This window comes from Telopea speciosissima, chromosome 3, assembly GCF_018873765.1.
Source record: "Telopea speciosissima isolate NSW1024214 ecotype Mountain lineage chromosome 3, Tspe_v1, whole genome shotgun sequence".
NCBI lineage: Eukaryota > Viridiplantae > Streptophyta > Magnoliopsida > Proteales > Proteaceae > Telopea > Telopea speciosissima.
In genome coordinates this window covers 19,911,940-20,056,118 of record NC_057918.1, presented here as the reverse complement: position 1 = coordinate 20,056,118, position 144,179 = coordinate 19,911,940, and the positions used below count along the sequence as shown (strand labels likewise).

At 38.0% G+C, this 144,179-nt stretch overlaps 8 protein-coding genes across 13 annotated transcripts; 6 read left to right on the top strand and 2 right to left on the bottom strand.

Moving 5' to 3' along the window:
* Positions 1-7,314: 7,314 nt before the first annotated feature.
* On the top strand, positions 7,315-9,665 carry LOC122656337 (serine/threonine-protein kinase-like protein CCR4). Its single transcript, XM_043850811.1, has one exon. It carries the CDS (start codon positions 7,332-7,334, stop codon positions 9,663-9,665), a length of 2,334 nt encoding a protein of 777 aa, XP_043706746.1. The 5' UTR covers positions 7,315-7,331.
* A 4,680-nt stretch (positions 9,666-14,345) lies between these two features.
* Positions 14,346-22,941, top strand: LOC122656097 (adenylate kinase 2, chloroplastic). Its single transcript, XM_043850538.1, has 7 exons — positions 14,346-14,406; positions 14,528-14,616; positions 20,066-20,194; positions 20,346-20,480; positions 21,169-21,315; positions 21,740-21,814; positions 22,481-22,941. The coding sequence occupies exons 2-7, from the start codon at positions 14,557-14,559 to the stop codon at positions 22,589-22,591; spliced, it is 657 nt and encodes a 218-aa protein (XP_043706473.1). The 5' UTR covers positions 14,346-14,406; positions 14,528-14,556; the 3' UTR covers positions 22,592-22,941.
* Positions 22,942-26,935: 3,994 nt separating this feature from the next.
* Positions 26,936-36,722, bottom strand: LOC122656096 (pentatricopeptide repeat-containing protein At1g80150, mitochondrial-like). Of its 2 annotated transcripts, XM_043850537.1 has the most exons (5): positions 36,567-36,722; positions 34,066-34,069; positions 30,838-32,330; positions 30,556-30,738; positions 26,936-27,298 (listed from the first exon to the last, which is right to left on the bottom strand). In XM_043850537.1, exon 3 carries the CDS (start codon positions 32,240-32,242, stop codon positions 31,055-31,057), a length of 1,188 nt encoding a protein of 395 aa, XP_043706472.1. In that variant the 5' UTR covers positions 32,243-32,330; positions 34,066-34,069; positions 36,567-36,722; the 3' UTR covers positions 26,936-27,298; positions 30,556-30,738; positions 30,838-31,054. The 2 variants fall into 2 exon arrangements, with proteins under 2 accessions (XP_043706472.1, XP_043706471.1); XM_043850536.1 differs by having other exon boundaries at positions 30,556-32,330.
* Positions 36,723-67,565: 30,843 nt separating this feature from the next.
* Positions 67,566-68,879, top strand: LOC122654940 (GDSL esterase/lipase At3g48460-like). The gene is made up of 2 exons (XM_043849194.1): positions 67,566-68,148; positions 68,340-68,879. The coding sequence occupies exons 1-2, from the start codon at positions 67,612-67,614 to the stop codon at positions 68,877-68,879; spliced, it is 1,077 nt and encodes a 358-aa protein (XP_043705129.1). The 5' UTR covers positions 67,566-67,611.
* A 4,236-nt stretch (positions 68,880-73,115) lies between these two features.
* LOC122656352 (probable LRR receptor-like serine/threonine-protein kinase At5g63710) lies at positions 73,116-104,620 on the top strand. 3 transcript variants are annotated; one of them, XM_043850830.1, is made up of 12 exons: positions 73,116-73,244; positions 74,803-74,979; positions 80,827-80,959; positions 81,144-81,215; positions 88,070-88,213; positions 88,457-88,528; positions 88,646-88,711; positions 92,693-92,763; positions 92,845-92,988; positions 94,277-94,618; positions 99,022-99,416; positions 104,083-104,620. In XM_043850830.1, the coding sequence occupies exons 1-12, from the start codon at positions 73,232-73,234 to the stop codon at positions 104,392-104,394; spliced, it is 1,941 nt and encodes a 646-aa protein (XP_043706765.1). In that variant the 5' UTR covers positions 73,116-73,231; the 3' UTR covers positions 104,395-104,620. The 3 variants fall into 3 exon arrangements, with proteins under 3 accessions (XP_043706765.1, XP_043706764.1, XP_043706766.1); XM_043850829.1 differs by having other exon boundaries at positions 88,454-88,528; XM_043850831.1 differs by lacking the exon at positions 88,457-88,528.
* A 5,280-nt stretch (positions 104,621-109,900) lies between these two features.
* On the bottom strand, positions 109,901-122,458 carry LOC122653985 (penicillin-binding protein 1A-like). Its single transcript, XM_043847958.1, has 6 exons — positions 121,949-122,458; positions 121,015-121,140; positions 120,067-120,218; positions 119,688-119,838; positions 117,292-117,477; positions 109,901-109,992 (listed from the first exon to the last, which is right to left on the bottom strand). The coding sequence occupies exons 1-5, from the start codon at positions 122,447-122,449 to the stop codon at positions 117,310-117,312; spliced, it is 1,098 nt and encodes a 365-aa protein (XP_043703893.1). The 5' UTR covers positions 122,450-122,458; the 3' UTR covers positions 109,901-109,992; positions 117,292-117,309.
* Positions 122,459-124,682: 2,224 nt separating this feature from the next.
* On the top strand, positions 124,683-129,284 carry LOC122654465 (transmembrane 9 superfamily member 2-like). 2 transcript variants are annotated; one of them, XM_043848563.1, is made up of 8 exons: positions 124,788-124,888; positions 126,365-126,405; positions 126,472-126,667; positions 126,820-127,405; positions 127,505-127,639; positions 128,002-128,158; positions 128,246-128,730; positions 129,006-129,284. In XM_043848563.1, exons 3-8 carry the CDS (start codon positions 126,616-126,618, stop codon positions 129,220-129,222), a joined length of 1,632 nt encoding a protein of 543 aa, XP_043704498.1. In that variant the 5' UTR covers positions 124,788-124,888; positions 126,365-126,405; positions 126,472-126,615; the 3' UTR covers positions 129,223-129,284. The 2 variants fall into 2 exon arrangements, with proteins under 2 accessions (XP_043704497.1, XP_043704498.1); XM_043848562.1 differs by lacking the exon at positions 126,472-126,667 and having other exon boundaries at positions 124,683-124,888.
* Positions 129,285-134,007: 4,723 nt separating this feature from the next.
* Positions 134,008-142,221, top strand: LOC122654467 (3-isopropylmalate dehydratase small subunit 1-like). Of its 2 annotated transcripts, none has more exons than XM_043848564.1 (2): positions 134,008-134,841; positions 141,821-142,221. In XM_043848564.1, the coding sequence occupies exon 1, from the start codon at positions 134,047-134,049 to the stop codon at positions 134,827-134,829; it is 783 nt and encodes a 260-aa protein (XP_043704499.1). In that variant the 5' UTR covers positions 134,008-134,046; the 3' UTR covers positions 134,830-134,841; positions 141,821-142,221. The 2 variants fall into 2 exon arrangements, with proteins under 2 accessions (XP_043704499.1, XP_043704500.1); XM_043848565.1 differs by having other exon boundaries at positions 141,818-142,221.
* Positions 142,222-144,179: the final 1,958 nt, after the last annotated feature.

The following is a 144,179-nucleotide window of genomic DNA, read 5'->3' as shown; positions in this document are numbered from 1 at the left end:
ATAAAAAAAAAAAGAAAGGGTGTGTGGGTTTAGTACCACATCGGCTGTGTGAGTGTGGTGTGTGTTGTGTATATCCGTCATTTCACGATCCTAAAAGTTGGTTAACCTTTTGGAATTGATGTATGATTTGTATGATTACACTTTCACCAAAAAATATTAAAAAAAGAAAAGAAATGGAAAATGAGATGATGTATTCGGATGATTTTTAAGGGTGTGTTGTGGCTTCTCTTTCATTTTTGTTTTGTTTCTCATAATGGTTTTTGGGGTTAAAGGAGATATTTATTTGGTCCATTATTTTGTGGATTTTTCTATGACCAATTGGGGTGATTTTATTTAATTTGATAATTTTCCCTTTTGAATTATAGAAGCTGTTGAACCAATATAGTCGTTCCTGACTTTGTTTGCTTAATTGACTTTTGTTTGCTTCATGAATACCTCCATTGGGATGTTACTAAAAGGAAAAAAAAAAAAAAAAAAAAAAAACTCCATTGAGGAAGGAGAGGAGGATTTTCAGCGTGGGACTCCTCTGTAGCGAGACATAGTGTGTAGTGCATTATTCGATGGCCCACAATGTTTGACCACGTAGTTCATCATCCTCTCAAGTTCGATGCATCGGCCAATGCACCTTTAAAGTGCATTAGATGGTGCATCTCACTTGTGCATTAGAATTTTAAAAGAGTACCGTCCGATGCACTTTAAAGGTGCACTGGGTGGTACACCGCACTTGAGAGGATAAAAATTCAGGAAGGAAGAAGGCAACAAACCATTATATTATAAGGGCCATCCTAAAAGAATACATACATAAAATCATTAAAAAATCTAGAAAAAAAAAACAATTTTTGTAATCATTATCTCACATGATTATATCACTTACTTCAAATCATGTGTAATTAGTTATTAAATTTCATTGTACTTTGCATTCAAATCCATTGAATTTGAAAAGTAAAATAAAAATTATATGTAAAACGAATCATTATTAAATATAATAAGAAATTTAAGTAGTTTATACAATCACATTTAAGTAATAAAATTAGGTATGAAATTTTTACTTCCCTTCTCTTTAATTTCCCTTGTAACCAAACACAAGCTTGAGAAATCTGTTTGCCAGGATACCATGACAAAATTGAAATCATGTCTTCTCTCGATACCCCATCATAAAGAAGGGGTGAGATTTATAGTAGGGGTCGATTTATACAAACAACAACAAACTCAGCCTTATCCCAACTTAATGGGATCGTCTACATGGATCCAAACAAAACAAAGTAGGAAAAATAGAACTCTAACCTAAGAGGAGAAGAAAATATGGAAAAGAGGAATGGGAAAAGAGATGATAAATGAAGAAAATAAAAAAACAAATGAAAGATGAGATATAAATAGAGAGATGAAAGATGGTAATAGAAAAAAGGTACAACCCTGCACGTCATGAGATTCTCAGTTAAATGGGGTCAACGACATGGATCCTTGCCCTCCAATAGGCTCTATCCAAAGGCATACTTGGTATCAGATCTAAATCATGCATGTCTTTCCTCGCCATTTCTCTTATGGTCATTTTAGGTCTGTCCCTAGCTCTTTTAGCTCCTTCAATCGGAATCATATCACTCCTCCTTACTGAGGCGTCCGTAGACCTTTGTTGAATATAATCGTACCATCTTAAATGACTCTCTTGCAGCTTGTCACTGATCAAGACATCTCCCAAGTCCGCTCTTATACGTTCATTTCGTATTTTATCATTCCTTATTTTTCTCATGGTCATTTTTTACTTGTAATTTAGTAAAAAGAAAGAAAATCCCACGTTTCTAGTATTTTATTTTTGAGAGAGGATTCTTTAGCAAATGACAAATAACACACCAATGAGGAGCAAAACAGTTTTATACATAAAGGGGTAGAGACATCATTTCATGCAAGAACAGGAAGAGAGAGAGAGAGAGATTGCTAAAGTACCCTTCACGGTCAGTCAGTGTACATTTTCCCTTTATTGCTTTAAATTATTGCTTTAAAGGAAGCTTTGAAAGTTAAAATAACAGTCAAAAAGAATCCCGTGAGACTTAAGACAGCTAGAATTAATTAGGTTTGGAATTATCTTTATCTGCCCATATGAAAAGTAGAATATTTGTGACTAAAAAATGCTTATCAGCTTTTCTGTGTTGAATAAATGGAGCTAAAGATGTGAATTAATATTTGAGAGAGTCTTGAGACAATGGTGATCAGTTTTCTATATAGAACATCACCATATGTAAGTAATAGATGTGGAAATTGACTAAGGGTTTATATAGCAAATAGGACCCTTCCTCTACAGAGACTTTTGTTTTTTGGCTTAAGAAGTCAGGAACCAAGAGAAAGAGAAAGAAAAAGAGAAAGAGAAAATGAAATTTTGAGGTGGAGGAGTGGTGGATATAATCTTGATGCCCATAGCCCATATTTGGAAATAATTATTTCTTCTCTATTTTTTTTTCTTGCACAAATTAGAATTGTCTAAATGACACATCTATATGTGTATGAGAAAAAGGTTCTCTGAACTGTAGGCATACATTATGCCTCCTTACATCTTAATTTTTATTTTTTTTTAATCTTTCTTTCAATATATGAATAAACAATGTTTATGTGAAAGGGTGGAGAGTACGCATGCTAAGAAAACCTTCTCTTCCTTAGAAGTTGGTACATTATTTTAAGGGAAATTTACACATACCACCCCTGAGGTTTGACGAAAGGATATTTTTACCCCCAAGTTTTGGAAAATTCTGTGTACCCCCCTAAGGTTTGCAAACGGTAACAAATAAGCCCATTCTGTCAGTTCATGACTAACACTGTTAAAAATTAGATTTGAACTGACGAAATTGCCCTTACAAGAAAAAAAAAAAGAAAAAGAAAAAACACCTGCAACTCATCTTCCCCAATCGATATTGGGGAAGATGAGTTGCAGGCTATAGATAGAAGGTCTGTCCATTAGAACAGCAAGCCCAACTTTATCTCGACAAGGAAGCAACTTCAACCAGGGAGTTAGGTTCTCAGTAAAAACAACCTCCCGTGGTAGAGCACCATATCTAAGGGTACTCGAGAATGGTCGAAAGCTCCAATGTGTAGAAGCATAAGCAGTAGATGATTCCAAGCCCAAAAGCAAATACATCTTCCATTTTCGAAACCCCATCACCGACCCTCTCTCAAAACCCATCTCTACTAAAACCGCCATCATCTCGACTATCCCCTATTTCTCCTTTCATCCTTATTCTTTTCTCTTAATTTTTTTTATCATTTTCATTTTAAAAACCCTCATCCCACCATCACCGATTCTCCTCTCCATTTCTTTTCACTTCTAATCTAACCCACATCCTTGTTTAAACAAAACCCCAATCTGAATTCCAGCCATGACCACACCCATCCTCAATTAATTTATCATTTCTGATCCCATCATGTCTTTGATTTCCTTTTCCATTTTCCCTCCCAATAAGCATCGGATCCCTATTTCTTTTCTTTTATTCCCATTTTTCCAAACCTAACATAGAATCAGAATCCATTGGCTGCCATCATTTTTTTTTCAAGCTCTCTGGAATCCATTGTCGGCTGTGGTGCAAAGAAATGTGGAGCAGAAAAAATAGAAGAAGATTAGGAAGAAAAAGAGGAAACCCGGGCGGAGAAGAAGTAGATGGGGAGGAAATTGTGCGGACATAGAAGTTAATCGAAGCACAGAAGAGACCCGGGAAGGTGTGTGTCAGATTTTTCCAGGTTGAGTCGACCTAATCTTGGGGACATCGAAGACAGCCCACAACTCAACTCCGGGAGGTTTCACATTTGCGCTCGATACAGGATCAAATCCACCCCATCGTTCATAGTTCCAGCGACCTTGCGTGAATGACAACTCTAGCTCACGAATCCGGAATTTTTTAACCTAATCAAAGCAGCATAAAATCCCATTAGTTATTACTCTTTGAACTTAAACTGCAATTTTGAAGACGGTAACAATTAACAATCCCTAGATTCTGAACAGAAATAAAGCCGATCGTAGAGTTAAAAGCAAAAGCTAGAAATACAGATACAAATGGGTTAAAACCTAAAGCAAATGGAAGAGGGAAAAGAAAGAGAGTGAATCAGGAACGGTTCCATGGTGTTCCCTACAAGGATACCTGCAACTTATCTTCCCCAATCGAATTGGGGAAGATGAGTTGCAAGTGTTTTTTTTTTTTTCTTGTAAGGGCAATTCCGTTAATTCAAGTCTAATTTTTAACAATGTTAGTCATGAATTGATGGAATGGGCTTATTTGTTACCGTTTGCAAACCTCAGGGGGATACGCAGAATTTTCCAAAACTGGGGGGTGAAAATATCCTTTTGTCAAACCTCAGGGGTGGTATGTGTAGATTTCCCTTATTTTAATTTTCTCTTATCTTATTCCCCAAAAATCTTAAAGTTAAGGGTAATTAATTAAAAAAAAATTCAAAAATATTTTAAAAGTGTTTTATCAATATGTTATTATGAAAAGTTATTATTGTCTTACACACATTATCTAGATCGAGTACACAAGTAAAATAATTATATCTACCCTCATTGAAAAAAAATATATATTAAATTAAAAAGGTAAAATTTGTAAGGTTACAAATTATTTGACACCTTAAAAGGGTGTCAATAAGAAAATCCCATTGGGTAATGTACTCCTACTCAATGTGTTAAATTTTTTTAAGAGCGCTAAATATCTGCTTAATTTGATGACTCAAACCTAGTTAAACTTATAACATAAATAAAAATTCTTCATATTCTTATGTTTCATAATATGATATGAAGAGCAATGAAACAAAGTTAATACGAGAAAGTTTTCCTACCCCACCAACAATACAAGGTCGATAATACCCATATATATTGTTCCCTAATACCCTCTGCATACCATCTGAAGGTGAATCCCTTGATCGTGGCCGAAGGAAAAACGTCCCCAAGTGAAAAAAAAATAATGACTAAAGATATTAGTCATAATCCTTTTATTATGAAAAGATATTAGTCATTTTTTTTTGGTGAAGATATTAGTCATAATTATTCTTTGGGAAGAGGCATGTTATTTAAGTTGTAATTTATTTATTAAAAAAATCCACTTGTGCTCTTGGGAGTATCAGATAAGCTGGCAAAATACATGCAAATTAGTACAGACCTTGATATTTTGAGTTTTGATTGAAAATTTTGCCAATTCATGTGCAATTGCTTTTGCACTCAAAGAGATGAAATGTACCAATGCTTCATTGATTTGTTGGAACTTTCTCGAAGCTTCTATTGTATACGTTATTATTATTATTTTTTTGTAAGGTTATAGTGGTTCATCAGCGGTAAAACATAAATGGAATCCTTCCCCTCACACTCACCCTCACGGTCACGCTCACCTCAAAAAAGTAGTGGGATTCATTCATGAAGACCAATGTGATTGATTAAATAGATACATATTATTCTTGTAGTTTAGGAATAATTGGATAATCAAATGCAAAGACTCACGGTTGTTAGCCCTTAAAATTTGCAGAAGGACGTAAGGTTTCATTTTCCCTAAAAAAGCTGTCGAATAGGAACTCTAGGGTTTTACCAATTTACTCAAGTGAAATAATTTAATGGATTTTTTTTTAAATGACCGGACTCGTCAAATTTGCTATGACTCGAATGAGTTGTGACCGATTCTTGTTTTTTCGGGATGCAGTCTACATGACTCTTGACCCAGTTTTCAAAAAATTTGATTTGACTTGGACGACTCGTCCTAATCAAAACATGGTTTTCCAACTATGTGATATATAGGGCATCTCTTTCATACCACATTAGAGAGTAGAGATTCCGATATAATTTTATTAATTAAGAAATAATGTGAAAAGAATTTATTAAGATTGTAAACCATGAATAGTAATGATAATTAAGTATTGGAATTATATTATGGGAAACCAAGTAGAGTTCTTTTTCCCTTATATTATATAAGATAGATTGGTTATTGTTAAATATCTTTTGATGATTAGATGGGTTTTTGCTAAATATCTTTTGATGACTTGTTAATAACTATTGTAGCAAATAATTAAATAAAACATTATGTATTAACTTTCTAGTTAATCAAACTAGAAAAAATTGTGGGGGCGCGTGCATGCCACGAGCCTTCTCCCCTTCTCTTCTTTAACAAGGCATCTTTCTTGCCATTAAAAGGTCATAGGCCTATGATATCATGCAAGTGTAATTAGCATTACCATTTCCAAATCATCAAAATGGATCCCTCAACCTCACCTAAGGGTGTTTAACTGTTTACCGAGTATCGTATATCGAGATTTATTTATATCGAATCGTATCAAATATATTCGGTATGGTATTCATATGAGATACATGTACCGAGTTGGTATTCGATATGGTATCAATATAGACATAATACTGAAAGTACATCACACCATATACCAAATACTTATACCGAATAATATTGAATCGATTCAGGTATTGATATGAGATACTTGTATAGTATCAATATGAGGTATATGTGCAATGTGCCATACTAAAATCGTATCGATATATCGAAACTGTACAGATTGACATCCTTAACCTCACCCAAACCAAACCATCATAGCTAACTATTTGAACTTTAGATACTTTTCCCTAACTTTTTTTTTTATTTTTTTTTATTTTCTTTGTTTTTAGCAAATAAGGGATAGACACGTGTCCATAAATTTTCAGTATCTACGTAAGCCCTACAGTTTATGAGCGAAGCATGCATCTTGCACTGATTGAAGAGGGGGAAGTTACATGCTAGCTAGCTAGTAGGAGAACTCCAAGTCAAATTGCTTCTTCTACCCAAACCAAAAAACAAAAAAAGTCAAATTGCTTCTTAGCCAGTACTTCCAGGAGTCAGGAAAAGAGAACAGAGAGTTGCTTAGCTAATAATAAAATAATTCCCCACCAGAAAAGCAACATTAAGTGACAAATCCATCAACTTCCAAACAAGTATAGAAGGATAACCTGATCACCTATTGTTGTTGGTTGAGCCCTTCATCTCATAATAGTGATTAACCAGCAAAGAACATAAGAAGTAAACACTTCTACTCTACCTGCCAAGTTGCTATCTTGCAGCTTTTATTGTGTATCATAAGGTTTCTCTTGTGGGTTCTCCAAGAAAGATTCATGGATGTAAAGATAAGAAGCACTCATCCTGAAGAAACACAAGGTACCCACTTCACTTCCTCATCAATTCATGATTCTGAGTTCTTCTAAAGCATAAAAAATTATGATTCCCCAGAAAAATCCAGAACCATCTCGCAGTTTCTTTCCCTTTCTTCTCTTCCCTTTTTACAACAATGAAATTAAAGGATTATCCTTTCGTTTTCCCAGGCTTTCTCATACATCCATGATTCCTGAAAACCCTTTGTCTGTTCTCCTTCTGGTGACCCTTTTCTTGGTTTCTTCTACTCTTCCATTTTCTTCATCTCTTTCCAGTATTGCAATCTCTGAGATCTCAAATCAAACACTAGTCTGTGCATTAACTGGACAAAAATCCCTCAACTGTACTAGCTTCCCTTCTGGTCTTCAGAGTCCAATTCCATCTCCAAATACTTCTGTCTCTGCAATAACAGCAGGGAACAACTTCCTCTGTTTTCTGAGTTACCCATCTCTCACTTCTGTTAATTCTTCTGTTGGTTGCTGGAGATTCTCTGATAATGGTACTAATCTGACATACAAGAGAATCTATCATGGACCCATGCTCAGAGATTTCGATGCCAGGAACTCTCACGTATGTGGAATCGTCAATGCATCAAAAAGTCTAATTTGCTGGCAATGGCCTGATTTCAATTCCCCCCATGTCCAAAACCTCGCCGACATCGCCGTTGGTGAAGATTTCGTTTGTGGGTTAGTCGACACAGGGCAAGTTATGTGCTTTGGAAACAATACAAGCATAGTCGGCAAGGAGCCACCGGGAATTTATAGTGCCATCGCTGCTGGATTGAATCAAGCTTGTGTAATTTCAATCGATGGCTCCATGATCAATTGCTGGGGCCAACCACCTATGATGAATCTCATCGGAAGCTTCAATTCATTGGCCTTAGGCAACAACACTGGCTGTGCTCTTCTTTCCAATTACACAGTTTTTTGTTGGGGAGGAAACAATTTCCAGCTCCCACAAAGCTTACAAGGAAACTATTTTCTATCAATTACAGGGAAGAGCAATAGTTTTTGTGGTGTGATGATGAAGAATTTTTCATTAATTTGTTGGGGTGGTGAGAATTTGATTTCTACTTCATTAGCTTTCCAGACTGCAATGCCTGGACCTTGTCAAACACTTTGTCAATGTGGAGTGTTTGCTGATTATGGACAATTTTGCAGCCAAGGTTTTATCTGTAAACCATGCAGGAATTCTAATCTTCAAACTCCACTCCCGCCTATGCTACTAGATCCACCGGCATCATCGCCGGAAGGGACGAACATTACTTCCACGCCCAATGTCGATAGAGGGCTATCTATTGTCGTGGTGGCCTGTGTAGGTTCAGGGGCGGTTCTGTTTATAATTTGCTTCTTTTCCTTTCAACATTTCAAGAAAAAGGCTTCTTCTCGAACTCAGAATGCAACAACATTGGATCGACAAGGTTCAACTCAAATCTATCCTGAACTTGAGAATTCTTCAAACAGAGGATCAAGCTTTGGTGTTCCAAAGATAGATCAGAGACTAATTTATAGTGCAGGAAGTGGCAAACTTCAGAAATTCTCTCTTGAAGAACTTAGACAAGCCACTGATAATTTCTCTGATGGCCATAAAATTGGGTGTGGAAGTTATGGATCTGTGTACCGGTCGATACTTGAAGATGGGCGAGATGTGGCAATTAAGCGGGCAGAGGTAATGATTTCAAATTCTCCATTATATGCAGGTAATGTTAAGAGACTTGATTGCAAAGATCATGCATTTTGTTCTGAACTTGCTCATCTCTCTCGCCTTAATCATAAGAACCTTGTTCAACTTTATGGCTATTGCAATGAGGCAAATGAGCGTGTGCTTGTTTATGAATTTATGGTTAATGGAACACTCCATGATCATCTTCATAATTATGAAGAATCGCCGATATTAATGTCGTGGGCGGCCCGAATTAAGGTCGCCCTCGACGCGGCTAGAGGTATTGAGTATCTCCATACGTATGCGGTACCACAAATAATTCACCGTGACATTAAAACATCCAATATTTTGCTCAATGCTCAATGGATCGCGAAGGTGTCAGATTTCGGATTGTCATTGATGGGACCGGACGATGAAGATGCACATATATCACTCCGTGCTGCTGGCACTGTAGGATATATGGATCCTGCTTACTATAAATATCAACAATTGACGACGAAAAGTGATGTTTATAGCTTTGGAGTGGTGTTGCTAGAAATGTTATCAGGTCTTAAAGCTATACACCGCAATGAAGAAACTGGACTACCAAGGAATGTGGTACATTATATGGTACCATATATTGTTAGAGATGAGATACATCGGGTGCTCGATCCAAAATTGTCACCGCCGACACCATCTGAGATCGAAGCAGTGAATTATGTTGGTTATCTCGCAGCTGATTGTGTGGTGACCGACGGGCGAGATCGGCCAACCATGACTGAAATTGTGGATAGTCTTGAAAGAGCATTGGCTGCTTGTCTTGCAAACCCTTTTCTCTCTAGGTCAACAACTGGTTCATCTATAAGAGATATACTGTAATTAAGCAACACTTATGGCATCAATTCACATTTGTGCCTTAATTGTTGTTGCTTTGGAAGAAAGAGTGAAAGATAGGGAACAAGAACAACTGGTTCAATCCATCAAAGATATATATATTGTAAGCACACTCAATGGTACCAGTTCACATTTGTGCATTTAATGGTTCCTTTGGAAGAAAGAGTGAAAGATAGGGAAGGTGTGCAAAGACCCACCAAGCCATTTTTGTCCACTTCTTCTTTTTCTTCTCTCTTCTTCTTTTTAATTTTGTTTTTTCCTTTTCATTCCTTGTATGTTTTATGTAATTGAACCATACCTACCACAGAAAGGAAATGCTTCACAGCTGCTCTAAGACTATTTTGCTGAGATATTTGATTAGTTAAATCTTGTTTTTCCTTCTTCTTATTTTTTAAGTCAAAAAGCTAAAGTTTGAAATGGAAGTTTTAGGGGAAATGAAAAGGCAATGAATTTACCAAACTTCTAGAGGGTCACTATTTGTTGGCAAGGTCTGACTTTTTTTTTTGGTTGTAATATATAGCATGGCCCTTACCAGATATATTGAAGTCACCAACCACAGAACCAAAGATTAGTAAGGTAAGCCTAATTAAGATAGAATTGAGTGTGGATATTTAAGAGCTATTTTTGAGTATCTTGGTTGTAGTCACACGTGATCTGACATGATTAATAAAGTTATCTGTTATCTTTTATTTTTTATTCTAAAAAAATGGAGATTAGTAGTTTGGCTTTTTTGAACCATCTTGAGGTCTATAGCGACATGGATAGGTTTAAGGGTGCAAGGGGTTGGTAGAAATTGTCCTAAAATCACTTGCTTGTTCTTTGCTGATGATACGTTTATTTTTTATAGGATAAATCAAAGAAATATTTCTACCATGAATGCTATATTAAATTTCTTTCAAGATCTGTTTGGCTAAGATATTAATTTTAAAAAGAAAAGCGTGGAGTTATTATAGTAGAAAGGTGGGGAGAGGAGGGAGAGAATTAGAAATATGAGGTTCTGAATCATATTGAAGATAATGCTACTTTTCTTGAGTCTCCTGTATTTTTTGGTAAAAACAAGTTTCAAGTATGACAGAGTCTTATACATAGAGTGAAAGGAGAAGCCAATCCCTTGACCTCCTGGGAGGAAATGCACTCATTGGCATGCCACTAACCAACCGAGCAAAACGGTTGTTTGTGAGGATTAAGATTTAAGTGCATAATAAAGCCTTGCTTCTTAAGCTAGCATGGCGTATTCTTATGCAATCTAATTGTTTATGGGTTGCAATCTTAAAAGGGAAGTATTTCACTAACAATTGTCTACTCCATTCATCCACTTTGACAAAGAATCAGTTATCTGGAACAATATTACAAAGGTGCTCCCAATCTTTAGAAGGTTAGTGTGCTACAAAGTAGGTACTGGTAGATAAATGAGTAATGAGTTTTTGAAAAAAAAAAAAAAAAGGAAAACTTTTTAAGTATGAACTGATGGACATACCCAATGCACGATGATCCCGCCACCGCGAGGTATGAGGAGGGTCATAATGTAATAGGTCTTGGAATGTTAATTTGGCATATTCTCTATTCCCATATGATGTGGCTAATAAGATTTTGCAAATTCCTTTAATTTGCGAAAAGCTATAAATGACTAAAATCCCGCGGTCCCCTTTACTAGAGTTAGGGGGACCGCTGGGCTGATCTTATTTATCCTAGCCCTACCTTGCAAAAAAAAAAACCGAAAGCCTAGACTTGATTGGCTCGTTGGAAGGAGCGTACCCCAGTGGATCCGCACCATTGGGGTACAGGGATGCCTTGCTACGTTCAATGCACGGTCCACTCCCTACCTTATTTGCTACTGGCCGTACACACTTCTAATATCAATAAAAGATGGCCCAATTTCATTATGCCACACGAAATGATAATGTGGCGATTCTAATCATTGGATAGATAGTACATGGTTTGGATTTTCCATCTATCTACATTCAGAGCTAACTCAATCAAATAGGCTTTTGCGTACTGGCATGCCTTCGACCATTAAAATGCACTCTTCATAATCCTGAATTTTCAAACCTTTATTTTATCACTTGGTTCTCAATTTGGGCTAAATTTTACGTGTGAACAAAGGACGTTGGGGGAGTTTGTCCACAAAATTTGGGCCTCATTTAATTTGTTATGTTGTAGATTTGGCCTACCTTGATAAGCTTATCAAGATGTGTTGTTTTAAATTTTTTGACCTAAATTATAAATAAGATTAGACAAATATCTAATACTTAATCTAAAGAAACTTTGAGGTTCATATGTAATCTCTGCATGCGATGGTTGCCCAACATCCAGCTGTCTCAATGGTTACCCCTCTCACCTTCTCCCTCTCCCTCTCCCTCCACACTTACAACAAGCATGATCTCAAGCAACTCCAGGTTCTATCTTGCGGATTCACAAATGACCCTCATTTAATGGATGGGTCTAGGGCCGCAACATGCCGGGTTGGCCCTGGTTTCTTAAAACCCCAGCTCAAACTTGAGTCCCCTCAGCTTGGCCTAGGTTTGGTCCGACCCTGACTCAATGCCTGAAAAATCCAACCTTGACCCACCCTGAAGGTTGGGTCAGGGTAACCCTGATTGGCTCTGATCGGAAAAAAGAAGAACATAGATGGTTAGCAAAGTAACACTTTGCGCATGATAGTGACCTGAAAGCATCAGTAAAAATAATTTAAGAAAACCAAAATCTCAAAGTGATACTAAACTTATATAGTTGCATAACCAAAAACATCTAATAAGCACCATGTAGAATCTCTACTAGTATAGATTATGATGCATTCCTCAAATCATATCAGGATTCTTTGTTTTAATCGTAGTACAAAAGATTAGGCAATGAGATTGTCATTGTTGTTCAAGTATAATATGATCATAATATGAGTATTCATCTAATGTGGGCCTTTTTGCGTCAACTAATCTGAAAAAAAGCAACACAGCTTGTTAAATTCTTGCTTAATGCATAAGAGTATATCTGTAAGATTATGGCAAAATTTGTTTAACTTCTACTTGACTTGAAAGAAGTCTTTTCTAGATTTTCACATTTTTACACAAATAAGAGGATGAACATAATTGCACATATTTTACTTGACTATTCAAATGCATATTCAACTAATATATTATTTTCAGTTGTTGATGATCCCACAAGTCCAACACAAGATTTAAAAGTTTATCACTTCCATCAAACAAGAAGAAGACTGGGTCAGGCTCAATCCAAGGCCTCAACCCTGGCCCAACCCTGCCCTGAGTTAGGGCCTGAAATTTTCAACCTTAACTCACCCTCAAGGCCAAGATATCTCAGCCCAGGCCCCATTCAGGCTCATGACAGGGTCAGGTTGACAGTACCAAACTTGCACCCCTAGATGGATCTGACATCATGTGAAATTTCGTTTAGACCCTCGTTAGCAAATTTTCAATACGAAATATATATTTATTATATATAGAAATGTAAAATATACAATTACTTTTTAATCTTCATTTTCACCAATCAATAGTTTGTCACTGAGGATAGGATACTATGGGCTAGTATGGGTATTGAAAATTAAGTTACAATGTTTTTGTAACTTACGTGCGAGACAAACCCTATCTATAAATTATGGGAAGGGGTGCCCACCTTGTGTCTATCTCTCTCCCCCTCCCCAGGGAAAAGGACCACCTTGTCCCTCTTAGCCCATCCCTCCCCTCCCCATTGGGCAAGGCCACCCCACTTACCTTGAGGGAGCGATGTCCCCAACTCTCCTCTTGTGCCCAGACACATGGGAGTAGTAATCCGTCATTTTGAGGGGCGGGTTGATCATTTCGCCCACCCCATGCGTTTGGTGCAGCCTGTGCCCCAAACACAAAGAACATTTTCCCATATATATACATATTCATTCGAAAAATGTATTTCTTAATGTAAGTGTTTCCTCTTGATGATCATAGATTATTTATTTTGCCATTTGGAAAACTCGGATTGGTCTGAACTTTGACACGTGAAATTAGGGCTGTAAAAGGATCGGATTCGGCTTGGATAGTACTATATCCGCATCCGCATCCGATTAGCTATCGGACAGATTCGGATAGTGCTAAATGGATACGGATACAGATACGGATCGGATATTTTATCCGTTTACATGCAAATATAGGTTTTTGGATAGCTATAGCCTATCCGTATCCACATCCGTTTAGCTTTCGAAAGGATTCAGATAATACTAAATGGATACGGACACGGATACGAAAACGGATTTCCGCTATTCATTTACACCCCTACGTGAAATCCTCCATAAAGTCCAGCCCATGTGATTAGCCCATCTTTCGGTCACTTCCTAGTTCCCACCAAAACTGGCCGCTTTCTTTATCTGGTGGGCTTGGGAGGGGCCGGAGGTATCCAGATCTTATAAAAGCAGGGTTTGACTTCAGAAGTTTCTCCGGATCGACTACTGCTCTGTAACCCAAAGGTAGAGAGGGAGAGAGAGAGAGGGAGTGACGGAGGGACAGAGAGAGCTATGGCTTGCTTAACCAATTTTTCTGTCATAGCATGTCCACCTCCGCAACGTTCATATTCTCTTCCTCCCTTCTCTTCTTCTAAACCGCTCAAGCTTTTCATTTCCACTTCCCCACTCTTGTCGTCTTCTGACATTTCAAGGGCTTCTTTCTGTATCAATGAAGACTTAAGCATCCGTTGGTCGACAAAGCCGTTCGTCATCTCCGCACAGAAAGTCCCGGTAAGCATGTGGGGTATGTTTTCAATCTTGCTTCAATTTCAATTCTTCAAAACCGGGTTTACAATTTCTGTCATTTGTATATATAATTTTCAGCTAATTCTATGATTATACTCATCTGATTCCTTTGATTAGTCATCTGTAAATCCAGAGCCTCCGAGGATTATGATATCTGGGGCTCCTGCATCAGGGAAAGGAACGCAATGCGGGCTAATCATCAAGAAGGTAAGTTTCCAGCACAAATTTTGTTTCAGGTAAGAATATTACATAGATACTTGTAATACGTTATTTTGAGCTATATATTTGGGCCTAAAATCTTGTTGGGTGATGGTTATGATAGCTTCTTGGGACTTTACTAGTTTAGGCTGTTTAGTACTTTAGCATGATATGGATATGATCGAAGAGGTAACTTGTCACAACAAACTTTTTACTAGTATGCTGATTAGGGTAAGAAAATATGTTTGTGGAAACAAAACTCTTTTTATTGTTTTGTAGGACGACTAGGTTCAAAGTCATCGATACTGTTTTACTAGAATTTTGGTATGTCAATCTGTTTTCTCAAATAGAGATAAACCTACTAAGCCTGAACTCATGTTTAGGAAGAAGAACTTTGATATGGAGGCATATATTTCAACTAGAAGGCCCCCTAACGCATTTGTGGCTGAAACCTTCCAACTTGTGAAAGCCCTACAACCTTAATCCAAGAGTCAAGCAATTGCTCCTTAAAAGGGTCATTCCTGCCATAACCCATTGCCTTTGCAAGAAATATCTTATTTACAGATTGTCGGTATCCGGTTCATGTTCTACCACCCAATGTGGTCTGACATCTTGTAGCACTGGATCTCCCGCTTGCAGTGTGTTTCCCATAAATATGATAATTTCTGGAAATAGTTGTTTTGGAGCTTCTCAGTGTATCCAGATTTGATGATTGGATATTTTAGCCATCAATCATGTATGGATCCCAAGAAGGTAAATCCATCATTCCAGTGTTGTTAAAATGGAGAAACGAAAAAGGATGGGAGAAGAGAACCACGGGAATTGGTTAGATACCTCTCCGATGTACATGGCATCCTGTAGGGCGTCCTGCCGTTCCCATATCACAGTATGGTCCTACAACCTCTGGTTGATGTTATTCCTTTTCCTGGTTGCGCTCAGTCATCTTGTACTTGTAGTGACTTAAGTTCCTTTCTGACAGAATTAAAGGATCTAGATATCTTGACCCTGATCCTGATTGAGAACCAAAAACTGTGATCAAGTTTGGGACTTGAACTTCCTTTATTTCTAGTCATTGTGCCTGGAAATGAAAACAAAACCCTTTGATTTGTGGATTTTATTAGTAGTTATTATAGACAATAATGAAAAACTTGTTTAATGGTAATGGACACACCTATGGTGTGGGTCATTAAGTTATCCCCCTTCTATTTGGATATCTTTGGAGATGGATGTGATTTTGTTTATTGAGGGGGATTATGAATCACCTACCAACTCCAGACTTTTAGTCTGTGATAGGTGCATAGTAGTAACAATAGTGGGTGGTACAGTCTACAGTTTGACCAGTTACAAAGAGGTGATAGTTTTTCCGTTTTTGGAGTATATTAATCAGAATGCTATTTAGACTCTGAGATTAAGATAAAGTCTTAGCATTTGGAAGTTTGTATGAGCTTGTGAGTGCTGCACTTAACTTCAGGGTTAATATAATATATATTTCAGAGGCAGTCCAACAAAGAGAATCTGATCCTTCCACAGTTCATGTGCATTTTTGGTTACATTGTCAATGACTTGGCAAGTTAATGTGCTCAAACAAAGGAGGTGGAAAAGATGATGTGACCACAGGTTCAAATATACAATAGCCAATAGTAGGAAGTAATGGCAGAACTGTAAATATTTCACAGTTGCAAGGGGAAGTGTCAAAACCATAATTAACCTGAATATGTGAGGGTTACCAAGGAAGATAGGAGAAAGGATAGAATAGGGATTACTCTAAAAGAAGAGATTTATACTTGGAATGGAAACAAAATAAGCGACAAAAGTATAATAAGAGAATAGAGGAGGAGTAACAATGGAAAGTGGAAATAAAGGGTGAGATTTACTTTATGTCGATGAGGTTGTCTTCAACCTCTCAACCCAAGCAGCAGGGTGGTAAAACAGGTTTCTTCAAATTGATTGAACTCCATAAGGCAAGGATTTGGGCCGAAATTTCAGGAGTGAGTTCTTCGTACCCGGGCCTCTGCTACACAGCTAATGAGTACCAGAATAAGTAATGATTAAAAGAGATTTAATCACTGGAAATAACCATGGTGGAAGTTGCAGGTTTGGGAGTGAAGTTCCGATGTATATCTATCGTAATGGAATTAGAGACTGAGATTCAGGAACTTGGTTTCCCAGAGGAGGGCTTCCTTAGACCCAATACGTAGGTTGGAAGGAAGATGGAGGAGAGGGATCGACGACTGATGTGACTGGTCATAGGTGTTGCTGGAACAAGGTAGGGTAACAGAAAAAAAATAAGAACAAAGAAAGAAGAAAAGGAGGAGAAGGAGAAGAGAGGAATGATCCAAGAGACTGAAGAGAAAAACAGGGAGGAAAAGAGAGAGACACGGCAAACAAGCCCACACCAGCACTCACAAAATACCTCAATCAAATTTGTATTCCACTTATCTCTTTCCACCGGTAGATTACATGCATATATATAAAAAGAAAAACCCAACTCATAAAGAAATCTATTCTGATTTGGAATCTCAAGACAATTAGGGAACTAAATCCTACATAGCTATCTCCTATTTACTCTATCCAATAAAATAAAAGATTACATGTTATCTATCCCAATAAAGAAAATAAATATATACCAAGCCCCTTTTGGACCAAAAATTTGGGTTGGGCTGGTTCTGTCTCTGCTTGGGCTTCCACAGCAGGTTGTGCCAGTCTAACCATGCCAACGCCATTGCATCAAAAGGTGGTCACATGGTGGGGTCTGTGGGAATAGGGATGGTGATGCTGATGCGGGGGTTCAGAAACCCGACTCGGATTGCTTATGTGCCCACCTAATTAACAAAAGTCCAAATAATAATAGAAGGGCAATGGCAGTCATGTAAGAACCAGAATTTCCTAAGGTTTAAACTGGTAGTTAAAGAGGAGAGGACCTAATAGGGATTAGTATTTATTTTTCAAGGACAAATTTCGAAGTAAATATAAGACATGAGACAAAATAGAATTAATGGAAAAGGAAGGGTTAATTATGGAAAGTGGGCCGAAATATGACAAGTAAAGAATCATAGAGAAAAGGTTGTCTTCTTCAACCTTCGACCAAAGCAACCAAACCAGTGACAATGGAGTTCATAATAGATTTAACTTTACAACTGAGACTCCAAATCGCACCGAAATTTAAGCTTAGGTTGATAATCCCCAATGCTATGGATCCCAGGTCATAAAAATCCCAACTCTGATAAATATTTGAGAAATACTCTTCTGAAATTAGATCTGGCATAAGGGAAAACCAGATCAGACCTTCTGTTTGAAACCTGCTATATAGGTACGCTTTTGGATTAAGGATTTGCAAGGTCAGGATCTGGAACAGTGTAGAATAACAGTAGAAAGAAAAGAATAATAAAGAGGACATTAGAAGACTAGAGAAGAAGAAAGAACAAACCTAGTATTTAAAGAAGAAAATAAAAGACTCTTAATAGTACTCTAAAACTGAGAATAAACTTGACTCTAACTGGGACTCATAAACTCCTAAATAGACTCTATCCCAAATTAGGCTAATATAACTAAAAATAGAAATTACAAGATAAATCCAACTAATAAAAATCTATAGAAATAAATAAACTAAGATATCCTACTGAATCCAAAAACCCAATTGGACCCGGTTTGTCGTCCTGTGGATCCCCCATGGGTTTGAGCCTCTCCAAAGGATTGCTCCTGCATTAGATGGGGTGGCATCCTCCCCAACAAAAAGCTACCAAAATCATTTTGGCACTACCAACTGATTTACCAGTTCCAGGAGTAGAATAACACATTTTGTTGGAACTGTTTCCTTTAAAAGGCCGACCTTGTAGGAAAGGGAAGAAACAATATGTATATCAAACAGGAGCTCTAACACGGAGGACTATCCAAAGGGGGACACGGGTGGATAAATAATTTCAACACCTGCCCGCTCCCAAGGGGACTTGATACCGTGACCCCTGCCTGCTCTGATACCATGTTGGAATGTTGAAAAAATTATCTATCCACCAGTGTCCCCCTTTGGATAGTCCGCCGTGTTAGAGCTCTTGTATGATATACATATTGTTTCCTCCCTTTCCTATAAGGTCGGCCTTTTAGAGAAAGTGGTTCCAACATGGTATTAGAGCAGGCAGGGGTCACGGTATCGAGTCCCCCTGGGAGCGGGCAAGTGTTGAAAAAATTATTTATCCACCCGAGTCCCCCTTTGGATAGTCCGCCGTGTTAGAGCTCCTGTGTGATATACATATTGTTTCCTCCCTTTCCTACAAGGTCTGCCTTTTAGAGGAAGCGGTTCCAACACATTTGTCAATGCTAAAAGTACAAATCATTTGTATGTACTGTGGAATGATATGATAGTGATGCTGTGACATACTTTTTCAAGGGGATAAAGGTCATAAAGCACTATTGGAAGCCTAGGTCTGCTAAATGATATGGTGGATCAGCTTTCTAGGTAGGGAGTGCAAAGGCCTAGATGGACTTCAGGGAATTCATTGTCATTACGAGACTAGTGGGTTTTTAATGTATTCTTTTGTGCATTATTTTCTTTGTACTTGGGGGATTTTAGTATTATGTGTTCTGGGCTTTCTATGTTTGCATACAGGTGGTTGCGGGTGTCACTGTTATGTTTGACCTGTTATTTGTACTCTCTTTCTCCACCTAAAATAATTTAATGTGTTGCTTGTCAGAAAGAAAAAGAGAGAGACTAGTGGGCTTTTGGCCCCTTGTGGTTATTAAGTTCAGTGATAGAGCAGCCATTAACTGGCTTTGATAATATGAAATGATCAGCAGGTCCATGCCCAAGCTTGTAGGGTCTAACATGTCCATCTTAAAGGCATTTGCTGTAGGCCCATATAAGCTTTGATGCCCTCTTGCTGCCGATTTTGATGCTGTATTTAAACTGCTCTCTTCAGAAGTTGAGGATCAAATACTACGAAAAGTGAAGGGTGAAAAAAGAAAAAGGGAAGCTGAATATCAAATTGAGGTTTTGGATGCATTAGTGATCCAGTTTACCATTGATTCATTATTTTAATGTATTTTACAATACTACTCTTGGTGGTCTTTGAACTGAAGATGGGCTTCTTAATATCCCTTATTGGATTAGATATCTGTAATTGCCTGCCTGTATTTTATGGTTTCATCAAGTTAGAGAAAAATATCTTCTGCCCCCACTGCACTATTAGAATACTTAATATCTAATATGAGCATGCATATCAATAAATCTACATATAATGGCCTGTTTTCCCATTCTTTGTCCATCTCACTCTTGTTGAGTAGAATATGTGTGTGACAATATTTTTCTGGTATGTTGATATTCATTCATTTATTTTTCTGTCCATCTATCTTTCTTCATGCCTCGAATTGCCGTGCAAGTGACTGTTTTTACTTCATGAGTTTCTTATGTTTGGATGCTCTCTGAAGAGAAACAGATTGAATCAAATCATACTCGTATATGCAGTATGGGTTGGTGCATATTGCTGCTGGAGATCTACTGAGGGCAGAAGTGGCAGCTGGTAGTGAAAATGGAAAGCGAGCCAAGGAATATATGGAGAAAGGGCAGTTGGTGCCCAATGAAATAGTTGTCATGGTAGAGTCATCTTTATCTCCCCTGATAGCTTCATTTGGTTAGTTAATGTTGGAATTTAGTTGAAGGATCCATGTAGCCGACCCCATTTAGTTGGGATAAAGCTGAGTTGAGTTGAATGTTGGAATTTAATTGATATGCATGGGTAATCTAGATGGTGAAGGAGCGTCTCTTGAAGTCTGATTCTCAAGAAAAGGGATGGCTTTTGGATGGATATCCTAGGAGCTTATCACAAGCAATGGCTCTTGAGGAACTTGGGATCCGACCAGAACTTTTTATTCTTCTGGAGGTAAGTCACTTCTGTTTAAGAGTCCAGTTTCATTAATTTACTAACCAAAAGAAACGTGAACCTTTGTAATTCTTTCTTGCTCATTTGATGACTTTTTAATCTACTGTTCAGCTCTGAAGCGTCATTTTGCTTGTAAAGATAACAGCTTCTGTTGATTTAAACATTTGACTGCCCTTCATTCTTGGCCCTTAATTTTTAACAGATATTTTAAAGGGAAAAATGGAGTGAAACAGGCGTCTTTACTGAATGTGTGCCTCATTTTGAGCCATGTGAAGGGCTATCTGGCCGATCCTAACCACTGGTTAGATTAGACATTCCCTTGATTGGTGACATGTCAAATTCTGTTCTCCACTTCAATAATATGCGACTTTTGATTTGGCTTTCTCCTGTTTATTTTCAATTATAATATTGTTTTGTTCCTTCATTGACTTTTCAATCATTTTTCATCCTCCTTTTTGCCACATGGAAGACTCTGTTTGGGTTGAAAATCAGGTGCATAAGGGATCGTGTGGCCTACCTGTGTTCCGAATTTGATTTGCCAGTTAAGCGATGACACAGTTATACCCTGCCTGTACAGCCAGGCTGGCGAAATGGCTGTTCTGATACTGGCCTCCCTATTTTTAATTAGTTCATTTTGATTTATTGATAGGGGATAAGCTTTCCATATAACATGAATTTGATGTTACAGGTTTCTGAGGAGAAACTTGTTGAGAGAGTGGTTGGTCGAAGGCTTGATCCTGTTACTGGAAAGATATATCATCTGAGCTATTCTCCCCCAGAGACTGAAGAAATCGCTGCCAGGTTGACCCATCGTTTTGATGATACTGAAGAAAAGGCATGTTTTAAACTATTTTGACCCTGCTACTGTTGGATAAATTGTTCGTTTTTTAACAAAAAATGTTGTCTTTCCACTTCGTAAACTTCTCTATTCCCTTTTACGTTCTCAATTAATTTGGATTAGTTTTCTTGAGTATCCATCCTTCAATAGCTTAATCCCCACTCAACTAGGAATCATCCCGACTCCTTGTGATCTGGTATATGAACCTTATTCTGCTATAGTACTATATCTAGGTCCATATCTTTGCCTAGCATATGGTCGAACAGGTGGATTTTAAATATTTATACTTTCATTTCTGTCCTTATGCTCATGATTTTATACTGCATTTTATGTTCCGTGAGTAAACAGTAAATTGCTGACAATTCTTTTACTTTTTCTTCTGTCTTATATTGTGATGGCTCTTTTATTGGCCTATGGTTAGGTGAAATTACGATTGCAGACTCATCATCAGAATGTGAAAGATGTACTTTCGATATATGAAGACATAACAATCAAGGTATGTAAACTAACATTTATTTTTAGTGTACTGAGTAATGATGCAAATATGGATGCAAAAAAGAAAAAGGCTATGGAGATTCCCGAAATTGCATAACTTTAGTCCATAGTTTGTCAAAGGGTCGCCTGGGTGGCGCTTTGCTGGTGTCGCCTTAATTTTTGCCCCCCTCGACTACCTTGGTTTGCCTAGGTGCTGTGACAAATATGCTCTAATCAATGAGAGAACCTATTTAGCCAATGGAAAGGTCTGTTAATTAGAGAATCCTAACTTCTTGAACCAAAATCCTGGTCCAAGGACAATGCACTTGATTCATAGGATTTTCATTATTCTTCTTGCTTCTGTCTGTGAGGGAGCAAGGAATAGTGGAATTGTTTGGGTTGTGGGAGTGGTGGGACTCAAGAAGATTCAAGGTTTTTGAGGCAAAGGCTAGAAGGGAAAGGAAAAATATAAGTTTGTAATCAAACTTTAAAAGAAAATTGCTGATCCTCTTGCTTCCCACATTGTATTGTCTCGCATATTTCTCTCTTTTGTGCTTGAAGGCTGGCAGCTTTAATTGGTTTGTATAAGCTGTGGACTCTCATAGAAAAACCCAGGGAGACATGGTCATCATAACATCTATTCCCAGATGCATATTGTGAGTTTCATTAATTTATTCAATGATTACAGGTTGATGGAAATGCATCGAAGGAGGATGTTTTTGCACAGATTGACAGTGCTGTGTCTGGACTTGTGGAGCAAAAAGGACTTCAACATCCTTGCGTCAAGTATGATGCTTAGACAGCTACTAACACCTTATATTAGCGAATTGTTGGTTGAAACTTGCAAAGAATAACCTGATGTTCTGCTGGCTTGATTTGTCCTATAAATACGTTGGGTGATTCTCCTGCAACACTTTATTCATTTATTTAATATTTTTTTTAAACTTTTATCCCCATATTTACTTGTATATTTTTTTTTCCTGAATCAAAAGTTCCAGAGTTTCAAGTCAATTCTGGCTGCTGATATGAAGATATAGCGACTCTGCATTATTCTTGTTATATTGACTCCTTTCTCTGTTAGAAAAACTCCTATACTCTTGTTACATTGGAATTTAATGGAAGCTTCAAACTGAGTTCTGGTACTTGTTACTTTTAAGAAAATAGATCTTTTGCAGCCACTTCATATGTGAGCAGCTGTGCTGCCTCAAGAATGCTTTAGTGAATGAATAGTCCTGATCTTATCATCTTTTTCCACAAATATGTTTACCAAATGCGACCTTTTACTCTTTGCATGCTAATTATTTCCCATTTTCTTTTCCAATTTTAAACTATTGCTATTACAGTCACTGGTATCCAAGAAAACTAAAGAACTTGCTCTTGATAATGTCATGGTTTATTCAGATGCATTAGGAGCGTTTGTGGACATTAGTTTCATGTATAGATGGACTCATAATATATTGGTGGGCATTCTATTTATTTTGCTTTATGTTTTTTTTTTATTATTTATTTGTAATATGTTCTTTATCTTTTTAAGTTTAGGGAGAGGTGGTTGAACCTGCTTCTATGGTGGTTGATTTTGCTTTTTAAGGTTGGGTGTGATTTCTTTTAGACTGGTTTTTTATGAGTCGGCTGATGGATTTTATTTTTTGGGTAGTAAATAAGATTTGTCAATGAGACTCCAAAGTGTAAAACATTCCAGGTAGGTTTGAGATTTAGAAAGGATAGGTCATTTTGACCACTTTCAAAATTGAAATATTTCATTGAAATGCTTGAAATCTGTTTTAGAAGGTTGACATTTGGTAAAATTTTTGGAAATTTAGGGGATAACTAAGAATTTTGTAGTGAAACTTCAGTGTATAACTTTAGTGGATGTTAAATATACGTGTATTGATGATTGGATAAAATAATTTTAAAAAAAAGAGCACCAAAAATGGTAGTTGGGTCTTCACATCTTATATTGCTAGTGTAAGTATTTAAACATTGCTCAAAGCTAGCATAAAATATTGAATAAAAGATTTCATAAAAAAAAAGGGGAATAAGGATGATAAGTTATAGGGACTTGCCTCTTTGTTGAAGTTTCAATTAAACTCTTCTTGCAATCTTGTCATGGGAGTTTAGAAAATTTTGGAAGAGGTTTGAATCTCCAAATATTTGTAAATTTTTTAAATTCTAGTGTTTTAGAAATTTTGACCCCTTTCCCAAATTTTGATAATTTTGGTTTATATTGAATTGAAATTTGGTGTTTTATATGAATAATTTGACATTTGAATTATTTCGACCAAATGTTTGATATTTCGATTATTATTTTTTTGTTTATTATATTAGGGAAGTAGTTTTCTGTTTGGGAGTGTGGTTTACGCTTGCACTCTCACGTGTCTATCTCTCTCCTCAAAATAAAGGGGCAAAGATGTTTTTTCATATTGAGAGGAGAGAGATAGACTCGGGGGAGTGCTTGGACAGAATTTGTTTTCCTGTAAGTATTTCACATGTCATTTTATTTTAAGATCTAGAGAAGTTGAAATATTTTGTTAGTTATGACTATTTTGATCAAAATATTTCAACTTCTTTATACCTTAAAATGAAACGACGGGTGAATATAATGGGAAAAAGAGTTCTATTCGGCAGTGTGGCCTATGCCAGCACTCTCCTGTTTCTATCTCTGTCCTCCCAATATGAAAAGACATCTTTGCCCTCCTTATTTTGAAGAGGAGAGAGATAGACACATAGGAGTGCAGGTGTAGACCACACTCCCGGATAGAAAACTATTTCCCGTAAGTAAACCCTCGTTAGAAAGAGAGCCAGGGGATTTGATAAAAAAGGCCATGGTAATAATTTGTCGCAAATTTCTTACCTTGTTCATGATGCTGTGTTTGTAATCAAGTTGATAATGAAATTTCTCTTACCTTGTTCATGATGCTGTGTTTGTAATCAAGTTGATAATGAAATTTCTCTTACCTTGTTCATGATGCTATGTTTTGTAATCAAGTTGATAATGTTATTCTTTCTTTTTTCCAGAGGCCAGACTAAAAGTGAAAAATATTCTATGTCGGCCTTTGGATCTTTTGATGATGTACTCTCTGTTACAGTATTGTTTTATTTGATTTCTTCTTCTCATAAAAAAAAAAATTTGTTCTCTCAAATTTTTGATGATCTTTATATATATATATGTTCTATGCATTGGGGGTCATAGAATGTGCCCAGACACATGGGGTGGGTGAAATGACCGTTCCACCCTCCTTGAATGATTGAAATCACGCTCCTATCCTGTTCCATGTGTTTAGGCGCAGATACGCTCCCTAGTAGAGAACATCACCCCTATATGTGTAGATAGATTTGGATATTGTACTTGGTCTTACTTGGTTATGTTTCTAGGAATGTTTTTTTATTGCCATTTTTGTACACTATGGTCGTTTTTTAAGGCGAAAGATTTGTGCACAGCCATACATACAACCATTGGATGGAGGATGATGGTCAACGGTGCATCCCTTCATCCCCATCCGACGACTGTGTGCATGATCGTGCATTGTACAAACAAAGATTTAATATCTTCAACTAAATCTGCAGTCGCCCCCCAATCAATGGAACCACGCGAACCCGATAACCTCGAAATGAGCGCTGTACAGTCTGAGAAAACAGCTACAAACTGCGAAGGCAGGGCAAGAAACCGTCATGACCCCAAAATTACATTTTGCAGCAACAAAAGCCCTTTGATCCTCTTCGAATTACCATGCCTCGATCTCCCTGTTTGGAATGTGAACACAAAATACCGTATGTAAAGATTCTAACACAATTGTCGAAGGTACAAGGAGGGTTTGAAGAAGGCAAAGCCGTAGGGCCAGGAACAATGTGCTATAGGCACATTTCAGATAATTTATTCATTGCTTAAAAAATGTTTCATTTTTTTGAAAAAAACATAGAGGGAAACCGGGTTGGGCTACCTTTAAGCTTGATATGTCAAAAGTTTAATATAGGATTGAATGGAGAAATTTAAGGCCATTTTTGAGATTCTTGAGTTTAACCAGGGTTAGTGTGATTTAGTTAGCTCCTTACTTTCCTTGGTTTCTTTTATTATTAAATTTGAAGGGAGCGATTTTGGTTTTTTTTTAAGGACTCCCGGGGCATTTGTCAAGGATGCTCACTTAGTCCTTACCTCTTACTGTTTCCATGGAGGGTTTGTTTCGTATTTTTAGTGTTTATAGAGAAATAAAATTTTCTTAAAGGAATTAAAATTGATGGGATTTACCCAGAGATTACTCATCTACTTATTTGTAGATGACACTTTTATTTCCTGTAGGGTTCACCAGAATGATATTTCAACATTACACGTAATTTTAAGCCTTTTCAAGATATTTCAGAACAAATAACCTCTAAGAAAAATGGTGTATTGTATGGTCGTAATGTAGGACATAGAATTCAAGAAATGGTTAAATGTTATAGATGAGGATGCTTTGTACCTTGGAACCCCAGTTAATATTAATAGAAAAAAGATTTTTGTGGCAGTCTTATAAGTCTTATAACAAGAGTAGAAAGGAAAGAAGGAAGCTGGAAAATTGCCCTTCTGTCTCAGGTAAATATACCTAAAAAAGTTTTTGCTAGACTAGATTCCATTAATTCTAATTTTTGACAATGGGGTGGTGATTTGAAACCCAAGAGGAGCATAGTACGTTAGGGGACTCTTTGTAAACCTAAAGTTTTATTGTTTAAGTTGGCCTGTGTATCCTTCATAACCCAAATTGTAATCTTTTTCATCCTTCCACTTTGAATAAACGAGAATAGCCTGGTTAAAATTCACCATTTTTTTCTAAAATTGGTTTCTTATAAAGCAGGTTAGGGCAACAGGATTTCTATTTAGCAGGATCCATGGATCCCTTCGATAGAGACTCAGGTTGTTAATCCTTGCTAAACCTAACTTATTCTTATTACTTCAAACTATATCCAAATTTGCAACCCACCCCCCCCCCGCCCCCCCCCCCAAAAAAAAAAAAAAAAAAACTGCAAATGAGTCTGATTTAAAAATCCCTCCTTGTAATTCTGATCAATTGGACTCCTCATATATTCAGACTGATGATGTGTGAAACAAACATCCTTGTGGTTAGGTTAACAGAAGGGGTGCCATGTCTTCTTAATTTTGATCACCCAAACAAAGCATAAAACACTATCGACCAGCCATGATGTTTTATGGTTCTAGATGGACAAGAGTCTTGCTACCAAGCACTTTTGCCTTGAGATAGTAGAAAATAAAGTGTTTTTTTTGTGTAATTTAAAAATAGAATTCTAATAAATATTACTGATGGTTTAAGCCAATTGTAGCATCTGCTCCACCGCTCCGGCAATTCTAGCTTCTTTTCGCAGATTTCCATCCTTTCTCCATTTCAAAATTTTCGGCCTCAGACTCCCAAATATCTACTGTACCTGCAGAAAAGCAGCAGACCCTTTGGCTCTGTCTTCTGCTTTAGGATCAATGTAGTTCTTGCTTCCACCAACCTCTTAGATAATCTATTACAATCTAAAAGCAAAAGACGATGAAAAGAGATCAATAGGTATATCGGGTGTGAAAGCAAGGGTTATGATTTTCATTTTTTATAAGAAAAGACATGATGAACATACATGTCGAATATTTGGAAATTAGAATTCATGCTTACTTGTGAATTTGATATTTCCGGACATCGAATTGCAACCATTCAGATCCTACTTGTGTATCCATATCCGGTTTTTGCTTAGCAAGTAACAGCTAGGTGGTGGTCTTGGTTCAAACTGGTTTGACTGAAAGGTCTGCCGTCCTCTAGAATATGGTTTAATCTTGTGTTGTGTTTGAGAGAATAATCATCAAGATACATCTTGAACTAAAAATGCAATGATGAAAATGCAATGATGAAACTAAATAGTGAGCGTCATACTTCATTAGGCATACTGATGGGGAAGAAAACACACAATTCTGATCAAGTGGCTTAGGAAAGGTGATGAATATTATACACACACACACACACGCAATGATGAATCTAAATAGTGAAGTGTCATACTTCACTAGGCATAGTGATGGGGAAGAAAACACACACACAATTCTGGTCAAGTGGCTTAGGAAAGGTGATGAATGTTACATGCACGCACGCACGTGCACACACACTTTTTTTGGTCGAGTGGCTTAGGAAATGTTTCAGCAAAATTTGGTATCCATCAAATGGTCAAATTGGAGTATATCAAGACATTACCAAATTAGTAACTTACTAAAACTGGATTTCAGATTTAGTAACCACAGGAAAAACAGTAACTAATGTGTAGAATAACAAGTAAAATCAAAACAGAGACTTCAAAAAATAGTAACTACTCAAATTTAGCAGTTAATAAAATTAGAAACCAGGTTCAGAAAAAAGAAACTGATGGAAAGTAGAAATACAAGCAAAATAGAAAGTAACCAGATTTAGAACAGTGCTGGACAGAATTGAAACTGATAAATAGTAGCCATCAGTAGAACTCAGCACAACTAGTAGCCCCAGGTCAAGACAAGATACATAGACAGGTTAGCATGTAATTTCTAAAACCGATGGCCTGATTCTGGAACTGAAATATAGTAGAAGAGTTAACAACCAGATATCAGAATATGCAACTGATAGAAGACAGAACTGAGTGGCAATTATTTGTATAGTTGAAGCCTCTCACGGAACACAACAGAACTAGTATGCACAGGGATCAAAGTACACAGAAACTGATCTGAGATAGAACAATAATAGAAAAGAGGATGAAGAAGGAAATGTTAGGCCTCCCACCGAACTGTGGAGCAGGAATCCCACCAACTCCAGCCTTGGCATCCCACCAAGGTTTCCCTTCTGCATCCCACAATAGAGCAGTTTTGAATGCCACAAAGTCATGTTCTGTCTCTCACATAACTCATAAACTCAAGACTATATAATTCCTCATATCAATGATAGTGGGGTATGATCCCCTACTCTTTATTTATAACTTCATGGCAATAAGCAAAATAGGAAACCCCTATGTATGATAGGGAGAATCCCATACAACTTAAGCCTCTCTTCAAAATAGAAACTATTCTAGAACATAAGAAAATAGAAACTAACTACTTATCCCGTATAGGACTAAAATCCCTAATATTTGGGCTTAAAAAATTGGCCCTTTGCAATAGTAAACCCAAAAATATAAAGCCTGGCCCATACAACCCATTGGGCACTCAAAATAAGCCCAACTTAAACCAAACTTGAACCATAGGTTCAATTGTATCCAAAAAACTGAACCAGGACCATCTTTTATTCTTGCTGGAATTCTGCATCAATTGGGACCATTTAATCAGTCTTGCTAATGGTTCTTGCCATAGAAGGCATCATGGCAGTGGAAGAACACATACCAATCCTATTGAAATTGTGTTGTCTAAGGAAACTATTCATGTGAGAACACAGAATACCAAAGGTTAGGTACAAAACAGGAGGAACAGAAGGGACTAGGTCTCTTTAACTTGAGTCTTAATCTTTGTATATTGTCATATAGAAACAAAACACCTTTAACAGGTGGATGACACAACTATCATCAAGCGAGGGAACGTCAAAAAGTTAGAGGGCCTATTAAGGTCCTACGCTACCATAAAATCAACACCATAAGGATCTTTAACAAAAAAGAGGATCTAAACTTCAAATAATGATTCAAATTATGGAATCTACAACAAAAGGCAAAGATTAGAAGTGGAGAGTAATTTAAAACAAACAGAATTTCTAAGTGTAAAACCAGTTTGATTTTGACAAGTGGCTCCATACCTACTGATTAGTCCAGCTCTAAGTTGCAAGGTTGCATGGAGTTATACTAGCATATTCCACATAATGGCCTTCGGATCCAGGAAATCTACATTGTCCATTTTAGACATGGTCCATGATATGTTGTAAATAGACCAATTGGGATGAAGGCTTTTAGTCCATCTTACAAGCTTGCAAGCAAATGCAGTTTGTAAGTGCAAATTTGATAGCTTTTCAACAGAACAGAGGAATGTTACCTTTTCTTCATCAACCATCCATATGAACTCAACATGTTTGTTCAAGACCACAGAAATTGATTCAGAGATAAGGGTCAGAATAAAATAATGCACAATATTTCCTCAGATCTAAAGGGCAATACTCACAATACAACCAAAACTTGAATCCTATTGACTGACAAGAGCATACCATGGACAGGTCCATGCTGAAACTGGATGAAGAGATATGGTATAGTGTGGGATCCTAGAAAGTGATAATTTGCAAAAAGTCAAACTGTAGTTCCTAGAAGGCCAGAATACAAAGTACATACTGCTATAAAGAATATTAGTTTTAGCCATACCATGTGAAATTTAATTAATTTACAGATTGCATTATGTAAATTTATGATGTATCAAAACAGAAAACGGATAAAAGAAATCATAGATAGTATAGTATGTATAAAGTTTGAGGTAGTCTTGATGGAACCTGGGTTTTCTTTAGTGGGTACTAAGTACAAAAAGGGGTCTGGAAGTGCAGTAGGTATTGAAGCTCTGGTGACCACCCAAAACAAAAAGATATTGCAAGGAGCTTGGTTCTCCCAGATCCAACAATAAATGATGATGTGGTATGATTTTCTCCAACACCAACCCCCCAAAAAAAATAAGAGGGGGTCTTTGCAGAGAAGAAATAGGTGAGAATTCAACTCAAGAGTAAGATTTATTACAATTAAATTGTCAACTCAAGCCCAGGTAGGGAAATGTGAACTCTACAAGAAAACAAATCAGCACTGAAGACTATATTAAAGAATTACCTTTATTTCAGTTTAATTATATCCAACAAGTAGCCCTTGTTTATCTTCACCATTCTCTTCTTGATCCACCCAAGCTGAAAGTATTGAACTAGACATAAAACCACTCACAAGCAATCACAGAGAAGTAAAGCATGGAATTCAATATAATGTACTGCGATAATATTTTATGTCATTGGAATATGTCTGGAAGAAAGAATGACAAATGATTAGTAACTGTAAGAAAGGAGATGAATGCCATCTTATAAGAAACTTCCAGGAATCCAGGTGAGTACTGTTCATTACCTTAGTACTTTTTCCAGAGTCATGATACAATTAACTCGATGGACAAGACTGGAATTACCTCTGCTCCAATGCTCATCCACTAGGAATCCATATACATGTTATCAATCAATATAAATGAATAAATGAATATGAGTAAGAACACAGAGTCCCACATCCTTTCCCTGCTCGACATCAACAATATGGATGGATCAATCCAATTTGTTATCAGTCATCTTATTCAACCCTCAGATAGTATGGATTGAAAAACCTTCAGTTCATCCGTAGAACAAGGAGGTTTTCTTCTCTGAATCAACAACATGATCACTCTGGCCTTTCTGTACTCTGCTTTCTTCCAAAGACCTTCAAGTAGCTTACAGATGGTATCCACACTAGGGAACCAGTTCCTCTCCATGCTATCCTTGGAAATTCTGAATGCCAAATTAAAGTCCTCTGCCTTACATTCATAATGTATCAATGTTTGGAAAATCATCCGATTGGGTTTGTAACCCTTACCACATAATGCATAATAAACCCTTCTTGCCATCTCAGGATAACCAGCCTGATAAAAGCCTTTGATCACCAAATTAAAAGTCACCTCATCAGGACTTATGCCAAGTAACGGCATCTTAGCCATCAATTCATTAGCTTTCCATGCACGTCTCTGATTAACCAAGAACTGAATCCTAGCATTGAAGGTAACAAGATTTGGAAGGCACCCCTTATGTATCATTAGATTCCATAACCCATTAGCAATCTCAGACCTATTGTTCTTATAAAAGGCAGATATAAGTGTGGTGTATGTAACTACATCGGGTCGTACTCCCACCTTTTCCATCTCTACCATAATCAAATAAGCTGAATCCAGAATGCCCATGTCACAAAAAGCCTTGATGATGATATTGAGAGAGAACACATCAGGTGAAATGTAAAACTGTCTCGGAACCTCATCGAGGAAGACTTGAATGGCTTCAAAATCAAGGGTTTGAGCCAAAACCTTAAGAGCAGCATTGAAGGACTTGACGGTCCGTGTGCAGCCAAAGAGATGCATTGTGTAGAATGTCTGGAGGGCATGCTCCGTCATCCCAACTTTCCCATAAAGCATTATAATGCGGACAATGAATCCTTCCCTTCGGCCCTGAGGAAGGGTCTTCTGGTGCTCGAGGAGATTCTCAATGTAATCAAATCGTTTGGCACCAGCTAGACGAGACACAGTATCCTCGAAGGCGAAGCGATTCTCAATGACAAGATGATTGTGGGCATTAGCCTTGAATAAGTGGAAGAGCTTTTCTGGATCTCTTTCAGCCTTGAGCTTAACCAATGCGGGCTCGTCTAGGGTCTTGGGTTTTGAGTTATGGGTTGAAATAGTGGTAACAGTAGCTGTAGTGGTTGCAACACAAAATCTGCAACTGTGACGCAGAGAGAGCATGTTCTGTTTTTCTTCTCAGAGAGCATCATTCCTCTTCATTAGAAGAGCATCCTCTCAGTGGAACCTTAGACCCTAATTGTCATCTGCAGACAACAAAAATAGAAGAAACAAAACTATTCAATCTCAGCAGGTCGTCTTTAGATATTTAGATTGGTTTAACTGAACCATGAAAGTGCATGTGATATTTCCTAGAATACTTGCTTATTATTCAATACACAAGGGTGTTCATCCAAGAAAATAGTTCAAAAGACTGAAGAAGTTGGAAGTGGTATTTCACTACTACTACTACTACTTGTTAAGATGTCAACCATTTAAATGAATATATTTACTATAAGAAAACAATGAATATTTTACTCTAAGGAAATAACCTAAACTAATTATGCCAACAATGAGGTGCAAGAGCATATGTATGTGCGTGTGAGTGTGTGTGTGTGTGTGTGAGAGAGAGAGAAAGAGATCGCCGTCTGGTCGTGTAGTGCCTGCAACCAGCAAGGGGGCCAATGAGAACGCACGGAGGGGCATCAATATAGATGTGATTTTTTATTTCATGGGGAGCAGGGCGGTACTTTCGTGCGCTCCTGTGTCTAGGCGCAGGAGCCACGTGACCAGGTAGTGTATATATATATGTATATATGGTACACAAAGGACAACTACCAATGGGAAATCTTCATTCATTTACGTTTAAAATAAAAATATCAAATAAGTACTATACCATTCACCACAATTTAAAGAGAATTATATGCAAATGTATCATTTGCAAGTCTAAGTAATATTTTGTTCCTTTTCCAATAGCACCCATACCCAAAAGCACCATTGGCATAACGAAACCAACCTGAGCTTAAAAGACAATAATAAAATATTCATTTAGGACATTCAAATTAGACTATTTAACAATAATACGGTCAAAAAAATAGTAAAACACAGCTAACATGTTCAACAATCTTTACTACACGAATTAGGTGTTAAGCCACTTTTTAGATAAGTAACACCAACTATTAAGGAGAATCACTCATGCAAAATTTTTGGATGCTGGGCAATTGATGAACTTTCCTCCAGGCCGTTTACACAATTTTAACATCATCCAAGAATAATAAAACTAAAATGAGCAAACTGCATTAGGGTACAAAGAAGTGAACATCAATTAGGGGCATAGATCGATGTCCAGGGTATTTTCAACAATTTAAGATCCCTTCAAGGAGGGGGGACCTAGAGAATAACTCTTAAAATAACCCAAGCCATGCTTCTTGTGATTGTCAAAGAGCAAAGATATACCTACAAGTGAGGATGTTTCACTGATCCAAACAAGTGCAATGCAGAATATTTCTAACTGCTCAGATCAATTTAAATTATCGTAATGCCCCAAACTTTTAAGAATGAAAAGTAAGAGCAGGTTCCATAAAGTATCTGCCCAAGTACTTCTCATGCATTAGTGCATTACCACTGTATTCTTAAAAGTAAATAAGACAAGAAGTTAAATTCTATATTAATTAAAAACCTGTAGCACAAGAGGGTTATTCTCATTTATAGAGGGAGGGCAGGGGGGGGGGGGGGGAACTCCTAATGCAACTCTATTTCTAACCAGAGTTGTCAAGGCGTCGCCTAGGGCACCTCGGACGCCTAATTGGTGCCGCCTTGATTTTGGACCCTATCCAATGCATTGGGTCGCCTAGACGCTGTGACAACTATGTTTCTAACTTCAATTTTTTAGGTAAACTAGGACTCAATAATAGAAATTTTAGCTAAACAAGCCTTTAAATCCACGCCTATTATGAGTTGGGTATAAAGTCCAATTGGATGGACTGTTAAAGGCCATGGCTACTTGCTTGCCTACCTCACCAACCCAGCAACCAATTGATATTCCCGGTTGCACATAAGTACCTCAAAAATAAAAGAAAAATTAATTTCAAGTCCACCAAGGGTTGAAATTTATAAATTTAGTGAGTTCTGGTAACTTGTTTGAGGCACTTGGCTTGTTTTAGAATTCATATTCATGTTTTGGTTATCTGCTCATGTACTTTTAAGATATTCGAAACCCTACCATGTCCTACATCAGCTATGAATCTCAATTATTCAACATCAAACATGGGAAAAAAAATTGTGTTTGATTCTTCTGCCATAATTTTTCTTTACAGCATACATAGATACCGATGGAGATCCCCTGTTCATGCAATTTGGTATTCTGACTAATTGCACTTACCATGTAGTCAATGTTTCAAATCAATGAACAGGTCAGCCTGCATTTCCAATCTCTGTATTGCTTCATTCCTGCATTTTATTTAATATAATGGAGATTGACCACATCATGTTAGTGGACACGATTAGGGTTCTAAACATATAGGGTAGGGTTGGGCAAACCACTTACCCATACCACCCTCCTAGGGGGCTAAGGACCTTTACACATACCTGTAGGGTATGGAAAAAAGAATAACATTAACCAGTGAGTGAATAAGCAAGACAGTAAACCTATGTTTAATGAGTTTTCCACCGACTTTTCTAACAAGCAGTCAAAGTATTCACTAATATACAAGGTTTTAAGTATCCTTCTATATCCGCCGATACTAACTGATGAGTATCTTATTTTTAAGGAACCGAGACAATACGATACTGATACAATACCTAAAAAAAAGTGGTATCAATACATGTAAGAAACCTTATCCTTTATATATAATCAATTGAATGCATAGTTGTCAAGGCGCCGCCTAGGCGCTGCTTGGGCATCCAGACATATTTCTAGGTGCCTAGGCGGCTGCCACATAATTGTAGGATGCCTTGCATTGGTTTAATTGGTATCGAACCAGGTTCTGGCACTTATTTATGCCAAATATCATTTAGGTAATGTTTCATTTACTTAAGATATTATTCATAAATAAACAAATACCCTTATTTGAATCCAATAAAAATAGTTACAAAATCAAATTCTAACAGGATAAAAAGTCAACCCTCTAATTCAAGAACAAAAAATGGATTTTTGGCGGTAGGTGAAATTTTTCACTTTCTAATGTTGGGGTTTTTCTCAAATCTAAAAATCCCATAAATCTTAATATGGTAAAACATTGCTAAAAACCAAAAGTGTAGTAAAATATTCATTTGTTTTGATATCTAAAAAAATAGTTTCATTCAGAGAGATTTTGACAGCATTCGTACACACCAAATAAGGTTTGACCGAAACATAACTCTTTCAATATAAATCAGATTTAAGCAATCTTGGATTTGTTGGAAAGTTGGTTTTGTGCTCTGCCTAATACAAAAAGTCTCATGTAAAAATAAAATTATTTGATCAATCAAATTTCTTAGAGAACAAGAACATTTCTCTAAATTGAGAGCAGGTTAATTACTTATAAATAACATCATATTTTCTAAGAACAGTATAATCCAAATGTGAGACTAGGTATACCTGAAAATGACCAATTCCAAGAACATATAAACCAAATGTGTATTTTGATTGTTTCACCACATATAACTGATATATTAAAAAATATATATATTGGAACGCGATTTAGGCCACTTAGGCGCCAACCTCGAACTCCTTGGATCACCTAGCGCCTTGACAACTATGATTGAATGCATTTATGTTGTCGTACTTTGTTCTCCTTTTTATACATGATATATTTTACATATTACTTATTTATAATGTTTATGCTTCGAAACTTTATTTTATATATATCCTAAGCATTTCTGTATGTTTCTTAACCATTTCCTCACATATTTAGCGTATCTTGCATCCCTCCAATACGATATGATACATCTCTTATAATCACCCTTTTGATACAACACCGGATACCGATAATTTAAACCTTGCTAATATGTACCAAATTCCACAATATTCACTTATAAAACCTATTAAAAAACCAAAAATATACAAACTCATTGCAAGGGATGAAAATAATTATGTGCCCTATGAAACAAAATTCCATTCCATCATTTATGAATTAATACAAAATGACATCCTTATATAAAACTCAGAACTTTCTCCCTATCTGGATTCAAACTTAAATCGATAGGAATTGGTACCCAAATTCAAACTCCTAAACAGAACATAACTCCAATATCTGGTTCACAATGAAACCATTCTGCGTCCTATAAAACATTGTTCCACAGAAGTCCATCCCTCTTCTTAATGAATGCCCCTTAGGTTAAAGTGAAATCAACAATCTACAGAAATATGGAATAAAAAATAAAAAGCACAGAAAAGCACAGTTCAAGGCATTGATTGAAAGAAAAACGGATCCGGAGAATTAACCATAGAACTTGAACTTCAGTAGAGATTGTGCAAATAGCAGGTAAATTTGTAAAAAGAGATTAAAGAAAAAAAAGTCTTACACACAGGCTCTCTGTGAACTGGCTTCTTGAGATCAATGTCTTGAAAGAATCCGATGGCATCGTTCTCAATCGCAGGAAGCCAAATGATCTCCTGAGATCAAAGTCTAGAATGATGAGCTTTATTCGATTAAAGAGAAAAACGCGTACCCTGTAATGTGAGACCATTGATTAGCTCACTCCAACCCTTGAAGTAGTCCTGAGCAGCCATAGGCATGTGAGCCTTGTATACTGTGAGGAGAAGAAGAAAAAGAAAGAACTAATGCAAGCCAAGCCAAGCCAAGCCCTAATAAGAATTTCAGTCTTCTGGTCCCACGCTGCCACGATGGTGTAACCAATTCCAAGACAGATCAAGATGGAATCCGGATAAGCTACCCATGATGTAGGTTTCTGTCCGAGAGTGGGGCCCAGGCCATGTCTCTATCTTCTATGCCACAAAACAAGGGGCAGAAATGTCTTGTCATATGAGGAAGAGAGAGAGCGAGTAATGTGAATGCTAACGTAGGCCACAGTACCACACCCCTGTACAGAGCTCTTTTTTCCTTTAGTTATTAAGAGAAAGTCTCTCCGAGCCTTGGTTCACACGGTTAAATTTAGGGTTGTAAATGGATCGGATTCGGCTTGGATAGTGCTATATCCACATCCGCATCCGCATCCGCATCCGATTAGCTATCGAACAGATTCGGATAGTGCTAAATGGATACGAACACGGATACGGATCAAATATTTTATTCGTTTACATGTAAATATAGCTTTTCCGCCTTTTCGGATAGCTATAGCCTATCCTTATCCGTATCCGCATCTATTTAGCTTTTGGACGGATTCGGATAGTGCTAAACAGATACGGATATGGAAACGGATTTAGGCTATTCATTTACACTCCTACTTAAATTGCACTATTGCAAGTGTTGGTTGCGGGTTCGAAAGTTAGAAACAGCTTCTCCTGCGAAGCAAGGATAAGGCTAAGTACATTTGCCTCTCTCAGATCTTATAGTAGCGGAAGCACAAAGAGATGGAAATATGATCGCCCTACCTCCATGGAGGCATGGATGATGGAAATCTCGTTCCCAAGATGCCAATGCATGTGTTCTCATTGGCCCATGTGCATAGGCAAGGGCCACACTCCCTAAAAAGAATGGATCCTACAATTTGTTTTACTTTTTAATCGAATTCTTTTGACTTGAAAAGTAAATATAAATTTTATATATGAAAATATTTTTGCCAAACATGATAAGAATTTTAGGACTTGGCACACCTAGAAAATGTTCAAGAATGGAAAACGGTTTACTATACCCATTTTCTAGGAATGCCAATACTAATGCACTAAGTTTTGCCACATGGAAGGTCGGTATGGTAATTTTAATCATATAGGTATCTATAAAATGGTTTAGACTAAAATTCACATACCTATCATGTAATGCCATATATCATATATTTCATACATCCTCTCGATAGTCCTTGTACGATCTCGGTAATTTTGGAAAGTGTCAATACTTTATTCTGCCATTTGGTAAATATTTTTTGAGATATGTGAGTAGAGTACCTTAGTCCTTGATTGACAATTATTCTTTTTCACGGGTGTTTCCATTTGGCAAACATTTTATCTAGGTTTGCTTTTTTTCATATTTTGTAATTTAAAGAAAAGGCATTTTCAGGGCCGTATAGAGGGGGCCACTTTACATGGAACCCATATATATTATATAAAAAATTGAATGGGCCCCAATTTTGTAGAGGGTACATCTCTAAGTCCCATTTACGAGTTGGGATCAGCTCCCCACGTGGTGGGATGTCATCTCATATGGATCTTATTGTCTATAGGGTATGGGTCCCACATGCCAAAGATGAGTCTAATGGATTGAATTCTCAATTGAATTTTTGGTGGGTTTTTTGTAAAGTGACCTAAAGATACATAGATCCGAGAAATCATGGTAGAGATAATGAGACCAAATTCCCTAAAGATAATGACTAAGCTCCTCATGATTTAGTATTGTCCATGACAAAAATTAACTTCTTAGATCCCTTAATCAACCCTGAAGAATTGGACTCCAAGCCTTCAATTAACCACAGAGAGAGAGAGAGAGAGAGAGAGAGAGAGAGAGAGAGAGAGAGAGAGAGAGAGAGAGAGAGAGAGAGAGAGAGAGAGAGAGAGATTTCAAAACTGATGAATCACCTCTTCCTTTGCCTAAGACCAAGGAGAATTGTTACATGACTTAGATTATTCCAAATATAGTTGAAAGACAAACTATATAAACCATTATTGACTTGAAAGGAGAGACAAACAGGTTAATTCATTCCAATCCTTACAAAATGGCATTCAATTACAGGATTTCCTCTATTCTTCTTGCTCTCATCTTTCTTCTCTTATCCTTTTCTTATTGCTTAGCACATTATTGTAAGTGCGAGTGTAACATGATCAAAAATAAAACTGGATCAGGTTCTTCCAATTCAGGTTCCCCATCTTCTTCTCCTATAGATTCTTCCAAGTTTGGCTCTCCCACCTCTTCTCCTTCTTCTTCTTCTTCTTCTAATTCAGGTTCTCCCAATTCAGACTTCTCATCCACTCCCCCAATCCCCACCCCAATTAAAGCATCATCTTCTTCAGGTTCTGGAGGCTCAACCTCTCCATCAAATTCTCCAAACCAAGATTCTTCCAACTCTGGATCACCTTCTAGTACTGGTTCAATCTCAGGTTCAGGTTCAGGTTCTGGAACTGGTACTGGTTCAATCTCAGGTTCAGGTTCTGGAACTGGTACTGGTTCAATCTCAGGTTCAGGTTCTGGAACTGGTACTGGTTCAACCTCAGGTTCAGGTTCTGGAACTAGTACTGGTTCAATCTCAAGTTCAGGTTCTGGAACTGGTACTGGTTCAACCTCAGGTTCAGGTTTTGGAACTGGTACTGGTTCAATCTCAGGTTCAGGTTCTGGAACTGGTACTGGTTCAACCTCCGGTTCAGGTTCTGGCACTGGCACTGGTACTGGTACTGGTTCAATCTCAGGTTCAGGTTCTGGAACTGGTACTGGTTCAACCTCCGGTTCAGGTTCTGGCACTGGCACTGGTACTGGTACTGGTTCAATCTCAGGTTCAGGTTCAGGTTCTGCTCCTGGTTTTGGTTCATTCTCAGGTTCTACTCCTGGTTCAGGTTCTTTCAATGCCAAATTCTCAGGGATGTATGCATTTGGAGATTCATTTACAGACACGGGAAATTCTGCAATCTTGGGAGGTCTCAAGGCCTTTTCACATGCAATCTTACCAGGATCACCTTATGGTTCAACCACCCACCTACCCGTATTTCGATTCTGTGATGGCCGTATTCTGGTTGATTTTGTGTGTGAAGCTCTCCATCTACCTTTTTTGCCAGCATACAAGAACTCATCTGCTGATTTCTCCAATGGTGCAAATTTTGCAATTGGTGGATCTTCTTCTTTTCCTGGAAATTTCTTCAAAGATCACAATGTCGGTCGCACATTAATGTGGAAACTCATCCCTGAATTCGCCCAAAATCAATTGAATTGGTTCCATGAGTTCCTTAACAACATCCAGTGCAAGGGATTAGATGATGTACAATGTAAGACCAAAGTAGGCAAGGCACTCTTCTGGGTCGGCGAAACTTCTTTCAATGACTACTTTCGTAATTTTGGAGCTTCCAACACTATTCAGTCTCTCATGCAGAGGCTTATTGATAGCAAGCTCAACCTTGTGAAGGTAACGTACCACGTACCCTCTGTCTTATTCTCAAAATTTTATTTTTTTTTATTTATAATGATAAGGGTATAAAAGGGTTTTCAAAAATAAGTTAAAAGTGACATATCATTATATCATTATCAAAAGAAATATGTCATTGTTATGAATATTTTTCGAGTACACATGTGAAATGATACTATTTTTGCTTTTCAGACGTTGATGGACAAAGGTGCAAAGTTCATGGTAATACAAGGATTGCCACCATTGGGATGTTGTCCGTTACATATGTCAATGGCATTGTTGGAAGATAAAGATGAGAATGGGTGTGTTAAGAGTGCAAATGCCATTGTTAAAGCACACAATGATCTTCTTTTGAAGAAGATAGGGGAACTTAGGGTACAATATCCAAATTGTTTCATAGCCTATGCTGATTTCTTTAATGCATTCCTTAAAATATTTAAGAGCCCATCAATATTTGGGTTTACGGAGACATTCAAGGCTTGTTGTGGAGCTAGAAGTGGAATGTTCAACTTCAATTTACATATTCTATGTGGTGCCCCTGGATCATCTAATTGTCAGAATCCTGCATCCCACATCAGTTGGGATGGAATTCACCTTACAGAAGCAATGCATAAGAAGTTGGCTGAGCTTTTCTTCACTCAGGGTTTTATTCAGCCTTCAATCCAGCAATTGGTTGCTGCTGCAGCGGGAGCAGCAGGAGCAGCGGGACTTGGAGCAGGCGCGGGACTAGGAGCAGGCGCGGGTCTGGGAGGAGGCAGGGGACTGGGACTAGGACTACCAATTATACATTAATTAGTGATATACAAATATTCACGTACTGTCGTGACAAACCGATCGAGGCCACCGGGGTAGATGTGACATTAACTCGGTAGAGCTGTATGCTAATAAAGCTTCTATTTTTTTTCCCTTTTTGATCATATATGTAAATTTTAATCCAATTTTGATAAATAAAAGGAGTAGGTATCAAAAATCATTGTAATGGACGTTTTTTGTTTTTCTTTTATCTTCTTTCTTAGAAAAAAGAAAAGGGAAAAAGTTCTCTGAGCCGCGTACACTAGCATCTCTGTGTATCTCTTCCTCCTCACATAAAAAAATTTCCCTCCTATGGTCTATACATTTTGTCATATTGCTTGCTCAGAGAACCCGCTTTCAAAAATTAATAAAAGAACTTTGGAACTCTAGAACCCAAACAGCCATTAGAATTTTTATTGAAGCATCAGAGAAAGGAAACCAAAAATTGTGAAACAGATGGAAGATATGTTGAGCAATCAAAAACTGGATTTGCTTCAATATCATAAGTATAATTAGCGAGAGAATCAGCAACAAAGTTTGCCACTCATAAAATATACGATAAATATGGTAACTGAAACATGAAAATTTAATGGAAAGATTTAATTCCAAATTCTACAAACAAGCAATAAAATTGTCTTTGACAGCTTGAGCAATACTAAGTTATCGAAAGACTGAATTCAAAGAATCTTGCACCAATCGCATCAACCACATCTTGTTGTCAGTGGTGAAGTGAGAAATTGTAACCTTCTTTTGATTGTTCTTTGTGTTATAACCAAAAGTTATTTGAGTTAAGGGTGAAAAGGGTTTTCAAAAATTTTTGAAATTGACTTATCATTTTGCTATTATCAAGAAACTGACACCATCTAGCATGTTTTTTCGGTACACATGAAATGATAAGATTTACCCTCACTAGGGACGATGTTCTCTCTGCTTAAGAGCACACAGGGGTACAAGTTGCGCCTAGACACATGGGTGGGATGGACATGTCATTTCGATCATTCGGGGGGCGGGCCAATCATTTTACCCACCCCCATGTGTCTGGGCACATCTTGCGCCCCCAATGCAGAGAACATTTTCCCATAAAAATGTGTCAAACGGGAAAAAAATACTACTTTTTTCACTATGGCCTTAGTTTTGATAAGTTTTAACTATTACAGTAATTGTTAAAGGTAAACATGTATTGAATAAAATATAACTACTCCATATTCCCCCAAAAGCCAAAAAGTATTACACCCTTGTATCCTTTTCTTTAACCAAAACATGCTTTGCTTGATACCCTTCTTCCCATTGGTGCACAAAGGACAACTACCAATGGGAAATCTTCATTCATTTACGTTTAAAATAAAAATATCAAATAAGTACTATACTATTCACCACAATTTAAAGAGAATTATATGCAAATGTATCATTTGCAAGTCTAAGTAATATTTTGTTCCTTTTCCAATATCACCCAGGTCCAAAAGCACCATTGGCATAACGAAACCAACCTGAGCTTAAAAGACAATAATAAAATATTCATTTAGGGCATTCAAATTAAACTATTTAACAATAATACGGTCAAAAAAAATAGTAAAACACAGTTAACATGTTCAACAATCTTTACTACACGAATTAGGTGTTAAGCCACTTTTTAGATAAGTAACACCAAATATTAAGGAGAATCACTCATTCAAAATTTTTGGATGTTGGGCAATTGATGAACTTTCCTCCGGGCCGTTTACACAATTTTAACATCATCTAAGATTAATAAATTAAAATGAGCAAACTGCATTAGGGTACAAAGAAGTGACCATCAATTAGGGGCATAGATCGATGTCCAGGTATTTTCATCAATTTAAGATCCCTTCAAGGAGGGGGGACCTAGAAAATAACCCAAGCCATGCATTGGGTCGCCTAGACGCTGTGACAACTATGTTTCTAACTTCAATTTTTTAAGTAAACTAGGACTCAATAATAGAAATTTTAGCTAAACAAGCCTTTAAATCCACGCCTATTATGAGTTGGGTATAAAGTCCAATTGCATGGCCTGTTAAAGGCCATGGCTACTTGCTTGCCTACCTCACCAACCCAGCAACCAATTGATATTCCCAGTTGCACATAAGTACCTCAAAAATAAAAGAAAAATTAATTTCAAGTCCACCAAGGGTTGAAATTTATAAATTTAGTGAGTTCTGGTAACTTGTTTGAGGCACTTGGCTTGTTTTAGAATTCATATTCATGTTTTGGTTATCTGCTCATGTGCTTTTTAGATATTCGAAACCCTACCATGTCCTACATCAGCTATGAATCTCAATTATTCAACATCAAACATGGAAATAAAATTGTGTTTGATTCTTCTGCCATAATTTTTCTTTAGAGCATACATAGATACCGATGGAGATCCCCTGTTCATGCAATTTGGTATTCTGACTAATTGCACTTACCATGTAGTCAATGTTTCAAATCAATGAACAGGTCAGCCTGCATTTCCAATCTCTGTATTGCTTCATTCCTGCATTTTATTTAATATAATCGAGATTGACCACGTCATGTTAGTGGACACGATTAGGGTTCTAAACATATAGGGTAGGGTTGGGCAAACCACTTACCCATACCACCCTCCTAGGGGGCTAAGGACCTTTACACATACCTGTAGGGTATGGAAAAAAGAATAACATTAACCAGTGAGTGAATAAGCAAGACAGTAAACCTATGTTTAATGAGTTTTCCACCGACTTTTCTAACAAGCAGTCAAAGTATTCACTAATATACAAGGTTTTAAGTATCCTTCTATATCCGACGATACTAACTGATGAGTATCTTATTTTTAAGGAACCGAGACAATACGATACTGATACAATACCTAAAAAAAAGTGGTATCAATACATGTAAGAAACCTCATCCTTTATATATAATCAATTGAATGCATAGTTGTCAAGGCGCCGCCTAGGCGCTGCTTGGGCATCCAGACATATTTCTAGGTGCCTAGGCGGCTGCCACATAATTGTAGGATGCCTTGCATTGGTTTAATTGGTATCGAACCAGGTTCTGGCACTTATTTATGCCAAATATCATTTAGGTAATGTTTCATTTACTTAAGATATTATTCATAAATAAACAAATCCCCCCTATTTGAATTCAATAAAAATAGTTACAAAATCAAATTCTAACAGGATAAAAAGTCAACCCCCTAATTCAGGAACAAAAAATGGATTTTTGGCGGTAGGTGAAAATTTTCACTTTCTAATGTTGGGGTTTTTCTCAAATCTAAAAATCCCATAAATCTTAATATGGTAAAACATTGTTAAAAACCAAAAGTGTAGTAAAATATTCATTTGTTTTGATATCTAAAAAAATAGTTTCATTCGAGAGATTTTGACAAAGATTCGTGCACACCAAATAAGGTTTGATCGAAACATAACTCTTTCAATATAAATCGATTTAAGCAATCTTGGATTTGTTGGAAAGTTGGTTTTGTGCTCTGCCTAATACAAAAAGTCTCATATAAAAATAAAATTATTTGATCAATCAAATTTCTTAGAGAACAAGAACATTTCTCTAAATTGATAGCATGTTAATTACTTATAAATAACATCATATTTTCTAAGAAGAGTATAAACCAAATGTGAGACTAGGTATACCTGAAAATGGCCAATTCCAAGAACATATAAACCAAATGTGTATTTTGATTGTTTCACCACATATAACTGATATATTAAAAAATATATATATTGGAACGCGATTTAGGCCACTTAGGTGCCAACCTCGAACTCCTTGGATCACCTAGCGCCTTGACAACTACGATTGAATGCATTTATGTTGTCGTACTTTGTTTTCCTTTTTATACATGATATATTTTACATATTACTTATTTATAGTGTTTATGCTTCGAAACTTTATTTTGTATATATCCTAAGCATTTCTGTATGTTTCTTAACAATTTCCTCACATATTTAGCGTATCTTGCATCCCTCCAATACGATACGATACATCTATTATAATCACCCTTTTGATACAACACTGGATACCGATAATTTAAACCTTGCTAATATGTACCAAATTCCACAATATTCACTTATAAAACCTATTGAAAAACCAAAAATATACAAACTCATTGCAAGGGATGAAAATAATTATGTGCCCTATGAAACAAAATTCCATGCCATCATATATGAATTAATACAAAATGACATCCCTATATAAAACTCAGAACTTTCTCCCTATCTGGATTCAAACTTAAATCGATAGGAATTGGTACCCAAATTCAAACTCCTAAACAGAACATAACTCCAATATCTGGTTCACAATGAAACCATTCTGCGTCCTATAAAACATTGTTCCACAGAAGTCCATCCCTCTTCTTAATGAATGCCCCTTAGGTTAAAGTGAAATCAACAATCTACAGAAATATGGAATAAAAAATAAAAAGCAAAGAAAAGCACAGTTCAAGGCATTGATTGAAAGAAAAACGGATCCGGAGAATTAACCATAGAACTTGAACTTCAGTAGAGATTGTGCAAATAGCAGGTAAATTTGTAAAAAGAGATTAAAGAAAAAAAAGTCTTACACACAGGCTATCTGTGAACTGGCTTCTTGAGATCAATGTCTTGAAAGAATCCGATGGCATCGTTCTCAATCGCAGGAAGCCAAATGATCTCCTAAGATCAAAGTCTAGAATGATGAGCTTTATTCGATTAAAGAGAAAAATGTGTACCCTGCAATGTGAGACCATTGATTAGCTCACTTCAACCCTTGAAGTAGTCCTGAGCAGCCATAGACATGTGAGCCTTGTGTACTGTGAGGAGAAGAAGAAAAAGAAAGAACTAATGCAAGCCAAGCCAAGCCAAGCCCTAATAAGAATTTCAATCTTCTGGTCCCACGCTGCCACGATGGTGTAACCAATTCGAAGACAGATCAAGATGGAATCCAAATCAGCTACCCATGATGTAGGTTTCTGTCCGAGAGTGGGGCCCAAATCATGTCTCTATCTTTTATGCCACAAAACAAGGGGCAGAAATGTCTTGTCATTTGAGGAAGAGAGAGAGAGAGAGTAATGTGAGTGCTAGCGTAGGCCACAGTACCAGACCCCTGTACAGAGCTCTTTTTCCCTTTAGTTATTAAGAGAAAGTCTTTCCGAGCGTTGGTACACACGTTTAAATTTAGGGCTGTAAACGGATCGGATTCGGGTGGGATAGTGTTATATCCGCATCCGCATCCGATTAGCTATCGAACAGATTCGGATAGTGCTAAACGGATATGTACACGGATACGGATCAAATATTTTATCCGTTTACATATAAATATAGCTTTTCCGCCTTTTCGGATAGCTATAGCCTATCTGTATCCGCATCGGCATCCGTTTAGCTTTCGGACAGATTCGGATAGTGCTAAACGGATACGGATACAGACACGGATACGGAAAGGGATTTAGGCTATTCATTTACACTCCTACTTAAATTGCACTATTGCAAGTGTTGGTTGCGGGTTCAAAAGTTAGAAACAACTTCTCCTGCGAAGCAAGGATAATGCTGAGTACATTTGCCTCTCTCAAATCTTATAGTAGCGGAAGCACAAAGGGATGGAAATATGACTGCCCTACCTCCATGGAGGCATGGATGATGGAAATCTCGTTCCCATGATGCCAATGCATGTGTTCTCATTGGCCCATGTGCATAGGCAAGGGCCACACTCCCTAAAAAGAATGGATCCTACAATTTATTTTACTTTTTAATCGAATTCTTTTGACTTGAAAAGTAAATATAAATTTTATATATGAAAATATTTTTGCCAAACATGATAAGAATTTTAGGACATGGCACACCTAGAAAATGTTCAAGAATGGAAAAAGGTTTACTATACCCATTTTCTTGGAATGCCAATACTAATGCACTAAGTTTTACCACATGGAAGGTCGATATGGTAATTTTAATCATATAGGTATCTATAAAATGGTTTAGACTAAAATTCACGTACCTATCATGTAATGGCATATATCATATGTTTCATACATCCTCTCGATAGTCCTTGTACGTTCTCGGTAATTTTGGAAAGTGTCAATACTTTATTCTGCCATTTGGTAAATATATTTTGAGATGAAACTTGATATGTGAGTAGGGTACCTTAGGCCTTGATTAACAATTATTCTATTTCACGGGTGTTTCCATTTGGCAAACATTTTAGCTAGGTTTGCTTTTTTCCATATTTTGTAATTTAAAGAAAAGGCATTTTCACGGCCGTATAGAGGGGCCCACTTTACATGGAACCCAGATGTATTATATAAAAAATTGAATGGGCCCCAATTTTGTAGAGGGTACATCTCTAAGTCCCATTTACGAGTTGGGATTAGCTCCCCATGTGGTGGGATGTCATCTCATATGGATCTTATCGTCCATAGGGTATGGGTCCCACATGCCAAAGATGAGTCTAATGCATTGAATTCTCAATTGAATTTTTGGTGGGTTTTTTTGTATAGTGACCTAAAGATACACGGAACCGAGAAATCATGGTAGAGATAATGAGACCAAATTCCCTAAAGATAATGACTAAGCTCCACATGATTTAGTATTGTCCATGACAAAAATTAACTTCTTAGATCCCTTAATCAACCCTGAAGAATTGGACTCTAAGCCTTCAAATAACCAGAGAGAGAGAGAGAGAGAAATTTCAAAATTGATGAATCACCTCTACCTTTGCCTAAGACCAAGGAGAATTGTTACATGACTTAGATTATTCCAAATATAGTTGAAAGACAAACTATATAAACCATTATTGACTTGAAAGGAGAGACAAACAGGTTAATTCATTCCAATTCCTTACAAAATGGCATTCAATTACAGGATTTCCTCTATTCTTCTTGCTCTCATCTGTCTTCTCTTATCCTTTTCTTCTTGCTTAGCACATTATTGTAAGTGCGAGTGTAACTTGACCAAAAATAAAACTGGATCAGGTTCTTCCAATTCAGGTTCTCCATCTTCTTCTCCTACTGATTCTTCCAAGTTTGGCTCTCCCACTTCTTCTCCTTCTTCTTCTTCTTCTTCTAACTCAGGTTCTCCCAATTCAGACTTCTCATCCACTCCCCCAATCTCCACCATAATTAAAGCATCATCTTCTTCAGGTTCTGGAGGCTCAACCTCTCCATCAAATTCTCCAAACCAAGATTCTTCCAACTCTGGATCACCTTCTGGTACTGGTTCAATCTCAGGTTCAAGTTCAGGTTCTGGAACTGGTACTGGTTCAATCTTAGGTTCAGGTTCTGGAACTGGTACTGGTTCAATCTCAGGTTCAGGTTCTGGAACTGGTACTGGTTCAACCTCAGGTTCAGGTTCTGGAACTGGTACTGGTTCAATCTCAGGTTCAGGTTCTGGAACTGGTACTGGTTCAACCTCCAATTCAGGTTCTGGCACTGGCACTGGTACTGGTACTGGTTCAATCTCAGGTTCAGGTTCAGGTTCTGCTCCTGGTTTTGGTTCATTCTCAGGTTCTGCTCCTGGTTCAGGTTCTTTCAATGCCAAATTCTCAGGGATGTATGCATTTGGAGATTCATTTACAGACACGGGAAATTCTGCAATCTTGGGAGGTCTCAAGGCCTTTTCACATGCAATCTTACCAGGATCACCTTATGGTTCAACCACCCACCTACCCGTATTTCGATTCTGTGATGGCCGTATTCTGGTTGATTTTGTGTGTGAAGCTCTCCATCTACCTTTTTTGCCAGCATACAAGAACTCATCTGCTGATTTCTCCAATGGTGCAAATTTTGCAATTGGTGGATCTTCTTCTTTTCCTGGAAATTTCTTCAAAGATCACAATGTCGGTCGCACATTAATGTGGAAACTCATCCCTGAATTCGCCCAAAATCAATTGAATTGGTTCCATGAGTTCCTTAACAACATCCAGTGCAAGGGATTAGATGATGTACAATGTAAGACCAAAGTAGGCAAGGCACTCTTCTGGGTCGGCGAAACTTCTTTCAATGACTACTTTCGTAATTTTGGAGCTTCCAACACTATTCAGTCTCTCATGCAGAGGCTTATTGATAGCAAGCTCAACCTTGTGAAGGTAACGTACCACGTACCCTCTGTCTTATTCTCAAAATTTTATTTTTTTTTATTTATAATGATAAGGGTATAAAAGGGTTTTCAAAAATAAGTTAAAAGTGACATATCATTATATCATTATCAAAAGAAATATGTCATAGTTATGCATATTTTTTGAGTACACATGTGAAATGATACTATTTTTGCTTTTCAGACGTTGATGGACAAAGGTGCAAAGTTCATGATAATACAAGGACTACCACCATTGGGATGCTGTCCGTTACATATGTCATTGGCATTGTTGGAAGATAAAGATGAGAATGGGTGTGTTAAGAGTGCAAATGCCATTGTTAAAGCACACAATGATCTTCTTTTGAAGAAGATAGGGGAACTTAGGGTACAATATCCAAATTGTTTCATAGCCTATGCTGATTTCTTTAATGCATTCCTTAAAATATTTAAGAGCCCATCAATATTTGGGTTTACGGAGACATTCAAGGCTTGTTGTGGAGCTAGAAGTGGAATGTTCAACTTCAATTTACATATTCTATGTGGTGCCCCTGGATCATCTAATTGTCAAAATCCTGCATCCCACATCAGTTGGGATGGAATTCACCTTACAGAAGCAATGCATAAGAAGTTGGCTGAGCTTTTCTTCACTCAGGGTTTTATTCAGCCTTCAATCCAGCAATTGGTTGCTGCTGCAGCGGGAGCAGCAGGAGCAGCGGGACTTGGAGCAGGCGCGGGACTAGGAGCAGGCGCGGGTCTGGGAGGAGGCCTGGGAGCAGGCGGGGGACTGGGAGGAGGCAGGGGACTGGGACTAGGACTACCAATTATACATTAATTAGTGATATACAAATATTCACGTACTGTCGTGACAAACCGATCGAGGCCACCGGGGTAGATGTGACATTAACTCGGTAGAGCTGTATGCTAATAAAGCTTCTATTTTTTTTTCCTTTTTGATCATATATGTAAATTTTAATCCAATTTTCATAAATAAAAGGAGTAGGTATAAAAAATTATTGTAATGGACGTTTTTTGTTTTTCTTTTATCTTCTTTCTTAGAAAAAAGAAAAGGGAAAAAGTTCTCTGAGCCGCATACACTAGCATCTCTGTGTCTCTCTTCCTCCTCACATAAAAAAATTTCCCTCCTATGGTCTATACATTTTGTCATATTGCTTGCTCAGAGAACCCGCTTTCAAAAATTAATAAAAGAACTTTGGAACTCTAAAACCCAAACAGCAATTAGGATTTTTATTGAAGCATCGGAGAAAGGAAACCAAAAATTGTGAAACAGATGGAAGATATGTTGAGCAATCAAAAACTGCATTTGCTTTAATATCATAAGTATAATTAGTGAGAGAATCAGCAACAAAGTTTGCCACTCATAAGATATGCGATAAATATGGTAACTGAAACATGAAAATTTAATGGAAAGATTTAATTCCAAATTCTACAAACAAGCAATAAAATTGTCTTTGACAGCTTGAGCAATACTAAGTTATCGAAAGACTGAATTCAAAGAATCTTGCACCAATCGCATCAACCACATCTTGTTGTCAGTGGTGAAGTGAGAAATTGTAACCTTCTTTTGATTGTTCTTTGTGTTATAACCAAAAGTTATTTGAGTTAAGGGTGAAAAGGGTTTTCAAAAATTTTTGAAATTGACTTATCATTTTGCTATTATCAAGAAACTGACACCATCTAGCATGTTTTTTCGGTACACATGAAATGATAAGATTTACCCTCACTAGGGACGATGTTCTCTCTGCTCAAGAGCACACAGGGGTACAAGTTGCGCCTAGACACATGGGTGGGATGGACATGTCATTTCGATCATTCGGGGGGCGGGCCGATCATTTTACCCACCCCCATGTGTCTGGGCACATCCTGCGCCCCCAATGCAGAGAACATTTTCCCATAAAAATGTGTCAAAGGGGAAAAAAATACTATTTTTTTCACCATGGCCTTAGTTTTGATAAGTTTTAACTATTACAGAATTGTTAAAGGTAAACATGTATTGAATAAAATGTAACTACTCCATATTCCCCAAAAGCCAAAAAGTATTACACCCTTGTATCCTTTTCTTTAACCAAAACATGCTTTGCTTGATACCCTTCTTCCCATTGGTGCACAAATGACAACTACCAATGGGAAATCTTCATTCATTTACGTTTAAAATAAAAATATCAAATAAGTACTATACTATTCACCACAATTTAAAGAGAATTATATGCAAATGTATCATTTGCAAGTCTAAGTAATATTTTGTTCCTTTTCCAATATCACCCATGTCCAAAAGCACCATTGGCATAACGAAACCAACCTGAGCTTAAAAGACAATAATAAAATATTCATTGAGGGCATTCAAATTAGACTATTTAACAATAATACGGTCAAAAAAATAGTAAAACACAGTTAACATTTTCAACAATCTTTACTACACGAATTAGGTGTTAAGCCACTTTTTAGATAAGTAACACCAAATATTAAGGAGAATCACTCATTCAAAATTTTTGGATGTTGGGCAATTGATGAACTTTCCTCCGGGCCGTTTACACAATTTTAACATCATCCAAGATTAATAAAATTAAAATGAGCAAACTGCATTAGGGTACAAAGAAGTGACCATCAATTAGGGGCATAGATCCATGTCCAGGGTATTTTCATCAATTTAAGATCCCTTCAAGGAGGGGGGACCTAGAAAATAACCCAAGCCATGCATTGGGTCGCCTAGTCGCTGTGACAACTATGTTTCTAACTTCAATTTTTTAAGTAAACTAGGACTCAATAATAGAAATTTTAGCTAAACAAGCCTTTAAATCCACGCCTATTATGAGTTGGGTATAAAGTCCAATTGGATGGATTGTTAAAGGCCATGGCTACTTGCTTGCCTACCTCACCAACCCAGCAACCAATTGATATTCCCGGTTGTACATAAGTACCTCAAAAATAAAAGAAAAATTAATTTCAAGTCCACCAAGGGTTGAAATTTATAAATTTAGTGAGTTCTGGTAACTTGTTTGAGGCACTTGGCTTGTTTTAGAATTCATATTCATGTTTTGGTTATCTCCTCATGTGCTTTTTAGATATTCGAAACCCTACCATGTCCTACATCAGCTATGAATCTCAATTATTCAACATCAAACATGGGAAAAAAATTGTGTTTGATTCTTCTGCCATAATTTTTCTTTAGAGCATCCATAGATACAGATGGAGATCCCCTGTTCATGCAATTTGGTATTCTGACTAATTGCACTTACCATGTAGTCAATGTTTCAAATCAATGAACAGGTCAGCCTGCATTTCCAATCTCTGTATTGCTTCATTCCTGCATTTTATTTAATATAATCGAGATTGACCACATCATGTTAGGGGACACGATTAGGGTTCTAAACATATAGGGTAGGGTTGGGCAAACCACTTACCCATACCACCCTCCTAGGGGGCTAAGGACCTTTACACATACCTGTAGGGTATGGAAAAAAGAATAACATTAACCTGTGAGTGAATAAGCAAGACAGTAAACCTATGTTTAATGAGTTTTCCACCGACTTTTCTAACAAGCAGTCAAAGTATTCACTAATATACAAGGTTTTAAGTATCCTTCTATATACGCCGATACTAACTGATGAGTATCTTATTTTTAAGGAACCAAGACAATACGATACTGATACAATACCTAAAAAAAAGTGGTATCAATACATGTAAGAAACCTCATCCTTTACATATAATCAATTGAATGCATAGTTGTCAAGGCGCCGCCTAGGCGCTGCTTGGGCCTCCAGACATATTTCTAGGTGCCTAGGCGGCTGCCACATAATTGTAGGATGCCTTGCATTGGTTTAATTGGTATCGAACCAGGTTCTGGCACTTATTTATGCCAAATATCATTTAGGTAATGTTTCATTTACTTAAGATATTATTCATAAATAAACAAATCCCCCCTATTTGAATTCAATAAAAATAGTTACAAAATCAAATTCTAACAGGATAAAAAGTCAACCCCCTAATTCAGGAACAAAAAATGGATTTTTGGCGGTAGGTGAAAATTTTCACTTTCTAATGTTGGGGTTTTTCTCAAATCTAAAAATCCCATAAATCTTAATATGGTAAAACATTGTTAAAAACCAAAAGTGTAGTAAAATATTCATTTGTTTTGATATCTAAAAAAATAGTTTCATTCAGAGAGATTTTGACAGCATTCGTGCACACCAAATAAGGTTTGACCGAAACATAACTCTTTCAATATAAATCAGATTTAAGCAATCTTGGATTTGTTGGAAAGTTGGTTTTGTGCTCTGCCTAATACAAAAAGTCTCATATAAAAATAAAATTATTTGATCAATCAAATTTCTTAGAGAACAAGAACATTTCTCTAAATTGATAGCATGTTAATTACTTATAAATAACATCATATTTTCTAAGAAGAGTATAAACCAAATGTGAGACTAGGTATACCTGAAAATGGCCAATTCCAAGAACATATAAACCAAATGTATATTTTGATTGTTTCACCACATATAACTGATATATTAAAAAATATATATATTGGAACGCGATTTAGGCCACTTAGGTGCCAACCTCGAACTCCTTGGATCACCTAGCGCCTTGACAACTACGATTGAATGCATTTATGTTGTCGTACTTTGTTCTCCTTTTTATACATGATATATTTTACATATTACTTATTTATAGTGTTTATGCTTCGAAACTTTATTTTGTATATATCCTAAGCATTTCTGTATGTTTCTTAACAATTTCCTCACATATTTAGCGTATCTTGCATCCCTCCAATACGATACGATACATCTATTATAATCACCCTTTTGATACAACACTGGATACCGATAATTTAAACCTTGCTAATATGTACCAAATTCCACAATATTCACTTATAAAACCTATTGAAAAACCAAAAATATACAAACTCATTGCAAGGGATGAAAATAATTATGTGCCCTATGAAACAAAATTCCATGCCATCATACATGAATTAATACAAAATGACATCCCTATATAAAACTCAGAACTTTCTCCCTATCTGGATTCAAACTTAAATCGATAGGAATTGGTACCCAAATTCAAACTCCTAAACAGAACATAACTCCAATATCCGGTTCACAAAGAAACCATTCTCGTCCTATAAAACATTGTTCCACGTAAGTCCATCCCTCTTCTTAATGAATGCCCCTTAGGTTAAAGTGAAATCAACAATCTACAGAAATATGGAATAAAAAATAAAAAGCAAAGAAAAGCACAGTTCAAGGCATTGATTGAAAGAAAAACGGATCCGGAGAATTAACCATAGAACTTGAACTTGAGAGAGATTGTGCAAATAGCGGTAAATTTGTAAAAAGAGATTAAAGAAAAAAAGTCTTACACACAGGCTATCTAGAATCGGCTTCTTGAGATCAATGTCTTGAAAGAATCCGATGGCATCGTTCTCAATCGCAGGAAGCCAAATGATCTCCTGAGATCAAAGTCTAGAATGATGAGCTTTATTCGATTAAAGAGAAAAATGTGTACCCTGCAATGTGAGACCATTGATTAGCTCACTTCAACCCTTGAAGTAGTCCTGAGCAGCCATAGACATGTGAGCCTTGTGTACTGTGAGGAGAAGAAGAAAAAGAAAGAACTAATGCAAGCCAAGCCAAGCCAAGCCCTAATAAGAATTTCAATCTTCTGGTCCCACGCTGCCACGATGGTGTAACCAATTCGAAGACAGATCAAGATGGAATCCGAATCAGCTACCCATGATGTAGGTTTCTATCCGAGAGTGGGGCCCAAATCATGTCTCTATCTTTTATGCCACAAAACAAGGGGCAGAAATGTCTTGTCATTTGAGGAAGAGAGAGAGAGAGAGTAATGTGAGTGCTAGCGTAGGCCACAGTACCAGACCCCTGTACAGAGCTCTTTTTCCCTTTAGTTATTAAGAGAAAGTCTTTCCGAGCGTTGGTACACACGATTAAATTTAGGGCTGTAAACGGATCGGATTCGGGTGGGATAGTGTTATATCCGCATCCGCATCCGATTAGCTATCGAACAGATTCGGATAGTGCTAAACGGATATGTACACGGATACGGATCAAATATTTTATCCGTTTACATATAAATATAGCTTTTCCGCCTTTTCGGATAGCTATAGCCTATACAGTATCCGCATCGGCATCCGTTTAGCTTTCGGACGCATTCGGATAGTGCTAAACGGATACGGATACAGACACGGATACGGAAAGGGATTTAGGCTATTCATTTACACTCCTACTTAAATTGCACTATTGCAAGTGTTGGTTGCGGGTTCAAAAGTTAGAAACAACTTCTCCTGCGAAGCAAGGATAATGCTGAGTACATTTGCCTCTCTCAAATCTTATAGTAGCGGAAGCACAAAGGGATGGAAATATGACTGCCCTACCTCCATGGAGGCATGGATGATGGAAATCTCGTTCCCATGATGCCAATGCATGTGTTCTCATTGACCCATGTGCATAGGCAAGGGCCACACTCCCTAAAAAGAATGGATCCTACAATTTATTTTACTTTTTAATCGAATTCTTTTGACTTGAAAAGTAAATATAAATTTTATATATGAAAATATTTTTGCCAAACATGATAAGAATTTTAGGACATGGCACACCTAGAAAATGTTCAAGAATGGAAAAAGGTTTACTATACCCATTTTCTTGGAATGCCAATACTAATGCACTAAGTTTTACCACATGGAAGGTCGATATGGTAATTTTAATCATATAGGTATCTATAAAATGGTTTAGACTAAAATTCACGTACCTATCATGTAATGGCATATATCATATGTTTCATACATCCTCTCGATAGTCCTTGTACGTTCTCGGTAATTTTGGAAAGTGTCAATACTTTATTCTGCCATTTGGTAAATATATTTTGAGATGAAACTTGATATGTGAGTAGGGTACCTTAGGCCTTGATTAACAATTATTCTATTTCACGGGTGTTTCCATTTGGCAAACATTTTAGCTAGGTTTGCTTTTTTCCATATTTTGTAATTTAAAGAAAAGGCATTTTCACGGCCGTATAGAGGGGCCCACTTTACATGGAACCCATATATATTATATAAAAAATTGAATGGGCCCCAATTTTGTAGAGGGTACATCTCTAAGTCCCATTTACGAGTTGGAATTAGCTCCCCATGTGGTGGGATGTCATCTCATATGGATCTTATCGTCCATAGGGTATGGGTCCCACATGCCAAAGATGAGTCTAATGCATTGAATTCTCAATTGAATTTTTGGTGGGTTTTTTTGTATAGTGACCTAAAGATACACGGATCCGAGAAATCATGGTAGAGATAATGAGACCAAATTCCCTAAAGATAATGACTAAGCTCCACATGATTTAGTATTGTCCATGACAAAAATTAACTTCTTAGATCCCTTAATCAACCCTGAAGAATTGGACTCTAAGCCTTCAAATAACCAGAGAGAGAGAGAGAGAGAAATTTCAAAACTGATGAATCACCTCTACCTTTGCCTAAGACCAAGGAGAATTGTTACATGACTTAGATTATTCCAAATATAGTTGAAAGACAAACTATATAAACCATTTTTTGACTTGAAAGGAGAGACAAACAGGTTAATTCATTCCAATTCCTTACAAAATGGCATTCAATTACAGGATTTCCTCTATTCTTCTTGTTCTCATCTGTCTTCTCTTATCCTTTTCTTCTTGCTTAGCACATTATTGTAAGTGCGAGTGTAACATGACCAAAAATAAAACTGGATCAGGTTCTTCCAATTCAGGTTCTCCATCTTCTTCTCCTACTGATTCTTCCAAGTTTGGCTCTCCCACTTCTTCTCCTTCTTCTTCTTCTTCTTCTAACTCAGGTTCTCCCAATTCAGACTTCTCATCCACTCCCCCAATCTCCACCATAATTAAAGCATCATCTTCTTCAGGTTCTGGAGGCTCAACCTCTCCATCAAATTCTCCAAACCAAGATTCTTCCAACTCTGGATCACCTTCTGGTACTGGTTCAATCTCAGGTTCAAGTTCAGGTTCTGGAACTGGTACTGGTTCAATCTTAGGTTCAGGTTCTGGAACTGGTACTGGTTCAATCTCAGGTTCAGGTTCTGGAACTGGTACTGGTTCAACCTCAGGTTCAGGTTCTGGAACTGGTACTGGTTCAATCTCAGGTTCAGGTTCTGGAACTGGTACTGGTTCAACCTCCAATTCAGGTTCTGGCACTGGCACTGGTACTGGTACTGGTTCAATCTCAGGTTCAGGTTCTTTCAATGCCAAATTCTCAGGGATGTATGCATTTGGAGATTCATTTACAGACACAGGAAATTCTGCAATCTTGGGAGGTCTCAAGGCCTTTTCACATGCAATCTTACCAGGATCACCTTATGGTTCAACCACCCACCTACCCGTATTTCGATTCTGTGATGGCCGTATTCTGGTTGATTTTGTGTGTGAAGCTCTCCATCTACCTTTTTTGCCAGCATACAAGAACTCATCTGCTGATTTCTCCAATGGTGCAAATTTTGCAATTGGTGGATCTTCTTCTTTTCCTGGAAATTTCTTCAAAGATCACAATGTCGGTCGCACATTAATGTGGAAACTCATCCCTGAATTCGCCCAAAATCAATTGAATTGGTTCCATGAGTTCCTTAACAACATCCAGTGCAAGGGATTAGATGATGTACAATGTAAGACCAAAGTAGGCAAGGCACTCTTCTGGGTCGGCGAAACTTCTTTCAATGACTACTTTCGTAATTTTGGAGCTTCCAACACTATTCAGTCTCTCATGCAGAGGCTTATTGATAGCAAGCTCAACCTTGTGAAGGTAACGTACCACGTACCCTCTGTCTTATTCTCAAAATTTTATTTTTTTTTTATTTATAATGATAAGGGTATAAAAGGGTTTTCAAAAATAAGTTAAAAGTGACATATCATTATATCATTATCAAAAGAAATATGTCATAGTTATGCATATTTTTTGAGTACACATGTGAAATGATACTATTTTTGCTTTTCAGACGTTGATGGACAAAGGTGCAAAGTTCATGATAATACAAGGACTACCACCATTGGGATGCTGTCCGTTACATATGTCATTGGCATTGTTGGAAGATAAAGATGAGAATGGGTGTGTTAAGAGTGCAAATGCCATTGTTAAAGCACACAATGATCTTCTTTTGAAGAAGATAGGGGAACTTAGGGTACAATATCCAAATTGTTTCATAGCCTATGCTGATTTCTTTAATGCATTCCTTAAAATATTTAAGAGCCCATCAATATTTGGGTTTACGGAGACATTCAAGGCTTGTTGTGGAGCTAGAAGTGGAATGTTCAACTTCAATTTACATATTCTATGTGGTGCCCCTGGATCATCTAATTGTCAGAATCCTGCATCCCACATCAGTTGGGATGGAATTCACCTTACAGAAGCAATGCATAAGAAGTTGGCTGAGCTTTTCTTCACTCAGGGTTTTATTCAGCCTTCAATCCAACAATTGGTTGCTGCTGCTGCGGGAGCAGCGGGACTTGGAGCAGGCGCGGGACTAGGAGCAGGCGCGGGTCTGGGAGGAGGCAGGGGACTGGGACTAGGACTACCAATTATACATTAATTAGTGATATACCAATATTCACGTACTGTCGTGACAAACCGATCGAGGCCACCGGGGTAGATGTGACATTAACTCGGTAGAGCTGTATGCTAATAAAGCTTCTATTTTTTTTTCCTTTTTGATCATATATGTAAATTTTAATCCAATTTTCATAAATAAAAGGAGTAGGTATAAAAAATTATTGTAATGGACGTTTTTTGTTTTTCTTTTATCTTCTTTCTTAGAAAAAAGAAAAGGGAAAAAGTTCTCTGAGCCGCATACACTAGCATCTCTGTGTCTCTCTTCCTCCTCACATAAAAAAATTTCCCTCCTATGGTCTATACATTTTGTCATATTGCTTGCTCAGAGAACCCGCTTTCAAAAATTAATAAAAGAACTTTGGAACTCTAAAACCCAAACAGCAATTAGGATTTTTATTGAAGCATCGGAGAAAGGAAACCAAAAATTGTGAAACAGATGGAAGATATGTTGAGCAATCAAAAACTGCATTTGCTTTAATATCATAAGTATAATTAGTGAGAGAATCAGCAACAAAGTTTGCCACTCATAAGATATGCGATAAATATGGTAATTGAAACATGAAAATTTAATGGAAAGATTTAATTCCAAATTCTACAAACAAGCAATAAAATTGTCTTTGACAGCTTGAGCAATACTAAGTTATCGAAAGACTGAATTCAAAGAATCTTGCACCAATCGCATCAACCACATCTTGTTGTCAATGGTGAAGTGAGAAATTGTAACCTTCTTTTGATTGTTCTTTGTGTTATAACCAAAAGTTATTTGAGTTAAGGGTGAAAAGGGTTTTCAAAAATTTTTGAAATTGACTTATCATTTTGCTATTATCAAGAAACTGACACCATCTAGCATGTTTTTTCGGTACACATGAAATGATAAGATTTACCCTCACTAGGGACGATGTTCTCTCTGCTCAAGAGCACACAGGGGTACAAGTTGCGCCTAGACACATGGGTGGGATGGACATGTCATTTCGATCATTCGGGGGGCGGGCCGATCATTTTACCCACCCCCATGTGTCTGGGCACATCCTGCGCCCCCAATGCAGAGAACATTTTCCCATAAAAATGTGTCAAAGGGGAAAAAAATACTATTTTTTTCACCATGGCCTTAGTTTTGATAAGTTTTAACTATTACAGTAATTGTTAAAGGTAAACATGTATTGAATAAAATGTAACTACTCCATATTCCCCCAAAAGCCAAAAAGTATTACACCCTTGTATCCTTTTCTTTAACCAAAACATGCTTTGCTTGATACCCTTCTTCCCATTGGTGCACAAATGACAACTACCAATGGGAAATCTTCATTCATTTACGTTTAAAATAAAAATATCAAATAAGTACTATACTATTCACCACAATTTAAAGAGAATTATATGCAAATGTATCATTTGCAAGTCTAAGTAATATTTTGTTCCTTTTCCAATATCACCCATGTCCAAAAGCACCATTGGCATAACGAAACCAACCTGAGCTTAAAAGACAATAATAAAATATTCATTGAGGGCATTCAAATTAGACTATTTAACAATAATACGGTCAAAAAAATAGTAAAACACAGTTAACATTTTCAACAATCTTTACTACACGAATTAGGTGTTAAGCCACTTTTTAGATAAGTAACACCAAATATTAAGGAGAATCACTCATTCAAAATTTTTGGATGTTGGGCAATTGATGAACTTTCCTCCGGGCCGTTTACACAATTTTAACATCATCCAAGATTAATAAAATTAAAATGAGCAAAATGCATTAGGGTACAAAGAAGTGACCATCAATTAGGGGCATAGATCCATGTCCAGGGTATTTTCATCAATTTAAGATCTCTTCAAGGAGGGGGGACCTAGAAAATAACCCAAGCCATGCATTGGGTCGCCTAGTCGCTGTGACAACTATGTTTCTAACTTCAATTTTTTAAGTAAACTAGGACTCAATAATAGAAATTTTAGCTAAACAAGCCTTTAAATCCACGCCTATTATGAGTTGGGTATAAAGTCCAATTGGATGGATTGTTAAAGGCCATGGCTACTTGCTTGCCTACCTCACCAACCCAGCAACCAATTGATATTCCCGGTTGCACATAAGTACCTCAAAAATAAAAGAAAAATTAATTTCAAGTCCACCAAGGGTTGAAATTTATAAATTTAGTGAGTTCTGGTAACTTGTTTTAGAATTCATATTCATGTTTTGGTTATCTGCTCATGTGCTTTTTAGATATTCGAAACCCTACCATGTCCTACATCAGCTATGAATCTCAATTATTCAACATCAAACATGGGAAAAAAATTGTGTTTGATTCTTCTGCCATAATTTTTCTTTAGAGCATACATAGATACCGATGGAGATCCCCTGTTCATGCAATTTGGTATTCTGACTAATTGCACTTACCATGTAGTCAATGTTTCAAATCAATGAACAGGTCAGCCTGCATTTCCAATCTCTATATTGCTTCCTGCATTTTATTTAATATAATGGAGATTGACCACATCATGTTAGTGGACACGATTAGGGTTCTAAACATATAGGGTAGGGTTGGGCAAACCACTTACCCATACCACCCTCCTAGGGCGTTAAGGACCTTTACACATACCTGTAGGGTATGGAAAAAAGAATAACATTAAGCTGTGAGTGAATAGGCAAGACAGTAAACCTATGTTTAATGAGTTTTCCACCGACTTTTCTAACAAGCAGTCAAAGTATTCACTAATATACAAGGTTTTAAGTATCCTTCTATATCCGCCGATACAAACTGATGCGTATCTTATTTTTAAGGAACTGAGACAATACGATACCGATACAATACCTAAAAAAAGTGGTATCAGTACATGTAAGAAACCTCATCCATTATATATAATCAATTGAATGCATAGTTGTCAAGGCGCCGCCTAGGCGCTGCTTGGGCTTCCAGACATATTTTTAGGTGCCTAGGCGGCTGCCGCATAATTGTAGGATGCTTTGCATTGGTTTAATTGGTATCGAACCAGGTTCTGGCACTTATTTATTCCAAATATCATTTAGGTAATGTTTCATATTATTCATAAATAAACAAATCCCCCCTATTTGAATTCAATAAAAATAGTTACAAAATCAAATTCTGACAGGATAAAAAGTCAACCCCCTAATTCAGGAACAAAAAATGGATTTTTGGCGGTAGGTGAAAATTTTCACTTTCTAATGTTGGGGTTTTTCTCAAATCTAAAAATCCCATAAATCTTAATATGGTAAAGCATTGCTAAAAACCAAAAGTGTAGTAAAATATTTATTTGTTTTGATATCTAAAAAAATAGTTTCATTCAGAGAGATTTTAACAGCATTCGTGCACACCAAATAAGGTTTGACCGAAACATAACTCTTTCATTATAAATAAGATTTAAGCAATCTTGGATTTGTTGGAAAGTTGGTTTTGTGCTCTGCCTAGTATAAAATGTCTCATGTAAAAATAAAATCATTTGATCAATCAAATTTCTTAGAGAACAAGAACATTTCTCTAAATTGATAGCAGGTTAATTACTTATTAATAACATCATATTTTATAAGAAAAGTATAACCCAAATGTGAAACTAGGTATACCTGAAAATGACCAATTCCAAGAACATATAAACCAAATGTGTATTTTGATTGTTTCACCACATATAACTGATATATTAAAAAATATATATATTGGAACGCGATTTAGGCCGCTTAAGCGCCAACCTCGAACGCCTTGGATCGCCTAGCGCCTTGACAACTATGATTGAATGCATTTATGTTGTCGTACTTTGTTCTCCTTTTTATACATGAGATATTTTACATATTACTTATTTGTAGTGTTTATGCTTCGAAACTTTATTTTGTATATATCCTAAGCATTTCTGTATGTTTCTTAGCCATTTCCTCTCATATTTAGCGTATCTTGCATCCCTCCAATACGATACGATACATCGCTTATAATCACCCTTTTGATACAACACCGGATACCGATAATTTAAACCTCGCTAATATGTACCAAATTCCACAATATTCACTTATAAAACCTATTAAAAAACCAAAAATATACAAACTCATTGCAGGGGATGAAAATAATTATGTGCCCTATGAAACAAAATTCCATTCCATTATATATGAAGTAATACAAAATGACATCCCTATATAAAACTCAGAACTTTCTCCTAAACAAAACATAACTCCAATATCTGGTTCGCAATGAAACCATTCTGCATCCTATAAAACATTGTTCCACAGAAGTCCATCCCTCTTCTTAATGAATGCCCCTTAGGTTAGAGTGAAATCAACAATCTACAGAAATATGGAATAAAAAAGAAGGCGGCAAAGAAAAGCACAGTTCAAGGCATTGATTGAAGGAAAAACTGATCCGGAGAATAAACCATAGAATTTGAATTTCAGTAGAGATTATGCAAATAGCAGGTAAATTTGTAAAAAAGAGGATAAAGAAAAAAAGTCTTAGACAAGGTATCTGTGAACTGGCTTTTTGAGATCAATGTCTTGAAAGAATCCGATGGCATCGTTCTCAATCGCAGGAAGCCAAATGATCTCCTGAGATCAAAGTCTTTGAATGATGAGCTTTATTCGATTTAAGAGAAAAACGCGTAGCCTGTAATATGCAACCATTGATTAACTCACTTCAAGCCTTGAAGTAGTCCTGAGCAGCCATAGACATGTGAGCCGGATCCACATCCTCTACTTCCAAAGATTGTACTTCCATCCTACTTCCTTGAGTTCTCACGGTGCCACCTGGCCTGACATGCATCTAATGGTTGAGAATTAAAAAATTCAAAATTTTTTGAAAACGTCATGACATCCTCTTTGAACCACTTTAGACCCCAAAACAAACCCACCCACCGGTTCGACTCATCAACCCAAACCCATTTCACTCAAACTAAACCCAAACCTCTCATCTACCTATGGGTTTCAGATCGTTTAGAAAATTCCCAAGCCCAAAACCATCGCTCCCTTCTTCTCTATTTCCAACAGAACTGCGGACGATACACCGGCTCAGAGGGCAGAGAGGTTCGATGGTCAGAGGGGTTCCCTGTAAGTGAGATGTTTAGAGGGGTTCGATGTAAGAGAGAGAGAGAGAGTAAATGGGGAGTAATACCTGAATCTGTTTTGTGATTCAATCTGAGCTGTTACGTCTCAAATTCCATGATCAATTGCTCCTAAAAAACCAAAATTAGTTTTTAATTGTCAGCAATAGCGTATAACTCACCAAATGTTGAACCCCATGCTTATATGCAGAATTGCAGAAATGAGGGACATTAATGAGGAGATCCATTTATAAGTTGTTCTTGCACTTTCCTCCCTGATGCCAATAGAAAAGAAAAGAGATTTACACAGAAAACAGATCTGCCATTTTCCATTCCTGTTAAAACTTTAATCTACAAAATCCACTTTCTCAATGGAAATTTTCGGCACCAAAACTAGTTCTCTGTATATGAAAGCAGAGGAGGAAAGAAATAAAAAGAAAAGATGAAAAGGGGATCGTTAATCTTCTTGGAGGCACCTTAGATCTTATATACTGTCTCACTGCTCCATTTCTTCCACAACCCCCCCATTTTCCTCTCCCTCTCTAATGGTTTCTGCAACTAAGAACCTTCAACCACAAACCCACAAACTTCACTTCAAAAACCATAAAAGCTTAATTTCTTCAAACCCTTTAACTATTTCGTTCCCACGATAGACACCCAGGAGTTTTATTTTCAATCTAAAGGGTCTTCTTCTTTTTCTTCCAACTTTTAATGAGCTGGGTCCCCTCAATTCAACCTCAAAACTCTAAGTTTAAGCTTCTGGGTATACACCCAACATATGAGCCGGTGTATCGTCGTCGGCAGTTCTGGTGGAAGTAGAGAAGAAGAAGGGAAGGTCTGTTCGTTGGAGAGCTTGGGACGTTGGGTTCCCAGATGTGTTGATGGGTTTGGGTTGGGTGAGTTTGAACCGGTGGGTGGGTTTGTTTTGGGGTCTAAAGTGGTTCAAACAGGATGGCATGAGGGTTTCCAAAAATTTTGAATTTTTTTAATCTCAACCGTTAGATGTATGTCAAGCCAAGTGGCACATTGGGAGCTCATAGAAGTAGGATAGAAGTACAAGCATGGAAGTAGAGGATGTGGATCCATGTGAGCCTTGTGTACTATGAGAAGAAGAAGAAGAAAAAGAAAGAACGAATGCAAGCCAAGCCAAGCCCTAACAAGAATTTCAATCTTCTGGTCCCACAGTGCCACGATGGTGTAACCAATTCCAAGACAGATCAAGATGTAGGTTTCTATCCGGGAGTGGGGCCCAGGCTATGTGTCTATCTTCTCTCTTCCACCAAACAAGGGGTCAGAGATGTCTTTTCATATGAGGAAGAGAGAGAGAGAGAGACTAATGTGAGTGCTAGTGTAGGCCACAGTACCACACCCCTGTGCAGAGCTCTTTTTCCCTTTAATTATTAAGAGAAAGTCTCTCCGAGCCTTGGTACACACGGTTAAATTGCACTATTGCAAGTGTTGGTTGCGGATTCGAAAGTTGGAAACAGCTTCTCCTGCGAAGCAAGGATTAGACTGCGTACATTTACCGCTCTCAGATCTTGTAGTAGCGGAAGCACAAAGGGATGGCAATATGACCGCCCTATCTCCATGGAGGCATGGAAGATGGAAATCTCATTCTCATGATGCCAATGCACATGTTCTCATTGGCCCATGTGTACAGGTAAGGGCCACGCTCCCTAGAAGGAATGTCGATCCTAAATTTTATTTTACTTTTTAGTTGAAATCTTTTGACTTGAAAATTAAATTAAATTTTATATATGAAAATATTTTTGCCAAACATGATAAGAATTTTAGGACATGGCACACCTAGAAAATGTTCAAGAATGGAAAAAGGTTTACTGTACCCATTTGCTTGGAATACCAATACTAATGCACTAAGTTTTGCCACATGGAAGGTTGATATGGTAATTTTATTCATATAGATATCTAGAAAATGGTTTAGAATGCTCATGTATCAAATTTGAGACTAAAATTCACATACCTATCATGTAATGGCATATATCATATGTTTCATACATCCTCTCGATAGTCCTTGTACATTCTCGGTAATTTTGGAACGTGTCAATACTTTATTCTGCCATGTAGTAAACATTTTTTGAGATGAAACTTAATATGTGAGTTGAGTACCTTAGGCTTCGATTGACAATTATTCTATTTCATAGGTGTTTCCATTTGGCAAACATTTTATCTAGGTTTGCTTTTTTTTCTTCTTTTTTTTTTTTTTTTCTGTTTTTTGGATGAAAGTGTAATCACACAAACCACACACCAATCCCAAAAGATTAACTGACTTTTGGGACCGTGGAATGGCGGATATACACAACACACACCACACTCACACACCTGATGTGGGACTAAACCCACACACTTTTTTCCATATTTTGTAATTTAAAGAAAAGGCATTTTCACGGTCGTATAGAGGGGCCCACTTTACATGGAACCCAGATATATTATATGAAAAATTGAATGGGCCCCAATTTTGTAGAGGGTACATTTCTAAGTCCCATTTATGAGTTGGGATCAGCTCCCCACGTGGTGGGATGTCATCTCATATGGATCTTATCATCCATAGGGTATGGGTCCCACACGCCAAAGATGAGTCTAATTCATTGAATTCTCAATTGAATTTTTGGTGGGTTTTTTTGTAAGGTGACCTAAAGATACACATATCCGAGAAATCATGGTAGAGATAATGAGACCAAATTTCCTAAAGATAATAACTAAGCTCCACATGTTTTAGTATTGTCCATGACAAAAATTAACTTCTTAGATCCCTTAATCAACCCTGAAGAATTGGACTCTAAGCCTTCAATTAACCAGAGAGAGAGAGAGAGAGAGAGAGAAAAATTTCAAAACTGATGAATCACCTCTTCCTTTGCCTAAGACCAAGGAGAATTGTTACATGACTTAGATTATTCCAATTATAGTTGAAAGACAAACTATATAAACCATTATTGACTTGAAAGGAGAGACAAACAGGTTAATTCATTCCAATTCCTTACAAAATGGCACTCAATTACAGGATTTCCTCTATTCTTCTTGCTCTCATCTTTCTTCTCTTATCCTTTTCTTCTTGCTTAGCACATTATTGTAAGTGCGAGTGTAACATGACCAAAAATAAAACTAGATCAGGTTTTTCCAATTCAGGCTCTCCATCTTCTTCTCCTACAGATTCTTCTAAGTTTGGCTCTCCCACTTCTTTTCCTTCTCCTTCTTCTTCTTCTTCCAACTCTGGATCACCTTCTGGTACTGGTTCAATCTCAGGTTCAGGTTCAGGTTCTGGAACTGGTACTGGTTCAATCTCAGGTTCTGGTTCTGGAACTAGTACTGGTTCAATCCCAGGTTCAAGTTCTAGAACTGGTACTGGTTCAACCTCAGGTTCAGGTTTAGGTTCTGGAACTGGTACTGGTTCAACCTCAGGTTTAGGTTCAAGTTCTGGAACTGGTACCGGTTCAACCTCAGGTTCAGGTTCTGGTTCTGGAACTGGTACTGGTTCAATCTTAGGTTCAGGTTCTGGAACTGGTACTGGTTCAATCTTAGGTTCAGGTTCTAGAACTGGTACTAGTTCAACCTCAGGTTCAGGTTCTGGAACTGGTACTGGTTCAACCTCAGGTTCAGGTTCAGGTTCTGGAACTGGTACTGGTTCAACCTCAGGTTCAGGTTCTGGAACTGGTACTGGTTCAACCTCAGGTTCAGGTTCTGGAACTGGAACTGGTTCAATCTCAGGTTCAGGTTCTGGTACTGGTTCAACCTCAGGTACAGGTTCTAGCACTGGCACTGGTACTGGTACTGGTTCAATCTCAGGTTCAGGTTCAGGTTCAGGTTCAGGTTCTGCTGCTGGTTCTGGTTCATTCTCAGGTTCTATTTCAGGTGGTTTCAATGCCAACTTCTCAGGGATGTATGCATTTGGAGATTCATTTACAGACACAGGAAATTCTGCAATCTTGGGAGGTCTCATGGCCTTTTCACATGCAATCTTACCAGGATCACCTTATGGTTCAACCACCCACCTACCCATATTTCGATTCTCTGATGGCCGTATTCTGGTTGATTTTGTCTGTGAAGCTCTCCATCTACCTTACTTGCCACCATACAAGAACTCCTCTGCTGATTTCTCCAATGGAGCAAATTTTGCAATTGGTGGATCTTCTTCTTTTCCTGGAAATTTCTTCGAAGATCACAATGTCGGTCGCACATTAATGTGGAAACTCATCCCTGAATTCGCCCAAAAGCAATCGAATTGGTTCCAAGAGTTCCTTAACAACATCCAGTGCAAGGGATTAGATGATGTACAATGTAAGACCAAAGTAGGCATGGCACTCTTTTGGGTCGGCGAAACTGCTTTCAATGACTACCTTCGTAATTTTGGAGCTTCCAACACTATTCAGTCTCTCACGCAAAGGCTTATTGATATCAAGCTCAACCTTGTGAAGGTAACGTACCACGTACCCTCTATTTTATTCTCAAAAGTTTATTTTTTTATATTATAAAGATAAGGGTATAAAAGGGTTTTCAAAAATAAGTTAAAAGTGACATATCATTATATCATTATCAAAAGAAATATGTCATCGTTATGCATATTTTTTGAGTACACATGTGAAATGATACTATTTTTGCTTTTCAGACGTTGATGGACAAAGGTGCAAAGTTCATGGTAATACAAGGACTACCACCATTGGGATGTTGTCCGTTACATATGTCAATGGCATCGTCGGGAGATAAAGATGAGAATGGGTGTGTTAAGAGTGCAAACGCCATTGTTAAAGCACACAATGATCTTCTTTTGAAGAAGATAGGGGAACTTAGGGTACAATATCCACATTGTTTCATAGCTTATGCTGATTTCTTTAATGCATTCCTTAAAATATTTAAGAGCCCATCACAATTTGGGTTTACGGAGACATTCAAGGCTTGTTGTGGAGCTGGAAGTGGAATGTTCAACTTCAATTTACATATTCTATGTGGTGCCCCTGGATCATCTAATTGTCAGAATCCTACATCCCACATCAGTTGGGATGGAATTCACCTTACAGAAGCAATGCATAAGAAGTTGGCTGAGCTTTTCTTCACTCAGGGTTTTATCCAGCCTTCAATCCAACAATTGGTTGCTGCTGCTGCGGGAGCAAGCGGGGGACTGGGACTGGGACTACCAATTATACATTAATTAGTTATATACCAATATTCACGTACTATCGCGACAAACCGATCGAAGCCACCGGGGTAGATGTGACATTAACTCGGTAGAGCTGTATGCTAATAAAGCTTCTTTTTTTTCCCGTTTTTTATCATATATGTAAATTTTAATCCAATTTTGATAAATAAAAGGAGTAAGTATAAAAAATTATTGTAATGGACATTTTCTGTTTTTCTTTTATCTTCTTTCTTAGAAAAAAGAAAAGGGAAAAAGTTCTTTGAGCCGCTAGTGTAGGTACACTAGCACCTCTGTGTCTCTCTTTCTCTTCACATGAAAAAATTTCCTTCCTATGGTCTATACAATTTGTCATATTGCTTGCTCAGAGAACCCGCTTTCAAAAATTAATAAAAGAACTTTGAAACTTTAGAACCCAAACAGCCATTAGAAATTTTATTGAAGCATCGGAGAAAGGAAACCAAAAATTGTGAAATAGATGGAAAATATGTTGAGTAATCAAAAATTGCATTTGCTTCAATATCACAAGTATAATTAGCGAGAGAATCAGCAACAAAGTTTGCCACTCATAAAATATGTGATATATATGGTAACTGAAACATGAAAATTCAATGGAAAGATTTAATTCCAAATTCTACAAACAAGCAATAAAATTGTCTTTGACAACTTGAGCAATATTAAAAGCATCACACTCGACTAAGTTATCGAAAGATTAAATTCAAAGAATCTTGCACCTGTTGCATCAACCATATTTTGTTGTCAGTGGTGAAGTGAGGAATTGTAACCTTCTTTTGATTGTTCTTTGTGTTATAACCAAAAGTTATTTAAGTTAAGGGTGAAAAGGGTTTTCAAAAAATTTTGAAAATGACTTATCATTTTGACATTATCAAGAAACTGACACCATCTAGCATGTTTTTTTGGGTACACATGAAATGATAAGATTTACCCTCACTAGGGATGATGTTCTCTCTGCTCAGGAGCACACGGGAGCACAAGTTACGCCCAAACACATGGGGCCGGATGGATGTATCATTTCGGTCATTTGGGGGGGGGGGGGTTGTGCCAATCATTTTGCCCACCCCCATGTATCTGGGCGCATCCTGCGCCTCCAATGCCGAGAACATTTTCCCATAAAAATGTGTCAGAGGGGACCAAAAAAACATGGCAACTTCTTTTTCACCATGGCCTTAGTTTGGATAAGTTTTGACTATTACATTAACCATTAAAGAGGTAAACATATATTGAATAAAATGTAACTACTCCATATTCCCCCAAAAGCCAAAAAATAGTACACCTTTTGTATCTTTTTCTTTAACCAAAACATGCTTTGCTTGTGTGGTTCGCAACAACAAAGATCAAATGGCACCATACACTTCCTGTTTTGGTTTTTTTTTGTGAAAGCAACTTAGTTAGGCAGGATATAGAGTGCTAGGCTGGGCCCAAAGACCCCAAAGACCAGATTTTAAGGGTACGCACATATAGAATTTTACAGTACCTCTTTGTATAAAAAGGATTAAGACCCATCAATCAACAGGTCCCATTTGAGGGATATTGCCTTTGCCAAAGATCAGCAAAGTTGTTTAACGATAATTAAGCTCTACTTTCTGAACGGCCCACCTAGGAAGGTATGTAATCGATGGATTAAAATCCTCTCCAATTTCTTGATCGTCGAGTGCGGTGCAGTTTGGGGTTGAGAGGTTGATACCTGACAAGTGTGACATCCAAAGATCCGAGATCGATAGTCATTTTTTTTTTTCTTCTTGAACTCGGTATCGTTGGATGTCGTACCTACTGGGTGTCGAACTCTCAGCCCTGAATTGCACCCCCGCTGCAATTTTAGGGAATTGGAATGGATTTTTTTTTTCCTCGTAATGAATCAATTGGGCCCTAAATTTTTTATGGATACATAGAATGAGGTTTTTGCTTGCATGTCAAGTTGCATTCTAAACCCTAAACCTTAAACCGTACACCTTGATAAGATTTTAAAAATCCATGAAAAACAATTGAAAAGTAAATAGAAAGATATTCCAATGTTCAACACACATAACACTGTGTGCCACATAACCTAGAGGCATCCATTTCACATGGCAAATTAATGCTTTTTTCTAAAAAAATGGTGTAGTCTTTGCACTAAACTTTATATTTAGGGTAGATATGATTTAAAAAAAAAAAAAACACCTATCCTAGGAGTTTTGGTCGATTCTAAAAAATTTGGGTGTAAAACTCGCACCAAGGGTTAAATAGTAATTTTTCCAACTAAAAATCCCTAATTATGCCAACATTGCAGATGATTGAGATTTCAATGAGACTTCAAGGGACTTCTTCCATCATTGCCGCTAAGTTCTTCATTGGATTTTCATTATCTAAATGCCAAATAAATTATCAAAAGACTTGAGTCACCCTTGATCATTTCCAGGGTTCTAGGGGGTGTGGAGATCATTTCGCACACCTTTTGTGTCAGGGTGCAAGGGCGGTATGTCTGGGGCGACCAAGTGGCGTTCTTTCTCCCTTTTATGTAATAGGACTTTTGATCGTCTTTCTATCCCATTTTGCATAATTGATAACTCCCATTGCTAAATATATATTAGAAGGGAAGAAGAGAGAGAATGTTAGAGATTTTGAGATTTTTTCTTTCTTTCTCTTGTAGAAAGGAATTCAATCCTATGGCAGTTGGAAGTTGTTCTCATCAATTCATATCATGGATTCTCATTATCAGTGAATGGCACACAATTCTGTATGCATTTTTGGGAAAACCAAAAGCTTTCACTTATAGTTCTTAAAACAAATGCAAAAGGGAATCCCAATGGAAACATGCTCTCAAGGGCATAATGGATTATCTACAAAAGCTGTTTATTTAGTTTGTGGTGGACCAAATCACTTGGTGGAAAATGCATTTCAATGGTATTTTTTATGAGATCCAATTACATACCAAACCCCCGCTAATTAGTTCAATCCAATTTTACATGGGAAGACCCCACCTTGGATTAGCCATGTGTGAATTTTTAGGCCCCACCTTCACCATGTGACACTTAGGTTGTGCTTGGTATGCATTTTAGGTTGATTTCGCATCTTTAGACGATAAAAATAACTATTTTTATCATCCGAGAATATAAAATTGACTTAGAATGTAAACCAAATGCTGCCTTAGTGTTTGTTGTGACAAGTGGAAGGGTGATGTTGAAATACATAAGGTATTTGTAAATTAAAAAAAAAAAAAAACAAACAGTGTATTGCCTATATTGATCAGTCAATTTATAAGGTATTCCATTTTGTTCTTTGAGATTGTGCCTTTAAATCCATTCTTCGTTTCCCTGGTCACAGTCTTCTTGTTGGCCTCAATCCAACATGAATTTTAAAATATCGTGTCAGGGCGATAGGTGCGTAGTAATCACGCATTACATTGGCCTTTTTTCTATCCAACAAAAAAAATGAATACAATAAAATATGAATTAAATTTAATTCTTTCTAAAACTACTCCAAATAAATGTATATCCATCCAAATATTTAAATAAATAAAAAAAAAAGAATCCATTTGGTTGTTCCCACTTCCCCAGCCCAAAGATCATATATGAGAAACTAAAGTAAAACCCACTTAGGTGGTGGTGATTAGTGGTGGAAATACTCCCAAGAAGATTTTTCTGTTTTGTAGATTAGCCTGTGCTTCTCAGAATCTCAAATACAGAAAAAAATATTCTCTTCTTCCAAATTGCTTTCCCACCATAAAAGCAGTGAAAGAGGAGTGATAATGGTGAATTACTGGTCCCATGGAATAATAATGATAATTATGGGTATACCCTTTATGAGATAGGATTTGACTGGAGAAGCTTCTTTTTGAGTTGCACTTAAAGATAATTTCAATTATACCCCCTTTTTCATTAAAAGTAAAGTAAAGTTAATAATAATAAAATCAACCCAACAAGCCAGGTGGGTTTGTTGATGGATCTTTATCACCTCCAGTTTGCTGACCGGCCCAGTTCCTCAGTTCCTCTAACAAAGAGGGGCTGAAATGATCTCTCTACCCATGCCCAAACACCCTGCCCAAGTGAGGTCCACCATCCCCCTATTAGAGGAACTGGGGAACTGGGCCGGTCAGCAAACTGGAGGTGATAATTTTCCGTTTGTTGATGGATTCTCATTCTATCAGCCAAGTAGCTAAAAGCACATTGGCCATTTCGAATTCTTTTTATTTTTTTTATGTTTCTTTTCTTTCTGGAATGGCCTTTTGTGGGCCCAAAGACAATACTTCGAAGAAGTCACTATCGATAGGGATGTGACTTGAGGATTGTAAAACCTTTCTCCCCTTCTCTTCCACCCTTCTCCTCTCTGCGTATTAATTTCAAATCATACCATATTGGATTGCAACAGCCATGGCTGGTCGAGGTAAGTTACTTCTTGGAACCCAGATGATTTATTTGGTTTTTTGTTTGATTGGAGAAGTTGAAGCTACTTTACTTCTCATGGCAGATAAATAGTGTTCTTTTCCTTTCATAACTTGATTTTACTGTTTATGGTTTTTTCCACAAGAATTTATAAGCTTGCTTGAGTTCATCTTTATGTGCTTTCTTACTTTAATGGAAGTACTCTCTCTCTTTCTCTGTATCCAGAAGATAAACTGAAGGATTGTTTAATGGAAAATTCTTGCTTATGTTTCCATAATTCATCAGAAGTTGTATACATGTGTCTGGGAAATGGTAGATATCCCCTTGGATTCTTGTTTCAGTTTTCAAATCAGGAATTTGAGTGAAACTTAGGGTTGCTGCTGGTCTTTTTATGTTTAGACAAAGTTGCTTACAAGGCTGGCCTGGATTGATTAATAACTTTTCCGTATTTGACAAAAAGATAATGTCTTTATGTTTGACATACTAATTTTTGTTTAAAGTGAAACTTAACCTCATTTGGCTAATAGATTTTTCTGAACTCCATTTACTACAGAGCTTGGTTTTTTCAATGTATTTGTTTTCTAGAACCATCTGAGTAATAATTTTATTTACTAATCAAGAATTGTTACTTAAGATATGGCAAAGAACATGTATCACATAGGTCACACATCCAAATTGTCTGACTTCACTACCTTCAAGAGACAAAGCATCCTTAGTTGCCAATTCCTAGTTTGATTATCAGAACCTCCCTTCTTCCCTTTAATTTTTTATTTTTTATATATAAATACCTGTGGATCAAAATTAAAAGCAACAAAAAATTCAAGTTTTTTTTTTTTTTTTTTAAAATTTACTAAGGAAAATATCTTAAACCTAAAATTAGACATATTTCCAATATTCCCATGTAATAAGAATATAATAAACTAGTGGATTCAGTACAGAAACAGTTAGTGAACACTAACTCAATGAACCAAGGTCATTGAACAAGCCAGTGTCATATAAACTAAAGGGTTCAGTTTCTCTTCACCAATGGTGAAAAGATTCTCGGCCCTATGGCCATCGGATGGAAATAAGGGGGAGAGGAGCTTGGTTCTTACAAAAGGGAGGGGTGGGGTGGGGTGGGGGGGGGGGGAGGGGGGAGGAGAATGTCTCATCACGTCCCTTCATTTCGCTTCACCCTCTTCACTGTGGGTGAGGAGAAATATTTTCCTATACTAAATGTGATAAAATATACTGTGATTGTGTCTTAGGTAGTATATTAATTTTTTTTCAGGGGTAAAATTTTGGGCATAAAATTGTTGCCTGCAAGAGGCACAATTGGAACTTTTGTATATTTTATACATAACAAAAACAACTACAATTGTTGCACAATTATCAATATTTAGAGACTGGTTTACTGTAGCTTTTCTACTCCAAAATACTGATAATCTTTTCTACACCCTTTTATACAATAGATGGCTGTTTTCATTATCCCAAAGAAGAATCACTAATTTGCTAAACCAAATTATCAATTCTTTCTTATCTTCAGAGATTTCATTGAAAAAACTCATCCTTTCCTGTAGAATTAACAAAGAGAGGAGAAAGAAGTAAGATTCTGCTGGGAGAATTCTTGGAAGGAAATAGTTTGGCATTCCACATATTTTGCAGCTGGCAGATCTTTTTAAAGTTAATAGCAATCTGGATTATACTTCTTCAATTGTCATCTTTTGGTCATACATATGTGCAACCTGATTATGAAGGTATCAAGATATCCTGACACTTGCAATATCTAGATTGCTTCTTTATTTGGCATTGAGTTATTTGGAGCATGCTGCTGGACAGTTGTTTATTTTATTAGATAGGTTTGTGAAGGTCATACTCTTATTATTATGGATAACAGATTGTCCTAAAACCATTAAGCTGCATCTTCAGTTATTAAGTATTTAATAGTGATTCCTTTCTCCTCAGCAGCTTAGAGTTGTGCTAGTCATCGTAACCATATGGCAATTTTTTCTGTTATATCACTGCAGAGGCTGTGAAGTTGGCAGTTGAAAGGTGTTCGGAAAACATTGCCACATGGACTTTGTGTGTTTTCCTGATTTACCGATAGATTTATGTCCCCCCCTCCCTCTCTTGCTGCCTATGCTGGAATGAGGTGGAAGATATTGATCATCTTTTCTTTGTTTGCCCCATTTCCTCTTCTATCTGGAAAGGGGTGCTTACTGGTAAAATGTTGGCCATGATCCCGCATAATCCTCCCATTTCAGCGAGTGAGAATGGATTTGGGTGGACATGACTTTCCCTGGTTCTTCCATCTGTGACGTAGTGGGCAAGCTCGCCTTTGGTGTCACGATCAATTAGATTTGGATGGAGTGTAATATCAGGAAATGGTTTCCCAGCTCTAGATCCTACCAGCAGATTTGGAACTCCATTTCATTTGACATTAGAAGCAAACGGTCTTCTGTCTCTACTAGTTGTACTGATACCCCAAAGAAAAAGGAATATTGTTGTATCCTCGGGTCTCTCTCCCGCCTTTCTGTAGACCTCCTCTTCTGTGGTCTGAGGAAGTGGTTCTGCTTTGTTAACTTTGCTGTTTTTATTTTTTCCTTTTTCCCCCTCTTTTGGGGCCCTTTGTTTCCCTCATAATTCAAAAACTTGTAAAGATCTCGACCTGGCCGAGACGAGATTGCATACGAGATATCAAACATACATAGTTTTGATCGAGACAACCGAAATTTTGGCGAGATCTCGAAAATCTCGGATTTCTTGACCTGCTAGAGAAGAAACTACTCTCGCTTCTTCTCGAACACTATGACGTGGCATTCATATGTCATGCAAACGGAGGACAATGCATATCGGCTCCATCGGACCATGAGTGGACTCAATCTAGCACGTCATAGTTCATATCAGTAGACAGTCACAGATTCACAGCATTGTATTGTTATGACATGGAAGACTAGGGTGTCTATGACATATGCATTGCTCATTGTACTTGGGTGTCTATGTATGAAGAGTTTTGGGGAAACGTGACTTGTGTCAATGAGACACCAGCACACCTTTATTTATAATAAATGAGATATGAAGTACAAAGACTAATAGTTCCTCTAGGGCAACACCAAAGAAACCCTAAGGACAATTCTACCCTTGTATTTATATTACAACACTCCCCTCAAGTTGGTGCATAAATATCATACATGACCAACTTGCACACAATAGGATGAAAAACCTTTCTACTAAGCCCTTTAGTAAAGACATCAACTAATTGATCATTGGACTTAACAAATGGAATACAGATGAGACCCTGTTCAAGTTTTTCTTTGATGAAGTGACGGTCAATCTCCACATGCTTCGTCCAATCATGCTGTACGGGATTATGGGTAATGCTAATGGCTGATTTACTGTCACAATAAAGCATCATGGGAAGTTAGACAGAGACACTGAGATATTGAAGAAGGCTCTGAAGCCATATCAGCTCACATATACCCTGGGCCATAGAATGAAATTCAGCTTCAGCACTTGATTTGGCAACCACAGCCTGTTTCTTGCTACGCCAAGTTACCAGATTCCCACCAACTTAAGTACAGTAACCTGAAGTTGATCTTCTATCCTCAGGAGATCCAGCCTAGTCTGCATCTGTAAATCCTTCAATACACATGTGCTCATGAGGAGAGAAGAGGATCTCTTTTCCTGGAGCAGACTTTAAGTATCTCAAAATACGAAATACTGCCTCCATATTAGTAGAGTAGGGATGATGCATATACTAACTAACCAAACTAACTGCATAGGTTATGTCAGGTCAAGTATGAGAGAGATAAATTAACCTACCTACCAATCTTTGGTATTTTCCCTTGTCAATTGGTTCTCCCTCTTTACTTTTGAGATGACCATTAGCCTCAATTGGTGTATTTGCAGGCTTGCATCCAAGCATCCCAGTCTCAAATAATAAATCAAGAATATATTTCCTTTAAGAGAGAAATATACCTCTTGATGAACGGGCAACCTCAATTCCAAGAAAATACCGTTAGAGACCCAAATCTTTAATTTCAAACTCCTTTCCCATGTAGGATTTAAGGTTTGCTATCTCTGTAGGGTCACTCCCAATAACGACAATGTCATCTACATAGACAATAAGCACAATGGTGTCATCACCTGACTTCTTGATGAATAATGTGTGATCAGCATTGCTCTGTTTGTAACAACTAAAACCATTGCCTTATAAAACCGACCAAACTAAGTCCTGGGTGATTGCTTTAATCCATAGAGTGCTCGTTTCAATTTGCAGACTTTCCCTTGAGTATTATGGTCAAAGAATCCTGGAGGAATTTCCATCTACACCTCCTCCTCAAGCTCACCATGCAAAAATGCATTCTTAACATCGAGTTGTTGCAGTTACCAATCCAAGTTAACAACATATGACAAGATAACTCAAATTGTGTTCATCTTGGCCACTGGAGCGAAGGTCTCCTAGTAGTTTATCCCATATGTCTAGGTAAAGCCCTTTGCAACAAGCTTGGCCTTGTAACGATCCACGATACCATCCATTTTTTGTTTGACTGTGAAAACCCACTTGCAACCTACAACTTTCTTATCCCGAGGAAGAGTAGCAAGTTCCCAAGTGTCATTTTTCCCAAGAGCTCTCATTTCTTCATTCATGGCTTCTTTCCATCGTGAATCTGCCATAGCATCCTATCAATTATAAGGAACAGAAACAGAAGATAGAGAAGAAACAAAAACACGATAGGATGGGGAAAGTGAATCATGAGACACAAAATGGGAAATGGGATGTTGAGTGCGGGTTTTTTTGCCCTTGCTAACAGCAATAGGTAAATCAAGGGACTGATCAAAAGAAGGATCAACATGATAATAAAGGGAGAGAGACTCACCTGATGGTATGATTGGAACCATAAATCCTGGATCAAGAGAAGGCAGTTGGTTGGGCACAGTTGCAGCGGTGGTCTAAACTTGCTTGTTCCGAGCACTCCCATAAACATGTAGAGGTTTAGGAGATGATATAGATTCCCCCTGAAGTTGACTTTGTGAGTGTGTTGGATCCCTTTAAATGGGTTCATTTTCTTGTTCTTCAAACATCCCATCAAGAGGAGAAACTGTCGACACATTTTCCCTAGTTACTCTCCCTCTTGAAGAGGTGTCGATGGGGAAGGGTAATATCCATGGTAACAAAGTCACGACAGGAAGGTGGATGGTAACATTTGTAGCCCTTCTGGGTAGCAGAATAGCCAATAATATGCACTTACTGTTAGAGTTTATGTAGTAGGGGTACTTTAGGAACTAGTTTGTTGACTAGTGGCCTTATATTGTAATTTTTCTTTTTTACCTTTTACCTCCCTAGGGAGGTGTATGTAATTCCTTTTATATTATTAGTGAAGTAATATAGGTGTGTTGGAGACAATACTCCAATACACAACATTGCATCATTCTCTCTTCTTCTCGAACCTCCTACTTCCATCTTTCCCTTGTTCCCTTGCTCTCTTTAACTTCCAACTTGGTATTAGAGCACTCTTTGGTGGTTTGAGGTTTGAGAGTCGAGTCACCTTCTTATCCCTTTTCTTTCCTCTCTTTGGAACCCTAGGTTACAAAGGGTTTCCAAGGAAGGAACTATTATGTAAAATGTTTGAAGATCTCTTACAAGGAGCATGAATGAAGACCATGGAGACCATGAAGGAGGATTTTATTTGAAGAAATAGGGCTTGGAGCTCAAATCAAACTAACTCAGCTAGGCAGCATGTTACCGCCAGCTTCTGGGTATTTTTTTTCTCTCTCTTCTTCATCTGGTTGCTTTTGGAGCTGGAGTTTAGCCTTTTTGGATCGCCCTAGGGTATGTTTGCTCCCCCCCCCCCCCCCCATGGTCTCGGCTCAGGTCTCTACGAGTTGCTGCTCCACAACTCCTATTTCTCTTGGTTTCTAAGGTACCGCCAGTCTCTGTTTTTAGTCTGTGGTGTTTATAAAGGTGGTTTGTGATATTCTATGCTGTTTATTTTTGGTGATTTGTGCTGTATGAGCCCTTAATATGGCTGTATGAGATCATTGTGCCTTGAAGCATATGGTGGAGTTGGATATTGTTCAAGTATTTGCTTGGTTTGCTTGCTGAACTGCAATTACTAGTGTTTGCAAGTTTCTTTTGGGTTGAGCAGTGACTTCCCATTTTACTTTTGTTGTTACCTCTACTTTGTGAGTGTATTTCTTCATCATGTCTAGAAGCAGTGACACTACCGCAGTGGTCTCGAGTTGATGCTACCCTTTGGAGGGTTTGTTTAAGTGGAGATTCATCAATTTGGTGCTTGTTTCCCTTGGCTGGAATTTTTTTCCTAGCATTGAACTGTGTATTTGGGTTGAATGTGATCTCCCCATTTGATTTGGATATTGTTTTCAAAGTGGGACTGCTTGGTGTTAGTGAAGAAAGTTGTTTGAGCTTCTCTAGTGGTTGTGTGATGAAGCTACACCTACAAGAATGTCGTGATGTTGAATTTCTTTGAGTTATTTGCCTTGTTTGGTTGTTGGACTATGTTCACTAGTGTTTGAAATTTTTTTTTTTGGGTTAAGAATATACTCCCCATTTGACTTTGGGTATTACTCTCATCTTGTAAGTGTGTTTCTTCAACCTATCTAGATTAGTGAATCGACAGAGGTTGTTTGGAGAAGTCTTACCTGAGAAGAACTGTCTCTGTTTGGGTAGAGTGTGTACTCCCCATTTGATTTGGGTATCATCCCCATTTTTCGTGTATTCCTACATTATGCCAAACCTACTTTGAAAAGAAGGAGAATGAGTGCATCTTTCTGTCCAACCTTTAGCATAAAAAAAGTTTGATGATAAAAGAAAATATGATGATGAAATGCATATATTTCCCAACTTTCTTCTTTTAGAAGTAAAAATATTCATTTAGGAGTGACTGAGGAACTTCCAGTCGATACAATTATTTGTTTCTTCAAATCTCATAATTTTTGAACCATCCCTTTTAGACCAACTTCGTTTTCTCCCCAACACTTCCATTTTCAACACCAAGCCAAACATGTCTCTAAGTTGCCGAGGAAGTATCTTGGAAATACTCTACATATGTTGCTGTCAAGCATATCTGGCTAAAAGCTCAATCTTTTCAATCTTTCACCAACTCAAAATTCGTTCTTCTGGGGTAAAAATAAATTCCTACTGAACTCATCAGGAACTTGAAGATGTCACTCTTCACAATATTTTGAAACTCTTGAAAAGCAGGTAGAGAAAAAATCCTGAAGGTGAAATAATTTGCATCTTACTTTAAAGTATCAGGCTTTTAACATTTGTCCTCCTAATTGTTTACCTACTTCTACTATTCTTTTTACTGTAGTCGAGCCTTAGTGATAGGTAGGCTCATGATAAAATATCCATGTGAGTTAATGTATTTCATTTCTTGCCTTTTATGATTTATGAGTAAAGGATCAATTATCATACTGAAAGGTGTATTATTCAACTATACCCTGTAACTGATTAATTTTACCTTCCGAAACCATCTCTTTTGGAAGCTTTGAGATTCAGTCTGTTCATCGTAAAGTTCTTTTGTTAAAAAATGCATCACTGGTCTGACATGTAGTTTTATTTTCTGTTCATATTTTAGGAGAAGCTCTAGTTGAGTTTCTGAAGGCTCTAAATGACACCAATAAAAGAATTACAGATTGGAGTGTCTATCTTGTGTCACCATGCTATAGCTGGTCTCATGTCACTTGCAGAAATGGGCATGTCACAACCCTGTAAGTGTTGCTTTTTGCTTCTTCATTGATTTGTTATTCATTTTCTATTTCAGTGGTGAATCAGTGAGCTTTCCAATGTTATACGCTGTCTTTGTCCCTTTTGATGTTTGATTGATATTTCTTTCAGGGTTTTCAATTGCTCTATCTTTTACAGTGCATTTAGTCTGTGAATCTTCCTATGCAGGAGTCTAGCATCAAATGGATTTTCAGGAACCCTTTCACCTTCCATTACCAAACTGAAGTTTCTGGTTAGCTTGTAAGTTTTAATCTTGATATAATCTCACTTCCTACATCGTTACTTGTCATCACCATATTCTTTATGCAACTACAATGTTCTTTTGTTGTTACATGTAGTTTGCCTTATAGACATGCAGCAGTGAGACCGTTACTAACAAGTAGCAGCTCCATTTCCTCCTCAAAAAGATCAATGGATGACTAACTAACTTCCTATATGAATAAATAAAATATAAAATAAACAAAATGATGATTATATTTCAAAAAAATATATCACAACTTATTCTATTAGATTTGGAGAATTTCAATGGAGCATCTAATATGCGGACAGATTACTTTGCATTTTAAGACCTAATCCATCAATAATTAGGTTAAGATATTTTTTGGAGGGCCAACTGGTTGTGTCTTTTTCCTTTTTCTTTCATCGGCAATAGATTAATGATTTCAGTAATCTATCTGATAGTAAAATTTGTTTTAGTATAGAAAGCACAAAAACTATAATACTGCCGTGAGCTAAAAAGATTTTTCTTTTTGCTGTTAAGAAAAACACATTTTTGTAAAATTCACCACCATTAATGGATGTCAACTACAATACAATTTTTGGTTGCAGGAGTCCACTTCATAACTGATGCAATATCGGTTAGAATTATTGGCTAATCTTATGCTTAATCATCCAGGACCATTGGTTTCTTTCCTTCCATAAATCCAATGAAATGGAAAAAGGAATTAATCGTGATAATACAGTAGCTTTTAGATATAGAGGTATCTCAAGGCAAAGAGTAAAAATAATCTCCAGTTCTGAAAGTACAATATTGCCTTACCAACTGCGCAGTCTCACATTGCAGGTGACATACTCACCGCAGGGCAGTAGGCCAGTAGCTTCTGTATATAGAGGCGTCTTAATATGTTGGCAGTAACTTTTTAGGGAAGTAACATTTTATCAGTGGGAATGCTAGACTTTATATTGGTAGATACCACATGGTTTGGAAATTACTGTAGAAATTGTTTTATTGAGCTTTAACTTGCTTAGAGGTTGTAAGGCATGAGTGCTTGCAATTTAATAAAAGATAAGCTGTTAAGAGTTTAATGGTTAATGCTTAGTTGATTTAGATTTTCTTCCCCAGTATTATCAGTCATTAACCGAATTTTAAGCAAATCCAACTTTACATATTCTGTGACCATATATTTCTTGATTGACCCAATTTTCTGCCCTGTTAAGCACTGCTAATCTTCTCATGGTGTCAGCATCTCATAAAGTTCTTTTTCTTTGCCTGATTTGCATTCATCGAATTGCACAAAACTAGTGCCTCTTCTCTGTCCATCTCCTGTTTTACCAAACTCATCTCTCTTGAAGATTTAACAAGTGTTTATCTACCTATGATCAAAGAAACTGGTAAGGCTCTACCAAGAAAACTAAAAAATGGCCATAACCCAGTGCAAGACCCACTTTTGCAGGGCCTCAGGAGGGGTTGATTGGAAACTGTTGAAATAGGTTACTTATCCCCTATCCGATTGGGGTAAGCAGTCCTAATTCTATTAGGACTGCTTCCTAACCGATTGGGGAAGTACCCCTAGTTAGATTAGGATGTTTCCTCTTTATTCCCTTTTATTTTTCTCTTTTATTTTTCTCCTTTTTTATTGTTTATCTCCCTCAACCGAATCCTAGTTTGGTATTCCTAGTTGTACTAGGAATCCCTAATATGATTAGGACTGAGGTTGATTCCTATTTGTACTTGGATCCTTATCATTCTACTTAATATAAATACAAGGCCTGTGTGATCTAAGGATCTACAGAGTCTTACCCTAATTCAATTATCTTTACATGGTATCAGAGCTAATCTCGAATTAGGGACCATCTCCCACGATATTTCAGTTTTTTCTTTTTTTTTTCTCTCTTTCTCTCTCGGTCTCTCCTTTCTCTTCTCCCTTGTTCTCTATTGTCACATAGGGCAGCACTGATGAGGTGATCTTTCGATCCAGTTGCGCCCCCCATTACCTCATGGATGCTACTACATAATTCTGCTCGATAGGAACCAGCACTTCCAGCTTGTGCAAATTGGAGCTTCAGTTCTTTGAGGATTGCTTCTACTTCTAATACAAGGCATCATCTCCTTTTTTTTGAAGACCAGAAACTGCAGCAGGAATATCTTATTATTGCTTCATGTTCCTATCTCAGATCTGATCATAGTTTCAAGACCTCCTTGAGATCGATATTTACCAAATCAGGGTTTTTTCCAAACCTTGACAATTGTCGATCTAGGAGTTTGAGCTCACTACTGTATCTGATTTTTTGAAGGCTTCTTCTCCACCTATTTGGACCCACTCGACAGCAATTTAGGCTCCCACAGTTCAGTTTTATTGAAGAGGACCTCCTTGAGATCGATATTAGCAAAATTAGGGTTTTTTAAAACCCTACCTCTATCGGATTTAGAGCTACTGCAGTTTTTTTTGGAATCTGATTTCAGGAAGATTTTTCTCCCATTCTTAAGGGCTCCTTATCCTCAGTTCAAGTCCATTCACTGCAGGTTTTTTTCAGCCCCTTGGATCCTTCATCGATTTCATCAAATTCAGGGTTTTTTCAAAACCCTGACCATATCGATATAGGGTTCTTATTGGCTGCTGGTTCTCATATTTTGGATATCACTTGAAGATATTTTTTGGCATCTCTGCTGCCGGTATGGGTGACTCTACCAACTCTACAGCTACCTCGGATCATGATAGCAACCACAAGACAGATTATCACAGTTTTTCACCTAACCCTATCAAACCAGATGGCTCTAATTACCTTCTATGGTCCAGATCAGCCTCCTTTGCCATTGCTGGCCGTGGTCTCACAGACCATATTGATGGCACTAGTGTGAAGCCCAGTGATAAAGGCCCTGCTCAGACTAAGTGGCTTGCCAATAATGGTGTTCTCATGTCATACCTCATAGGCTCTATGACTTCAGAACTACAACATAATTTTCTTCTTCTGAATACTGCCGACCAAATTGGGCTGCTTGCAAGGAAACCTACGGGCAGCTTGGTAATGATGCCCAAGTTTATGAACTTCGACAAAAGGTACTTCACACTACTCAGGGAGACCTTTCTGTTTCGAAATTCTTTGCTACTCTCCGCAGCCTGTGGCAACAGTTGGACTACTTCTCTGATTTTCACCCTACTACAGTTGATGACATTGCTTCCTATAAAAAGCATGTGGACAAGATTAGGGTCTATGACTTCTTGGCTGGCTTAAATGTGGAATATGATCAGATTCGTGTTCAAGTGTTGGGCCATAAACCTTTTCCCACACTTGAACAATCTTATGCCCTGGTGTCCTCTGAGGAAAACCGTAGGGCTGCCATGTTGCACCCTCCTACTATAGATAGATCAGCTCTCAGGGCTGCTGCCCTAGCCTCTTATGCACCTAGTGGCACTGCTTCTCTTGGTGATTCTACTACAGGGAATGTTGTTTGTGAGCACTGTCACAAACCCTATCACACCAAAGAGAGGTGCTGGAAACTTCATGGGAAACCGGCAGATTTTGAAGCTAAGTGGGCTACCAAGACAAAGATAAAGACAAAGCCCAAGGCACATCGATCAGGATCAAGTATCGCAGCCCTGCTCACTGAAACTGGTCTATCCCAGGATGATATACGAGCACTCCTACGTATGCTCAGGTCTTCTGCTGTCACTGCCTCTACTACATCAGCGACTGCCAATTCTTCGGCTCCTTCAGGTCCACACTTTGCCCGGTCAGGTATTCCTTTTGGAGGACATTGTGCTTTTGTGGCTTCCCATCCTTGGATCATAGATTCTGGAGCCACAGATCATATGACTGGTTCCTCTAGTCTGTTTAACAGATATTCTCCCACTTCTGGGAAAGATAAGGTCAAAGTGGTTGATGGTTCCCTTTCCTCCATATCTGGAACAGGAATCATACAATGCACTTCTTCTCTTCCCTTGACTTCTGTTTTGCACATACCTAATTTTACTACTAACCTCCTTTCCATTAGTAGTATTACTCGTGATCTTAACTGTAAAGTCACTTTTTTTCCTTCTCATTGTGTATTTCAGGATCTGGACTCTGGGAAGACGATTGGATTGGGTAAAGTGCATGGTGGCCTGTATCTGCTTGATGACGGTCGCTTCTCTCCACTACCATCTCCGCTACATCAGAACTCCTTGGTCTCTTCTGAACTCTACCAGTGGCACTCTCGGTTAGGTCACCCCCCTTTAGGCATTTTAGCTCATTTATTTCCTAGTTTGGTCACCCTACGTACTAAGGATGACTTTTTTTGTGAGGCCTGTGTTCTGGCCAAACAGACACGTTCAAATTATCCTATTTCAAATAAAAGAAGTTCTACTTGTTTTAATTTGGTACACTCTGATGTTTGGGGCCCTAGTCGTAAACCATCTATTTCTGGTCATCGTTGGTTTGTGTCTTTCATTGATTGCCATTCTAGGAACACTTGGGTTTATCTTTTGCACACTAAAAATCAGGTTTTCTCCTGTTTTCAACATTTTCATAAAATGATACAAACTCAGTTCCAAGCTACTCTCCAAATATTGAGAAGTGATAATGGAACTGAGTATACTGAGTCCCAATTTCAGAAGTATTTGGCTGACCATGGCATTATTCACCAGACTAGCTGTGTTGATACCCCTGCCCAGAATGGCGTGGCAGAAAGAAAAAATCGTCACCTCCTGGAAATGTCCAGGGCTTTGATGTTTGCGAGGAATATTCCCTCTCAATATTGGGGGGATGTAGTCCTCACTGCTGCCTATCTTATCAATAGGTTACCTTCTCGGGTTCTTGGTTCCTGTACTCCCTCTGATATTTTATTGGGCCATTCCTCCTTTATTGTGCCTCCCAAAGTCTTTGGGTGTGTGTGCTATGCTAGAAATACTAGCTCCCCTAGAAAACTTGAGCCTAGGGGGCTCCGTTGTATTTTCTTGGGTTATTCTCCGACCCAGAAAGGTTATAAGTGTTACTATCCCCCTTCCCGTCATGCCTTGGTTAGTATGGATGTGGTTTTTCATGAGACGCTTTCTTATTATTCTTCACCACCTCTTCAGGGGGAGAGTACAAGTGAAGATGTGCCTTTTGAGATTCCTCCACTGGAGGTTCCTCTAGCTGCTGCCAAACCCAACCTCCCACAGCTGCTGCCCAGCTTCCTTTGACTGCTGCCCAGCCTCCCACGGCTGCTGCCCAACCTCCCACAGCTGCTGCCCAGCTTCCTTTGACTGCTGCCCAGTCACCTTTGGACATTGCCCCACCTTCTTTGACTGTTCCTCCCTCACCTACTGGGAATCCTTTACAGGGGGAGACCATAGAAAATAGTGATGTTAATGTTCCTATTCAGGGGGAGCTAACTCCAGTGCAGAGAACTATTGGTGAATTTCAGAAGAGAATTGACAACTCCAACATACTCACCTACACAAGGGGCAGAACCAACAAAGGGCAGATGCAATCCTCTTTAGCACCAATACCCATTCAATTGCCGGCTCCAGATCCAGATCCTCCATCTCTTGGTAATCCCTCCTCCTCCGACCTACCTATTGCTCATCGCAAAGGTACTAGGACTTGTACTTTACATCCTATATCTCGGGTTGTCTCTTATAGTTCTCTTTCTCCTTCTTTTCGTGCCTTTGTATCTTCTCTCTCTTCTGTTTCGATTCCTAAAAATTGGCAGGAAGCTTCTACAGATGGAAAGTGGAAGGCAGCGATGTTCGAAGAAATGGGAGCACTGAATAAAAATAATACATGGGAACTTATGAATCTTCCTCCAGGGAAAAAACTAGTTGGATGTAAATGGGTCTTTGTGGTTAAACAGAAGGCTGATGGTTCTGTGGATCGATATAAGGCACGTTTGGTTGCAAAGGGGTTCACTCAGACTTATGGAGTTGATTATCAGGAGACCTTTGCACCCGTGGCAAAGCTCAACACCGTCAGGGTGCTATTATCTTGTGCTGCAAATCTTGGGTGGGATCTTCAGCAGTTAGATGTCAAAAATGCCTTCCTCCATGGAGAGCTTGAGGAGGAGGTATACATGGACATTCCACCAGGAAACATTCCTAAGTCCTAACCTTGGGATTTTGCACAAAGTGGCCACTCTCAAGTCATCACATTATTAAAATATTTTCAAGAATTGAGTTTACGACAGTTAGTCTTCAAATGTGAGTAAGAGCCTAAAAATAGTGATCAGAGAACTGTTAATTCAACAGTTGTCAAGGTAATGCCTAGGCATCCAGGCCCTTTCTTGGGTCCAAGGCGACAACACACCTTGTTGACACTTCACGAGTGTACGTTGGTTTATGTTTATTGCTTTATTTTTCGATGAATATGCTTATATTATATCCTATACTTCGTTTATTATATGCTGATTTTCTCATATTAGGTCATTACTAGCGTAATTATATCGTATTGCATTGATATGGATTTTAAGTTGCATATAAGCATAATTTTATGAAATTATCATTGCTATATTACATATCATCATATGTTGCATGCCTAGGTGCCTCTCCAATGCCTTGTGTCGCCTAGTTGCCTTGACAACTATGGTTATTCCTTGTGTATGTAATTTAGTGAGTCTTGTTGAAGTCAAAATATTCTGCATACGCATTTAAAGCTCCTGTATTTCATTTGTCTGGTAATCCTCTCGAGACATTTTCCATCTTAGAACTTTTTCACTGTTTTGTGCTGATGATAAAACATTTCTGGTGCTTGCATCTCTGTGATTATATGGATAGCATAGAAGGTATCTATGTTAAAAAAAATATAGATTACTTGAGTCTCTGTTATTGGTTCATTTCCCTGAGGGATGAAGCTACATTCTGCATGGTGAATAGTGAACATTCAGAGAAGCATCATAATTAGCACCTACTTTTGTACAGGGAATTACAGAATAATCATCTATCGGGTGTGTTGCCTGATTACCTTGGCAGAATGGAATGGCTACAGTACCTAAATCTTGGCAATAATAGTTTCAGTGGGTCAATACCTGCTACCTGGGGTCAGCTTTCCAATCTTAATCATCTGTAAGATTGCTTCACTTCTTGCACAATTAATCTTTCTGATGCTCCTCAGATAGTCTTTATCCCATGGCTACAGACCATATTGTCATGTATTCAAACTTAACCAAATCTTGTCACCGTGTTATTTTGATAATTTTGGAAGACTCCTTTTCTAAGGGATATGACAGTTTGACTCAATGAAAAATTAATCATTAATGTGCTCCTTCAGCCTCCTTTTGGTCTAAAATGTAAACCATTTTGAAGCAGGATAGTAAGTGGAAATAAGTTGAGTGGGCCTATTCCTGCCTCAATCACAAATATTACAGGATTGTTGGAAATGTAAGGAACCACCGAAAATCCTATGATGTTGCTGTCACGTCTTATTGCAACTTTCAGTGGTTTCCCTATTATACTCTTCTGAGAATGCATTCTAATTATGAGTTTCACTGTGTACAGTGATCTTTCATCCAACGGCTTTAGTGGGAGAATTCCACCAGAACTGTTTAAAGTTCCACAATTCAAGTAAGTCATCTACACAGTCTTCAGATCTTGCTTTATTTTCACTAACCTACGACGTTGTAGACTTGTAGCTTTTGTTTTGTAATTTTTCTAGTACGGACAAGTGTATAAGGGCAATCAATGATTGTATCATCAGGCTAGTAAGAGCACATTTTTGAGAGCTTACGATATTTATTTCATGCAATCCAACAGTTTTCAGGTCTCACATCCTATATATTACCTTTTCTTCCCCCTCCCTGTCTTGAAGACATGCTGCACCAAGTTCAATTCCTTAAGAGTATCCTGTTTTACTTTTTCTAATAAATAATACTAAAATAAGATAAGGAAATTATTAGGAGTTTCCATTAGGTTAGGCAGGATGGAATAGGGGAAAAAAATAAAAAATAAAAAAAGTCCAGTTTAGTTAACAGACGAGGGTAAGTCAGCCTACAAACATTGGTTGGGGATTATGGATAGAGGACAAAGCAATTGCGGAATGGCAAACTCCAAAGCCAATTATCGAAGTACAGAGTTTCATGGATTAGCAACATTTTATCGGCGGTTCTTAAAATTTTTTAGCACCATTACTGCTTGAATGAAAAATTGCTTGAAGTCCAAAGGATTTATTTGTACCAAATAGCCGACAAGAGTTTTAATTTGATTACAAAAAAAGAAGAAATAGGTTGAAGCACCCACACTTTTTTTTATCCAATTTTGAAGAAATCTTTGAAGTAGAGTATGATGCATCATACATTGGGATTGGGGGTGTCTTAAGCCAAAAGGGGTACCCAATTGCCTACTTAAGTGAGAAATTCAACAATGCTAGCATGAGATACTCTACTCATGAGATTGAGTTTTATACCTTGGTACAAGCCTTGAGGTTTTGGCACCATTGTTTGTTTTAAGGAGTTAGTTAATATTCTGACCATGAGGCCCTTAAATGTAAAGGGGCTCAGCTAAGAACCACTCTATAGTAGGATCGATGATAGATTGCAGCAGAACTTCAAATTAGAAACGAAGGCAGAATTAGAAAGTTTATGCGATCAACCAAACCAGACAACATAATGTCACCAAACTTAGGTCGAGTGGAGATAATGGTGAAGAGAATCTCTGCCAAAAATTTCAGTCAATTCCAATGGCCAGAAGTAGGGATCTAAACTGGAGTTGGAATTAGAAGGTAACTCCAAAAATAGAAAGTGTAGAGTCGCAGGCCAATCCAGCCAACAACAGAGCCCAAGACTGGGATCGAGTGGTCTCCTCAGGGGTCTGGAACAGTCCTCCAATTATCACCTTCGATGGAATAAAGGCTGCAGGGTTTAGGTCCTTCGATGGCAGCAGCAGAGAACTTGAAAGGGTTGCAGCCGGCAGGTGTGGAGATGGGATTTCTGGCCCCTGTTCAGCAACAGCAACTCCAGTACTTGTTTGGATTGATTTCTGATCTTCTCAGTTGAAGCAGCAGCAAACAGTTGATGTCTCAAAGTAACAACAGGGGCATAGCTTGATTGAGGTGGGAAAACAATGAAAAGAAGATAGGAGAAGAAGAGAGAAGGGGATAAGGAGATTCGGCTCTCAGCAGCACTAAGGTTTCGGCTCTCTCAGCCAGGTCCTCTCACCCTTCAACCTCACAATAGGATGATAAACTTTGCACAAAGCAATCAATTCAACTTCATTAATTGTATGGAGGCTACTAAGAGCCATTACATGTATGGGCAGCAACAGCTTGCCCCTCAAGTAAATGGAAAATAGAAATTAACTTGCTACCAAGTAGCTTACAACCAAAATAGAAACTTCCTAAGAAAATCTAGCTGCCTTATTTCAAAATAGAAACTCCTATTTTAGAAAACAAAACAAAAATAGTAACAAACTGAAATTAGAAACTACCCAATATACTTTATAAAACTGAAAATAGAAACTAAACTATGGCAGCATTAGGATAGAATCTTTCTCCACTTGATGGGCCCACAAAAATCTTCTAAAAAAATCCCCACACAAGGAAAATATGGGGTGTGACACTGTTCACGTGAACAGTGTTTTTAGCCTCTTCTTCTTCATGTTTTGTCCTACATCACCCTTAGGTTCCTTAATGCCCAAAAGCGACTTAATGCTAGGCATGCTAAGTGGGTTTCTTATATTCAAGAATATGACATTGTGATTTGTTACAAATCCGGAACTATGAACAAGGTTGCAGATGCACTTAGTCATAAACGTTATCTTCTCAAGACCATGTCTTACGAAGTCATTGGATTTGATCTTTTACCTAGACATTATGAGACCGACCCATACTTGGGATAAATTTGGGAATAATGCAAGATTGGTCAAATTGATGATTTTATGATTTTGAACAACTATCTAGGATGAGATACTCTATATAACCTTAAGTTTTATGCTGTGGTGCAAGTTTTGAGGTTTTGACTGGGTTTCTTATATTCAAGAATATGACTTTGTGATTTGTTACAAATCCAGAACTATGAACAAGGCTGCAGATGCACTTAGTCGTAAACTTTGTCTTCTCAAGACCATGTCTTACAAAGTCATTGGATTTGAACTTTTACCTAGACATTATGAGACCGAACCATACTTTGTATAAATTTGGGAAGTGATGATGTTAAGATTTTGAATAACCATCTTTTCAAAAATAACTAGCTTTGCATTCCCTAAAGTTCCTTAAAGGAAAAGATCATCTCCGAACTACATGCCGGTGGTTTGGGAAGTCATTTTGGTATAGACAAGACCAAGAAGCTTGATCATGACATATGAACGAAGATAGCCATTTCAAAGTTCAAACTCGAGGACAAGTTCTTTTAAAGCGGGGGAGAATAATGACATGATGAGCATTTAATGCCCATCCCTTCTTCCAAGATGCCCCTCCTCTCCAACGTCTCTCTTTACCTCCTCAGCATCTCTTTTTTTGTCTTTCCCAACATCCTCCATCTCCCTCCTCGATTGGCCCCCCAACGTCTCTCTCTCCCTCCCCCCTTTTATATATTTTTAACTTGGTTTGAAAGGAATCAGTGATTGATTTCTTCTTACCTTTGGTTGTGCTTTTGTAACCTCCATTGTGAGTTTGAGGTCCTCTTGTGGTGAGAGAATCTCACACTTGGCTGAGTGAGTCCCCAAGAGACCCCAATGATAAGTGGTTCTCTTTGACCCTTGAGTTAGGTAGTTCTCTCTGACCCTTGCTATCTTGTACTTGGTTCTACATTTGCAATAGAGTTCTTCATTATCAATTTTATTGTGCCTTTTCTTTTTGAGTGGCATCGTCCATATGGCTAAAAATGCCCTTTCAAGGCTGGGCCCTATATAAATATACAGGGAAATAACACAGTAAAGATGGTGATAGCACATACAGTGAAATACGTTGAGAAAACCTGATTAAATTATAGGAGAAGAAAGCATCGCAACAGGGATCCATCATCAGTCAAAAAGATGAGGACAGTTCATTTGTAATTTAGAGTGCATTGGGTACTGAAAGTACCTTAAAGGAATAAGATGACTGCAAGGGTAAAGTAATGAGGATCCAGCTTCTTGGATGTGCTGAGCCATACAAAATTCCTAATTCCAAACTGTCTTCTGCAAGTAAGAAAAAGAAGCCCAAGGGAGCACATGACTGAGTTTGGCAGATAATTCAAATACTATCAAATGATTTAATTGTCAAAAAAAACAACATAAAAAGTATCAATGGATTCTCCAGTCAGAGCAGAGATACCGTTTGAATTACAACTTTTTAGCTTCGCTGTATATAACTGAACTCAGATTTCTTATTGAAACCCCCCTGGCATGAGTTATTTCAAAGCACTAATTGCTAATTCCTTTCACTTGTTTTTTTATTTTTTGGATAGGATCCTTTCACTTGTTCAATGCTGCTTAAGGAATGTTTTAGAATCAAGGATGATTTGTCACACCAAAATTCTTATCACTGATCTAACATGAATAGACCCAAAATGTTACTTCTTTTATCCAATGTATTTATACTTGATGATTTGACTGTAGAAAAGTTATTCTCAGTTTTGCAGGAACTCATCTCGATTGTGGATCTCACTGGCAGCAGCCTTGTGTTTCACAATCTTCTGTTCCTGGTACCCATTTACTGCATTATATCCTTTCCTTTCCCTCAATGAGCCAAATATTTATCAGCTAATGCAGTGATATATTGGCAGCTTCAACTAGAAAGTCAAGACTTGGAGTTGTACTCATAGCTGCAGTTTTTGGGGCAATTATGCTCCTATCAATTGGAGCAATATTTGCATATCGATACTATCAAATTCGTAAACCTAAAAATGACATGTTTGTTGACGTTTCAGGTAATTTGCATTTTCAGTATAGTTCATTCCTTAGGTGGTTATTTGACCTTATACTTTTAATACTCTGAAGTTGAATGATTATTTTGGCACTCCCTAAAGGGAGTATGAAAGTAATCATTTGAATGATTGTTTGGTTACCAAAAATTGAATAATTATTTGATATTTTGATCACATTCTAAATGAAGTATGGGTATGAATGTAAGCATTCATTGATCACACCCTGAAAGCGATCCTGTAGCTCCAATGCCATAGGAGTTTCCCAGGGAAGTCATGCCTACACTATAGGGACATTGATTGGGTCATGTTTATTCTCTATTCAGAAGAAAGGACCAATGTATCAGTAGGCATTATAGAAGTATTATGCAATCTGGGTTCACAGGATTATCCAAAACAAGATCCCTAGTATTGAATTTTCACAAGCTGCAATATTACAGTTCGATTGTTTTTCTTTATTGTGATTATGTTATTAGGAACTCTTAATTAACCGGTTACCTGTTGCATTCTTTGAGCATCTAACAACTCATTGGCTCAGTGAGTGTTACCTAATAAACTCTCTGACCTCTATATTAATCTAGTTTCTATTCTCATCTTCTCTACATTTTAAATGACCAAATTGTCTCATATAGTCATATACTTCAATGAAGAGAATAAGGAACCATTCGAGCCATACCTGGATCTTTTACAAGATTATTTTGATTCCTGACATATTTCAAGGTTGTTTACAAATTTTATTTTTTTTTTGGGGGGGGGGGGGGGCGGGTGTCCTAGGCATCACTATGCCTAGTGAAGTATAACACTTCACTATTTGCCACTTGGCAGTACATAGGTTTATCCATGTGATAGAGAACCCCACATACATCTCAATGGCAAAATTTTCATCCAAAGTAAGCAAGGAAAGTTTCTCAAACTCTGATTCAAAGTTTTAGTAAAATTACCAAAATGCCATCAAATGGAGATGAATATAAAATACAAAATGTCGTCTTTTGTAATTTTAGCTACTTCCTCTACCCATTTTAAACTGAAATTGTACCAACGAGATGCTTACCTGGTCCTCTATCACAAGGACTAACACATGTACTGCTGTGTGGCAAATAGTGAAGCGTTATACTTCACTAGACATAGTGACGGGAAAGAAAACCCTTTTTATAATCTGTAGATGATCTTTCTAAAATTGAAGAAGTAGAAGCAGAATTTGAATCCTTTTTCTTTTCTTTTCTTCTTTTTTTTTTTCCAAGAAATATCCTGAAGTTCTCCTGGAATGCACATCTTGTATTTTCTTTCAATTTAGGTGAAGATGAGTGCACATTTTGCTATGGACAATTGAGAAGATTTTCATGGCGTGAACTCCAACTTGCAACTGACAATTTCAGTGAAGGCAACGTTATTGGACAGGGGGGCTTTGGAAAAGTTTATAGAGGTGTTCTCTTGGACAATACAAAGGTTGCTGTGAAACGACTAACTGATTATCATAATCCCGGTGGAGAGGCTGCTTTTCAGAGGGAAGTAGAACTGATAAGTGTAGCAGTCCATCGAAATCTTCTTCGTTTGATTGGATTTTGTACAACCTCATCAGAGAGAATTCTTGTTTATCCATTCATGCAAAATCTCAGCGTTGCATATCGTTTACGAGGTATCCCCTTTATGAATTATAATATGAGCTTCAATGAGAACTAATTCTAATTTTCGATATGGTCATCTTAAGTTATATTTTGTTAGTGGAAGATGATTATCTCTATAGTCAAATTTTATCATTATGGTGGCTGGATTATTTTTCAGTTTCAGTTCCTGAAGGATATTCTTTTCAGAAAATAGATTCAGCAATCATGGCCTATGAACTTCAAGGAGGATGAAGTTTAGGATGCACCATGAAAATTTCAGGAAACATTCATAACACTACCAAAATGGCAAAACTTACTCATTGAAATATAGACTGAAAATATATTTATAATTTATTGTGGATCTCTAGTGAATATTTGAAAGAGATAGGAATGCATCTAAGGGACATATGGTCTCAACCTTGTTCTAACATTTATCAGTAATAATGTAGCACAAATGATCAGTCAAAGTTCTCAAGTCATAGAATCTGAGGGTTTATTAAAAAAGCACGATACCTGTACAGATATCTAACAACTTGTGTTGTTATGGGTAAGGATTTAAGTAATTGATCGTATCGGTCCAATAAGATCTGTTTTTGCCCTTACTGACACAATGCAGCATAAATACATAAACAAATCCTACATAGTACTGTATTGACTATATTAAATTGATACAGACCATTAAGGTATCAACACGGGCCAATGCACTCAATACCTGCCACCAATACTCAGAAATCCAAGTTTTTTAAATAAAACTCTTTCGTTCTTGGATTTTTTTTGCCAAAATCCAATTGCAGATCCCATCATACACAAAATGTGCATGACAATGACACCTTTTGATAATGACCTAATGATATGTCACTAATAATTTTTGAAAACCTTTTTATACTATTATCTTAATGAGCTTTTGGGAATAAGACAATGGGCAATTAAAAGAAGGTGCCAAGTTCTAAATACACTTATAGAGGTGTCATTTAGACACTCCTTTATATAAAATTATCATTGTTATACTACATTTTAGTCATATACTGCACGCCTAGGGTACCTAGGTGACGTCTAAGTGTGCTCCTTGTTGCCTAGGCGCCCCTCCAACGCCTTGGGTCACCTTGTCGTTGCGACACCTATGACAGGGACCCCAAATATCAGAGTGAGCTAAAGAAAATAAGGACCGACTCCTAGACACACTTGGAGAAGGAAATAGTACAATGATGCTTGCCAAGCTCACAAACTTCACACTCTATTAGAGAGATAGACTTCCAACTAGGGACCATATGCTGTAGTTTGGAAAGAGATAAATGCCCTATAACCTGTAATGCCAATGAAGTGGAGAAGCACCATTAGAAGTAATAGACACCATCATAGATGAAGGAGCAATGTCAAAGTAGTACAGGCCATCCTTCTCATGCCCTCTACTAATCGTCTTTTGTATCATGAGATCTTGAAATACACAATAGGAAGGATGAAAAAGTAAGAACAGTTAAAATGCTGTGTAAATTGACTGACAAATAAAAGGTTAACTGGTAATTAAGGAACATAAAGCACATGAGATAATGAAAGAGAGGAATAAAGAGAAATGGAACCATTAATAGAAGAACGATCTGCAAGAATAACTTGAGATGGACAATTAGACTTCTGAAAGGGAGAAAACATATTCGGCTTAACAATCATGTGAGAGGAAGAACCCGAATCAATGACCCCACCCCCAGGGAGTGGGAGATGAGGAAGCTAAACATGTGAGTATACTTGAGTGTGCCAATGTAGCAGTAGATGTGGAAGCAGATGTCTCAAGCTGCTGGATACATTTTAGTAGTTGATTAACCAACCCATCCCAAGACACCGAAGAAGATGGACCACCTACAGGTGAAGAGCCCTGATTGGTGTCATGGGATGACACCACTTCAATGCTCCTATCGGTCATTGATGTATTAGTAAACTGTCGTACCCACTGAGGCTTCCCATGTTTCACCCAACACTTCTCAGTTGTGTGATTAGTGCGACCACAATGTGTACACTGTTGGACAGACTGATCTTTTGTTGTTCGTCATGACCACCCATACCACATCCTCGTCCTTCCCCGGAACCATCATCTCTGACAGGAAAACCATAGCCACAACCAGGTCCACCACTACTAACAATGAAGGCAGAACAGTTATTGGAAGAGGAGATTGATTCAGGTTTAGAAATGAGAGGACACAATCTTTTGAATCCGACAATATGCCTCATTCATAGAGGGAATTTTCTCACCAGCAAGAATGACTCTAGACAGGCTGCAGGTCAGAGTCTAACCTGATAAATTTTGTCACCAAAAATTTAGCATGGTGTGATTTTAGAACTTTAATATTAGTAGACAGGGGCTGGTATATTAATTTCCCCCCACATGCCCTTGAGTACACTATAATAATCACCAATAGACTTGCCATTCTACTTAAAGGAGGAGAGGAAATTTTCTTAGAGATACTCTTGACATATTCCTAGAATAACTCTCCTTGAGATCATACCAGATACCCTTGGTTGTAGGGTGAAACATGACATTAGCAGCCACAGAAGGTTCCATACTATTCCACAGCCAGACTAGTAGTGTATCATTCTCACTCATCCATTTGTATTGTCCTTTGAACCTGCAAATGGTGGAGGAGGAAGCAAATAATTCATCTTTCTTTTTGCATTAATGTATACCTTAACAACCTATGCCTAGAGACGATAATTTGAAGAAACACTTAATTTGATAGAAGTGATTTGAACATTAACATCGTCCACAGAGGGCTTCGGATCAGCCATATTGATGAAGATAGGATAACTAGCAAGAAGAACTAGATGCAACAACAATATGTCGAACCAAGAGCAACTCAGAAGGCCACAAGGCAGAAGCAGAGTCAGTACAGATAACAGGGCAGAACCACAGGAGGATAGCACCTCAGAAAGTCAACAAATACCAATATACTACACGCAAACAGCAGCAACCACCAATACCAGCCAACCAGTCTTTCTGTAGAAGCAAGCAATAGCCTGCGATTTGAGAAATCACCAGTCAAATTGCAGGGAAAACAGAGAACTGAAACCGCATAGAGAAGGGAGACTCAGAATTGCCTGAAAATTTATCTATGAACTGATGTGTATGTAGAGAACACTGCTGTAAAATTGCAAGATGCCCAGACCAGCGGAAGAGGGTTTCTTGATAAAAATTTACTGAGAACTTTGCAAGAAGATGAGTCAAAACAAATCTGGTCATAAAAAGAGGCACCATAACATATTCACATAATCATCACAACTTCATATGCATGTAGGAAAGAAGAGCCAGATAGCCTATAAAATCTCCTTGCGCAGAGAGAAATCACCAGCACAGGAAAGAGAAAGCCCTGCGCAGGTAAGAAGAAGATTCTCGTGCGCAAATAGTCAACATCCACCAATATGGCAACAGTAACCGCAGGACATCAGCAGCAATCCATCCAAAGAAACAATCTTCAACTTAGGAAACCCTAGTTTTTCATAGTTGATAGTTCATCAACTAGGGTTTCAGAACAGACAAATACATCATAGGTTGCTGTGAACCACAATGGAGAAACCTTAAAAGAACACTCAGGGTAGAAACAATAGCACAGACACTGGATCTTAGTGCTCTGGTACCATGTTACAATACCAAAACGCTAGAACCAGCACTTGTCCAAGGAAGAGGAAGGAGGAGTACAAGGAGAGAGAGAGAACAAAGAGACAAGTATACCCCTGGTTATAATAAACCAGTACAGATATATACCCCTACACATACATACATCAAAGAAAGAATTCCTAAACTACCCCTACCAGTAGTAAACAAACATAACAGTCTTAACAATCTTCATATATATATATATATATTTATTTATTTATTTATTTATTTTTTATTTATTTATTTTTTTTTTGGGAGGGGGGGGGTAGTAGGAATTGTCGAAGTAGATTTTAGATGTACATGCTATTGTACATTTATGTTGGCTATAAAATTCCTTACCAAATCTATTTCCCTCTTTCTTACTTTGACTCTACCGAGATCTTCCATAACAGAAACTTATTTTTAAATTTTAAAACCTCCTTTATCTTTCTATTGTACAATTTAGTCAGTTTCAAGTAGTAAATTGGTTTTCTTCTCTAGAATAAACCACATCCGTGCTTGATGTTAGTTGCATTGGAATTTATGGACATTCTTGAGGTTGAGCTTGCTCTAAACAATCTCAAACAAATTGTTATCCATTATCCTAAAAAAATTATTATTGCTCACATGTTTCTTGGAAAGCTGTGTGCTAATCCATAGCATCAGTCAATCATGAAGTTTTATGTTCTTTTTTTTTTTTTTTTTTACACAAATGACAAAACAGCATGAGGAATAATCTTAAGATCTCTTTTATTATTGTAAATGTGAAGATTCCTACAATTTATTAGTAGGTTTTTGTTTTGGTCCTTGCTACAGATTTAAAGCCTGGGGAGAAAGGCTTGGACTGGCAGACAAGAAAACGTGTGGCTTTTGGTGCAGCCCATGGCTTGGAATATCTGCATGAGCACTGTAATCCTAAGATTATACACCGAGATCTGAAGGCTGCAAACATCCTTTTGGATGACAATTTTGAAGCAGTTCTCTGTGATTTCGGACTAGCAAAACTTGTTGATCCAAGATTGACTCATGTTACAACCCATGTTCGTGGAACCATGGGACATATTGCACCAGAGTATCTCTCCACGGGAAAATCATCAGAGAAAACTGATGTTTTTGGATATGGTATAACACTTTTGGAACTTGTAACTGGCCAACGTGCAATAGATTTCTCTCGGCTTGAAGAGGAAGAGGATGTTCTGCTACTTGATCATGTAAGATTTCTCAAGTTTTTCTTTTTTCCATCGCAATAAGAAAATTAACCTATGATCATGTATAATTTTTCAAATTTTTTTCTCACACCTTTCTTAAGCATATGAAAATTAACCTACAAAACCATTGCATATTTGGGATATTATCCTCATGTTTAGTGGATCATAGTTCATTAGTGTTTTGGGGGATATCTAGTGTTTGCAGTATGGGGATCTGTTTAACATCTCATCATAGAGGTCAGTATCATTTCAATAAGGTTTCAATGAAAGTTTGTGTTTTTGACATAGTGTCGAACACCAGGAAATACACTTTTTTCCTTTTTGGTCCAAGCTTAAAATACTTTTTTGTTTTTGCGAAAAAGGTCATCAAACATCAGATAGAAAAGGAATTCTGTCTTTTAGGAACATATTCCACCCGGAACTTATATGATTGGTGGTTATTCTCAACATCTTCAATACATTCAAAATTCCAACTCATGAGGTACTTATCCAGTCCCATACTAAATATTTGCATAAAGGCAAGTCCAGCACTTGTTGCTGTATTTTTGCTTTATCAGTTACTTTTCTCTAGTTGGCAATCATGTCAAAAGGTTATGAAGTTCTTTGTTTTTTCAAATACTCTTGGGAAGAAAATTATCCATGTGATATAGGGACAGATGACAGGTTTTTACAATTATCAGATGAAATACAACTTTAGCATGATAAGCGATATGGAGTATTTTCCCATACTAACCATCCAAGACAAGATTATGGTGCTTATAATGCCATAGGTCATTTTTTATGATATCTTAATCCATTAATATGGTTGTCAATATTTTAGCAATTTTAGTGACCACTTGATTTTTTCTCAATGATATATTGCTAGACTCTAAATAAAGGAATAGAAACTGATTTGATGAACCCTCCTTTTTTTTTGGGGAAAAAGGTGAGCAGATGAAGCCTCTGAAATGAAACTTCTTTACATAATGTTTACCAAGAGTGCATAGTTAGAATCTTAGGGAGTAGGGTTCCTCCATGACCTCCCTGTTCCTATAAACCAGCTATAATTGCCATGTGGCAGCTGAGTTAGTGACAAAACTCAGTGCACATAAAATCTGATTCATCATATATTCATGGGCTAAAGTAAAGGCCAATCTGACTTTTCCGCATAGCATTATATTTATTTGAAGCTTGTTTGATAAAGTCAACTCTGTTTGGCACTGTTTGAGTAACAAGGACTATTAAAAACAAGAGGGAAATCCCCAATGGTGCACCATAACATGAAGTGACCAATCCAGGGATTTCCCCATCTATCCAATGTTCAGAATACTAAAATCTTCTGACCCAAAAGAGGGGGGGTGGCTGGTGTGTATAAAGGTCATGGTCATGGGCACCCTTTCTCTCTGAGATTATCTTTATAGATAAATTTCAGCATTACTACGTTGTTGTCAGTTGGTAGTTAACACCCAATACCATATTTAGTGATGTCATTGTTACAAGGTTCTGGAAAACAGCAGATATTTTGTGGAACGACAATAATACTTCCACATTTCCTTCAGATAGTGAATGGTACAACTTCAAACGGCACAAAGATCAAGCTGGTTTAGATTCCCTTGTCAGTGACAACCAATCAGCCTTCATTGCCGGTAGAAACATGTCAGACAACATTCTCCTATGCAATGATTTGGTTCAGGGTTTTGAAAGAAAAGATAATTCTCCTGCTGTCCTCATGAAGATTGACATCCACAAGGCTTTGACTCCCTTAAATGGGATTATATTATTGGTGTTTTGAATAGAATGGGATTCTCTCCAGTGTTTGTCAATTGGATCTACCATTGCATCTCCACCCCCTAGTTCTCAATGCTTGTTAATGGTAGTCCAGCAGGCTTCTTCTCTTCTTCAGTTGGCATTAGACAAGGCTGCCCCCGGTCTCCTCTCCTTTTTACCTTAGCCCTGGAAGTACTTTCTGGAGAGATCCAGTGCAAGACTGATCAGCAGCTCATTTCTCCTATGCCCAAGTGCTAGAAGCTCAAGATCACCCATTTGCAGATGACCTTATGATCTTATCCAAAGCAAACATCCTTTCAGTTGAGACTATGATGGCTTGTTTGAATCAGTTGAAAATTATTCGGGTCTCAGAATCAATCCCCACAAATCAGCCTCTCTGATGCTGATAAAACCTTGCTTCAAGAGAAGACTTCCTCCCCCATTGGCCAACTTCCGGTTAAGTATCTAGGGCTGCCTCTAATTCTTGCAAGATTGACTGCTCACCACTATACCCCCATCCTTGATCTCATGTGCAAGAGGCTTTAGTTATGGAAAGGCAGGCTTATATCTTATGCAAGGCGCCTAGAGCTTATTAGATTTGTTCTCCATTCTTCGCATATCTACTACTCTGGTTTCTTTGGGCTGCCTAAATCCACCATCAAGGAAAATGAATATCTTTTGTATTCTTTTCTATGGAAAGGCAAACAAACATTGTTCCTCCATCCTATCAGTTGGGCATCTGTTTGCCTTCCTAAATCAGAGGGAGGTCTTGGTTTGCAAAGAATCAAAGAGGTAAATTCAGATAGAATTCTCAAATTTATCTGGAAGATCGCTGCTAGGAAAAAAGTATTTGGGTTGATTGGATATATGCGGGCCTGCTTAAGAATGACTCTATTTGGACGGTCCCCTCTTGTCGTGATGCTTCATGGATCTGGAGAAAATTCCTCAACATCAAGCCTTTAGCTCTTAGGATTGCAACTTGCAGGATTGATGATGGTTACTCTATCAAGCTGTGTTTAGACCATTGGCACCCTATGGGAGTCCTCCTAACCCTAGTCGGCTCCAGAGAGATTCATAGATTGGCCCTTCACAGGTACTCCTTAGTAGCAACCATCATTTACCAAGTTGGATGGATTCGTCTTCCCTCCCCCCTCTTTATAGAAATTTAGAATGCTCTCCCTTCCATTCCTAGAAGACCTTCCGGTTTTGGAGACATTGTCACTTTGTCCCCCTCTTCTACGGGCATCTTCAATACCAAGTCTTTTTGAGACCTTATCCGATTTCGCGGCCACGTTTGCCTTTGGAGAAAGCTTGTTTGGTTCAAATGCCACATTCCCCGCCATAGCTTTTGTGTCTGGAGAGCTCTCTCATATTGCCTCCCAACTTAGTTGTTTCTTCTACACCGACATATTCTCGTGTCCTCTTCTTGCTGTCTTTGCGGGAACGCCACTGAAGATGTTGATCACCTCTTCATCGAATGCGCCTTCTCCACATCCATTTGAGGAGGACTTCTGGAAAGATGTTGGCCTAGGAGGAAAAGAATTCTTCCCTTTAACAGAGAGTGGTTATGGGTGGACATGTCCTTTGCTGGAAATACGGTATGTGATATGATTGGGAAGCTTGCTTTCAGAGCGACCACATCCTCTATTTGGGTGGTGTACAACCTCAGGAGATGGACCTCCAACTCTAGATCTCTTCGTCAAATTTGGGATTCCATCTTTTTGAAGTCAATAGCAAAATTTCTAGGCCCTCCCCTAGTTGTATTACCTCCCCAAGGAATAGGCATATTGTTGTATCCTGGGGTCTTTCCTCCTCTTTGCTCTCCCCATCCCCTTGAGGGGTGCTTCTCTTGTATATAGCATTGTTTTTCTCTCTTGGCCCCTTGGAGGTTCCCTGTTTTTTGTCCTCCTTTGATAATGAAAATATTATTCACCCAAAAAAAAAAAGTTCATCAATATGATGTGCATGCTATTGATATTTCAGTTTTTCTTATTCCATCAAGCTCCTCTGATTAGCTTCTTTGTACAAATCAAAGACTTTTACACTGCTATGAAATGAGGAAATAAGAGATATGATTGTCCTCGTCATACATTAAAATTGAGCATGCTGGAAATAATAAACAGTAATAATTAATAATAAAAAAAAATTATGCATGTATTGATTCCTGTAAAAAACTGCAGACATAATCTGAACGTACCATTTTATATAAAAAAATATGATGCCACCACTAACACCTGCAGAAACTGCAAACATAATCTTCACTTGTCCCCATCATCTACCCAGCATATTGGGTTTTGTAGACACTATCTGAAACAATTTTTGATTGACAGAAGAATGGAAATACCATATGTTATTAGAGTGGGGATATTAAAATAAGGCATGATTATTCAATGGGAAAAGGCTCTTTGAGCCTAAGGCGTATACTGCGCCTTTTCACATGAAGTAGTATATTGTTTTTTTTAAGAAAGAGAAAAATGATTAAAAAAATAAATGTGAGAGGGTGTAGACGGTAGAGTAACCTGCTTGCTCAGAGAACTCTCTCCCTTGTTCAATTATTCTTTCTACCTTGTGCAGTAAAATTGTTGTCCTATTTTATGGTATGTAAAGGGCCTGCTTGGCCAACTAATCAATAAAATCCATCATAAAGTAATTTCACATTTTGCTTGAGCACAAACATGAGTTGACATGTTGAAATGTTGAGCCTGACTCACAAACAGTAGCAAGTTTTGGTTGCTGACAATTATATCCCAAAAAAATATAAATTTATATTAGTCAACACTCCATCCTCATTCTTACTGTAAAGTTTTGAGTGAGTTTAAATAGGTATATCCACTAGAAACTTTATGGTGAAGACTATAAAGTTTAAAAATTTTCCCAACCGCTTTATCATTGATTTTAAAGAACTATGTTTGCACACTGGCAGATCAAGAAGTTACAGAGGGAGAAAAGGCTCCATGACATTGTGGACAGCAACTTGAAGAGTTATTATGACCCCAAAGAAGTTGAGATTATTGTTCAAGTGGCACTATTATGCACTCAGAGCTCACCAGAAGACCGTCCAAAGATGGCAGAAGTGGTAAACATGCTACAAGGAGGGGGACTGGCTGAGAGATGGGCAGAATGGGAGCAACGTGAAGTGACCCATAATCAAGAGTATTCCGTTATTTACCAGTTTGCTTGGGCTGATGATTCAACACATGATCCGCAGGCCATCCAATTGTCTGCAGCTCGATAATAAGGGGTTCCCAAATATAAGATCAAACTAGTGTCATTCTTCAATCAGACTGAATAAACTCATGTCATCAGTCATCACAGAGGTAAAACATGTCTTTTCTTTTCCCTCTTGTAATCTCATCACGTACCATACAGAAGTGAGAAAAGTGTTATGACTGTTAACCTGTCAACAAATTCATACCACTGATTGTAGTTTTAAATATCGCAGAGGCCAACACAGGTTTATCAAATATCTGTCCTTGTTTTAAGTAAATATTGTAATCATCCTTCTCAAGGAGCTTTAGAGTTATATGCATGTTAATCGGAGAACCAATCCAAAACACAAATTTTGGAGGGTGAACTGTTCAAATTGCCCCTCACCCTCAAAGAAGCCCTTTATATATAGAATATCCATAAGTACAATAATACCCTGAAGGGTATGAATACACGAGAAAAATACAACAACATATATACTATATACAAGAAAGACAATAGAATCCTTCTTCATCTTAATACTTCCCCTCAAACTGATGTTGGGTGGACAACATAAGTTTGCCAACAAGATACTAATGTCGGGCTTAGGACATAGCTTTTGTAAAAAATGACAGCATTCTGATGAGCAGAAGCTATGTAGGGAAGAGAAATGAGGCTACTGAGGTATTTTTCTCAGATCAAGCGACAATCGACCTCAATATGTTTCGGACACTCATGAAACACATGATTTGTAGCAATGCAAAAACGCAAGTATTATCAGCATTGAGAGGGGCAGACTCCAAAAAAAAAGATAGATAAGTCACCAAATAAGCCTTGAATCCAAGAAATTTTACTACAAGTCGAAGACATTGAGTAATATTCAACCTCTGCAAAGGACTTGGAAGGTGTATGTTGTTTCTTACACTTCCAAGAAAGGAGGGAGTCACCAGAATACACAGCAGCTCATAGTAGAGTGTCGAGTGTCCAAAAATCCAGCCCAATCAGTGTAGGCGTGCAAGTGAAGGGAGAGTAAGAGAAGAAGAAACCTTGCAAGGGGGTACTTTGTAAATAACGAATAATTTGATGAACAACAGAAAGGTGCATGCAGCAAGGGGAGGAAACAAACTGGCGATATGTAGTGGGATCAGTAAGAGGCTCTCCTTCTTGCTGAGAATATTTGACAGTTAACTTACATAGCAGTATGCACCTTCTTATCATCACCCAAGTGAGTCAGCTTAATCAGATCCTGAGTATATTTGTGTTGGTTAACAAAATAACAAGGAGTAGAGTAGTGACCTAGAGACCTATAAAGTATGCCAGAGGACCGAAATCCTTCATCTCAAGGTTGAAACTGAGAAGGGATTTCAGTTTAGTAATTGCCTCTATCTCAGCTTTCTTTGAATATACTTTCCTTTGGATGAACCAACACCAAAATAATGTAGACCTGAACTCTATAATGCAAACACCAAGAAACACAAAAAAAAAACAGAGGAAAGATGACACAGAGATTTAATGCAGTTCACACACCAATGATGTGCTACGTCCACGGGCAAAGCTGAAGATGATTCACTATATAATGGAAGAAAAGTACAGTGGAAATCTCTCAAGAACACCAAAAGTCGCAGTAAGAACTCTCCCCCCAGAAAACCTAACTCGAAAAATCCCCAAATCTCATTTGTTTCACTTGCTTACACAACAAGACGATAAAACATATAAATACTCCAAGACAGGTAGGTCCATTGGGTCCTCCGCTACCATCACAGACCTCGGGAAAGAAAAAAAAAAACCCATTCGAATCACCACCAAAAATGTCGGAGCGGGCCAATCTTTGAAAGAGGTACAAGAATTCAAGACACACATCATCTACAGTATTATTTGCCATACATTTTAATATATAATTGTTAGTCTAGCACATAAAGATGAGAGTGTAGATTGAAAAACACTTAGTCACGCTATATATGAAACTTCAAACAGTTCAAACAGTCAAGGCTGAACAACCATTTGAAAACACTAATACACAAGCATACGCACAGAAGAGCAATCTAAATTGAGGATTACAATCACTGTGAACAAAGAAAACATTGAATTTTATAGTTCAGTCTTAAGTTTCAATAGACGTCAACAACAGCAATCCGAACCTTGACTTCATGATCAGTGTCTTCGGGAATCCGGCGAACTGGTCATTTTTGTGATTCCGTCATCCACCTGTTAGGGCAAGATTAGTGAAACCAGAGTTGCAGTTCGAGAGCAATTGACATGGCTCTATTTCTTGAACCTCCCCTATGCAAGTAGCAAATTTGCAACACTTGGGTTTACTCTAAAGTCGACATATGTGAAACCCACTACAGCTCTATCTTGGCTGAGAGGACCAAATTTCAGTGACAGATCGCTAAGAAAATCGCAATGATAGCTCTGGTTGACCACGGCAATTTGAGAGAATAGGGAGAAGAGAGGGCTCTCGTTTTCCATTGAAATATTTCATGTTAGACTTGAAAGGAAAACGGCGGTCTCTTCACGCCTCGCTGTGTCTGGCGCTGCTGCACATGCAACCCGGACAGGGTGCTGCACAGGATCTTTTTCACAACAGCCAACAGGGCATCCGGAGCTAGGACCCCATATGAAGTGTTCATTAACTTACCTTAAAATGGTTTTTACTTTTGGTTGATTTCAAACAAAATCATTTTGAATCATGAGATTACAGTTTACGGGTCGGAGGATGGAAAAAGGATTCTATCTAGCCGTGGCATGAGCTGAACCGTTCAGCCCCGCTAAAGATCAGCAAAAACAGGGGTGGGATGGTCATTTCATAGAAGCCAGGTCCTTTGGAGGAAGGAGTTGCCACCTAGAGTTTGGTCCCCATATGATGTTTTCATTATCTTTTTATTCTTGAAGGGATTCAGGGTAAATGTCACGTTACGTCGGAGGATGGAAAAAGGATTCTATCTAGCCGTGGCATGAGCTGAACCGTTCAGCCCCGCTAAAGATCAGCAAAAACAGGGGTGGGATGGTCATTTCATAGAAGCCAGGTCCTTCGGAGGAAGGAGTTGCCACCTAGAGTTTGGTCCCCATATGATGTTTTCATTATCTTTTTATTCTTGAAGGGATTCAGGGTAAATGGCACGTTATGATCGGGAAAGTGTTAGGCACCCTGACCCAGCATGGAAATAAAGATCCCCTTTCCCTTTAAAAGATATTATAATCAAATTCACATGTATGCATAAATATTCATACTAATTAAGGTTTATCAAATTAAGCTTAATAACCCAATATGGGATCACTTCCCAGTATTGAACTTAACAGACTTACCCAAACAATAGTCTACTATATGAGCTATACTGTATTGGACTCTTTCCCTTTGTTTTCACTCCCTCTCCAACCTTAAGTTAATTGTTTTGGTAGTAAAACTTTAATTTAATTTTGATGAGTGAAGTCTGATTGTGCTCAAAGTAGATACACACGTCAGTAGGAAATAATGTGGACAACACGCCCACAAGTTTGATAGCCAATGAAGTAGCCATGCGGCAAGTAATAACTACCCATGGAAAAAACCCAGTTTTAGAGACACATTGGGGTTGGAAATGACCGGCCCACCCCCAATGTGCCAGCGTGCATTCTCAATGGCTGTCAAGTGCACGTGGCCCCTGTGCTCCCATGTAGAGAATGATTCCTCACATTATATATATGCATTATATATTAAGTGCCCAAAACACAGAGCATGAATGAGAGTGAGGGTGGCTGTGGGAATGAGGGATTTTTATCCTCTCAAGTACGGTGCACTACCCAATGCATTACACTTGAGAATCCAACAGTCCACCCAAGTACCCAACACTTGAGAAGATGAAAAGACGCCCATGTTTTTACGGTTGGATTCTCAAGTGCGGTGCACTGAGCAATGTACCGTATTTGAGAGGACAAAAATCCACGAATGAGGGCAACAAAAGCATGAGAGCAACAAACTTTTTTGAACGTCACAATTAAATAGAATATGAAGTTAGAGCAGCATCAAAGCGTCTTTATATGTATACATTGAGGCATCATTGGATTAAGATAAAATACCAATGGTGCCAATGGAATTACCCTCAGTGTTTGATCAAATAATATTTTTAAGTTAAAATTATTTGAACAGGGCTATTTTGGTATGAATTCTATTTCAAAAATTAAATTGATTTATGGAAATAAGTCAATAAATAGATTTTTGATCAAAAATTGAAATTGTTTGATCGCAAACATTGAAAAAATTCATGAATAGAAAATTCATTTGATAACTCTAATTTGTGAAAGAGTTAAATACGCATACCCCCTAAAATGCATCCAATATTCCTCATGCCCCCCTAGGGTTCTGACAAGTCCACACACATCCCCTAAAAATTTCACCAAGTGTTAAATGCTAAAAAAATGACCAAACTACCTTTTCTTTTATCTTTTTAAAATTTGAAAAGACCTAATTACCCTAACCTATTTGCTAAAATTTGAAAAGACCAAAATACCCTCATCTTCCCCAAATCATCATCTTTTACAATGTAGATACCCAATACTACCACCACCACCACCTCCGCCGCCACCCACCATTAACATCATCACCACTGTGAAGCCCCACCTCTAGCACCACCTCCAACTCCTCCACCTTTACCATTTCTGCCACCAAGTCCCCCTCCCTTGCCTATTCCTCCATCAACACAGTGGATTTGGTAAGGGCGACGGTGGTGAGGGAAGGGATTTCAACTCAATTTATATAGAAAAGTTTTCTGTCCAGGAGTGTGGCCCTTTTGCCGGCACAAGACCAATGAGAACACACGCGAAAGCATCAATGGAGGGAGTTTCTAACTTTCCTGCGGGTGGTGCTGTAATTTCACTCCATCTTTCGTCTGGACGCAGGAGCCATGCTTCCGGACAGAGCCCTTTTTCCCATTTATATAATTCACCAACAAAGAATTTTTCCTTGTGAGCTAGTAGTTTGAGAAACCATGGAGGTGCAAACGGTGCATGCATTTGCATTCAGAAGAATCAAAGGGCTGCCGGCACAATTCATCTGTTCGGGCAGAGAACAGCAGAGGGCCCTTGAAAGAGTGAAGGTGCCCATCATCTCTATGCCACAACTGGACGATGTTCTCGGGAAAGAGGTGTCAGCAGCTTGTAGTGATTTGTGGGGGGTTGGTTCTTTCTTCTCACCGAACATTAGCGGCTTAAGCTAAGCCTATCACGAGCACCACCGTAGCCAATGATCCTTCTGCTAGGAATTTTGATGGCTACGGCATAAAGATAAGTAGCATTCATCTTTCCCTTTCCTCAATTTCCTGTGTTAACTCAGGAAACAATCTTTTTTTAAAACTAAAATAAGGCATTATATTAAGAAAGGAAACAAGAAACAAAGGACTCGAAGTCTAACTAAGTTAAAGACAGTTTATCCTTATTTGACCGAACAAGCTAAACTGTCATCTAGCTCCAAATATGACCTACTACAACCTATAAGTTTACAATTATTTAAATCCTGAAGATAACAGTGCAAATAAAATAAAATCAGGTAAAGCTCCCACTCCCATCCAGAAAATTCATCCTTAATTCCAAAGCAGTCGGATACACTTCAATTCTGCTTCGAGGGTTTTGCTGCATGTCCCACTCCTGAATCTGTCACAGATTTGCTTTGAACCTGTACAGAACAAAATTGCGCATCAATCAGCGTCATCAGAAATTAAATAAATGTTGTCAGTGATGATCACATACTTGCTATCAAGGCCAAATTCCGACCATTGATAAGTTGCTCATTATACATACCAAGTAGTAGACAAATCTTTACGTGCACCAATCAATAGGCAAGAATCACTATCACAAGTGTATCTTGGTGATCATCATACTACATCTTACCAGGGACTAGAACACCACTCATTATGTTGTTTCTTACCTACCCTGTCTTGGTTCCTATAGGGATTCGTCTATGACTTGCTACATAGAGGATTTAGACATTCCATCATTGGCAGAAAACTTGATCTTCTGCCACCATGGATGGAAGACATATCCTATGTGGCACATACTTGTAAGGCATGAATAAGGTGCAAACGGACAGCCTGGGTCTAGAATTTGTCAATTTCAAATATGCTAACCCAACACCCAGGCCAATGCAATTCAAATTAGATAGTGATGTATCATGGAGCAGTGATCATGAGAAAGGGGGATTTGGGGTTTTGATCAGAGATCACACTGCCCAAGCAGTCTTCAACACTATCCTCATGGGTGAGGCAATGGCTGTTCGTAGTGGATTATTGGAAGTGCTCTCTGACAGTATGGATGGGATCATCATGGAAATGGAAGGCAAAGATCTCTATTCTTATCTAGCTGAAACGGGGAGTTTTCCTCCAATATGTGTAAATGATAGTAGATAACATTTCGCATTTATCTTCATATTTCCTATCATGTAAATTTCAGTATATTTCTAGGGAGGTTAACAATCTTGTGACTCCCTAGCAAGGAAGGCCCCGTCATTGATGTGTATGACGATTTGGCCCAATTCCACTACATGGTTCAGGACTCATGTAATCCAAACTACATGTCTGCCACATCTCTATGAGACTATGAACAAATATTTTTCTACCAATAAAATATAGTGACAGATAATAAGCAACGTGAAATACAAGAGTGCAATTCATAGGAGTGTGGTGAACAACGACCGAGTGCTCATGTCGTGGGCAATATTTTGCTCTCTACCAACAGAAACTGTAATGGGACCTCATCCATCGCTTGTGAATGAGAAAAACCCAGCTAAGTTTTCAACAAAGACGTAAGAGGAGTATCAGTACCAAAATTCAATAAATTGCCACAGAGCCAAATTGGCATGGAGCTTAGGCTTTAATAATCTGTGGTCTTAGAATGTAAAGGGTCTTATCATTCGAGTAAGATTTTTATGAGCTCTCTCTCAACTGAGTGTGACAATTGTCAAAACTATCAAACTGAACTTTTAGTTGGTATGTGTGCAACAGTTAAATAAGAAAGCTGAAAGCATTCTAGTATGTCTCAACTCCGGACCAAACCGATCCAGTTATCAAATCATCTGATTTGTCACATTTTATGGGAAATGATACCTTTAAAAAGGCAATGGATCGTATTAGGTAGACGCGAATTAGAGGGGCCTTCTTTCATTGCTCCACACCCCAAAAGTTGTTGCTTCCAGAGATGCTTGACTGATCATGTGTACTTTATGGGTTCATTGCAAACCCAAACTTAGATGATGTTTTGAACAATTTCTCTAAGATAGTACATGGATGACTGTAATATTTGGGCATATTTAAAATTTTGAAACTGATGACTATGGATGACCATGGATGATTAGGTATATCATAGTTTTGATGAATTCCATATTGATAATCTTTTAATTTTTTATGATTAAAATTTCATACACTAGTCTACTATCTTGGATGATCATTCATTTTAATGTTAAACTATGAATGTTTTGCAGTAATGAATAGTAGTGTAAGTAATGATGCCGATATCAATCGTGATGAGGAAGAAAAAGATAATGCAATCAGGAATTTAAGTATTGGTATTAGGTATTGTGTCAGAGACTCGGAGGGGTGATTTTAAGAAACATATCTTATCGGAGAGGAGTAAGATACGCTAAAGATATGCATGGAAATGGTTAAGAAATGCATGGATTTACTTATGATACATATAAAATACTGTTTCAAAGCATAAAACACCTTATTATGCAATATATCTATATCATATTGATGCAAGGATTTGAGTCATTTTTACTTAATCTAGTGATGCATAACAACAAAAAATAAGAAGAAAAAAAAGAGACAGGCAACTTTACCACTTTTCGCCCAAATCTGTTTCGATTCGTGATTTGAGCAATGTATGTCCTTAAAACTTGTTGAAATGGTGAAGATTAGGGTCATTTCTTATGTTAGATGATTTCCTCAAACTCATGAGATCTTGGTTGGACATGTAGATAGGTGTTATGAACAATTTAGGATGGAAAGGCATGTCTTTATTGTAGGTACAGCAGTCAACCGATGAGGGTATATCTGACCTAACGAGTGCCACCAAGCGCACTTGCATGGGTCCCAATTAACTACAGTATAATGGTCATACAATTTTCCTTCCTCGATTGAGAACGGGAAAGGGGAGTCGCAACCTAGGATAAGGACCTAGGATCCGTAGATGGCTCATTCACTATAGGGAAGAGTTGTCAACTCCATACTCATGGTCTGGCCAGAGGTTGGGTAAGGATTAGGTTATGGAGACGGGAAAGTGTTAGGTATTTGCTACGCCCGGTAAAAGCCGCTCTTTCTTCTAGATACCAAAATTTGTGCATTTTCTCTATGTATGTATCCTAACCCACATGCATTTCTATGTCTGACCCAACAGTGTACACTACCAAAATAAAGAGTTACATATTGACCCTACATTTGCTTACCTAAACAGCTAAACTACATTAATTAACTACCCTATGTCATGCTTACCTACTAAAACACATGCTAATAAATTGCTAATCTAAGTAACCCTACGCACTCTTATCTAATTACCTAATTACTTAACCAAATTAAAACTAACTAAATAACTACAAGAGAAAAAAAGGGAGAAGTAATACCTTAGGTCGACCCAAGATGAGCGTTGAGAGGGATTGGGCCCCTTCCCTCCAAAACACGAACATCCAAACTATTTAGGCCTCCCGGCTCAAGGGAGAGGTCTATTTTCTCTCTCTCTCACTCACTCTTGGGAAACTTCAACTACGGGAGGGGCTGTTTTGGAACTTCCTAAATGTGCCCAAGGGAGGAATCCCCGGATTCTTCCTATTTTGGTAAGTGGGGGTCAATTTCTAGTAATAGCCAAATATGCAAAGATGGGAGAGCTGCCCAATGTGGGACTATTCCCAAAAGGCAGCTGCTATCCATACTTACCCTGTGCAGATCCGCACAAGGGCCTTGGAGATCCGCAAGCATATTATGGGCTTCATGCTGATGTGGCTCTCTTGGATGGCTTGAATTGGAATCTTTTGTTCTGATAGTCATAACTTTTGATCCATTTGTCCGATTTTGGTATGCAATAAATCATTGGAAAGGTCGTTCTAAACACTATTCAGTGATGTAGGAATCGGGCGCAGCTTTGGATGGAAACTTCGCCGAAATTGTGCAATAAGCGGTAATGCTTACTTGGCAGTGTGTGGGGATTGGTGGCCAACTCACGCTGTTCTCATATCATTGTTTATTGCTCAGTTTTCAATGATAAAATCACTTATCCTCATCGTTGAAGCCGGTCTAAAAATCATTTTGCCAATAAAAGCTTGTGCGGGCAATTTGGTCCCTTTTCCCCATAAGCTAAGTTTTTCCTTAAGGTAGACATCGAGAATGTAACCTCCCAAAGTCATCATCTCCGGGGGTGACAAAATGAGGTGTCTACAGAATGTCCATCCTTGATTGAGGATGATGCCTGTGAACAAAAGTCAAGGATATGACAACCACATTTTGTCACCATGAGCAAATACTGTGGCACCTTGCTCAAGGATGACAAAGGTGCAATGCAAATGCAAAGCCAACGATAAAACCTAGACCGGTAAAAGTGCAATCGATACCACATCTTATTACTCTTCTCCTGCAGGTTCGGCTAGTCCTCCTCCCATCCCTACTCTTATTCCTTTAGCTGCCTCTCCCAGTTCTACCTCTTCTACTAAACCAATGCAAGTTATCAGTGGCGCAAGAAGACTAAGCCTCCTTCTAGTTCGGTCCCAGCTCCACCTGCCATGCAATCTGATCCTGGTTCTGCAGTCACTGTTGATCTTCTTGTTGCTCTTCGGAAAGGTACTCGTGCCTGCACTCACAAGTCTTTGACTGCTTACCCTATTGAGAATTATGTGTCTATTTCTCATCCTCCATCTCAGTTCCATAATTTTGCATTTTCGTTGTTTGATAATTCTGTTCCCTACGATCATCATGAGGTCTTATCTCACCCATGGAAAAAAAACATCAACTCTCTTAATCTAGTGTGTGAACCTCTCTTTTCAAAGGTAATAATAGTGTTATTGTCCCACAAATCAAATTTTTTGTATAACACTGTTGAATACATGGTAGAATTTGTTGACGTTAATATATGTTAGCTTCCTTGGCCCTCTACGACTCTACAGAGTCGGATTTTTTTTTTTTGGTTGGCCAATTATTTTTTTATTTTCTAATTTATAAAAATAATTTCCATACAATATATTTTCGAAAAAAATATGATTTATATATGATGGATGGACACCAATTTAATATATCATAACAATTGGGCCGAAAACAAGTCATGGATACATATGTGGTACATTCAGAGGAAAGGCTCCGAAATATTCAGTGGTATGCAACTTGTGGATTGGACCCACCAAGAAACTCCGCATGGAATTGAGCAAGTGTTGATTGTTGAGCACCTTTTTCTATTTGGGTAAAATGTATTATTTAGCGTTCTTGTACTTTAACGTTATATGAACTAAGTACTTATAATACATTAATACCAGATTTAGTGTATCCTTCAACGTACACTAGTAAACTTGGGTCAATAACCACAAGTACCATTTTGAGTGTTTCTTTTTTAAATGAAAATAGTTCATGCATTGTGTTTAGAATGTCAAAAATAGGTTGAGTACAAAAAATCAGACCTAAAAAACCATTTCTGGGCCTCGAAACCTCAGTCTCGAGTTGGCTGGGAAAAAGTACCAAGTTTCGACCAGTTTCGATCATATCTTGGTTTCGGGCAGGTCGAAACCCGAGATGTAAAACCTTGATCTCAACCTAGCTAGAAGGGGACACAAAAATGGACGCCTAATTATCTAGGGGGACATTTACTCTAGTGGATTTACCTCAAAGTAAAGATCTTGAGAAGTGTCGTTGGGTGTACACCATCAAGTACAATCTCGATGGTACTGTTGAACGTCTCAAGGCAGGGTTGGGTGCAAAAGGGTATACTCAGACATACGGGTAGATTAATTTGAGACTTCTTCTCCAGTTGCCTATCTGAATTCTATTCGTGTCCTTGAATCTCTGGTAGCCAATTTGGACTAGCCCCTTTATCAGATAGACATCAAGAATGCCTTCCTCTATGGTGATCTACATGAGGAACCTCCTAGGTACGTTGCTCAGGGGGAGAGTTCTCCCAGAATTTGCAAGTTACATAAGGCTATCTATGGGTTGAAGCAATCCCCTAGAGCTTGGTTTGACAAGTTCAGAACTAGTATTACTCGATGTGGTTTTTCCCAATGCTATTCTGACCACTCCGTCTTTGTGCGGCACAAGGACTCCAAGGTTGAGGTGTTAGTTGTTTATGTGGATGATATCATGATATAATTATATCTGAGGATGATGTATCTATAATTGCAGCAGTAAAGTCATACCTACATCAGCATTTATTTGTGTATACAGGAGACTGGTAGGCAAACTCATTTATTTAACTATTACTAGGCCGGACATATCATTGACAGTTGGTGTCATCAATTAGTTTATGCAATCAGCCAAGAAGAATCATCGGGAGGCAGCTTGTCAAATCCTAAAGTATCTGAAAGGAGCTCTAGGAAAGGGGCTTATTTATGAATCTCATCAGAGAGTTGGTCTAGTAGGGTTCTCTGATGCTAATTGGTCTGGTGTTGTTAGTGATAGAAGGTCTACCACAGGATATTGTACCTTTGTTGGAGGTAACCTTGTCACTTGGCATAGTAAGAAGCAGACAATTGTGGCTAGGTCTAGTGTTGAAGCTGAGTATCGAGCCATGGCTCATACTGCAGCCGAACTTATGTGGTTGAAGTCGTTACTCCAAGAGTTGGGATATTACTTCTCCTATGAGAATGTTCTGTGATAATCAAGTTGCTATCTACATTGCTAGTAATCCAGTTTTCCACGAGAGAACCAAGCACATTGAAGCTAATTGTCACTTTGTGAGGGATGCAGTTATGAATAAACTAATTGTTACTCCGTTTGTTTCCTCTGCTGATCAGCTTGGCAACTTGTTTACTAAGCCTCTATTTCGCTCTACGTTCCGGAAGGGTTGTTTCAAGATGGGCATGGGTGATTTGTTTGCTCCAACTTGAGGGGGAGTGTTAAACCGTGGGGTGCTATTTGTGTATACCATGATAGGGCGATCCCTCTATCGTGGATTACCTTTGCTTCTTTGTTTCTTCCTTCCTAGTTGTACCAGGAATCTATGTTTAGTTGTTTATTGTTTGTTTAAGTATTAATTCTCTTTCCAAGTCTGAATAGGAAATCTATTATTGTAATCAGCAATTCTATAAACATAATTGTGAAGGGGAGTCTGGCTATCGGTTGTTAGTCCTAGCAGCTTCCAATCATCTCTCTCAATCTCTTCTCCTTCCCTTCTTCCTCTCTTTGATTACTGGTTCCATAATCTGCTATTGTCACATCATTTATTCCTCAAATTCTGAAATCTTTTTTAAATAACCAGCCAGAGTGTAATGTACGCAACAGCCTCTTGATGCCCCCAGAAAGGGAAGATCCCTTCCCTTCTTTTCTACTCTTACATACCTTTTCCTCTTGTCCATATTAATACAATAGATTCCTCCAAACAGATTACAAATTTTTCCCATTACCCAGAAAAGATAATTGATTTTGATGGCAGAGAACTACCAAACATGGACATGTTTGATACGAGATGTTTGACCAGGCAAACTTCTAAAAAACTAGAGACTGGCGTTACCAGATGGTATACAACTGTTGGAATTTTTTTAAGCTTTCATTATGCTTACTTTACTTTCAGTTGTAATCACTTATCAGTCCACTAACCAGAAAAAAATGTATGAAAGGATCCAGTAGAAATATTTGGTTACGGGCATCAACATGTTAATTTTGTAATGTTAAGAATAAAATCAAAACTATTTCTAATAGCATAGAACTATAAATTTCAATTACATGCTAGAGTAAGCAAACATTACTTATAAGTTCAAACTCAACTAAAGTGAAGTGTTAGCAACATTACTTACCATTTTCAAAGGAAGCACTCATTTTGATTTGCCAACAGTGGTGATAGAAAAATCTAATTGACGTACCCTCACTGCCCATTTTCCCATATCTTCTCTCACTTCCCATATTCTGCTCTCCCTTTCCCAGTCCCATATTTCCCTGACAACTGAGCTCCCGCAGCATTGTTTCTGAGGATCCCCTAGCTCCTACAAAACAAGTCAGGGATATTCCTGGATAACTTTAAACTGTGTGATGGTCAAGAACAAGCAGTTAAATATGCAATTCACCTGAACATATGAGCCATTTAAATCTTTTATGATGCTTCATAAATGGACCAATGAAACTCCCAAATTTTATCATGGAGGATATCTAATGGATGTCAAATCACCTACGGGTTAGGGATTAGAAACCAGGAAGAGATCTACAGCCACAGGTAAGAATTAATCGGTCAAACCAGAGAAAATCAAATCAGATATGGTCCAAACCTTGGTCGAGTGGTCTAGTCAGGATGAGGAACAATTCAGCAAACTTTGATTCAAATCTGGAGGCCAAAACTTGAAATATGATGAAGTCAGAAAAATAGCAAGAAACAAAATAGAAAGTCCAGATTTAGTAATTGGAAATAGCAAGTAGGAACCAAGAAATAGCAAGTCAGACTCAAATAGAAACATGGACAAGAATAGGAAATTAAACTGGATAGAATTATAGAAATAGCAAGTGAGTTCAAAAAGTATATGCATGGGCCAGAAGAAACCTTACAACCAAATTAGGAAGTTTCTAGAACTACTAGAAATAGAAACAAAGAAGGTTGGAACTTATGACACATGTTCAACCTAGTAGAATAATAAAATAAACGGAAAATACAACTTAAACAAACCCCCACAATCTGGTTTTAGGAAAGAACCACTTAACCCACAGACCAAAAATTGAACCAACAACTGTTCCAACTAGCAACACTTTGAGCCGCAGGCCTTATTCTGTCCCAGTCTTCTTCCTACGAGAATATTTGTGAATAAACTTTGATCTGCATCAGCTCTCCTCAATTTGAAAGTATATGTCCCATGACGAATGTAAAAGGGACATTTAGCACTAGTACAGATCTGGGTTGAGTTGCTTGAAGTCATCGTCATGTATTCATGTGTAGTCAGTACGGGGACGACCCCTTCATTAACAAGAAATTAATGATAGCCTCCGACTTTCCGTGTCATGGTATACTAGTTGTCTACCACATCTTCAATTTCATCCTCAATGGATGTAGCAAACTAGGGATTCCTCAACACATGCTCAGTGCCTCCCTCGTCTGAATGACCCAATAAAAAGCTTGGTCACATTGAAGATGTTGCTTATGGCCATGTCATTAGGTAGCTCAAGCACAATAGGTGTCAAACCCAACTCTCTTCAGAACCTTATATGGACCCATTTTTCAAGGGTGCAGCTTTGTGTTGGTGCCAGGAGAAAACCTTTCTGGAGCAATACAAACCGTCTCAAGTCTGAAACCCGACAAAACGATAATGACGATCAGCCGAAGCTTTGTATGACTCATTGCTAAAGGTTATAACATCGCAGCATATCAGCATGCACCTCGCTGATATTGTCATGACCCAAACCGGATACAGGTAGGAGTTCAGTCCTCACGGGCGCTGATCAAACGATCGCTAAAAACCGAACTGTTCGCTACCGTTTCACCTAAAAGCTCGAACTGTTAGGGAAGGGCAGTGTAGATGTATACATCAACACTCCCCCACACGTGCAGGCCAAGATCACATGGCATATAGGGAGAAGAAATGTCAGGAAAAAACCTTCCTATGCACTTCCCAGGGGTCGAACTCATGACCTCCCTGCTCTGATACCATGTTCGCTACCGTTTCATCTAAAAGCTCGAACTGTTAGGGAAGGGCAGCGTAAATGTATACATCAACATCAACATTTGCATCACCAACCACCAGTATTTTTCCAGTAAATAGCAACGGAACCATTGCCTAAGGCTTATGGTTGGAGGATAGACTGGTCAGTTACCAATCAAGCCCCTATGTCCAGTCATGGCTGGAACCATGGAGAAACTAAAGGTTTGTGGAAGAAGAAATCTCTTTTATCAAAAAGATTATGTACGTAAGTTGACAACCATTCTCCCACAGTATGGTAATTGGGAAATGACAAAATGCACAAAAAAATCTGACATGAGAAGCAGACACCAATGCAAGGCATTCATATTTCATACACATGGAACACATATGCATCACAGATACTTCGTAAGGACATTATTGTGCAGACCATTGAAATCTCTCAAAGTGCATAAACATATTTCAAGGACAGTGCATATCATTGGGGCGGGGGATTGGAAACATTAAAACTTAACTGAAAGCAATAGCCTAATTTGTGTAATAACAAAAAGCATGCTAAGATGAAGAATAAGTACCCCATCAGGAAAGGACAAGGAGTGCGGTAATTCCTTTTCTGGTCCAACGCATAAATGAAGAGGTTGATTCACAGTCATAAGAACAGTATCAATACCAAGATATCCCACTTGAACCATCTTCCTCAATGCTCTAGCTTGGGAGGCCTTTCCTCTTTAACAAAGTTTAGAACAGGAATAAACAAAAGAAGTAAGAATTTTTAGGGTACTGATATTGCATACTGGGATGAAAGCTGTTTTTAGAGTAAGAAATGACAAGGACAAATCATAAATGTTCAGCACCCCACCAAGAGAGAGAGAGAGAAGAAGAAGAAGAGGAAGAGAACAAAAGGCTCAATTTATCGACAACAGTAGTACAAAAGAAATGTCACTAGTTGCAGACCTGCTTGGGTCCCTGAGTGGCGATCGAAGCTCAGGTGCAGGTATAATTCCAGCAAGCATTGCAGATTCCCCCAAACTAAGAAGGGATGGGTGCTTACCGAAATAAAAAATAGATGCTGATTCAATTCCATAGATACCATGTCCCCAGTATACCTGCCGGACAACGTCACATGTCAGACTTCCAACAAATGAAATGAATATCTCCACTAACTGTAAGAATTTGAAAAGCTGAAGAGCATCTGGAAAATGGAAATGGTAAAACAATATCCATTTGGACCAAAAGAATAAGTCAAATTATGTGATAGTATCTACAGGGAGTTTCAAGCTAATTAGAAATTGAGACTTATATAAGACTAGCTTGAATAGATTAGGGTTGGAAATGATGGTAGCTTGATTTACAGATTGGATAATAAAAGGAATTTAAATCTTCAACTGGGTTTGCCTAATCAACTAATGGAATAGAGCTCCTAAGATTATGCAACTAGCGTTTTACAAGATGTACGCAGGACTAATAAATTGAGAGAAATAGAAGTACAAGGTTATTTAACGGAAACAATCCAGTGAGACTAAATAGAACTCAAACCAGATATAGAAGCTAGATAATTGACAATTAAAGCATTTGACAATTCAAATTCAAGTGATCCATGTATTCTATCTCTGGTTCCAAACCTTGCTTTCGCCTAGCTGTCTAGTTATGCAACTAGGGTTCTACAAGATGTACGCAGGACTAATAAATTGAGAGAAATAGAAGTACAAGGTTATTTAACGGAAACAATTCAGTGAGACTAAATAGAACTCAAACCAGATATAGAAGCTAGATAATTGACAATTAAAACATTTGACAATTCAAATTCAAGTGATCCATGTATGCTATCTCTCTCTCTCTCTCCCTCTCTAAAGCTTTGAATTCAGCAAAAGGACGGAATCAAAGCAGGAGAAGAGGAATTACCTGATTCAAATAGGTGTTCAGTATCTTCCATTTTGACATTGTCCTTTCCAATATCACTGCAAGCACCATCTCAATAATTTTTCTTGAGAATGTACGTTCAGTGGTCAAAAATGCATTCTTAACAAGCTGCCATATGAAATCAAGAGAACATTTAGCGTCAGAATGACACAGGTATGATTGTAAACCAAATGGTACCAAAATTAGTTGAGGGGAAAAAAATGAGAACCAAAATAAATTGGTTATGGTTTTAATTCTTGATTGATTTTTATAGCTTTTCACTTATCAAGAATTATGAAACAAATTCTTACAACGCAATCAACAAACCATGTCCTTGAATTAAAAAGCATATGATTGTTCAGACGAATATTGTGCTCATCGTTCATGCCCACCCTGGAGCTTACACGCCTATATGTAATTTTTCAATTAACACTACAACCTAAGCTTTACTATTCATTCTTCTACTAAATATGAAGACCCAACTTAAAAGAGACCTCCCTACTAATTCATATAAATAACCAACTATTGAAATTAAATACTTTTGTGACTTCTTAATTGACATAAAAAGCCAAACCACGGATAGAAACAGTTCTATCTTTGGAAAAACTTACTGGTCTGCTGCTTTGACTCTCTTTTTTTTCCCACCTAAATTGGGTTGAGAAGAAAGGTCAATAACACGATTCAATTTCATTCTGGAATAGCTTCAAACATAAGATGGGTTTGATATGGGAAGCAGATTTTAACAACCAACTCTAACAAACAATATCAATTTCCTTCTTAAACTTAATTCCAAATTTCCAATAACCAAGTCTATATCATTAGCGTGCTTTCAACATATAAGAGAACCTTTTTATTTTTGGGTAACTAAATATAGGAGAACTGAAATCTTTGATAGTAGAAAGAAAAATCCATTGTGGAAGGAGGATGAGAAAGTCACCTGCTGAGTAATAGTACTTCCACCTCCTCGAGCAGACAAATACAACACAGCGCGAGCTATCCCAACAGGATCGATTCCACAATGCCGAAAGAACCGACGATCTTCTGAAGCCACAATAGCCTGCCATAAATGGGAAGGATAACACCTAGCTCTGTCGTCTGCTTCCTCCGCAAAAACCACGAGCCAACGCCATCGCTGAGGAAAATCAGGCGGGAGAAGAGTAAAGAGTAGACGAATGTAGAGAAGGATAGCAAAGAACAAGAACAGAGAGACTGCTTCGAGGTTTAATCGTTTTTTTAACGGTTTCTCGGGAGAGTTCCATGGATAGAATGAGTGAACTCGTCCCTTAACCCAGTTTCGCCCCCTGAAATCGTTTGATGAGAAGAAGAACGAAAATGTAGGGTTTGATGATCGAATTTGAATGGTTTCTCTGTTCGAGTGTTTGGGTAAGCTGTAGTGAGTGATGTGGAGGCGCAGAGAATGAGCGGCAAATAAGGCCATTAATAAAGAATGGGCGGCAAATAAGGCCACCGATAACCAACGACAACTGAAAGTAGAATAAAAATTGATTCCTTCGCTTAGGTTGTCTCGTAGGGGTGCAAGTTTGGCCCCGCAAGCCTCACTCGTCTTGGGCCGTCAGGGTTTGGCTGGGTTTTTAGCCCACAGGACGGGCCAGGAATAAATCTATAAATGAGAGGGAGAGGTGGTGGGGAGATATCAACTGGACCTTTAATAGAGGGGGGCAGAAATGACCACCTTACTCCTACCCGAACACACTGCTCAGCTGGGATCCACCGCCCTCTATTGAAAGAACTTGGGAAATTGGAGCAGGAAGGAAGATAAACATATGATATTAAAGCTACTTATTATTGGGCTAATCAATTTGAACTAAGCCAAGTCTAGCCCTCCCCTAAGCCCAGTAGGTCCGAGTCTGGAGTGAGATATCCCAACCTAACCTCGGGCTAGGTCGGGTCTAGGTTGACCCAGTTAAGCCTTGGGGACCTTAGGTTGAGTTTGAGTTTTAAAAAACCCGGCCCAAACCAACCATGTTGCATGTCTGTGAACAACATATGGTTGGTTCCTTGCCAAAATATTTGACAGTAACAAATGATCACGAATGGTTTGATCTAAGTTGACATGAAGATTGATCTGATAGTTTGAGTTTGAATTTGACACATGGCTAATCCAAACCATATCATGTCTATCCAAAAGATTGGATAGCCACATCTTTTGTCAATGTGGCAAAATAGGATGTGGGTTGTGGAGGAGGTAGTGAGAATGATTTTTCCCTTTTACGAATAAGAACCAATGTTAGTAGTACTTGTCCTCCATTCTCATCCAAACAAAGAATTAAATGCTTTAGGTAACACTTCGGTGTAACTTGAAAGATGGTCAAGATGGATTTGGGAATAATAATATGTTTGTTGAGTATAAAAAGCATTAAATATTCCCAGTAAAGACCATAGACTATTGTTGAAGAAGCAAGCATCAAGCCTATACTGAACCAGTTGTATCAAACAAGCATCATATGAAGAAGAGCAATAGAGAAGCTAGTGATCATATTATACAAGCTTCATCAAGCCATGATTATTCAGAAATTGATGAATACCAATGACTTGGAAGAAGCTACACGCTCAAATGGAAAGAAGTGATTAAAACCAAGCTTCAAACTATGTAACAATTGCAATAGCTCCCTTCGTAATGTGTAAAATAGTCACCCAAAAAGAATAGTCATGACCTTTTGGGGGGCAAGCACTTCAATCGGTAAGCTTCCAACCAATCGAATTAGCGGCTGTTCATAGGTAGGCATGGTTAGAGTTATTGATTTACTTCACATTTTTGTCCTTTCCGCAATGATTATATATTACTATTTTGTTTTCATTATAATTTTACCTCACTTCACGTCACAACAAATCAAATCTCACTTGAAATTGGTCGAGACGAAAGAGCTAGAACCAAAAGAAAATTAACTACTCTATGCATCTATTTGTGCCACGCGGAGTAAATATTTTGATCTCCACAACGTAATTTTGATAATTAGATATATAGAAAAGACCCCCAATATCAATTGTGCACGCCCCCACTCATTTTAGTGTAGCACCCTCCCTTCGAAATTCTCGTGAATTGATATACCCCCTAATATCAAGGTTTTCCATAATACCCCTCCCTCTAACACCCGAAACCTCACACAGGTGTGTGAGAGGGAACCCTCTCCCTATTTTGAACTGGCCAGCCTGAGTCTATCTCTCTTCCATCCCCTATGGAAACGATCCATTGGCTTCCCCTTCCCACCCTCTCCATTGGGCATAGCTACTAGCTTGCTCTAATACCCTCTTAGGATCAGGATCCTTTTCAACGATCGCCGAATGAGTGTCCAAACCAATCCCTTGAATCTAATACCCTCCTAGGATCAGGATCCTCTTCAGCAATTGCCGAATGAATGTCCAATGAGACATCCAATAGCTGGGCTGGCTGTCCTATTTATTTCCACGTGTCCTTATATTTTGCAAGCTTTCTCTTAAATTTTTTTTAGAGATTTGTTTATCTCATGGCCATCTCCATCTGGCCGGAACTTGACGTATCAGCAGGGGCCTCAAGGTCTCTATATTCTCAAAGGTTCAAGTAAACTCCCACATAGCTGAAAGTGTTTGTGCAAATTAGATAATTATCTACTTTGCGTTATGGTAGAGACCCCCCACTCTTCAATAGAAACACCTGCTCTTATTGGAATTGATGCCCTCTCTATCTATCTCTCTCTCTGCTCCGCCCTCTGCTACAAGCTACAATGTTTTCATTGAGTCGATTCCATCTCTTCTTGATCTTCACATTTCTCGTAATATCATACCAACCTGCAAGATCTACGCCGGAGAATCACCGCTACAGTGTCGGAGATGTTGTTCCTTTGTTCGTCAACAAGGTTGGCCCTTTGAATAATCCGAGGTACATTTCCACTATCTCCACTTGGGTTTTCTTATTTTTTACAGCTCTTGATTGCTAATCCCCTCTCACCTTGAGTTCTGAATGGGTATCTTTTGTTCCAGGTTTTCAGTTCCATTGACTTACATTTTTTGGATAAAACCTAATTAATTATTGGTTTTGCCCACATTTTGATCTTGCAAGTAATCCAGATGGTTAAGGATTTTTATATTCTGGCCCTTAAGAAAAGATAAATCTTGCAAGTTGTCTAGTCTCATACTCGTAGCTTTCTTTTAGGATATTGTTGGATCCTTGTCTGTTGGTCTTTCTACTAATTAGAGAAATTTTTGTGCATATTAGGCATGGTAGTTTGCATTTTTGTGAAGTTAAGTTATCAATATCAAGTTCATGGGAAGATGTTTTAATTGGAGGAACTAGACCTTGCTTGCTTGTATGTCACTGCGTGGCATGGCTCAAGCTTCATGCTTTTTACCCTTTCAAGTTTTAGTTCAACATGGGTGAGGGTGGTTCATAGCTTTGTTTTAGCAGAACCATGTCCGAAGTTTTTCTATCATGCAATTAACACGATCTATGGATTCTTATAAAGTCAGGAGAGAGTCTTCAAATTTTCAAAATTGAATAGCAACTTCTTGCATATGTGCACCATGTATTAACTGCGGATGAAATAAAATGGTTCTAGTGTTCGAATAGCTCCAAAGTGGAGATGAGTGTATCCCTGAGCAATCCATTGTCGAATAGCCTCAATCGGTAATTGTAAAGTGGAAAGCTGTTCTTGCATAGTAGCCGGAATCTGAAATGACTGTGCTTCTTGATGAAGCAGTCACATGATTTCTGATCTTTCCACTTGATCTTCAGATAAGATTGGTCATCTGGTGAGTTTCGGATGAGTCTCATCCCAGGCTCGAAGAAATTCCTTTTGATTGCAAAGCTTAGAGAGAGGAAGCAAGGCCTGATTATAGATGGTGCCAAGAGGGATAGTCTCAATCCTCAGATTGTTCTGAGTCATCATTTTGACAGTTTCATCACCAAGCGGATCTGGCTCAGTGCCTTGATTATTATCATTAACAGCAAGATTATTTCATAAAGAAGTTACTAGAATTTGTCGCTGTTGTATTGGTTTTAGGGTTAGGTGGACTCCACCACGAGATCTAATGCTTGCTGTTACTGTTGTTCAAATATTTTGAGTTCTTTTCATTCTTTGTTCAGTCACGCATTTTAGACTGTATAACCCTTTAGCCTCCCTATAGAAAATACATGAAATGATTTTTTTATGTCACATATTTTTTTCATGTGAATTATTTCTGTCTAGAATTAGATGAAATTGATATTAAATAGAACTAAAGGCTAGTTAAATCAGAATGGTGTCTATATTTATTTTTTGGCAGCCAAAGGTCGGGGTTTTCATAAGATTTTTATAATATTTTAGATAATCCATTTTCATATTAATCTTTATGTTATTTTATTGCTTTTGTCTTGCAGCGAGACATATCACTACTATGACCTGCCATTCTGTCTCCCAGGTTGGCCTTTCAATGCAACTAATTTATATGATAAACACTTGAGGAACAATTTTTTAAGTAGTACAGATGCTATCAATATGGAAAACCCAAGTCAGAGATTACCTGTTGGATGGGCTGTATCCTCAAACTCACTTATCATTCAATTAATGAAGTTTCTTTTGAATTCTTACCTATTAACTTGCAGACCCTCTCAAAAGTTAATGAACTAGGATGGTTAAAATCATCTATTTGCTGTTCCTTCGAGTTGTACACCATCCAAGAGGTGATTTCTGGTTGATCCTCAATTTGATGATTTATGTTGAGAGTTACATGTACATGTTGTCTGTATAATTTTGCAAAGGATATAAGTTTCCCGTGATTACTCTGACCATACGAGCCCTTTGCTGATAGGATTCACAATTTTATGGATTGCAGATCAGATAATTGAGAAGAAGGAATCACTGGGTGAAATTTTGAATGGTGACCGTCTGACCAATGCTCTGTATGAGTTGAAATTCAGAAAGAACAAAATTGTGGAAACCCTTTGTGAGAAGCAGCTGACAAGGGATGAAGTTGCAAAGTTCAGGGATGCTACCAAGAATGATTTTTACTTTCAGATGTATTATGATGATCTCCCTTTATGGGGGTTTGTCGGGAAGGTTGAAGAGACATGGTTCCTTGATGAGATGAAGTCTCGGTATTATCTCTTCAAACATGTTCAATTTGATGCTCTTTACAATGAGGACCAAATCATTGATGTACATGCTTTTAGCGACCCTACTGATGCAGTGGATATTACCGAAGATCATGAAACTATAGTCACTTTCACATATTCAGTCCTTTGGAATGCTAGCTCAACTCGGTTTGAGAATCGGATGAGCAAATATTCAAGATCTTCTAGACTGCCACAGCACCTAAAGATTCATTGGTTCTCAATCATTAACTCACTTGTCATTGTTTTGATATTGGTGGGCATGCTTGCTGCTCTGTTTCTGCGAAACCTCAAGAGTGACCTAACTAAGTAATGCCATTCTCTGTTATTTCATTCACTTTGAAAACAATAATTCAAAATAGGTTGTTGGCATTCTGTCTGCACAATATAAGCTAACTTGTACTTCAGGTATTCTCATGGCGACGAAGAAGAAGACAAGGAAGAGGTTGGCTGGAAGCATATTAGTGGTGATGTATTTAGATATCCTCCATACACATCCCTATTATGTGCTATCCTGGGCAGTGGTACACAGCTCCTGTCTCTGTAAGCTATTATTCTGCAGCATTAATATAAAAAAAAATTGGTACTTATTTCTGCACTATGTATGTTTATGGAAGTTGTTATGCATCATTTCAATACGTACTGCACAGATGCAGTAAGATATGATCCCTAAGCTTTCACAAAATCGTGATAAGTGATAACATTGGATGGTCATATTCACTATCTAGGTAAGTTTTAAGACAGAGATCTCCTTCATGTGGCCCATCAATTACTGGCTCCTGCCTGCTTTCAGATGTCTGCATCAACAGTGATGTCATCTACAAACCCTGTTTAGAATTTTCACCTTTTCCAATAGTATGTTTTTTCACATAATTATACAAATTACAAGTGTACCTTTCTTCCAGGGTTTTTTTTGTATTTGCATTGGCACTTATGGGTGTGCTCTATCCTTACAACCGTGGAGCTCTTTTGTCCTCTCTTGTTATGACTTATGCTCTTACATCTGTGATTGCTGGATATGTTGCTTCTTCATTCCATAGTCAGTTTCTGGGAAGGGGATGGGTAAGAATTTTTATGGTCATCTTAATAGATCATCTTTTGCATATTTTGTGCCCTTGTTCAACTTTGTAACAATGTTATTTTGTGCAGGAAAAAAGTGTTCTTCTGGCTGGGGTTCTCTACTTTGGTCCTGTCTTTGTGACATTTTCTATCCTCAATACAGTTTCCATATATTATAGGACCACAACTGCTCTTCCATTTGGCACCATTGTTTTGCTGCTTCTTGTATGGACACTGGTCAGCATCCCGTTGCTTGCCTTGGGTGGGATATTTCGTTATAGGTTCAGGTCTGAATTTCAAGCGCCCTGTGCTACCAAGAAGTGGCCAACTGAAATTCAGCCACTAGCTTGGTATAGGAAGACCCCTGCACAGATGTTTCTTGGGGGCTTTGTACCATTTAGTGCAATATTCATAGAGTTGCACTACATCTATACAAGCATATGGAGTCACAAGATCTACATTGTGTATGGCATTCTTCTAGTTGTGTTTATCATCCTAATCTTAGTCACTACAATCTTGAGTATTGGGTTGACTTACCTTCAGCTTACTGCAGAAGACCATGAATGGTGGTGGAGGTATGTATCTTTTCTGACCCCTCATATTCTTTAATCAAGGTAGCAAATCCATTTGGTTAAATTCAACAGCCAAATAAGATGTTTGCTTGGTTTGTACGATACTACTGCCTCGCCAGCCTCTTTTCTCATTTTTAGGGGTAGGAGGTTTGGGGTGGGGTTAGGTTGATAAGTAGTGGTCTTCAGTTATTTCAATTTCATCTAAACTAAAAGCCCTCATTTTATTTTTTGTAAGCATATCACTTCCTTGTACTTAATTCACTTTGTTTCTGATGCAGGTCTCTGTTACGTGCAGCCTCAACTGCCATTTTCATGTATGTCTACTGCATCTACTATTACACTCAATCAAGTATGAATAGTTTCCTCCAGTTATCATTCTTTTTTGGGTACAATGCTTTGATGTGTTATGGTTTCTTTCTTATGCTTGGGACCATTGGCTTCATTGCTTCTTTGCTATTTATTCAGTACATCTACCGCAATATCAAGAGTGAATAAACAATTCTGTGTAACATAATTGCATGTTTGATGAATGATGGGCCTAGATGTTGGCTTTTCAATCCTATGTTTACATAATTGCATGTTTGATGAATGATGGGCCTATAAACATTGTTTCTTAGGATCATATTTCCCTTAGCATCTAACCCCTGTGCATAGTGTTGTGTTTTGCTATAGCACCTCATAGTGATCATTTGCCTAGGATTGTATTTCCCTTAGCATCTGATTTCTTCTGCAGAGGATTGTGTTTCCCTATAGCAGAGTAGGCATCTACCTAGGATTATGTTCCCCCGATCAACATTGCATTTTACGAACGATATGATCTCCCAATATTTTGGTTTGAATCGCGAACATCCTGATTTGTTACACTGCAACAATCCAAACTAAAAACAACCTGCCGCAACCATTAAAGTACCCTTGAGCACTTTAGGTCTAACAAAATTTATAGTTATTTCTTTGATTTTTGTCCACTGTGTGCCCTTAGTCATAGAGGGGCATTCTGTATGACACTTAGTCTTGTCACCCAATGAATCCCCTAATAGTGATAATAAAACTTAAAATTGCCTTTAGAAGCTCTTCTGCAATAAAATGATCATTTTGCCCTTAGGGTGAATGGGGTGTCCAACCCTTATCAAAATTGCTTGAAACTTTTAGGTTGTCATTGTTTCATCATAAATGGTTAATTCTAGACTTCAATGCGAAGTCACTGTTTGGTCATCATTTCATCAAAATACATGTTTTGCACCCCCGGTTTCAAGTGCACTTTTGATTGTAGTCCAGTTAAATTTATATATGATCTTACATCATTGGATAGTAAAAACATTTCCGATGATGTATGACTCTTTGAAATCCGACCTCTCCTAGAATTACTGCCAAAAAAATCACCCAAAAAGGCAATCAACCCTAGCTTAGTGTTGTCTTGGACCAATGAGAAGTTGCCCTGTGGCAGCCCTTTGGAATATCCAAGAGGAGATCTGGCTTAGGGATAGAATTGGGCATTCTATTTTATGATTGTCACGTTTGTATATCTTTCGGAGTATGATTCCAAAATATAAACGTGAGTATTCATATTATATGTGTATTGAACTGGATCATCTGAGAATCTTGTATGGACTATACCATATAGTTGTTTTAAGTAACAAGATTCTTTGTGATAGTAGTTGGTCCCCAGACTTGAAAGGTCATTAGCATTGTAGCAAGACATTGTATGTTTTGGTGTACTAAAGGTTTATGCCAATATACGCTATATATTAATGCATTGGATATGTAGTGTTCACCTGTTAATGAAAGAGATTAATGACATGGAATCCATTCCTGACTAAGGTGAATATCTTGAGAGGGTTATTCGACTGTGATTAGACGTAATCAGAGCTTGGTGTAAATTTTGTAAAGAATTTGCAGATGGTGTGTATTTGTTGGTAAATAATATTATAATTGGTTAAAGTGAAACTTTTTAAGTAATTAATTTTATTTACATATGTTGAATTTGACTCAAATAAGTAAACCGTAGTTGGATCGCCTAATGGGATCTAACCACCATGCATGTGATTCACTTATAGATTAGGGTTCTCAATCTATAAATATACAGATATGGGTAGAAGTTGGTAAGGCTATTAGTAGCCTCTCTTTCTATCTTCTCCTCGACGTTTGTCTTCCTTGGGAGAATTAGGGTTTTGAACCCTTGAGTGTGAAGATAGCTTCTGCTATTTGAGGTCTTGCTCAATCATTGCTTAACGAAACCAATTGATTTCCAAAGGGATACGTGATCAAGTGTAATATTCTGTTGGAGGTATTGCGCTTGTGGTACTATATCATCACCACCAATAAATCCTATGCACCAATATATAGTCAGTGTAGGAATCAACCTTTGGTACACCAAAACACATATAGTCCAACAACAATGGTATTGACCACTCAAGTACAGTGGCCAAAATAACCATCAAAGTAAATCTCGTTGCTTTAAAAACTGAAAGAAATTAATGCAATATTCTCAAGATGATCCAATTCGATATACATACAATATGAATGCTCATTAATATTTTGGAATCAAATTCCGAAAGTATACAATGTGACAACCTTAAAATCAAAATACCCAATTCTGACCCTAAGTTGCAGGCACTTTAATGTATAATCTTAGAATAACAAATCACATAGAAAATAAAATAATACTCGCTAACCAGTCGTGTAGTGGCTGCACCAGCTCAAGGGCTAATAATAGCGTGTCCAAGATCATTTCACTAAATGAGTTTTTTCAGTTCTAGGAGCTGAACGGTAATTTTGTGCGGTCTTGCGTCTAAGCATAGAAACCATGCGACGGATTAATCTATTTTTCCCTTAATTTAATTTAAACACTTTTATGTTTCCCTTATTTTAATTTAAACACTTTTATGTTGGATTTTATTGATTCACACATATCCATCATTTCTCCCTTTCTTTAATTCCATCCCACAATCCGCAATGGTCTCTGGCTCCATCTAACCTAATAGGATCCGGCTCCTCTCCAAGAAACCCAACGCCTAGGGAGTGCCTAGGGGCATCCAACAGCTGGGCTGTGCTGCATACATCCTGACACATGCCAATCAGCCGTGGGGATGTGTGCGGCACAACCTAGCAGTTGGATGCCTTCCTGGGCATTGCCTGGGCGCTAGGCTCCCTGGAGAGGAGTTCGATTGCATGAATAGATATGTCCAAGGTTTGTATTCTTTTAGGGAGAAAGAGCACCACCCATTCATGTATTGTAGCGTGCCCCTGTGCCTAAACACAGGGGTACGCAAAATGACTGATGCACCTTGGTGACTTCTGCCTTTCCAAGGGTGCGCCGATCATTTCACTCACCCCTATGTCTGTGTGCAGGGGGCATGCCACAATGCTCGACCGGGTGGCGTTCCTTTTCCCATTTTTTTCGTCCAAATTTATTAATGTTTCAATTGTTTTCCTTAGTTTTGTGAAACGAAAATGTGAACATTGATGTAAATTGCTACATTTTTATTTTACCATTCTTCTTTAACTACAATTTTTTTTTTGGTTATATTGACGAGCGTATCTTGTTATAACAAAAGTGATGAACTGAAAAGTTATAACGTTCTTTAAATTGCCTCTTGGCTTATTATCAAAAGTTTTTGTGTCAAAGGTTAAAAGTAATTCTAAAAATAATTTGAATGTAATTTATCGTTATGTCATTCTCAAAAACTATCATGGTCTTAGCATGTTTTTGGAATATACAAGTGAAGTGGTAGAGCTAAACTTTTATTATAAAATAAACTTGGAAAATTAAAAGGGTAAAAAAATAAATTTACAATTTTTTTACCCACTTTGATAACAACAAGATTTTTCTTTTAAGTTAAATAGTATCTATTCAATCCTTAAATATAATTTTTTTGTTGAAAACTCTCTCTATTTTTTATTCTTAAAATTTTAAAGGAAAAAGTAGTAAGGGAGTGTGTTTCCTGTCCGATAATATACGCTAGGTGGACAAGAAATAACCACATTACAGCCCTTTTTATCGGTAAAATTATTCCACCAAAAAAAAAAAAAAGAGGGTAAAATTGAAGAGGGGCAAAGAGATCATTTTAAAGTGGAGGAGAGAGATAGATAGAGAAGAGGCACTAGTGGAGACTACACCTTCCCCACAAGAAACATTTCCCAAATATTAATACCTATACTTCAATGTCTAATTTGTAATCCTTATAAATATTTTTTTGGAGAGGGTTCTCTGCTAGACAGCATGGCTTCTGCCCCAGTGCATGGGTCAATCACAACGTATGCGAGAGCATAAATAGGGGTGATCATTTCGCCTATTTTTAAAGATATTGTTGATATTAAAATTCATTTCAACTACATTTATATGTATACTTTTTTAGCCATATAAATTCTTTAACTATTGTGAGTTGTGACTAGTTGCTTGGTCGGTTGGTCGGCGGTTTGCCAGTTGAGTCCATGCTCTTAGGAAATCATCGGATTGATTCTCCTATTTCACATTTGTACCATAAAAGCACTCTCCCTCCCTCCCCACCCAATGGGCTAAGGATGTAAACAGATCGAATTCTGTCGGATAGTGGTCGAATACGTTTTTACTTTTGATTTTATCTTGTATTTATTTTAATGGATATGTGATTCTATGTATCATAGTGCATAAAACAATATATATATATAGACTAATAGAAAATCTAAAAAAAAAATCACCTTAACTTATAAAATTATAAAAAATAAGAAAACAAAATCAGGTAACTTAATCAGATAGACATAAAGGATATTTCAGACATTTTCTTACTATTGAATTGCTTGACGAATCAGATAATAATCGTTTGGATAGAGGGATTATCATATTCGTATTTGATTAGTTTTCGGACGGATTCAGATTCTCTTAAACGGATACGAACACAGATTAAATACGGATTTTTGAATATCAATTGACATCCTTAAATGGGACAAAATTTTGCAATGTTCCTACTACAAGGCTGGCACCCAAGGAAATGGAATAATTCAATTCCCCTTTTGGTTCATAAATACCCTCATAGATTTTTATATTTTCTAAAATATTCTTTAAGAATTATTCTCTTTGAGTTTATAAATACCCTCCTAAATTTTAATATTTTTAAAATATCCTTTATCCCATTTCCTTGGCTGCCAGCCTTGTAGCAGGAACATATTTTCCTCCTTAAATGGGCAGTTAAATGGGCAGCTAGATAGGATTTAAAACAAACACACACACAAACTTTACTATTTCTACCTAAAGACTGTGAAACCTCTCCTCTATAAGTTCGTAAAGATCAGAGACACAGATTTTTTCTCTGTTCCTCACTGGTACGTTCAATACTTTTGGTCATGGCGGCGCCAGCGGCAGCAGCAGCGACCAGAACTCTACTCTCTTTACAAAACCAATCTGCCTCCCCATTTATCCCTTCACGTCAAAATGTCAGTTTACGTCAAAATCTCGGAATCCCCATTACCTGTTCGATGAAAAGCCCCTTCAAACACCTCTCTACATATTCGTCTCCTAATTCTCCTATTACCCCTCTATCGGCCACCACTACCAACTCTCCCACCACATCTCCTACCACCCCTACCAACTTCCATGGCCTCTGCTATGTGGTGGGCGACAACATCGACACCGACCAAATCATCCCCGCCGAGTATCTCACCCTCGTCCCCTCCAAACCTGATGAATACCGCAAGCTCGGCTCTTATGCCCTCATCGGCCTTCCCTCTACATACCCAATTCGCTTCGTGGAGCCAGGGGTGTTCCAGTCCAAGTACTCTATTGTCATCGGGGGCGACAATTTTGGATGTGGGTCGTCACGGGAGCACGCCCCTGTAGCCCTTGGGGCCGCTGGGGTAAAGGCTGTTGTGGCAGAGTCATACGCGAGGATATTCTTTAGGAATTCGGTTGCTACAGGGGAGGTTTATCCATTTGATTCAGAGGTTAGGTTGTGTGAGGAATGTTCAACTGGAGATGTTGTCACTGTTGAACTTGCTGAGTGCCGGTTAATTAATCACACGACTGGGAAGGAGTACAAGTTGAAGCCTATTGGAGATGCTGGACCTGTTATTGAAGCTGGAGGGATTTTTGCTTATGCAAGAAAGACTGGAATGATCCCTTCGATTTAGAGCTGAAATCTGGTACAGTTTCTTATGTTTGCGATATTTTATCCCTCTATTTGGCTAGTTTTGGTTAGCATTACACTTATTATTCTTTGTTGTCTTCTCTCTGAGTGATGTTAGATTTTGGGCATTCCTTAAGATGCATTAGTGCTAAGCTTAAAGATGCCTTAGGTTTAACAAGGGGTGGGCTGAAGATTACATGGGAGAAGTGGTTAAAAAGAGATATGGATATGTTTAACAATAAATATGGTGTCAAATTGGGTTGAACAAAGACTCAAACTCATGTGGTCAACTCCATTTAGTACAAAGAAGGCTTAGTTGAGTTGAACTTGTGGGATTTTCACATCCCCGTAAAGCTATAAACATATGATTTAGCCTATGCATACCTTGAATCGCAAATAACATATAATAGAGTAGTTAGAGCATACTGTTCACCACGGAATGATTCCTGTGAACCATCTCTGAGAATCACCTTACGTACAGACTATGGAACCTAAAGGTTTCTCTCTCTCTCTTCCTCCCCTTGAATGTATCTCAATAACGGGGGTTATCAAGTAATTGCATTTCCTCCTTAGTGACTCCCTGTATGAATGAGAATCTGTGGAATTCCTGCTGAGAATGAGATTTGGGAAGCTGTCTCAAAGGTTGACCCTTACAATGCGGCAAAGCGTGTTTGTTTGCCTCCAAGTGGTGTCAATTAGGAAACATAAGGAAAGCTACATATATTTAAGGGTTTCAACCCTGCGACATACAAGGAATAGGCTAAATGTTAATTTAGAAGAGAAAGGAAAGGGTTCAAAGCAAGTAGGATTCCCTCTAACTCAACTATTAAGGAATGAGTACCAATTAGTTAGAATCCAAGTTAGGAAATAAAATAAAATCAAATAATGGAATAATTTGTTGGTCAATATTGGTTATATGGGCCATACATAATGGGATAAAATCCCTACAATCTCCCACTTGGACTATAAGACCACATTATAATTATCTCAAGTAATTTCTCTTATAGGACACAATCAGGATTTGAATTATAGACCGAGGATAGACTTGGAACAAAGTTGAAATAAAGGAGAGAGGGAATGTAATAATGAAATTGGGGTAAGGGAATTAATTAAATAGAATAAGTGGGTTTGGAAGAACCAGAATCGTCTTCCACCTCTAGCACAAACCAGAGGTGGAAATAACAAATGGGCTTTGATGCTGGAATGCAACCAAATTGAGTTGGATGAACTCAAAATTCAGGAGGCAAGTTGCTGGTTTTTGTGTAGACTATTGATCCCAACCGACAAACACTTGATTTTGAAGTTAAAAAATTGAATAAAATCTGCAGACTCAGCAGTGATACCAAGTTTGGTTCTCAGCACAATGATTCTCTTTTGGATCCAAACTGGTCAAGAGAACATATGAGAAGACCTGGGCAGGAATACTGGTAGCTGGATTTGACAATTGAAAGAGGATATTCTTGTCTACCACGCCATCTAATAACTAATAATGTTCTTAAATTTATTACGGCTTCCAACCTCCAACTTAATCACAGAAGTAAAGCCTCTTATAACTGGTCAAGAGAACATATGAAAAGACCTGGGCAGGAATACTGGTAGCTGGATTTGACAATTGAAAGAGGATATTCTTGTCTACCACGCCGTCTAATAACTAATAATGTTCTTAAATTTATTACGGCTTCCAACCTCCAACTTAATCACAGAAGTAAAGCCTCTTATAACTAATCAGAACAAAGTGTGGAATGGTGCATATAATGGAGACATCACACTAATCCATCAGCAAAATAATAGTTGCAGCAACAAGGTGAGTTAAATGTCAATAACTTCAGAGATAAAAGAAGAAACCCAAGAGAAAGTAATGTAGAAGAAAATCTGGTAGATAAGTTAGATTTTAAAGAGGTTGCAGGTCAAGGGTTAGGATTTGACGCTCCTAACCCCAAGAAAATATTTTTAAATAAAAAAAAACACTAATAGCTGTTTGGCTTCTTTGCCAAAAGGCCTTTTAATATAGCTAGGTCTAAATGGGCTAGTAAAACTAGAACAAAGCCCACCATGGCTGGCCTCCCTGGGTGGTGCCTAAACTGCCCAGAGCCTCTGACTCCCAACCTTCTCCCCCCCCCCTATCTCTCTGTCTCCTACCAATCCCCCTCTGTCCCCCCCCTGATGCAGATTCATCACCCAAATGGGCTTATTTTATTAGGAATAAGTCTAGGGTTGGAATATATATATGTTGGGCCTTTGATTTCAAGGGTTTTCTATGTAATAGGCCACTTTAATGAGCCTAAACTAGGGGTATGTAGGTTGCAAACAGGATTAGTCCAATACTTAGTTTATTTTTATGTTTTTTAATTGAACCGGTTCAAATAAGTTGCATCCAATTGGTTCAATTTAAGTGATCATGTGACTTGGTTAAGTGGTCATGTGATGTAAGTTGGGCTGGATTAGGACTCTATAAGTCCAGCCATGTTTTGAGTCTATTTCTTTTAATATTTTAGTTTCCTAGTTAGTGACCTAATAGGTTAAGGATTGGGTTAGGCCTTTTCTTTTTAGTGTAGGAGTCTAATTTTTAAGTCTTTTATATAAGATTGTAAGGGGGCCAAGTATTGAATACGAATTTGATTAATAAAAATTAGCTTTATGCTTGCTGCCATTGCTGCTGCTCTTTGTGAGTGTATACCCTTGTGGATCTCAAGGTGGATAGGGTGGGTGGACACCTGCAACTCCTTGCGTCTGTCCAGTACCGGGAGGTTCTTCTTCTTCTTCAAGCTGCTGTTGCTGCCTTTGAAGGAGATCAAACCAGTAAGTAATTGTAGTTTCCTGTATATATCCTTCCCCTCCATCCATCAAACCCTAACCTCCATTAAACCTACAACTCCTACCATAGTTCGAGATCTTGACGAGTTTCTCGGTTTTTGGAAAAGCCGAGTCGAGATTGTCTACGAGTCTCAAAAGTGCAATATCTCGGCAAGATCTCGGATCTCGGTTGGATCTCGGTTTCGACCCATTATTTTAACCCACCTACCACTTAAATACCTTACCTAATTGGACAAAACTCAACATATCTCGGCGAGATCTCGGATCTCGGGTTGACCCAAAGTTGAGGCTTCGAGTTGAAAAAAAAAAATGCACCAACTCGGCGATCTCGGCGAGATCTCGACTCGTCTCGGTTTTTCCAAGAGTCGAGTTGGTATCGAGACCCGAGTTTTAGTACATTGACTCCTACCTTAAATAGGACTCCCTCATAACTTCAGATCTGTCCATCAGTTTCAAACCAAACTTCCAGCATACCACCCCCACATTTCTCCCTATACTCGATCCTAAACCCAGTTCATAACTCCCACTCTATCCCCTCCATACCTCCACTCCATTAAAACCCAAAACCTGCAACTCAATTCTGTTCAGAATTGCAGAATTTTAAAACCTTACCAAATCCTATTATTTATATGCCATAAAAGCACCCTAGACCTGCATATTAAAGCCATATAAGATCCATTCCCAAATTCCCATCCTAAACCCTAGAATTAACGTAAAACCTAGTGCTGTCCATTCGAACCAGCAACCCCTTTTGCTATTGATCCTGTTATCTGGCTCCTAGTAGGTCTCCTACCTATCTAGGACTACATTACCCCCCACCATTCTATCCCCATCGTCTCCTTCCCTTCCCAAGGTGGGAGGACTTGGTCCGATCTTTTCAGTCAAACCCAAGCATTCTCTGGAGAGGATCTCCAGCTCCAATTTGTTCCACCTTCCATTAGTGGAAACTCAAAAATAGCAAACTTCCCTTATGAACTCCTACCCAATGAAGCTAACCTTTGGCCTAACTCCTTAGTCGGCCACTTCATCGGAAGCTGACGACCATTAAATATTGTAAAGCGTTCTCTCTCTAAGCAGTGGAGAGCTCAAGGGCAGCCTTCTGTTACCTCCCTTCCTCCCTTTGCGCCTCTTTCTTTGTCGGTCGCTCCTGCTGTTGTCTTTTTGATCCCTCGATCCTCCTTCCCCCCTCTTGCCTCTTCCTAAGGCAAACCCTGGAGTGAGCCCCCCTCCTATCTTATTTCCTTCTTTGCCCATCCCCTCTCCGGCCCCTGATCCCGCTAGCCTTAATGGGCCAGCCCCTTTGCTCGGCCCGCAATACTCCACTTTGATCCTTCTCAGCCTAGCAAACTCTTCCTCTGACCCATCTCACTTGGCCCACACATTTTTGGCCCCTATCTCTGCTCCTGGGTTGATCTTCCCTTCACCCCAGCCCATGGCCCATCTCTCTCCCTCTGATCCCCTCCAGCCTCCTATTGTCCCTCACCCCTCCTTCGTTTCTACCACCGGCGCAATACTAGCTCCCTTCCTTATCCTAAGAAGCGACCTTAACATAGAATATTCCTTGCCAACCAATGAAAAGATTATGCCTCTAACATGGATATCAGAGGTCATGCCTTCTGCTGTGGCATTTCTGGGCTTTCTACTCCTAAGTAGTGCGCTTTTGGTGAGATTAGGTCTGGTTGCCATGTTGTGGTCAGGCTTTTCCCCTTTTTAGTGTGTTGTGGTTGGTTGGGGCTCTTCCCCATCTTTTTGCAGGCCCTTCCTCTCCGTAATGGCAGGGCCTTGTAATTGGATTGTGCTTGTATGTTCTTTCCCCCCTTTCCTTCCTTTGGTAACGAATTTTTATTCATCCCCCCACCCCCCCCCCCCCCAAAAAAAAAAAAAAGTATCACCGACCTTCTAGTAAATAGTTGCACATTAAGTATAGCAGGTCCATCCCACAGAACCAGAGGGCAGTGAACGTCTGTTAGTTATATTGGTGAAAGAGCAGTGTTTGTGATTGATTCCAAGACCATTGGCTGGTCATGAGATGGCCCTGATAAGGTCAGTGGTTTTGGGACGAGTCTATAAGGATTACAAAAGAGTTCTTAGTACATAGTTGGCTTAAATTCTCAGGTTAAAAGGCGGGTCCAATAATGTTCTTATTCAACCCACCCTTTTTAACCCCATAATCACTAGAAGCTGGCTTGTAGGAGTCTATAAAAGCCTGAGAAGCTTAGCCATGCATGCACTTAATGATGTAGATCGAAGCATGAAGAAGACCCAGAAAAAAAAAAAAAAGGGTACTGTTCACCTGAACAGTGATTTGGGGGCTGATATGGATAAACTGGTGGAGATTGAATGCAACTCGAAGACTCAATTGCCAAGTCGTGGAGGACTTCTACAACTGTTATAATTAGTTTTAGGGAGAAAGTTCTCTGTCCGGGACTGTGGCCTATGCCAGCACTCCCATGAGTCTATCTCTCTCCTCCCCATATGAAAAGACATCTCTGCCCCCTTGTTTTGAGGAGGAGAGAGAGACACATGGGAGTGCTGGTGTAGGCCATACTCCCGGACAGAGAACCACTTCCCTTAGTTTTATTAGACTAGGAAGTTCCTATTTTATAGGATTTCTTTTATGTAATGAGTGGTTTCTATTTTATAGGTTTCAGTTTGCTGAACAGAAAAAATGACAGAGATTGAAGAGAGAAGAGCTATTGATGAAGCTGTGAGATGTGGCAACGGTGAGATACCGTGGGTGAGAGGATGATGGGTTGAGATAGCTGATCCTATCCCCCCTTCTATATATATCTATTTCTTCTGTTTTTTTCTAATACTTTTATGTTCTTGTTAGTGGATCCGGTTTCACCCGATCCATGCGTCCACCTCGGGCACCGTGGGCCCATAAGGGTCCATTTAGAGTTACTTGGAGAAGGGGCCACTTAGGATCTCCTACTCATACTCAAACACTTGAAGAAGTTGAGGGGAGTAGGCTGCGGTTATATGAGATAACCAGCAGCCGCCCACCTCAAGAAAACGTGTGTGCTCCCTTGCCCTCTCTCCCTAAAAAAAAAACTCTCTCAAGTCTCCTTCTTCCTCTTCCATATTCCGTGGGTGCATCTCAAGAGCATCCATCACTGCTCTGGGATTTGGACTGGAAGATCACATCCATTGCGATCACCTGTCGAGTAGACTGTACGTGTTCTCTCTGCTCACGACGCGTTCGTTTGGCTTGTAATCAAGAACGACTCGATCTGTCTCCGCTGCATTTCACCATTGTTTCAGGTAACGCTTTAACGATTTTCATTTTAATATTTCGCCTTCATATGTAAACAGAAAATAGCAATAAACGAGTTTTAGTTATTTAATTTTTGTTCTTTTTATTGTATTGATCCAGCTGCAATTGATCTCCCTCTGGTTTTCCTGTTTCGAGGTTGAATTTGCATTACTTAATAGAAGTTAAATTAGGACAAGTATACTAAGACAAAGAGCTAAGGACTGGCTGTTTAATCCTAGTTCTTAATCACAGTATTAGGCTTGGACTGCCAAGACAGATTTATGTTTGCTACTTGGATTTGAGTTATCCTGAATACATCTGTTGGACCATTCCAATTTCTAACAGTCCAACAAGGAATTTCCACCACACTCATTTCTTACTTTTGCCTAAATTCTGCACCCCTCACCCCCTCTTCTTAAATAGCCAAAAGAAAGGTTGTGGACACAAATTGTTTGAGCATGCTAATTCAATTGGTATTGCTGAGGGAAGTTGGCACTCGGGACCTAGGTTGAAAACCTGTCCCGTGAACTAACAGTAAACTACTGACCTAATTTCCGTATCCCAAAGTAATTGTTTTAAATGTTGTCAGTGATTTCTGTGCTGCCAAATATTCTGATGAACTTGCATTAACAAGTGCAAGATCATGCATATGGAGTTACAGATAATATGTTGAGAGCTAATGCTGATAAAGTAAATGGCTGATCATGGTAAATCCCACTTGAGGCCAGACATCTGGAGTATCCTTGACATTTATATTCTTGGATGACTCGTATAGGAGGTGACCCTGTGTTAATTGAATATGAAACTCCCTCCCCCCTTCTGTACTTCTCTGTCTTCTTATGTACAAGTCCTTGCTAATTATAAGATAGATTTTTATATTTGTGATTTGCTTTCTGTTTATTTGGATTCAATTGTTTGTTGGCAGGGTTTGGAATTACAAGACTCAGATTCATGATTGTATAAGCAGCGAGTGGATTTAAGTTGTTCTCTTTCAAAACCTTAGGTTTAGAGCCTTCCCTTAACAGCCTAGTATTTGTAATGGAGTTGTTTTCCTTTTATTGAAAAGTAAATAGGAGTGTTCAGCTTCTGTAATGCTATCTATGCTTTGTTCTTCTAGTTCATATGTGGAACTTCCAGTTTTAGATGTTTCAACTTTATGTTAGTGAACTATGAGGTGTATTTGTTGCACTTGATTTAGCTTGAGTAGCAGTAAAATCTGATGGCTTCTATAGGACATGCTTGATTATTCGGATATTGGACACAAGATTTGAAATTTTCTTTTTCTCAGTTAGTAATTGGATTTGAATTTAGATAGTGCTTTATCTACTCCATTATGTAACCTTCAGAAATAAGTAATGTAAAGAAACTTGGGACAAAAAGAAGCAATAAAACAGAACATAATACGTATAATTGTAGTTTATCCATGTATTGGACTCCATCAAATTTCCCATTCCATTTCTCTTGGCATAAAAATGCCTGTCTGTGCAGCAGCACCAATTACGAGAGATCCACGGATCCACATGATGAACAGTGGAAGTTGTGCTATTGTAGCTAGAAATGGATGTGGTGGCCATGAAATTTATGTTTTGATATACATCAATAGTTGAAAAAGCCTTCCAACCTTACAGGTAGAACACAACTTTGAAACGAAGTATTGAAACCAAGAGATATGTTACAGATTGGTATATCCACTTGAATCATCCTCAAGCAATGTCACAGGTAAAAACACTGAGTAGATCTGAATGGAACCACTCAAAAAGTTGTAGTTCTGTCCATTCCAGGAGGGGCAACCCCTTTTTACAAGGGAAAGGGTGTCTAACCAAAAAAAAAAAGGGGGTAGGGGGTGGGGGGTGGGGGGTGAGGGTTGGATAAACATGATATTTTGCATCTTATTGTGACAATTTTCTGATAGTAATTGTTTACACTTATTAAGCATGTTCCCTCTCTAGTAACCTGGTGAAATTCAGGCACTGTCTGCAGATACCTCTCTCAGTACTTGGTCTTAGAATAGAAATGACATTGCTCACTGATTACCTGCCCTGCTTTATTGAATTAATTTCAATGGAGGGCACGATTCAAACTGAAGGGGATTCTCGATGTAGACTTGCATAAGGTTAATTCCATGGTTTAAAGTATCCTTCTGTATTGGTTGATGCTAACTGATACGTGTTTGATTTTTAAGGTATAGATACAATGCGATAGCTAAAAAAATTGGTATTAGTACATATAAGAAATCACATATTTTATGTATGATCAATTGAGTGCACTTGTCTCATTGTAATTTGTTCTCATTTTTATACATTATATATTGGACCGAGTTTTCCTCCCCCCATGATGAGTGGGATCCCATTCAATGAGGGGCAGGAGAGCTGGAATGGGTATCGGGAGAGTATTTTGAAACATACTAAAACCCTAGGAGAGGTTTGTGAACCCTAGGATGGTGGATGAACTGTCCTCTATGGATGGAGGAAAACTTTGTCCTTGTATATTTTATATGTTACTTATTTATAGTGTTTTATGGTGCAAAATTGTATTTTGCATACATCTTAAGCATTTCCATGTTTCTTGACCATTTCCATACGTATTTAGTGTTATCTTTCATCTCTCCGATACGACATGTATCTTAAAATCACCTTGCTAAGACGATACCTAATACCAATACTTCAAATCTTGGTTAATTCTGATGATTTCATGAAAGAAGCTAGGATTGGAAGAGCATATGCCTTACAATTTAGTGTCTAGCTTCCTCAATCCCATGACCTTTTGATTCTCACTTGTTGTTTATGCTATAAGTGCTCCCACTGCGCAGGGCCCACATGACCAAGCAGTGTTCTCGCTCGCTCGCTAAAATTTATTTTGTAAACATTTTGTGGTCTCATCAATGGTTTAGATTCTTTGTAAATAGAATTGCTAGAGACTTAGGTTGGTGATAGCAATTATTTCATGCCCTAAGATCTATTATGTGATATTATTGAGTGGAAGGATAAGATTGTAATTAACTACCCCTTCCCATTTTTAGCAACCATGGCATTTTTACACATATTAGTCAAAGGGGGGGGGGGGTGCTCCCACAGCAGCTAAGAAGGTGAGTTGGTGTGGGTTGAAAAGATCTTGGGTTCCCTTACCTGATAAGCCAATTTATGGGGTTAAGTTCTCCCAAATATATATCAATGATATAAGAGCACTTAATCCTTGGTCCCAACCCTCGCACGAGACCGCTCTCGACATCAGATTTTGAGTTCCTTCACTTTGTAAACCGGTTTATGGGGTTGAATTCTCCCAAT

Coding starts and splice junctions, on each gene's coding strand:
- LOC122654940 (XM_043849194.1), top strand. CDS start 67,612: ATGTATGCATTTGGAGATTCATTTACAGACACAGGAAATTCTGCAATC. Junction 68,149..68,339: donor TCAAGCTCAACCTTGTGAAG/GTAACGTACCAC, acceptor TTTGCTTTTCAG/ACGTTGATGGACAAAGGTGC.
- LOC122654465 (XM_043848562.1), top strand. CDS start 124,734: ATGTTTTCATTGAGTCGATTCCATCTCTTCTTGATCTTCACATTTCTC. Junction 126,406..126,819: donor CCTGCCATTCTGTCTCCCAG/GTTGGCCTTTCA, acceptor TATGGATTGCAG/ATCAGATAATTGAGAAGAAG. Junction 128,731..129,005: donor GACCATGAATGGTGGTGGAG/GTATGTATCTTT, acceptor TTTCTGATGCAG/GTCTCTGTTACGTGCAGCCT.
- LOC122656337 (XM_043850811.1), top strand. CDS start 7,332: ATGATTCCTGAAAACCCTTTGTCTGTTCTCCTTCTGGTGACCCTTTTC.
- LOC122656097 (XM_043850538.1), top strand. CDS start 14,557: ATGATATCTGGGGCTCCTGCATCAGGGAAAGGAACGCAATGCGGGCTA. Junction 14,617..20,065: donor GCGGGCTAATCATCAAGAAG/GTAAGTTTCCAG, acceptor TCGTATATGCAG/TATGGGTTGGTGCATATTGC. Junction 21,815..22,480: donor ATGAAGACATAACAATCAAG/GTATGTAAACTA, acceptor CAATGATTACAG/GTTGATGGAAATGCATCGAA.
- LOC122653985 (XM_043847958.1), bottom strand. CDS start 122,449: ATGGCCTTATTTGCCGCTCATTCTCTGCGCCTCCACATCACTCACTAC. Junction 121,141..121,948: donor GAAGTACTATTACTCAGCAG/GTGACTTTCTCA, acceptor TTCATATGGCAG/CTTGTTAAGAATGCATTTTT. Junction 117,478..119,687: donor CCTTGTCCTTTCCTGATGGG/GTACTTATTCTT, acceptor CTTGTTTTGTAG/GAGCTAGGGGATCCTCAGAA.
- LOC122656352 (XM_043850829.1), top strand. Junction 88,529..88,645: donor ATTACAGGATTGTTGGAAAT/GTAAGGAACCAC, acceptor CACTGTGTACAG/TGATCTTTCATCCAACGGCT. Junction 94,619..99,021: donor CGTTGCATATCGTTTACGAG/GTATCCCCTTTA, acceptor TCCTTGCTACAG/ATTTAAAGCCTGGGGAGAAA.
- LOC122654467 (XM_043848564.1), top strand. CDS start 134,047: ATGGCGGCGCCAGCGGCAGCAGCAGCGACCAGAACTCTACTCTCTTTA.
- LOC122656096 (XM_043850536.1), bottom strand. CDS start 32,242: ATGCTCTCTCTGCGTCACAGTTGCAGATTTTGTGTTGCAACCACTACA.